The following is a 144,179-nucleotide window of genomic DNA, read 5'->3' on the forward strand; positions in this document are numbered from 1 at the left end:
ACCGTGATTATTTTGTAATAATCGAAACGAAACGCCCTCAAATGGCACTAATCACTCAGCACTAAAGACAACACATATCAAATAGTGACGTTTTAATGACATTTGACCTATACATCTCATTGGTTGAACATTGTTGTTTTCTCTCCCCACTCCCTCTCAGCGACCTCAGGAGGAGAAGTACCCCGTGGGGCCGTGGCTCCTGGCTCTGTTCGTCTTCGTCGTCTGTGGATCAGGTGAGGCCCAGATTCTGTGGAGATGTGTGAGAGAACTGTGGAAACTCATTCATTCAATCAGGAGTTCAACTTTCTGTTTCACATTAGTCTTGATATTACTCACCTAGGAAACTAACCAGATTTCAGTTTCACTTCAGTTTTCTGTTCAGTGACTTCGCCTGACTGGATGTTGTTCAGTGTTAACAACAGCCACTTTCTCTCTCAGCCATTTTTCAGATCATCCAGAGCATCAGGATGGGAATGTGATCCAGAGGCTCCACCAGACTTCCCTTTCCCCCTCACACCCCCTCACCAGACCTGGGGCTGCTCGCCACCCTACGTCCCTAACACCTCCAGGAGGCCTGACTCAGGACAGCTCTTTGTCCATCAGGGAAGGCCTGGGAGAGGAATGGACCACTCCCCTTCCCCCCTCGCCGTCCTCGATCACGTTTACAGAGTCTCAGGCCGAGAAGATGAAAGCTTTTCTACTGACAGTCTGAACCACAACAACTGGCTGGATGAACCCTGTACAGTGTGTCTTACACCTGCTCATGTGTGAGTCTGTGAGTGTATGTGTGAGTCTGTGAGTGTATGTGTGAGTCTGTGAGTGTATGTGTGTGTGTGAGAGAGTGTGTGCAGTCCAAGATGTGACTTGCTGCTGACAATGTGCCATACTGCTGTGTTTATATATTTATCTGTGTTGCGTGAGAACCTTTTTTTTAAATAAATGTGACTCGTTTGGGAAATGTTTGTTTGTCTGGTTTCAATTCCACTTTGGCTGCTCCGATCCCAGTTCATGTTGTCTGCAAATTAAGCCTGTTTACAGTGTGGTTAATTTGGGGATTCCTAGCTCTTTGTTTCCTGGTGTGTGTGTGTGTGTGTGTGTGTGTGTGTGTTTTATATACAGTGCATTCGGAAAGACCCCTTGACTTTTTCCACATTTTGTTACTTTACAGCCTTATTCTAAAATATATTAAATAAATAAAAATCCTCATCAATCTACACACAATACCCCATACTGACAAAGCAAAAACTGGTTTTAAGAAATAAGTATTCAGACCCTTTGCTATGAGACTCGAAATTGAGCGCAGATGCATCCTGTTTCCATTGACCATCCTTGAGATGTTTCTACAACTTGATTGGAGACCACCTGTGGTAAATTCAATTGATTGAATATGATTTGGAAAGGCACACAACTGTCTATATAAGGTCCCACAGTTGACAGTGCATGTCAGAGCAAAAACCAAGCGATGAGGTCGAAGGAATTGTCCGTAGAGCTCTGAGACAGGATTGTGTCGAGGCACAGATCTGCGGAAGGGTACCAAAACATTTCTGCAGCATTGGAGGTCCCCAAGAAAACAGTGGCCTCAATCATTCTATATATATACTTTTTTACTTTTACCCCATTTTCGTGATATCCAATTGGTAGTTACAGTCTTGTCCCATCGCTGCAAGAGAGGCGAAGGTCGAGAGCCATGCGTCCTCCAAAACACGACCCTGCCAAGCCGCTCTGCTTCTTGACATACTGCTCGCTTAACCCGGAAGCCAGCCGCACCAATGTGTCGGAGGAAACACCATACAACTGGTGACCGAAGTCAGCTTGCAGTTACCCAGCCCACCACAAGGAGTCTCTAGAGCGCGATCGGACAAGGACATCCCGGCCGGCCAAACCCTCCCCTAACCCGGACAACGCTGGTCCAATTGTGCGCCGCCTCATGGGTCTCCCGGTCACGGCAGGTTGTTATACAGCCTGGGATCGAACCTGGGGCTGTAGTGACGCCTCAAGCACTGTGGTGCAGTGCCTTAGACCGCTGTGCCACTTGGGAGGCCTCTGCCTCCATGATTCTTAAATGGAAGAAGTTTGGAACCACCAAGACTCTTCCTATAGCTGGCAGCCTGGCCAAACTGAGCAATCGGGGGAGAAGGGCCTTGGTCAGGGAGGTGACCAAGAACACGATGGTCACTCTGACAGAGCTCCAGAGTTCCTCTGTGGAGATGGAAGAACCTTCCAGAAGGACAACCATCTCTGCAGCACTCCACCAATCAGGCCTTTATGGTAGAGTGGCCAGACAGAAGCCACTCCTCAGTAAAAGGCACATGACAGCCCTCTTGGAGTTTGCCAAAACACACCTAAAGGACTTTCAGATCATGAGAAACAAGATTCTCTGATCTGATGAAACCAAGATTGAACTATTTGGCCTGAATGCCAAGCGTCACGTCTGGAGGAAACCTGGCACAATCTCTACGGTGAAGCATGGTGGTGGCAGCATTATGCTGTGGGGATGTTTTTTAGAGGCAGGGAGTGGGAGACTAGTCAGGGTCGAGGGAAAGATGAACGGAGCAAAGTACAGACAGATCCTTGATGAAAACCTACTCCAGAGCGCTCAGGACCTCGGACTGGGGCGAAGGTTCACCTTCCAACAGGACAACGACCCTAAGAACACAGCCAAAACAACGCAGGAGCTGCTTCGGGACAAGTCTCTGAATGTTCTTGAGTGGCACAGCCAGAGCCCGGACTTGAACCCGATCGAACATCTCTGGAGAGACCTGAAAATAGCTGTGCAGTGACGCTCCCCATACAACCTGACAGAGCTTGAGAGGATCTGCAGAGAAGAATGGGAGAAACTCCCCAAATACAGGTGTGCCAAGCTTGTAGCGTCATAACAAAGAAGTCTCTAGGCTGTAATTGTCACGTTCGTTCATAAACGGGACGGACCAAGGCGCAGCTTGATATGCATACATGTTTATTAAATGAATAAACACTCGACAAAACAATAAACGAAACGAAACGTGAAGTCCAAGGTAGACACAAACAACATACCTTTCACGGAACAAGATCCCTCAACCCACTAGTGCCAATAGGCTGCCTAAGTATGGTCCCCAATCAGAGACAACGAGCGACAGTTGCCTCTGAACCACACCGGCCAACATAGATCTAGACATACTAGACTATAAACATAGATCTACACCACATAGAAAATAACACCCTGACTCAACAAATAAGAGTCCCCAGAGTCAGGGCATGACAGTACCCCCCCCCCCCCCCCCCCAAAGGTGCGGACTCCGCCCGCACAACCTTTACTTAACAGGGTAGGGGCCGGGTGGGCATTCCGCCTCGGAGGCGGATCCGGCACCGGGCGTGACAACCACCTATTCTCCACCTCCCTGTTGCGCCCCTGGTCTGGTCTGGACCTCGGCGCGCTGCTTCCCCTCTCCTTCCTCCCACTATACTCCAAGCCCTGTCTGGACCCTGGTGTGGGAGACCCCGAACCTGGAGAGGGGCTGACGTCTGGGTCTGGACTGGAGCCGCTGACCGGAGCTGGACTGGGCACCGGTGGAGCGGACTGCTCTGGCTCCGGAGTGGAGCCGCTGACCGGATCTGGACTTGACCCTGGTGGAGCGGACTGCTCTGGCTCCGGAGTGGAGCCGCTGACCGGAGCTGGATCAGGCACCGGTGGAGCGGACTGCTCTGGCTCCGGACTGGAGCAGCTGACCGGAACTGGATCAGGCACCGGTGGAGCGGACTGCTCTGGCTCCGGAGTGGAGCAGCTGACCGGTGCCGGACCAGGTACCGGTGGAACGGGCACGGGCCGTGCCGGACTGGACAAACTCACCACTGGTCTGGTGCGAGGAGCAGGCACGGGCCGAACCGGACTAGGAACCTGCTCCACTGGCTTGGTGCGAGGAGCAGGAACAGGCCGGGCCGGGCTGGCGACGCGCACCACTAGCTTGGTGCGAGGAGCAGGAACAGGCCGGGCCGGGCTGGCGACGCGCACCACTGGCTTGGTGCGAGGAGCAGGAACAGGCCAGGCCGGGCCGGGCTGGCGACGCGCACCACTGGCTTGGTGTGAGGAGCAAGAACAGGCCAGGCCGGGCCGGGCTGGCGACGCGCACCACTGGCTTGGTGCGAGGAGCAGGAACAGGCCGGGCCGGGCTGGGAACACGCACCACTGGTTTGGTGCGAGGAGCAGGAACAGGCCGGGCCGGGCTGGTTGACGCGCACCACTGGCATGGTGCAAGGAGCAGGAACAGGCCGGGCCGGGCTGGCGACGCGCACCACTGGCTTGGTGCGAGGTGCAGGAACAGGCCGGGCCGGACCTGCGACGTGCACCACTGGCTTGGTGCGAGGAGCAGGAACAGGCCGGACCGGGCTGGCGACGCGCACCACTGGCTTGGTGCGAGGGGCAGGAACAGGCTGGACCGGGCTGGCGACGCGCACCACTGGCTTGGTGCGAGGGGCAGGAACAGGCTGGACCGGGCTGGCGACGCGCACCACTGGCTTGGTGCGAGGAGCAGGAACGGGTCGGGCCGTACTGGGAACACGCATCACTGGCTTAGTGCGGGGAGCAGGAACGGGCCGGACCGGACTGGCGACACGCACCACTTGCTTGGTGCGAGGAGCGGGACTGGGTTCCTTTATTAACCCCCACTCCTTCTGCTGCCTAACCAGCTCCTCTCGCCATGCCTCTACACTTTCCTTCTCCCTTTTAGCCTCCTGTAGCGCCTCCCTCTGACTGAATAACTCCTGCTCCCCCTGAACCAATAGCCCCCGTAACATGGTGGCCTCCTCTCCTAACCTGCAGATTCGCCCTTCCACGGCCTCCTGCTGCCTCGTCATCCACCCCGTGTGCCCCCCCCAATTTTTTTTCTTGGGGTTGCCTCTCGGGTCTCCGTCGTCGGCACTCCTCTTCCCGTGAGGACTCCTCCGGGAGCCCCCACGAGTTAGGGAACAGAAACTCGTCGTCGTCGTCATCCTCCGACTCCTCAGTATAATACTGTTCCCGAGCGACAGCTGCCTCTGATTGGGAACCACACCGGCCAACATAGATCTAGACATACTAGACTATAAACATAGATCTACACCACATAGAAAATCACACCCTGACTCAACAAATAAGAGTCCCCAGAGTCAGGGCGTGACAGTAATCGCTGTCAATGGTGCTTCAACAAAGTCCTGAGTAAGGGTCTGAATACTTATGTAAATGTGATATTTCAGTTATGTATTTTTTATAAATTTGCAAAAATCTCTAAAAACCAGTTTTTGCTTTGTCATTATGGGGTATTGTGTGTAGATTGATGAGGGGGAAAAGCAATTTAATAAATTTTAGAATAAGGCTGTAACGTAACAAAAATGTGGTAAAAGTCATAGGGTCTGAATACTTTCCGAATGCACTGTAACTTATCACTAAGGAACCACGCCCTTGCGGAATTCCAGGTGTCTAAATGTCTTAATTCCAGGTGCTAAAGTACCATGACTAATGACCAGGATTCTAATGTCATGTCCTTTCTCCAACTAACATACAGTACCTGTATGAAACAAGGGTTATGTCTTATTACTCAGCCTCTCAACCTTATGTCTCCCCCAGTGTTGGAAAAAGTACCCAATTGTCATAGTTTAGTAAAAGTAAAGATACCTTAATAAAAAATGACTCAAGTAAAAGTGAGTCACCCAGTAAAATACTACTTGAGTAAAAGTTTTAAAGTATTTGGTTTTAAAATTTACTTTTGATACTTAAGCATATGTAATTGCTAAAATATACTTAACTATCAAAAGTAAAAGTATAAATCATTTCAAATTCCTTATGTTAAGCAAACCAGACGGCACAATTATCTTGTTTTTTTCATTTACAGATAGCCAGGGGCACACGCCAACACTCAGACATCATTTACAAAGGAAGCATTTGTGTTTAGTGAGTCCGCCAGATCAGAGGCAGTAGGGATGACCAGAGATGTTCTCTTGATAAGTGTGTGAATTGGACCATTTTCCTGTCCTGCTAAGCATTCAAAATGAAACTAGTACTTTGGGTGTCTGGGAAAATGTATGGAGTAAAGAGTACATTATTTTCTTTAGGAATGTTGTGAAGTAAAAGTTGTGAAAAATAGAAATAGTAAAGTACAGATACCCCAAAAAAACGACTTAAGTAGTACTTTAAAGTATTTTTACTTAAGTACTTTACACCATTGGTCTTCCCAAACCATCCTACTTCAAGGCAGATGGCAGATGAACTTCAGTTGAATGGAATGCTGTTCAGTGAGGTGTGGAGTAAAACAATCACTGTTTGTTCATGTGAATCATCAGCCTGAGCAAGGCGCTTTTCATGCCCAGTTGTTCGGAAGTTGGGGTGATTTGTGGACCATGTAATTTACGCAGCTGCTAGCTAAGGCTGACTCTGGTGAAAAGCAGGAAGCGAGGAAGAGCTCAACCAACAGCTCGCAGTATACAGGCAGTGCAGCAGACGGTTTCATATGTTCTTTCTTCAGTGTACAGTAGGATGATTTTGCTCTAGTCCAGACACTGATCTAAGGCCAGTTTTACATTTCCCCTCCATAATGTTTAAAGGGTGACTTCCTGATTTGGCCTCGTTTTAGATTTGGTTCATGCTAGCATCCATGACTGACTTCAAATGTGAGTTGGTTTTGGGGTGTGGTTTGACGTGGGTGTCTCGTGTGTGTTCGCAGCTGGGAATAGTTAGCCAAATCATTTAGCCAATTAGCTTCAGCCAGGCTGGTGTGCGACCGTGGCAAAGTTGGTTCGACTTTGGATAGCCTATCTCTAGGGATAGTTAGGGACCGTCAATACATTACACAATGTAAATGGGACAATATTTTCATGTTACACATCTTTTAGTTGTATCATTAAACACTTTCAATATTTTGATATTAATTTCTACAATTTATAGTTGGTTTAAGGTTTTTAAGTTACTGAAATTTGGAAATATTGACCTTTTAAAATATTGTCCCATGTAAATTGTGTAATTTACAACTAGCCCCATAAGGATTTCAAATGTCAAACCAAATTGACCATGGGTATTACCATGGCTGCGCTCCTAATTGATTACTTGGGTGCTGCCAGCTGTGGGCAGGATTAAAATAAACCCAAGACAAACTGTTACGGTACCCTTCATTCCGTGACATACCATTTTTTCAGATCATCTCGCAAATCTCAGTTTTGGACGAGACTGACTTTATGACCAAAAATATCATACAGATTAAATAAGGTACATTATTTAAACTACAGAAGTAAATTAAGGTTATCTATTTAACTATAGAAGTACGCATGACGAGCAAGAAGAGACATGAACAAGAGGATTCTGATTCCTTTATCATTTTTATTGAAATTTGTGAAGCGCAACTGTCAAGTGCAATTGTGTTATGTATGTTTACAATACCTCATCTGGTTTGAGGAAACATGCACAGAACATGAGCATACAACTTATACACAGAATGCAAAAAATCAATTTGTTTTTCTTTATGATATTTAGAGTATGGTGTTTGTTAAGTTAGAGAGTTGATTGTGAAGTACTTCACTGTCAAAAAATGAGAAATGAAAAAAAAAATTCACGAGGGGTGCAATACTTCAAATAATTTCAAGTGAACGATGGTTTACAGTAGGCGTTAATGTTGTAGCCCAGGATATGGATACAGTTGTCTGTTTGTCTGTCAGTTAAATAACCTCCACAGCTCTCCATACTCCTGAATTACAGCATTAAAAAGAGACGGCACAAATCTTCAGGCCAGCCCATTACTAGCTCCCTCTTCATTTGTACTTCACCTAAATAGCATCTGGTCTTCGCTCCTTATTTCACTATATTACACAGTACTTACACTAAATATACAGAGATATACATCATGTAGAAAGACCATCAACTCCTCTTTGAAAATGCAGCTTAGCCCAACATCTCTACCCCACAGCATCTTTACATGAGAAGAGAAGCCGCCAAGATAACAGGGTACAGGGCTGAGGGGCTAAAACTTAAATACAGGGGGAAAACCCTCATCATCATCATCCCTCCTTTAATAAGCAAATGCAGGCTACTACTACCTTCAACTTCACAGTTAAAATGATGACGTCAACGGAAGTGTTGTGTTCTCCCTCTAGACCTCCTCTCCTCTCGCCCCATGCCAGATGGGGACGATCACACGATGATAAATCCTCACAGATTATTCAAGTTGTCACCATGAGATGCTCTATTCTCGGTCTGTCCCTCTCTGTATCGCGCAGGCAGAAGAGAACCGCTGTATTTATTTACATTATCAGGATTCAGCTAAGCATGGTGACTCCCATTACTATCTTTTTTTTTTATCTCCCTCCATCATTGTTACCACTGAAGTCAACATCACTTGAAATCCATTGACACAGGCACAGTGATTCTTTGAGTCACGTTCACTTCTTTTGTTTATGTTTTTCTTCCATGTATTTTTGGGCAATGTTCATTCTCCTATAACAGCCCCCATCCCTCCTCTCCTAGGCAGATTGTCTTTGATAGTGTGTTTTAAAGCGCCTTGAAACGACAACACCACCCGCCGCCGCTCCCAGAGTTAAATATGTGCAAATTCTTGTCTTAACAGCATAGCCTCCTGCAGTGGAGGCCTGGTTGTTCTGCAGTGTTAGAACAGAATCTGTCTGAGGACACTCAGTCAGACCCTGGTTGGTTGATAGGTTGGTTCATCCACCCCTCTCCCGGGGTAGAGGGTGATGCTATGCGGAGGGTCCAGAGTTGTGTGAGGTTGGCTGGGGTTGGGCTGGGGGTAGGGCAGGTGCCTGGGTCTGGGCTGGTGGCTGTGTGGAGGTGGGAGGGGAGCCCGTCTGGGTCTGGGCCTGGAACTGAGCCATCTGCTCTGGGCTGGCTAGGGTCTTCAGAAGGCTGTTCTCCTGCTCAAGCTGAGAGTTCCTCTCGATCAGCTCCTTGATCTGCTCCTTCAGAACCTCCACCTCCTCCCTCACTGCGTACATCAGGTGGCTCTTCACCAGGTCCTAAAGGGACAGAGAGAGGAACAGAGAACACAGAGACATTAGTGTTGAGTTTAACATGACAATAATTATACATACAAAAGAAGATAAAGATAGTGTTTAGTGTTTTGCTCAAATACTTCAAATGGTCCTGTATGGCTCAGTTGGTAGAGCATAGTGCTTTAAACACCAGGATTGTGGGTTTGATTCCCGGGGCCACCCATACGTGAAATGTATTCACACAACTTTCACTTTGGATAAAAGTGTCTGCTAAATGGCATATATTATATTATGACCATAATGACATTCAAAACAATTTTAAGTTTGTGTTCTGTTTTTCAAAATACCATAAAAGTATAGCATACTCTTGATATGATGATAATAATGTAAGCATAGCATTACTACTGCCCTTTCTGTGGGAATTACGATTACTATTTAATACAACACATATTGTTTATTATTGTAGCTAGCTTCTGTGGTCTGTTTTAATATAAGAAGTGAGTCTGAGCATGTGGTGAAAATCAAAACAAAGATTCTATAGATTATGGGCCAAATAGTCCTAGGGTCTAACCCTCCCCTTCCTCGAAGCCAGGACGCAACGTCACCAAACACACAAAATGGCCGGCCCATATTTAGGCTTTAGCCAATCGGAGCCCGCGATATTTATATCCAGGTGTCGAAGATTTTCTGTTTGCCTAGCAACAACGACAAGGCAAGCACAGGATGGCGTGGGAGAGAGCGTCCTGAGCAGGCAGGGATCCAGGGAAAATAAAACACTGGAACCATGAGGAACTGAAAATAAAAGTCTGCACGCAAGCTCATCTCCCTGTGTCAACGTGTTTATTCAAATAAATGGTAGCTTCAGGTAGAAATCGAAACAGTGTTTTACAGAACTGGATCCTTACTACACATTACATAAGAAGTTTAAATAAGGCGATTGTGCTACCACGGTAAATTGCATGTCATATTGATACCACTTTCAATGATGAGATACCTGGCTAACGTTTAGGCCCCATAGACACACTTTGGCAAACGAAATATTAAACTGACGTCAAGGCACATAACACCATATGCTGCTACATTGTTGCCAGAGCATCAAGCTATTCACGATCTATCATCTATGTAACAGCGCCAAACTGAATTGGTTACAAAGTAACGCGGAAATCGAGAGTAATATGTTTTTTCAACTGCAGTAGTAGGCATATTGCAAAGAGAATCAGCAATATATCGGTATTTTGCGTGACTTCCCAGTTCTGGTCGGTTACGTGGTTATGTAATCCATTCATTTAACTGACTGATGCAACGTTTTCTTCTGAACTGATCATTCTCCGAATGTATTCTTCGAAATACTTACATATATATATATTTGCATGTGATTTATGTATTATAGATAGCAGATAAGAAAGTTGAGTTAATATAATATATAAACTTACCATAGCCTGTTCGATTTTGTTGTCTATGGCCACCACACTGGCTCCTGACGAGCTGGAAGAATGAAAATAAAAAAGTCTTAACATACTACATCGGTAAGAATGAATGATTAAAAGGTAGGCATACTGTCGATGTTGCAGATCTAATACCAGCCATTTCAATGCCCAGTGAAATACAGTATAAATATCCTTATACAGGTGACTTCACTTCCGCTAAAGACCATTCTAGAGCAAAGTGTTCAGGGTGTATTGAAAAGACTGTAGACAATATTCCTCTCAAATAATCCGTACATGTTATTTCACTGTCATCAATGTAAAAATTAACCAAGGGTGATGTGTACATTTAAGCTACAGCATCTCCTGAGCCAACAGTAAGCAAAGCCAACCTTGTAATGCATAATGACGACGAGTCACATTTTCTCTTACTGAACCCAATCAAAATGGCAGCATCAGCATAAATGTCCTTAGGCTATACTTGTATTTCAATTATACAGTTCTCTATAATAGATTGACTCAGTGTATAAACCAGCGCTTCTTTCAGCATACAGACTATTAACTGACCACACTAGGCATCCTCCTTGCAGCACATAATGTCCTTCTCAGAAACACTGCTATATTTACCTATTGTCGAGCCTGACAGGCGAACTATCCGCGCTCAGCAACGAAGATAAAAACGAAATAGAAAAATTCCTTAGCTGGCAAACACCAAGATCCATCGCCACTGTTGTATAGCACGGAGTATCCATGCTATATCACAGATATAAACTAAGCTTTAACCAACGAAAAACTCCTCTCTCGACGATGACCGTGTATCACAAATCACATTCTCTAATTCCGTGGTTCGGAGAAGCGGTATTAGGCACTTTGTGTCCCGTCAGAAAATCATCCTATCCCGGGGAACCTGAACATCTATCTACCGCTACACCACAAAGAATCTCCAAGGTCAGCTCATCTCCGCTCCGCTGAAAATCTGCAGCCTGGGTCATTTGCATAATGTATCTAAGAAAAACAGCACCCCGATGGGGTATTGGTGGAGGGATACTGATATTAGCATAAACTATGTAGGAACGCCCCTACCTGCGGCTCAGCCGATACTATTATCATAAATTATTCAGAGATGCACCCTCACCCGCCGAAAAAGGGAAAAACCGGATGAGATGAGGAGGAACACAACTTCCAAGACACAAAGGGATGTTAACTTGTCGAGAATTAGGCTACAAGAATTGGCTAAATATAAGGAATTACTGGCAGCCACAACACGAGAAAGGTGACAATGAACTGATGTATTTTGTGCATTTACAACTACCAAAATGACTGTAAACCTGATGAAAGTGGGTACTATAAACAAAAATAAATAAATAATTCACATATAGTAGAAAATAACCTTTCAAGACCCTTGCAGGTGCAAAAACAAAAGACTTGAACGTTAACATACCGCCCCCTGGCGGTTACTATGAGAACAAGAGCCCCACACAAGACAAGGATCAAATCAAATTGTCACATGCACAGAATACAACAGGTGTAGACTTTACCGTGAAATGCTTACTTTCCAGCCCTTTCCCAACAATGCAGTTAAAATGTATGAAAAGGATAACAACACTCCAGTGACAGTCCACACAGGGTTTACTCAAATCAATTAAGAAAATACCCAATAACAACAAGTAAACAGATGCATTCAGATCTCTTCCAGCACAAGTTTTGTATGTGTGCCTGGGACACAGGATGGCCAGACCCTCAGACTATAGATGAGTCAGACACTAACCCAATTCACGTGAGGGAAGCCCTCCTTCCAGCATGCCTCAAATTACTGAGACAAGCCAGAGATGCATGTGCTACATTTTTCTGTGCTTCAGAAATTAGGAGAAGAGATGCCGTGCGTCAGTCTCCAAACAAAAACAATGTAGCCTCACAAAAGACCTATTGACTGTGAGCAAAACACTAAGGAGTGGGTAAGTGAATTGACTGGCAAGATGGATAGTGGATAATTTTATAAATGTTCTGGTAAAGACAATGCTAGAAAAACTTAGAGACCGTGGACCAGTGTTTTCCAAACATCTCCTTGAGCACCCCCAGCCTGTACACTTATTTGATGTATTCCAGAACTAGCAAAGCTGATTCAAAATGGTCACCTAATCATCAATCTGGAACAAAAAGGGGCTTAGGTGGTGGGTGTGGCAGGGGGCAGCTGCATTTTAGAGAACATTTTCAAAAATTTCTCCATGGAGCTGAGATACATTTTTGCAGTTTTAAAGCAAATTTCCTGCAATTCTACACATTTTGCCATGCAGCTAAGAGAAAATGTTGCAGTTTGAAAACAAATTTCATGCAATTCTACTAATGGAGCTAATTTCTGTTTCTCTGCTCACTTCCTCGTGTTTACAGACTCAGAAATGATGCTATTGGTTGGTGCCTGTGGCTTCTCCCTGACCCCAAGCTACAGCTAGCCTTTAGATATTTTCAGTCTGAAGTAAGAGATATCCATTAACTCAATTAAGGGGTTGGTTTTAAATAACACTTGTTCAGATGCTCCAAGCACTTTTTATTGTATGGGGCAAAGAAACACACCTCAGTGTAGCATGCAACTGGGTGATGCCATGGCAGCCATTATAAAACTGGTTGTTTGGATCCTGGATGCTGATTGGACAAGCAGCGTTCCAAGCCGTGGTGTATTGGCTGTCACAGACACACCTATGCCTGCTAACAGCTCCATCTGAAAATGATAATTGCGCCTCCATAAGAATATCATGTTTATGTTACCGTCCCAATCATCTCTTGTATTTATCTCAACTCGCACATTATATCCCCTTGCTTCCAGCCTAGCATTTTGTTTGTTACAGCGGGGGTTAATATAAGCCTCGCTGTCTGCCTGTCCAACCTCAGAAACAATGTTTCACTTTTGAATTTCAATCTCTGTAGTACCATACATAGTGAACGGTGCCCAGACAAGACAACTTTTTCTGAGCCATTCGAAATCACGCATCAACGTCATTTTTATGGACATATCCAAATAAATGCCAATATAAAAAAAGCTAAAACAAACGAAAATGCAACTAGTGTATACCGTCATTCCAGGTTCAATCTTTGACGTGACTGAGTTAGCTGAAGTTGGCTGGCTGGCTAGCTAGCAAGTGACAAGAACGTTATCCAGCCTGCATAGCAACCATTTTGTTTAGAACCGACGACCAGTCCTTTTGCATAGCCACTATGCAAAAATAATTAGCGGCTGGGTCGCATCTGTAGCAACATGACCAAAATAACTAATTACCAGATTTTTGTCCGGACTATATATTCTGGTGGAAGAATTAAATGTTATTAACTAATTTATTAACGTTTTAATAAAAATATGCAATTCATTGTTATTTTAATATGTTAACAGTTTTATTAAAGCAATAAGGCTATCACGTCGGGCTGAATAACGCCATTTACCTGTGATTGTATTGATGATACAACACTGCCTCATGCCTTATTGGTTAATTTTACGCCAGAGAAAGCTCATCTCACACATCAGCCATCATAGGCCGATATCTGTTCAGTGCTGCTGATACAGTGGATTCTTAACTACACCAAACTATAGGTAGAAATATACACTCAGTTTATTAGGTACACCACCCGTTCACGAAAATGGTTCGCTCCTACAGACAGTGAGTCACGTGGACGTGGCTTCCTATATAAAGTAGGCAGACAGGCATCGAGGCATTCAGTTACTGTTCGATTGAACGTTAGAATGGGCAAAATGAGTGGTATGATCGTCAGTGCCAGGCGGTATCTTAGAATCGACCAGTCTCCTGGGCTTTTCACGCACAACAGTGTCTAGGATTTACCAGGAATGGTGCGACAAACAAAAAACATCCAGTCAGCGGCAGTCCTGTGGGCAAAAACAGATACAGTGAGGGAAAAAAGTATTTGATCCCCTGCTGATTTTGTACGTTTGCCCACTGACAAAGACATGATCAGTCTATAATTTTAATGGTAGGTTTATTTGAACAGTGAGAGACAGAATAACAACAAAAAAATCCAGAAAAACGCATGTCAAAAATGTTATAAATTGATTTGCATTTAAATGAGGGAAATAAGTATTTGACCCCTCTGCAAAACATGACTTAGTACTTGGTGGCAAAACCCTTGTTGGCAATCACAGAGGTCAGACGTTTCTTGTAGTTGGCCAACAGGTTTGCACACATCTCAGGAGGGATTTTGTCCCACTCCTCTTTGCAGATCTTCTCCAAGTCATTAAGGTTTCGAGCCTGACGTTTGGCAACTCAAACCTTCAGCTCCCTCCACAGATTTTCTATGGGATTAAGGTCTGGAGACTGGCTAGGCCACTCCAGGACCTTAATGTGCTTCTTCTTGAGCCACTCTTTTGTTGCCTTGGCCGTGTGTTTTGGGTCATTGTCATGCTGGAATACCCATCCACGACCTTGGCTGAGGGAAGGAGGTTCTCACCCAAGATTTGACGGTACATGGCCCCGTCCATCGTCCCTTTGATGCGGTGAAGTTGTCCTGTCCCCTTAGCAGAAAAACAAACCCCAAACCATAATGTTTCCACCTCCATGTTTGACGGTGGGGATGGTGTTCTTGGGATCATAGGCAGCATTCCTCCTCCTCCAAACACGGCGAGTTGAGTTGATGCCAAAGAGCTCGATTTTGGTCTCATCTGACCACAACACTTTCACCCAGTTCTCCTCTGAATCATTCAGATGTTCATTGGCAAACTTCAGACGGGCCTGTATATGTGCTTTCTTGAGCAGGGGGACCTTGCGGGCGCTGCAGGATTTCAGTCCTTCACGGCGTAGTGTGTTACCAATTGTTTTCTTGGTGACTATGGTCCCAGCTGCCTTGAGATCATTGACAAGATCCATGTAGTTCTGGGATGATTCCTCACCGTTCTCATGATCATTGCAACTCCACGAGGTGAGATCTTGCATGGAGCCCCAGGCCGAGGGAGATTGACAGTGTTTTGTGTTTCTTCCATTTGCGAATAATCGCACCAACTGTTGTCACCTTCTCACCAAGCTGCTTGGCGATGGTCTTGTAGCCCATTCCAGCCTTGTGTAGGTCTACAATCTTGTCCCTGACATCCTTGGAGAGCTCTTTGGTCTTGGCCATGGTGGAGAGTTTGGAATCTGATTGATTGATTGCTTCTGTGGACAGGTGTCTTTTATACAGGTAACAAACTGAGATTAGGAACACTCCCTTTAAGAGTGTGTTCCTAATCTCAGCTCGTTACCTGTATAAAAAGACACCTGGGAGCCAGATATCTTTCTGATTGAGAGGGGGTCAAATACTTATTTCCCTCATTAAAATGCAAATCAATTTATAACATTTTTTACATGCGTTTTTCTGGATTTTGTTGTTGTTATTCTGTCTCTCACTGTTCAAATAAACCTACCATTAAAATTATAGACTGATCATTTCTTTGTCAGTGGGCAAACGTACAAAATCAGCAGGGGATCAAATACTTTTTTCCCTCACTGTAGTTGATGAGAGGTCGAAGGAGAATGGCAAGAATCATGCAAGCTAACAGGCAGGCCCCAGACAGGCAAATAACGGCACAGTACAACAGTGGTGTGCAGAGCGGCATCTCGGAACACACAACTCGTCGGTCTTGGGCTATTGCGGCAGACGACCACACCAGGTTCCACTACTACCAGCTAAAAACAAGAGGAAGCTGCGCCAGTGGGCACGTGATCACCAACACTGGACAATTGAGGTGGAAAAACATTGCCTGGTCCGACGAATCCTGGTTCCTGTTGCGTCATGCTGATGGCAGTGTCAGGATTTGGTGTAAGCAGCGTGATTCCCATGGCCCCATCCTGCCTGGTGTCAGTAAAGGCCTAAAGGTTGTCTTTAAATATGACATTTGTGGTAATCCATCTACAGTCAGTAAAATAGCCTGGAGTTAGTCAAAGAAAAAGCTTTGGTTCGTTTGCTAAAAGTTTTGGCTGAGAAAATGATTGAGTGAACCATATAACTGTAGTGTAGAAATCATAGTTTCTATATTAATTTGAATGCAAACCAAACTATAAAACGACAATGATGTGGATGAGCATTCTGGCTGGCCTACATATGTGCAGCAGACAAGGCCGTCAAGGCTTGAGTGTTGCCATCTTAGCACTACTGGGGGGGAAGAATGGACCACTGTGGTCAACACTCAGCCACATCTCCAAAACACACCTAAAACACAACATGCATCATATGCATACACACCACAAACACACCCTAAACATACCTCAAAAACACACATTACCCCTACATGCAGCCATAACACTTCTCATCCATAGATTCCATTCACACCTTAACCCAACCCCCCTCTTACATTCCACACACACCAGAAATCTGACTTCGCTGTGTACAGGCTGAGCTGGGGTGATTCATGTGTGTGCCCTCATTTACCTACCCTACCTGGGAGGAAAGGAGGGAGAGAGGAAAGGTGGGGTACAGGGAGGGAAAGGGTGTAGGGATTAATACCAAACAGAGACACAGAGAGTTAGAGGCACACTAAAGCCAGAGCCTTGCACACAGAGAAAAGGAGAATATGTAGGCCTAGTAGGGTTGTGTGGTTTCATAGGAAAGACAAAGGCTCAAGTGTGTTTGGGCATGCACAGAGGTGGTGCAATATAATCACAGGATATTAAAGGTCCAATACAGCAGTTTTGATCTCAATATCAAATTATTTCTGGGTAACAATTAAGTACCGTACTGTGATTGTTTTCAATTAGTATGGTAAAAAATAAATAAAAATAGCTTCTTAGCAAAGAGCAATTTTCAAGCAAGAATTTTGCTAGGACTGTCTGGGAGTGGTCTGGAGGGGAAAACTGAAAACTCGCTGTTATTGGCAGGGGGGTTTGGAACGCTCTTTGTTATTGGTCTATTAACGAATTTAACGCCTGGTGATGCCACCAGGCTGGCAAAAACTCCATCCCACCAAACTACATGATCATTTTAACAGTATTATTTCAACCTCAGTGTGGAAATATACACTACCGGTCAAAAGTTTTAGAACACCTACTCATTCAAGGGTTTTTCTTTATTTTTACTATTTTCTACATTGTAGAATAATGGTGAAGACATCAAAACTATGAAATAACACAAATGGAATCATGTAGTAACCAAAAAGTTGTTAAACATATATTTATATTTGAGATTCTTCAAATAGCCACCCTTTGCCTTGATGACAGCTTTGCACACACTTGATATTCTCTCAACCAGCTTCATGAGGTAGTGACCTGGAATGCATTTCAATTAACAGGTGTGCCTTCTTAAAAGTTACTTTTTGGAATTGCTTTCCTTCTTCATGTGTTTGAGCCAATCAGTTGTGTTGTGACAAGGTATACAGAAGATATCCCTATTTGGTAAAAGACCAAGTCCATATTATGGCAAGAACAGCTCAAACGACAGTCCATCATTACTTTAAGACATGAAGGACAGTCAATACGGAACATTTCAAGAACTTTGAAAGTTTCTTCAAGTGCAGTCGCAAAAACCATCAAGTGCTGTGATGAAACTGGCACTCATGACGACCGCCACAGGAATGGAAGACCCAGAGTTACCTCTGCTGCAGAGGATAAGTTCATTATAATATATAATAATATAATATGCCATTTAGCAGACGTTTTTATCCAAAGCGACTTACAGTCATGCGTGCATAATTTTTTTTTTGTGTATGGGTGGTCCCGGGGATCGAACCCACTACCTTGGTGTTACAAACGCCGTGCTCTACCAGCTGAGCTACAGAGGACCACTTTAGAGTTACCAGCCTCAGAAATTGCAGCACAAATAAATGCTTCACAGAGTTCAAGTAACAGACATCTCAACATCAACTGTTCAGAGGAGACTGTGTGAATCAGGCCTTCATGGTAGAATTGCTGCAAAGAAACCACTACTAAAGGACACCAATAAGAAGACAATACTTGCTTGGGCCAAGAAACACGAGCAATGGACATTAGACCGGTGGAAATCTGTCCTTTGGTTTGGAGTACAAATTTGAGATTTTTGGTTCCAACCGTCGTGTCTTTGTGAGACGTGGTGTGGGTGAACGGATGATCTACACATGTGTATTTCCCACCGTAAAGCATGGAGGAGGAGGTGTTATAGTGTGGGGGTGCTTTGCTGGTGACACTGTCTGTGATTTATTTAGAATTCAAGGCACATTTAACCAGCATGGCTACCACAGCATTCTGCAGCGATATACCATCCCATCTGGTTTGGGTTTAGTGGGACTATAATTTGTTTTTCAACAGGACAAGGACCCAACACACCTCCAGGCTGTGTAAGGGCTATATGACCAAGAAAAAGAGTGATGGAGTGCTGCATCAGATGACCTGGCCTCCACAATCCACCGACCTCAACCAAATTGAGATGGTTTGGGATGAGTCGGACAGCAGAGTGAAGGAAAAGCAGCTAACAAGTGCTCAGCATATGTGGGAATTCCTTCAAGACATGTGGGAATTCCTTCAAGACAGTTGGAAAAGCATTTCAGGTGAAGCTGGTTGAGAGAATGCCAAGAGTGTGCAAAGCTGTCATCAAGGCAAAGGGTGGCTATTTGAAGAATCTCTAATATAAAACATATTTGGATTTGTTTAACACTTTTTTGGCTACTACATGATTCCATGTGTGTTATTTCATAGTTTTGATGTCTTCGCTATTATTCTACAATGTAGAAAATAGTAAAAAGAAAAGAAAAACCCTTGAATGAGTAGGTGTTCTAAAACTTTTGACCGGTAGTGTATATAAAACACAGGACAATCAAGTTTGACTGCACTAAGATCCGATACTAAATGCTTAACATGCATTATTAACGATAAACACAAAATAGGCTACGACTTAGTAAGGCCACCATTTCATCCAGTTATTCACATATCTATCAGTCATAGGAAAGGCCCATCTTTACACACAATTCACAAAACGTCATCTAGTTCTGCAGAACTTGGCTTGGCGTTAGCCTGAGTTGCTCAGTACTGTACTGAGTCCATCCAACAGTGATCCTAATTACAGCAGCACTGTTCCCACTGAGGCCCTGCAGCTCAGTAAGAGGCTCAATGCGCTGTTATCTCTTCCTGTCCTCTTTGACTGGAGGTGGCTTTAACCTATTAGACAGACCCAAATATATACCTGGGAAGTGCACAGCCTGACCTCAGTGCGCACACACACACCACGGTGACACTGTGACCAAAGCTACTTAGCCCTGAGCTATACTGGGCTCCATTCATAAAGTACTAGGGCCATACTAGGACAGGCTTCCAGGAAGCTGTGCTTAACTAATGTTCTGTACCTTCTCAGTGTCACTGACCTGTCGGTCCCCAGCCAATGATAAGCAGCATATAACGGAGGTCAACCCTACCCTTTACAAAAAGAAAATAATAATAATAATACAGCAAAAATAAGCAGTTCATGTACATGGGCCATTCTGTCCGAGGGACAAGGCTTACTACTAACTTAGCTCATGTACTTGCGCACCAATTCTGACAATATTGCTTCTTTTGTCCATTCAATGTGATGATGGCATGGTAGATGTAGAGGTCCATTAAACACAGATCTAAGATAAGCTAACCTACATGTTGACTACGTACTTTGTAGCAGGGCCTTTCATGTCATATTGCTGTATCATACATGGTTAGGAAGGAGACCTGCTGAAGTCACAGTGAAGATCTGATCTGGCCCCAATCCAAATAAAGTGACACCATCAGTCCCCTAAACCATGCAACTACTAAAACAACTGAACAGTCACAACTATCAACACACAAAAGCATACACAGTCTCTGCCCTGCCTAAGTTCATTTTGTTCTGTAATAAACAAGACAAACAATTAACCCTTACCCTATATAATATCTTTACTATGTACCATACATAACACATTTTCCTAACACTGTATCATACAGTCCATTTTTAAATACTGACATGCACATTCCAATTCTACATCTGTATTAAAACTAATCACCATCCATGTTTTAAATGAAACAAGTAATACCAATCATTAGACCAATAGTTAGACTGACCAAGCCAAGAGCAAAATAGACAATGCAGCTTAGTGTGTTCCTTCCAATGGCTAATAGTTTCCAGACTCCTGTACAGTTAGAGCAGACAGAGTCTATACCTCTTCAGTTACAGTATTAAGAAACTAACCCTGTTGTTAGCAGACACGGTAGGCGAAGAGACTAGGTCAGTATTGTCAACAGTAGACTAGCTCCAGTAAGGGAGGACTAGGTCAGCATTGTCAACAGTAGACTAGCTCCAGTAAGGGAGGACTAGGTCAGCATTGTCAACAGTAGACTAGCTCCAGTAAGGGAGGACTAGGTCAGCATTGTCAACAGTAGACTAGCTCCAGTAAGGGAGGACTAGGTCAGCATTGTCAACAGTAGACTAGCTCCAGTAAGGGAGGACTAGGTCAGTATTGTCAACAGTAGACTAGCTCCAGTAAGGGAGGACTAGGTCAGTATTGTCAACAGTAGACTAGCTCCAGTAAGGGAGGACTAGGTCAGTATTGTCAACAGTAGACTAGCTCCAGTAAGGGAGGACTAGGTCAGTATTGTCAACAGTAGACCAGCTCCAGTAAGGGAGGGCTAGGTCAGTATTGTCAACAGTAGACTAGCTCCAGTAAGGGAGGGCTAGGTCAGCATTGTCAACAGTAGACTAGCTCCAGTAAGGGAGGGCTAGGTCAGTATTGTCAACAGTAGACTAGCTCCAGTAAGGGAGGACTAGGTCAGCATTGTCAACAGTAGACTAGCTCCAGTAAGGGAGGACTAGGTCAGCATTGTTTAGCTCCAGTATGAGTCTTAGTTTACCTCTTGAGGTGTTGCTCCAGTTCCCTGAACAACAGCTTCATGGCCATCTCGTCCCGGCTTTGCACCCGGACCACCAGCTCTCTCATCGGGCTGTCCGTCAACTCTCCTCCAATAGAATTAGATATATTCCTATTTTCTAGTCCCTTGCTCCCTTTCTCGGCCTTAAAATCACCGTATATTCATTCTCTGAGCACCACTGAAGTCTGGAGAGCATTGGTGGAGATGTGGGGACAAGCCAGGGCTGTGTGTGTGTGTGTATATGTCTCTAGCATCTGTGTGCTTCTCCAAGGCAGGCAAACTAGCGACTGATTGAGCAAAAACAAGAGGAGGGCACCTGTGACATCACAGCACTGCGCGCGGTCATGTGACCTAGTGTTACGTAAACCATCAAAATAGATGAGCTTCTTCCCTGATGAGCATTGCTTCTCCACCTCCTATCCTCTCCCTTTCCCTCTCTCCTCCCTGGTGAGCCCTGGGTCTACTACCCTCCAACAGACAAGAGAGGTTACCATCCTCACGCTACTCCTCCGTCCTCCAAACCTTTGCCTCTTCTCCCTCGCCCTCTCCCTTCTCCAGGGTGGTTTTGGACCCCTCTCTGTGTTTAAGAGTGACCCCTGGCCTCCCCCTTCCCCCCTAAGGCAGGGTATGTTAGGAGGGCAGAGTCTGGCCCCTGTACTTGAGCCAGGTCTTATCCTGTCACTTCTCATCAGCAGGGTGGGCTAATGGAGGGCTTAACGCCTGCACACAGAGAAAGAGTACAACACACACACGCGTCTGCAGACTTAGTCAGTCAGCGGCCTGGGTTAGGGGAACAACAACACAGGCAAGGACAAAGCAGGGGGCTTTACCTGTTCAAATACACAGAGGCCTGAGTCAGAGGGGGCTTTCTGTTGTTCAGATGTCCAACTGGGGCAGTTTACATTAGCCTGAAGAATACGGACTTGACCCATGATGGAACATCAAACTCTTTCACACGCAACTGACCACACACTTAATAACCCATCTAATAACTTATAATAACATATTGATTATGACATATTTTAGGTCTACAAGTGCTCTGATTGGTTGGTAAACTCTCAAGTGAAGGCCCACAGATGGTGATGGGGTTGAACACCGTATGTTGTAGAGCAACATCATACTGTATTGTAATTGTGCTGCTGATTATGCCTGGCTAAATTAACCCTGAGGGGACTGATCCAGTCATATTGTATTGTTTGGTAAATTTGGGATTTGGGAAATAGTGGGTTAAAGATGCTACCCGTTATGCCAGACTGATCCCTACCATCTGTGTGTGTGTATGTCAGCCAAACGTTTATGAATGTGTAGCCTACTTCTTACACAACCACCAGTTTATAAATAGAAAGTCATAAACCATTCACTGACTGTATGATGGTGATGCCATGTATTTTGTGAATGAGCGATGTGGAGAATATCCCTCAGCTTATGCATGAGAGAGAGCGGTAGAAAGGGAGAGGGAGAGAGAGGTGCCATTTGAACATTTGGACTGACAGCAACACGTCACAACAGAGTTGAGTCTCACTCTCAACAGAGAAGAATGGACCAGATACACCGCCTCAGCACGTTACACCATCTTAGAGAGAGATACAGTGGCTTGCGAAAGTATTCACCCCCTTTGGCATTTTTCCTATTTTGTTGCCTTACAACCTGGAATTTAAATGGATTTTTTGGGGGTTTGTATCATTTGATTTACACAACATGCCTACCAATTTGAAGACGCAAAATATATTTTTTTCTGAAACAAACAAGAAATAAGACAAAAAAAACATTAAACTTGAGCGTGCATAACTATTCACCCACGCAAAGTCAATACTTTGTAGAGCCACCTATTGCAGCAATTACAGCTGCAAGTCTCTTGGGGTATGTCTCTATAAGCTTGGCACATCTAGCCACTGGGATTTTTGCCCATTCTTCAAGGCAAAACTGCTCCAGCTCCTTCAAGTGCTGACTATTTAACAGTCTGATGGCCTGGAGATAGAAGATGTTTCTCAGTCTCTCGGGCCCAGCTTTGATGCACATGTACTGTCTCCACCTTCTAGATGGTAGCGGGGTGAACAGGCCATGGCCCGGGTGGCCGAGTTCCTTGATGATTTTATTGGCCTTCCTGTGACACCGGGTGCTGGAGATGTCCTGGAGGGCAGGCAGTGTGCCCCCTGTGATGCGTTGGGCTGACCGCACCACCCTCTGGAGAGCCCTGCAGTTGCGGATGGTGCAATTGCCGTACCAGGCGGTGATACAGCCCGACAGGATGCTCTCAATGGTGCATCTGTAGAAGTTTGTGAGGGTCATAGGGGCCAAGCTGAATTTCTTCAGCCTCCTGAGGTTGAAGAGGCGCTGTTGCGCCTTCTTCACAACGCTGTCTGTGTGAAGGCACCATTTCAGGTTGTCAGTGATGTGCACGCCGAGGAACTTGAAGCTTTGACCCTCTCCACTGCGGCACCATCGATGTGGATGGGGCGTGCTCTCTCTGCTATCACCTGTAGTCCACGATCAGCTCCTTTATTTTTTTGACGTTGAGGGAGAGGTCATTTTCCTGGCACCACTCCACCAGGGCTCTCACCTCCTCCCTGTAGGCTGTCTCGTCATTGTTGGTAATCAGACCTACCACTATGGTGTCATAATCACCCACTGATTAACTTGTCATTTTTGCAGATCGAAAATGTTTTGAGCTAGTACTACAGTATGTCAATATTTATTATTTCGAAATTAGCATGGCAATTAGCCAATTAAAATAATGCACCTTTGGATTTTACCCCGGTCTCGAAAGCGAATTATTTAGACCGTTTGGACATTTAGGAGAGCTTGTCCCGTGAATGCAAAATGATTGCTGTCCTTTACGAAACTACCCTGTTCATGTATGAAAACATACATACAGTTGCACCCCTTCTCAAAAAACCAACACTCGATCCCACTGATGTCAACAACTACAGACCAGTATCCCTTCTTTCTTTTCTTTCCAAAACTATTGAGCGTGCCGTCTTTAGCCAACTCTCTTGCTATCTCTCAGAATGACCTTCTTGATCCAAACCAGTCAGGTTTCAGGACTGGTCATTCAACTGAGACTGCTCTTCTCTGTGTCACGGAGGCTCTCCGCACTGCTAAAGCTAACTCTCTCTCCTCTGCTCTTGTCCTTCTAGACCTGTCTGCTGCCTTTGATACAGTGAACCATCAGATCCTCCTCTCCACCCTCTCCGAGCTGGGCATCTCCGGCGCGGCTCACTCCTGGATTGCGTCCTACCTGACCGGTCGCTCCTACCAAGTGGCGTGGCGAGAAGCTGTCTCCGCACCACGTGCTCTCATCACTGGTGTCCCCCAGGGCTCAGTTCTAGGCCCTCTCCTTTTCTCCCTATACACCAAGTCACTTGGCTCTGTCATATCCTCACATGGCCTCTCCTATCATTGCTACGCTGACGATACACAACTAATCTTCTCCTTTCCCCCTTTTGATAACCAGGTGGCGAATCGCATCTCTGCATGTCTGGCCGACATATCAGTATGGATGACGGATCACCACCTCAAGCTGAACCCTGGCAAGACGGAGCTGCTCTTCCTCCCGGGGAAGGACTGCCCGTTCCATGATCTCGCCATCACGGTTGACAACTCCGTTGTGTCCTCCTCCCAGAGTGCGAAGAGCCTTGGCGTGACCCTGGACAACACCCTGTCGTTCTCCGCTAACATCAAGGCGGTGACCTGATCCTGCAGGTTCATGCTCTACAACATTCGGAGAGTACGACCCTGCCTTACACAGGAAGCGGCACAGGTCCTAATCCAGGCACTTGTCATCTCCCGTCTGGATTACTGCAACTCGCTGTTGGCTGGGCTCCCTGCCTGTGCCATTAAACCCCTACAACTCATCCAGAATGCCGCAGCCCGTCTGGTGTTCAACCTTCCCAAGTTCTCTCACGTCACCCCCCTCCTCCGCACACTCCACTGGCTTCCAGTTGAAGCTCGCATCCGTTACAAGACCATGGTGCTTGCCTATGGAGCAGTGAGGGGAACGGCACCTCCGTACCTTCAGGCTCTGATCAGTCCCTACACCCAAACGAGGGCATTGCGTTCATCCACCTCTGGCCTGCTGGCTCCCCTTCCTCTGCGGAAGCATAGTTCCCGCTCAGCCCAGTCAAAACTGTTCGCTGCTCTGGCACCCCAATGGTGGAACAAGCTCCCTCACGACGCCAGGACAGCGGAGTCACTCACCACCTTCCGGAGACATTTGAAACCCCACCTCTTTAAGGAACACCTGGGATAGGATAAAGTAATCCTTCTACCCCCCCCCCCAAAAATAAATAAATAAATAAAATAAAATAATTTAAAAAAGAAGGTAGCATAAGCTAGCGCTATTTGGCTGTACCTGCACAAAAACGCTGGTATTTTTCATCCTATAGCATGTTCTCCAGCTTGTTCTCCAACATGTTTTCAGCACTTTTATTCACTTAAAACTATTTACAAAACTATTTTTCTCATGCTCTCTCGTCTCTCTGCAGCAGACATATAGTGAGCAATATGTTTAGATAATCAAATCGCAATATCGAATCACAATACATACAGAATTGTGAGAATCACAATACATATTGTATTGGCACCCAAGTATCGTGATAATATCGTATCGTGAGGTCCCTAGCAATTCTCAGCCCTATGAGTGAGGTGTCTGACAAAACGCCTGCTGATCCACACAACGGCCATTACATAGATGTGTGTAAGAAAAACAAGGGCAGCAGGTATGTCTAATGTGGAGTGAAACCTGGCATTAGCAGGTCTAACACACATAAAACACTCCCCCACATCGTTCTGGGGCACGATGCACCACTCAGACATTTTGAATATGCTCAAAGAGAAAGGTGCAGAAAGACTAGATTCTTATATGAACCATGAAGAGGGGGCAAAAGAGAGAAGAGAAAGCAGAGAGAGAGGGGACAGAAAGGGAGATAGGGAATGAGAGGGGGACAGAGAGAAAGAGGGGGAAAGAGAGAGAGAGTCAGTCGTGCCTGCGGCTGTAACAGTAGGTCTCCCTCGTCAGTCTTTGTGTGGAGCCATTGGGCTGTTGATGAGAAGTGACACATGAGTGGGTGTGATGTTAGAAGCCTTTACTGGAGCTTAGAACCAACTGATATTCTGCTCCACACGCAACCACCAACACGGCTAGACCACTCCCGTATGTGTGTGTGTTTGTGCGGACACTGCGGTGTGAACCGGGGCTTATCCCCAGAGACAATGGCAGAGCTGTCCAATTTGGGGCGATGGGAGAGAGAGAGGGGGCGATGAGGATAGAGGAGGAGAGCGAAAGAAGGAAGAGAGGAGGGGGATCTGTACATTGGCCTAGAACATGATGTTCTAGCTCCAGACGGCTAGTCAAGCCAGAACATTACTTCCACTCCAGCAGCTGAATGGATTGGGAGGGCTGAGCTGGATGTATGATACTGTACACTCACCAGTGGTGTTTGGGTCAATCACAGTCACGTTATAGTGCGTTATAGGGACCCCCGGCGTGATCGTCTTAATCAAACAGGATTGGTTGGTTGGCCCTTTCACACTATTAACCTCAGCACACACACACGCTTATCTTCAGGACCCTTACGCACATACCCACAAGCACAGATGGGTGGTTTGTGATTGTATCCAAACAGACTAACTCCAGACCAGGACTTCACACTACCAGATAATAGATCTTAATCCATCATCTAGTACACATTGTACACTACCAATTGTTTTTATTTTCTGGAATATAAGAGCTGAAATGTCATCAAAAAAGCACACAGCATTTGGAAGTGATGTAACCTAGTACAGGTCCTCATCAATATACTGTCAGTAATCAACTGATAGGATTCAACACACACAGGCTCTCTCACACACATATCCCTTACATTCATACTGCCACAGAAGGGTTAATCGGAGGGCAGATGTGTACAGTTTGTGTAGAGCGTAAACCAGCCACCTGCTTTACCCACATCCACTGAAATGCAATGGAGACGCGTCAAATGTCTTACAAATTGGGGACATTGTGTTCCTGCATAAGGACTGTTGCTCTGTTAGATGAGGTGTGTGTTCATGCGTGTGTGTTCATGCATGCATGCGTGTATGTGTGTGTTAATGCGTTTGTACGCATGTGTTCATTTGCGTGTGTGCATGTTTGTATGATGTGCTGTGTACTCCTGTGCAGCTCATGTTCTACTGAACAAGAGTAATCCCTCTTGGTAACAGAGAGCAGCTTTTACCTGGCATCGACAAGGAGACTTCAGAGCATAAATACTGCAATAAAATACACAACCCATCCCCAACTCACATACACGAGAGAAGACGGAATAGTGAAGTGAGTGAAGTACACTCACTGTAAAGTCCAAACTGTGATATTTCAGAGAAGTGAGGCCAGTCCTTCCAGAAGGTTCTAGTGCTGATCTGTAACCTCTTCAAATAGAACATCCCCATTCTAATCCCTATTGTCCCAACACTTACTACACTACCAGATGACTGTTGTTTTCCCACAACCACTCAACAAACTCCCCCTGCTGCCCTCCCACCCTTCCCCCTCGTCCCTCCATCCCGCTCTTCATCTGTCCATCGGTCTGGTCAGCTGATGACTGCTCTGTCCTACTTCTGACTGGAACAGTCGTGGGGAACTGGTACAATCCAGTTTGGATGGAGAGAGGGAGAGAGAGAGAGAAAGACACAGCCAAAGAGCTTTCCAACCTACAGCACCATGACACAGCAGAGAGCTGAGATCAGAGGGTAGAGAGGACCTAGCTTCTGCCCACTGCCAGCTTATCAGCCAGCCCTACCCATCCATGCCCTCTCACAGAGACGCATGAACTACTGGGTCTCAGTGATATACCCCCTTATGGCTCTATCAGACTCTATACTCATGTACACACAGAGAGAACACATGGGCTACTGCCCAGAGCCATAAACACACATCCTATAATGTGCAGATAAAAAGCCATAGCACGCAGAGCATGAGCGCACGCACACACACACACGCACACACACACACACACACACACACGACTCTCTTCTGAGAAGATTTGAATATGGCTTTTTCCTCACTGCTTCTCTGACTTGCTACAGTATAGCCTAATAATGAGTGTCTATCTGCACATTATAGGACAGGGACTTCACATGAAGTGGTTTAACTAAAGGGCCTAATGCTAGCAGCCCATAGTGTACAGTAATGAAATAAGCAGTGATCCATGTTATAAAATAGAGCTTAGCTCCCTTAACGAGCCTACTGATTACACGCTCCAATACCCCCGTCTCCATAGGTGTCTGTCTGTCATCCCAGAATATAGGAGAAATTACATCATTTCCACATTAGAGTTGTTACTGCTCTCTCAAATCCGCCCGTATTCCCTGTGTGTGTAACTGGACGTGTAAACCTATACATTTACATTTTAGTCATTTAGCAGACGCTCTTATCCAGAGCGACTTACAGTTAGTGAGTGCATACATTATTTATTTATTTATTTATTTTATTTTTCATACTGGCCCCCCGTGGGAATCGAACCCACAACCCTGGCGTTGCAAACGCCATGCTCTACCAACTGAGCTACATCCCTGCCGGCCATTCCCTCCCCTACCCTGGATGACGCTGGGCCAATTGTGCGCCGCCCCATGGGTCTCCGGGTCGCGGCCGGCTACGACAGAGCCTGGATTCGAACCAGGATCTCTAGTGGCACAGCTAGCACTGCGATGCAGTGCCTTAGACCACTGTGCCACTCGGTTGACTAGTTGGAAGATTGACAACTGGTACACTTTCACTTAAACACCAACTAAACACTTGAATAGCCCTTTCAGGACATTGGATGACTGATGCTAGCTACAAAGGTCTGTGTGTACTACAGACCTCTAACCACTATCCTTTCTCTCAGATTCTGATTCTGGTCTTGAGTTAAAGAGATGAGTTGACCAACACCTGAGTTTTGTTGATCATGGAAGTTCATTCTGGGCACCTGTACAGCTAAACCCTGGCCTGTAGGACTATAGGCCCTGACCCCTCTCCTTCCTTCCCGTGTGTGTTGTTGTATCTTATTAGATGTTCAGAGAGAGACGAAGACGCGAGTGGATTAAGTGTAGAGACTGCATCAGGCCAAAGGCAGTGACGACAGAGGGCTAACATAAACACCACTTAATCCTACATACACAGAACACACACGGCTCAGTGGCTGCAGCGCCATACATGGACTGGTATATATACCTTGAGTGTGTACAGTGCATTCGGAAAGTATTCAGACCCCTTGACTTTTTCCACATTTTGTTACGTTACAGCCTTATTCTATAATGGATTAAATAGTTTTTTCCACCATTCATCAATCTACACACAATACCCCATAATGACGAAACAAATATAGGCTTTTAGAAATGTTTGCACATTTATTAAAAATGTAAATATCACATTTACATAAGTATTCAGACCCTTTACTCAGTACTTTTTTGAAGCACCTTTGGCAGCGATTACAGCCTCGATTCTTCTTGGGTATGACGCTATAAGCTTGGCACACCTGTATGAGGAGTTTCTCCCATTCTTCTCTGCAGATCTGCTCAAGCTCTGTCAGGTTGGATGGGGAGCATCGCTGCACAGCTATTTTCAGGTCTCTCCAGAGATGTTCGATCGGGTTAAAGTCTGGGCTCTGGCTGGGCAACTCAAGGACATTCAGAGACTTGTCCTGAAGCCACTCCTGCTTTGTCTTGGCTGTGTGCTTAGGGTCATTGTCCTGTTGGAAGGTGAACCTTCGCCCCAGTCTGAGGTCCTGAGCACTCTGGAGGAGGTTTTCATCAACAATCTCTCTGTACTTTGCTCCGTTCATCTTTCCCTCGATCCTGACTAGTCTCCCAGTCCCTGCCGCTGAAAAACATCCCTACAGCATGATGCTGCCACCACCATGCTTCACCGTAGGGATGGTGCCAGGTTTCCTCCAGACGTGACGCTTGGCATTCAGGCCAAAGAGTTCAATCTTGGTTTCATCAGACCATCAGGTCCTTTAGGTGCCTTTTTGGCAAACTCCAAGTGGGCTGTCATGTGTCTTTTACTGAGGAGTGGCTTCCATTTGGCCACTCTACCATAAAGGCCTGATTGGTGGAGTGCTGCAGAGATGGTTGTCCTTCTGGAAGGTTCTCCCATCTCCACAGAGGAACTCTGAAGCTCTGTCAGAGTGACCATCGGGTTCTTAGTCACCTCCCTGACCAAGGCCCTTCTCCCCCGATTGCTCAGTTTGGCCAGGCGGCCAGCTCTAGGAAGAGTCTTGGTGGTTCCAAACTTCTTCCATTTAAGAATGATGGAGGCCACTGTGTTCTTGGGGACCTTCAATGCTGCAGAAATGTTTTGGTACCATTCCCCAGATTGTGCCTCAACACAATCCTGTCTCGGAGCTCTACGGACAATTCCTTCGACCTCATGGCTTGGTTTTTGCTCTGACATGCACTGTAAACTGTGGGACCTTATATATTATCACAGGTGGACTCCAATCAAGTTGTAGAAACATCAAGGATGATCAATGGAAACAGGATGCACCTGAGCTCAATTTCGAGTCTCATAGCATAGGGTCTGAGTACTTATGTAAGTTAGTTATTTCTGTATTTTTTATTTGTAATACATTTGCAAACATTTCTAAAAACCTGTTTTCGCTTTGTCATTATGGGGTATTGTGGGTAGATTGATGAGGACATTTTTATTTATTTAATCAATTTTAGAATAAGGCTGTAACCAAACAAAATGTGGCAAAAGTCAAGGGGTCTGAATACTCTACGAATGCACTGTATTTATGGACCACTAACACAGAGAGAGTGAGTCCATCTCCCGGTATGCTACTTTCACAGAAACCCACAAAAGGTCTTCCTGTGCTAGTTAACTCAAAGACACTGGCCTGTGTCCTGTGTCCTGGGCAGTAACACACTCACAGATACAACCTCTAGCCTAGATACTACTGTTGAGGCCAATGGAGACACTGTGCGCATTTGAGTGTGTGTTTATATTATGACATTGAGAGCCCAGAGGTCAAAGGGACAGAGAAAGAGAATAACAGAGAAAGAGAAAGCTAGAAGGATGGAGAGCGATGTAGCTGTGGTGCGGGGGCGGATGCAGAGCAGAACAGGTTTGAACCGGTCGGCTGTGACTGACTGTTCTAAAGGACAGCCCCTAATACAGCATCACATCACTGCAGGACAGTTAGGATGCTTTAACCAGAGGCCCGCAGCAGTAAGTAACAGCACAGGGCTGAATGGGGCCTGGGGCTATTTGGGGCCCACCATCTAATGCCATCACTGGTCAACCCTGCCAAACTGATGTCAAGTGGTCAGAGTGAGGTCTTAACATTACTGGGTCGTTTCACCAATTTGCGGTCTTTTGAGAAGTGTAAAAAATATATGTTTGATTTCACCTAATTTTAACATTGTCATAAAGACACGAGCTGTGTTTGAATACCCATACTAACATACTGTATACTACATACTATTAGTTCATTCTAGTATACTGTAAACGAACGGTATCCTTTCAGTTGAGTGTACTAGCACTTCGCCTGTCTACCGGAAGTTGAAGCTTGTTAACATAACAAATTACTAGCTAGACATCTTACGACCTCATTAACAATGTCCATTGAGAACGCATAACGACTATACAAACTTAGCTAAGTGACGTGAATAATCAACTCAATAAACGTTGGGTAGTTAGTTAGATAGCATATAGTTAATATTCTGGCAAGTTTGATGTATTAGTAGCTAACTAACTTTAGGTAGCTAGCTAACGTACCAGTACATACAAGCAACTGCCGTAATGATATGCTATGCGGTTCGTAAGGCTAGCGTAGCTAACAAATTGTCAGTCAAATACTAACTGTAAGTCGCTCTGGATAAGAGCGTTTACTAAATGACTAAAATGTAAAATGTAACAACGTGTAATGTAACTTATTTGAAAAGTCATTACTTTATTATATTGCTCAACATTTTCTTAACATTTGTCATAGTTAGTTAAAGCAATGAATTTGTATCCACTCACATCGTACTTCGGCTGCATTTTTTCCGCCATTTTCTTCAAATCTGAAAATGTTGTGAAGCCACGCCCATTGTCTGAAGAATTGCATTATGGGCCCTAAGAGCACGGAAATATAGTGTCCACTGCTTGTATATGGAGTACGACATCCGGGAACTATTGGCATACTTACTATATCCGTACTATGACCAATAAGCATACTACCTACTCAATTTATGTCACAAATAGTACGGTTAGTATGAGTATTCGAACACAGCTATGGTCAACTTCATAAAAAACTACTTCTCCCCATCTCAAGAGGTTAAATAAAAAAAAGTAAGTGCCTATTGAGTGTCAAATAAACTAACAGGGTTGACCGTAACAGGTTTGACTAACAGAGTTGACCATTTATTTTTTTAATCTGCCATAAATCCTCTTGTGACAGGGGGAATGGAAGCTTGTTGCGCGCAACAGGGAGTGGCAATTGAATGCAAGCTTCACAAAAAAATGAAATTGTTAAAACATTTCTAGTCTGTCTATCTATGGGCAACAGATTTGATGTGTTACGCTCGACCCGCTCAGTTTTCCACCACAAAACACCAGAAAATTGCCAAAAAGCATAGAGCTCACCTGCTTTTACTCTATGATTAGACTATAATATGTTCAATGTTTGTTTTGTTTTTTTGTTTTTTTATGTATAGTTTCACCATATTAAAACGAGAGTTCAGTTCACGTAACAGGGTTGACCTTAAAATGAGGGACAGATGTAAATGAATCACTAATCACATGAAATAAATAATAATCTTTAGAAATGACTGTCAAAGCAACAAAATAACTTTACAATGATGGTCAAACTTGGAGACATTTGGGGATTAAGTGGATTAAAATCTTCCTAGAAGAAGTGACACAGGGTTGACGGAGGGACATGTGAAAATGCTGAATTTTTTGCACTTCAGCAAGCTTTTATTCATATATTGAATATTGAATTATCCATGTGGTCTATATTAAAAGGGCACTATTTAATAACAGGCTTTTTAAATGTTTATTGGTGCACAATTTCTACTTATAATATCAAAGGAACACAAATGGCACTCATTTTGTGGAATGACCCTACTAACTACACACTTCACTGTTTAATGTAATGGCATAAGGGAACTCACCTGCAGGTGGGCAGCGAAAGGGCAGGTCAGGAAAGAACATGGGGGGGGGGGGGGGGGGACAAAAACGACAGATTAAAATACAGTATAGTACATACACACACCCACACATGATTCACAAAGTTCTACAAGGGTGGGGCTGTGCCACGAGTCACTTCTGAACAGCATTTGGCATACAGTGCATTTGGAAAATATTCGGTCCCCTTCCCTTTTTCCACTTTGTTACGTTACAGCCTTATTCTAAAATTGATTAAATCAATCTACAGGTTTTTAGGAATGTTTGCAAATGTATATTTTATGCTATGAGACTCGAAATTGAGCTCCGGTGCATCCTGTTTCCATTGAACATCCTTGAGATGTTTCTACAACTTGGAGTCCACCTGTGGTAAATTCAAATTGATTGGACATGATTTGGAAAGGCACACGCCTGTCTATATAAGGTCCCACAGTTGACAGTGCATGTTAGAGCAAAAACCAAGCCATGAGTTTAAAGGAATTGTCCATAGAGCGCCGAGACAGGATTGTGTCGAGGCACAGATCTGGGGAAGAGCACCAAAAAATGTCTGCAGCATTGAAGGTCCCCAAGAACACAGCGGCCTCCATCATTCTTAAATGGAAGAAGTTTGAAACCACCCGGCCAAACTGAGCAATCGGGGGAGAAGGGCCTTGGTCAGGGAGGTGACCAAGAACCCGATGGTCACTCTGACAGAGCTCCAGAGTTCCTCTGTGGAGATGGGAGAACCTTCCAGAACGACAACCATCTCTGCAGCACCAATCAGGCCTTTATGGTAGAGTGGCCAGACAGAAGCCACTCCTCAGTAAAAAGTCACATGACAGCCCACTTGGAGTTTGCCAAAAGGCACCTAAAGACTCTCAGACCATGAGAAACAAGATTATCTGGTCTAATGAAACCAAGATTGAACTCTTTGGCCTGAATGCCAAGCGTCACGTCTGGAGGAAACCTGGCACTATCCCTACGGTGAAGCATGATGGTGGCAGCATCATGCTGTGGGGATGTTTTTCAGCGGCAGGGACTGGGAGACTAGTCAGGATCGAGGGAAAGATGAACGGAGCAAAGTACAGAGTGATCCTGCCCCAGAGCGCTCAGGGCCTCAGACTGGGGCGAAGGTTCACCTTCCAACAGGACAACAACCCTAAGAACACAGCCAAGACAACACATGAGTGGCTTCGGCACAAGTCTCTGAATGTCCTTGAGTGGCCCAGCCAGAGCCCGGATTTGAACCCGATCAAACCTCTCTGGAGAGACCTGAAAATAGCTGTGCAGCGACGCTCCCCATCCAACCTGACAGAGCTTGAGAGGATCTGCAGAGAAGAATGGGAGAAACAGGTGTGCCAAGCTTGTAGTGTCATACCCAAGAAGACTCAAGGCTGTAATCGCTACCAAAGGTGCTTCAACAAAGTACTGAGTAAAGAGTCTGAATACTTATGTAAATGTGATATTTCCGTTTTTTATTTTTCATACATTTGCAAACATTTCTAAAAACCTATTTTTGCTTTGTCTTACATATACATTTACATTTTAGTCATTTAGCAGACGCTCTTATCCAGAGCGACTTACAGGAGCAATTAGGGTTAAGTGCCTTGCTCAAGGGCACATTAACGTCATTTAGCAGACGCTCTTAGCCAGAGCGACTCACAAATTGGTGCGTTCACCCTATAGCCAGTGGGATAACCACTTTACAATTTGGGGGGGGTTAGAAGGATTACTTTATCCTATCCCAGGTATTCCTTAAAGAGGTGGGGTTTCAAATGTCTCCGGAAGGTGGTGAGTGACTCCGCTGTCCTGGCGTCGTGAGGGAGCTTGTTCCACCATTGGGGTGCCAGAGCAGCGAACAGTTTTGACTGGGCTGAGCGGGAGCTATGCGTCTTATGGGGTATTGTGTGTAGATTGATGAGGGGGAAAAACAATTTAATCAATTTTAGTATAAGGCTGTAACGTAACAAATTGTGGAAAAAGTAAAGGGGTCTGAATACTTTCCGAATACACTGTTGGTTTACAGTGAATTTAGGCTGTGTGTGTGTGTGTGTGTGTGTATATATAATACACAGGTAAATAGCGTGTAGGTGTTGATGTGTGAGGGTTTTCGAGTTAGGGAAGGTTAAGTTAGGGCAGGACCAGTGACTAGGCCAAAGGGGAGGGTAGAGCAAAACAATTAAATGTTAGATCCTGTGTGTAGGCTACTTTATACGGTTACACAACAGAAAATAGCTTCCTAATAAATGCCCATAGTAGTATACATACCCGTGCCACAAGTCACCCCACACACGCACACACATACACCCTCTTGCTCTCTCTCTCTGTTTCTCTATAGTCACCAAGCCTGCTGACTCATTCAACCCAGAGCCATAGGGAGTATCCTCACCCAGCCTAATCTACATCAACACTACACCATAGCCATAAATAGGCCTATACCTCTAGGCCATGACTAGGTAAGGCTATGTGTTCCATACATTCAGAGGCAGACAGAGGCCGGGGTGTGGTTTTGTAATGGTTACTCAAAGTCCATGTGCTAACATCATTATATAACCGTCCACTGGTCTCCTCCCAGTTCACACCAGTACAGCACATCTCTACCCATACTTTAAAGAAAAAAATGTATGCACACGACTAAGTCGCTTAAAAGACTCTGCTAAATGGCATATATTATTATTTATTACTATAAACCACTTCAACAGACCCAGTTGGAAATATTTACACAGTATAAGGCTACGGTTTGTCCTCTCGCTCTCTGTCTCTCTCCACCCTTTCTAACTCTCCCTCTCCTCTTCCAAAACCAGCAGGCAAACTCAACCCATCAGGGAGATTTTCCAGTGAACAGGTAGGAGGCTGATTAAAGGAGTGATACTGACATCAGGTGGACGTTAGAGGTAAAAGCACAGTTTAAGGTTCTCAAATGACAGCAATGACTGTATATAGATGGGATAGCTGACAGCTCAATGAAAACGATGTGCACGCTTCAATGGGGAAGAAGTCTGTGTTGAGTGACTGTTGCTAGCCATCTGGCCATCCAGAATGACAAGAAGCTGCCATATGGGGAATCGTAGGTGGCTTGTTTCAGCTAGTTTGATCTTGTCCTTGATACTAGGGTGTGTTTGTATATTCAATCTGGAGTGCTAGAGTGCGCTCAGAGCGTTCGTAAATTCAGAGCGTTGTCAGATTGTCCGTTCGTAAATTGAGCGTTTCGCTCTCGGAGTGTTCAGAGCGCACACTGGACACTCTGGCCAAGGTGTAGGGTTGATCCCAGCCTTCTGACCTCACAATGGCAGTCAAGCATCCAAGCTAACTGGCTAACGTTGGCTAGCTTGCAAGCTACTTCCAGACACAAATGAGAGAACACCTCACTGACCATTTTACTCCCCCTAACAGAGCTGATTAGGCTGTTTTCGTGATATCTAGAGCGTTGGTGCCTGTAACTGTGCTGCTGGCAACAATTTAATTACGTTTTATTGCCGACTTTACTGACATCAGCCATATTCAACTGGTGTTGAGTGTTCGTAAATTCATCAGTTATTCTGCGCTCTGGCACACTCAGACGAGGGTGCTCTGAAATCGGAGTAGATAGCCAGAGCGAATTTGTTTTGAATGATGTCAGGTCTATGCCAACATGGCTCAAATTTGTTAGCTAGCTAACCAACAACTGTAATGTATTTAGTTGAGACAACAAGTGCTTATTGTGCCCATTTATTTACGTTTTCAATAAACATTGGAGACTAAATATAGTTTAAATGTTGACAACAATCTGAGCCAACCCAGTCTGTTTTGCCCCGTAGTTGCGAACGCGTCGTTTTTGTTGCTAAACAACCAACCCGTCTATATGAATGCACAAAGCCATCGATCACGTGACACAATTTATTCCTGTGAAGAATCAACAGCGCATTGAAGCCAAATTAAATTCATCAGTTATTCTTTGCTCTGGCACACTCAGATGAGTGCTCTGGAATCGGAGTAGATACCCAGAGCGAATTAAGGGTGCCTAAGTCGGTTAAGGTGTGTCATGGAGACATAACATGCGCAGTTTGAGCTACTCCAGGAAGTGACGTTGCAGGCTAGCTCAGTGCTGCCCACTATCATTGAATATCTCAAGTTGAAGACCGACCAGGGTACTGCAGGCTGCCATTAGCAATAAATTATCCTTATAACTTCTCCTGTGTGCGATTTTTTAATAAATCGGTTCAAGGACATACAGTTGAAGTCGGAAGTTTACATACATCTTAGCCAAATACATTTAAACTCAGTTTTTCACAATTCCTGACATTTAATCCTAGTAAAAATTCCCTGTCTTAGGTCAGTTAGGATCACCACTTTATTTTAAGAATGTGAAATGTCAGAATAATAGTAGAGAGAATGATTTATTTCAGCTTTTATTTCTTTCATCACATTCCCAGTGGGTCAGAAGTTTACATACACTCAATTAGTATTTGGTAGCATTGCCTTTAAATTGTTTACCTTGGGTCAAACGTTTGGGGTAGTCTTCCACAAGCTTCCCACAATAAATTGGGTGAATTTTGGCCCATCCCTCCTGACAGAGCTGGTGTAACTGAGTCAGGTTTGTAGGCCTCCTTGCTCGCATATGCTTTTTCAGTTCTGCCCACACATTTTTTCTATAGGATTGAGGTCAGTGCTTTGTGATGGCCACTCCAATACCTTGACTTTGTTGTCCTTAAGCCATTTTGCCACAACTTTGGAAGTATGCTTGGGGTCATTGTCCATTTGGAAGACCCATTTGCGACCAAGCTTTAACTTCCTGACTGATGTCTTGAGATGTTGCTTCAATATATCCACATAATTTTCCTCCCTCATGATGCCATCTATTATGTGAAGTGCACCAGTCCCTCCTGCAGCAAAGCACCCCCACAGCATGATGCTGCCACCCCCGTGCTTCACGGTTGGGATGGTGTTCTTCGGCTTGCAAGCAACCCCCTTTTTCCTCCAAACATAACAATGGTCATTATGGCCAAACAGTTCTATTTTTGTTTCATCAGACCAGAGGACATTTCTCCAAAAAGTACGATCTTTGTCCCCATGTGCAGTTGCAAACCGTAGTCTGGCTTTTTTATGGCGGTTTTGGAGCAGGTGCTTCTTCCTTGCTGAGCGGCCTTTCGGGTTATGTCAATATAGGACTCGTTTTACTGTGGATATAGATACCTTTGTACCTGTTTCCTCCAGCATCTTCACAAGGTCCTTTGCTGTTGTTCTGGGATTGATTTGCACTTTTCGTACCAAACTACATTCATCTCTAGGAGACAGAACACGTCTCTTTCCTGAGCGGTATGACGGCTGCGTGATCCCATGGTGTTTATACTTGCGTACTATTGTTTGTACAGATGAATGTGGTACCTTCAGGCGTTTGGAAATTGCTCCCAAGGATGAACCAGACTTGTGGAGGACTACAATTATTTTTCTGAGGTCTTGGCTGATTTATTTTGATTTTCCCATGATGTCAAGCAAAGAGGCACTGAGTTTGAAGGTAGGCCTTGAAATACATCCACAGGTACACCTCCAATTGACTCAAATTATGTCAATTAGCCTATCAGAAGCTTCTAAAGCCATGACATCATTTTCTGGAATTTTCCAAGCTGTTTAAAGGCACAGTCAACTTAGTGTATGTAAACTTCTGACCCACTGGAATTGTGATAGTGAATTATAAGTGAAATAATCTTGTCTGTAAACAATTGTTGGAAACATTACTTGTAGATGTCCTAACCGACTTGCCAAAACTATAGGTTTGTTAATAAGAAATGTGTGGAGTGGTTGAAAAACAAGTTTTAATGACTCCAACCTAAGTGTATGTAAACTTCCGACTTCAACTGTACATCTGGTGTATTGGAAGCAATTATTGGTACCATGATCGTCTTTAAAAAATATATATATATATTTACATGACGATTGCCATTTTTCCATTCACTATACTGTTGGAATCTGTTTTCTGCTAACAATGCTTGCAGTACCGCTCGGCCTTGAACCTCCGTGGCTTCAATGAGAGGGGGCTTTCGTTCTCCCCTAGATGACAGTGACACACGATGGTTGTCTTGCCAACATTAATTTGATCTCTCAAGCCATATCCAGAAATAGACTAAGGCCCTACTAGATTTCTGCCAATGATAAAAACAGAGGTTTTAGAGGACAATGGAAAACAAAATAATCATATAGGTTTAGTTATCTAAGATAACATGATCAATTCACATTAAAAATGACAAATGCCCCGGGTAACAATTCCTATCACTTGTACAAACAGTAATAGTGTTTGAACACCAGTCACTGATTCATTCTGGTGGTGAGTCATTTATGGCTTCAAGCTTTGACTAGGAACATTAGATGAGTCACAATGCCGAAAGGTTAGAGGCCACTAACTTGAGCCAACAATGTATTTTGCTTGCTTAGAAAAAAAAACTAATTATGACAGCCAATTAACCACTAGATGGCACCAGAGACTACCAAACATGTTTCAGTAGAGAAGTGACTGTCATGGCTGAATCAAGACCCATTACCTCTGTCTCTCCTCAGTCCTGCCCTGTCATAGATCCATTACCTTCCGAGTCTCTCCTGAGTCCTGCCGAGTCTGCAGATAATACTGACCCTGTACCTAAAAGCTCTGTTGACCCTACAGACCCAGTCCCCTCTACACATTAGCAAAAATGCTCCTCTCTCCAAACAGACATTTTGTGAACCATTGATACATTTTACCCAACCTTTATCAAATCAAATCTATTTGTCACATGCTTTGTAAAAAAACAGGTGTAGACTAACAGTGAAATGCTTACTTATGGGTCCTTCCCAACAATACAGAGAAATATATATACACTGAACAAAAATACACTGCTCAAAAAAAGAAAGGTGTATGACCTCCCTACAACGCCTGGGCATGCTCCTGATGAGGTGGCGGATGGTCTCCCGAGGGATCTCCTCCCAGACCTGGACTAAAGCATCCGCCAACTCCTGGACAGTCTGTGGTGCAACGTGGCGTTGGTGGATGGAGCGAGACATTTTTTATTTATTTATTTCACCTTTATTTAACCAGGTAAGCCAATTGAGAACAAGTTCTCATTTACAACTGCGACCTGGTGAAATACATGATGTCCCAGATGTGCTCAATTGGATTCAGGTCTGGGGAACAGGCGGGCCAGTCCATAGCATCAATGCCTTCCTCTTGCAGGAACTGCTGACACACTCCAGCCACATGAGGTCTAGCATTGTCTTGCATTAGGAGGAACCCAGGGCCAACCGCACCAGCATATGGTCTCTCAAGGGGTCTGAGGATCTCATCTCGGTACCTAATGGCAGTCAGGCTACCTCTGGCGAGCACATGGAGGGCTGTGCGGCCCCCAAAGAAATGCCACCCCACACCATGACTGACCCACCGCCAAACCGGTCATGCTGGAGGATGTTGCAGGCAGCAGAACGTTTTCCATGGCGTCTCCAGACTCTGTCACGTCTGTCACATGTGCTCAGTGTGAACCTGCTTTCATCTGTGAAGAGCACAGGGCCCCGTGGCGAATATGCCAATCTTGGTGTTCTCTGGCAAATGCCAAACGTCCTGCACGGTGTTGGGCTGTAAGCACAACCCCCACCTGTGGACGTCGGCCCCTCATACCACCCTCATGGAGTCTGTTTCTGACCGTTTGAGCAGACACATGCACATTTGTGGCCTGCTAGAGGTCATTTTGCAGGGCTCTGGCAGTGCTCCTCCTGCTCCTCCTTGCACAAAGGCGGAGGTAGCGGTCCTGCTGCTGGGTTGTTGCCCTCCTACGGCCTCCTCCACATCTCCTGATGTACTGGCCTGTCTCCTGGTAGCGCCTCCATGCTCTGGACACTACGCTGACAGACACAGCAAACCTTCTTGCCACAGCTCGCATTGATGTGCCATCCTGGATGAGCTGCACTACCTGAGCCACTTGTGTAGGTTGTAGACTCCGTCTCATGCTACCACTAGAGTGAAAGCACCGCCAGCATTCAAAAGTGACCAAAACATCAGCCAGGAAGCATAGGAACTGAGAAGTGGTCTGTGGTCACCACCTGCAAAACCAGTCCTTTATTGGGGGTGTCTTGCTAATTGCCTATAATTTCCACCTGTTGTCTATTCCATTTGCACAACAGCATGTGACATTTATTGTCAATCAGTGTTGATCAGTGTTCCTAAGTGGACAGTTTGATTTCACAGAAGTGTGATTGACTTGGAGTTACATTGTGTTGTTTAAGTGTTCCCTTTATTTTTTTGAGCAGTGTATGAACGCAACATGCAACAATTTCAAAGATTTTACTGAGTTACAGTTCATATAAGGAAATCAGTCAATTGAAATAAATTCATTAGGTCCTAATCTATGGAGTTCACATGACTGGGAATACAGATATGCATCTGTTGTTCACAGATAGCTTTTAAAAAATGGTCCTCACAATGGGCCTCAGGATCTCGTCACGGTATCTCTGTGCATTCAAATTGCCATCGATAAAATGCAATTGTGTTCGTTGTCCGTAGTTTATGCCTGCCCATACCATAATCCCACCGGCACCATGGGGCATTCTGTTCACAACATTGACATCAGCAAGAGTCGGCAAGGTAATGCATCTGCGTGCCTTTATTAAACTCAATCAATAGTTTAGAGTTGTTGTGCATTTACACATTTACACTGAGTGTACAAAACATTAGGAACACCTTCCTAATATTGAGTTGCACGCACCCCCCCCCCCCCCCCCTTAAAAATCCTTCTTTAACCCATCTCCTCCCCTTCATCTACACTGATTGAAGTGGATTTAACAGGTGACATCAATAAGGGATCATAGCTTTGACCTGCTAAATGACTAAAATGTAAATGTAAATGTGTTCCTAATGTTTTGTGTACTCAGTGTAGGCGATGCATGAATGTTTTGAAGAACTATCATTTCACTGACTATTCATGTGAGCATGACTAAGTAAAGGATGATGTAATGTAACCTGAACTAGCTGCTCCCAAAACAGAAAGAACAAAGTAATAGGGCTGTGACGATACCAGTATCGCAATGTTTTTTTCCATGGCAAAAATGAAAACACGAAGCAGACCTCAATCTTTTGCCCATTAAAAACCTGCTGTATGTAAAATATTGTGTGTTATAGCTTGGAAAATAAATACATGTGACTCTGGATGACAACATGATGTTTGTTTCCAACATTAGGACTGTTTTCCTAAAGAAGTTAAATCTGCTTCGTGATTTGTTTCCTTGCCACGATACCAACAAGTATCGTGATTGCTGGTACCGTCCCGGCCCTAAAAAGTCAGTTATGTTAAAACGTCTCCTTCCTGTTCTGAACATAACACATCCATCAGATACATGACAGAGGGGGAATCCGAGACATGAGAGAGGGGGGAATCCTGTTCCTCTACTACATACACCGCTCTATCACTGCAGGGCTGTGTGGATGTAGCTAGGTGAGTGTGTGTGTGTCCAGTCCATGCAGCTTTAGAAAAGAACCCAGTGCCTTCAGTACGCTCTATGCCTGTGAGTGTGTTCTGTCAACTGAAAAGACATGAACAAACCCAATCTCACTCACACCACCACGAATGAACCAGGTTGGGATCTGAACCAGGATCTGTGTAATATTAGGACTTAACGAGCTCGGACTGAAGTCAGCATGACTCACTGCCAATGATGTCAGTGTGTGTTTGAGACTAAACAGTAGCTTTAAGAAAACAACCTGTATTGTGGTTATTGCAGGACATAGCCTACATACACCCTGTTCGTAGTCATGTGTTTCTGATGCAACACTAAACAGTTGTGAGAAAGCAGCCCTGAGTTGAGGTGATGTATATTTTATATCTGTTGATATTTTCATCTGTCAACTGGATGGCAAAATCAATACTGCATGATACTGGCACTGGAGCTCAGAATGTGAGTGTGTCTGCGTACGTATGTATGTGTACGATGTGGCACAAGAGACTGGGTACCATAAAAACTAGTCTTTTTAATTTTTTGTCATTTAGCAGACGCTCTTATCCAGAGCGACTTACATACTAGCCCCCCGTGGGAAACGAACCCACAACCCTGGCGTTGCAAGCGCCATGCTCTACCAACTGAGCTACAGGGGACTCATCATAACAATAAACTGCTAGTAAAATAACAGAACTAATCTGTGATTTTCCCCCCAACTTTATTTAACCAGGTAAGCCAGTTTAGAACAAGTTCTCATTTACAACTGCGACCTGGCCAAGATAAAGCAAAGCAGTGCGATAAAAACAACACAGAGTTACATATGGGGTAAAAAAACAAAGTCAAAAAAAAAATACTACAGAAAATATATATACAGTGTGTGAAAAATACAAAAAAAACAGGGTATTTACAGACACACGACAAAAACAGGACCGCACTACTACGCCATCTTGGATTGAGTGTTGAGCTAGACAACACCTGCTATGGAACCAGAAACGATGACAACTGATTTAAAGGTTCCCATCTCAATTTTTGACCTAGCACACACACACACACACACACACACACACACACACACACACACACACACACACACACACCCTGCAGTGCAAAGATCAGAATGACTGTCATTATTATTCAGAAGTAGCCTTCTGTTATTCAGAAGCAGTCACCACCCTCTTAATTTAGATAATAACTCAAAGCAGTTGCGGTTGCAGCGGTGGAAAGCACCCGAGTGAAAGAATAAACAAATAAAAAGGTAATTATAGGATGGGAGTAAGTATGAGAGGAACAAATTGGGCAAAGCGCCCAGATAAGCAGGTACGGTAAGATGTACCCGGGGTAACACTACAGTAAATGGCACCTGTCAGAGAGACCTATACCTACATAGACAGACAGAACAGCCCTGTCATCATCAGAGGCTGGTTAAACCTGCTGACTGACTGAACAGGCTTCTGAGAGGTTGGGGTTTAGATGGGGGTCAGATGGCTGACTGAAGCCTCAATCCCCAGGCGATTTAAGATATATTGTAGAAGATTAGAAGCTGCAGCACTTTTATACTTTGAACATGTTATGGCAGAACACACAGACAGGTTCCCCTGCCTTCTTATGAGGACGGGCAGCCAACAACAACTCTCTGAAGCACCTCTCTCGTGCTCCCCCACTCCGTAACAATGTATTTGAGACAACAAGTGATCGTTGTGCAAATGCATTTATGTTTTCAATACAGATTTGGAGAGGAAATATAGTTTACATGTTGACAACAGTCCTTTAGTTTTAAGCTAACCCCGCCTGTTTTGCTCCACTGTTGCGAACGCATCGGTTTTGTTGCTAAACAACCCACCCGTCTATACACTATGCATAAACATAATCCAGAAGATTTTCCATTCTGCATGAAGTGTGATTGGGACATTGAGAGGTGGTGCTGCTGCCTCTGTGTGTGTGTACGTGTGTGTGTATAGAGGCTTGTTGAGGGTGATGCAGTCACTCTTGGCTGGAGAACAGCTGTGCTAGGGGCTTTAGGCCAGCCTGTCTGTCTGTCCCGCTGCCATCTTACCCCATTCAGAAAGACAGGCTGAAAAACCTCATAATGACTAGCTATCCCCCATATAGTGCACCATTTTTTTTGCCCTATGTGGCTCTGGTCAAAAGTAGTGCACTATATGTGGAATAGGGTGTCATTGGAGACACAGAAAAAGGGGTATGGAGCAGTACTGCTGGCCAGCCAGAGAGAGAGGGGGGGCAGTCAGTGATGTGGTGAGGGGTGAGGACATGGCAGGCAGCCACAGCACCGACACTAAAACAATGACTCAATGCTAAGCTAAGGGCTAGAACAAGAGCTACTCCATGCTGAAAGCTAGAACAAGGGATGAGCACGCTACAGAGGGGCTATTGCTAAGCTAAAGGCTAACGTAGAGGAGGGTTGTGCTGTATGCTAATGCTAACATGCTAGCCACAGAGTCACAAAGCCCCAAGCGCTCATTCAGCTCTGTCACCATAGAAAAGGGGATTGGCTCACACAAAGTGAGGGGGAACAGCTATCAAATCCAGCAAGACAGATCATATGTGGAGTAGAATCCCATCTAATGATTAGGAGACATTTAAATAGCAAGATTGTTTTAGGAAGATTGTTTTGGGCTGTAAATTAACCTGCACGTCCAACATCAAATCAAGCTTCATTTATACAGCACATTTCAGACATGGAATGCAACACAATGTGCTTCACAGGAAAAAACAAATAAAAACAAATGAAAACACACCGAAATATTTACTACACAACATAAGAGGATAAAAAACAAAGGAGTAAAAAAAATTGAACAACTAAAAAGCAGAGCTAAAAAGGCGTGTTTTAAGATCTCTTTTAAATATGTCCACAGTTTTGGACCCCCTCAGGTTCTCTGGCAGGCTATTCCAGAGGCTGGGGGCATAGTAACTAAAGGCTGCCTCTCCATGCCTCTTGGTCCTAGGCTTTGGGATAGTTAAAAGGCCAGTGCCAGAGGACCTGAGGGACCTACTGGGTACATAATTCAAAAGCATGTCTGACATGTATTGGGGTGCACAATTGTGGATTTATTTAAAAACCAATAGAAGAATCTTAAAATTAATTCTAAAACTCACAGGTAGCCAGTGCAGAGACCTTAAAACCGGTGTAATGTGTGCTCTCCATCTGATCTTGGTCAGTACCCATGCTGCAGCATTCTGTACGTTTTGCAGTTGACCAGACAGGAGAGCATTACAGTGGTCAAGCCTGCTTGTAATAAAAGCATGGATATGTCTCTCTGTATCAGCCTGAGAGAGAAATGGCCGCACCTTGGCAATGTTCCTCAGGTGGTAAAAAGCTATTTTTGGTCAAATTCCTAATGTGGGATTCGAAAAATAGAGTTCAGAATCAAAAATAACGTCTAGGTTTTTTACCTGGTGTTTTATCTTTATTGCCTGTGAATTAAAAATGTGAGGCCAGAATCTCTCTCTGTGCTTTGGCTCCAACAGTAAGTACCTCGGTCTTGTCTTGATTTAGCTATAGGAAGTTGTGAGCCATCCAAGTATTTAAATCACTAATACAGTCTAATAATTTATCCGTGCCGTTAAAATCCACTGGTGACACAGAAATATAAAGTTCTGTATCGTCTGCGTAGCAGTGAAAATCAATGCTGTGCTTTCTGACAATGCTGCCAAGGGGTAACATATAAACTGAACAGTACCGGACCCAAAATCGAACCTCGTGGAACGCCACATGTGTATATATATATTCTCTCTGAGTTATGTTCACCAAGGGTGACAAAAAAATAAATAAATAAATACCTTAACCGGTTATAGGTCCTAAACCAATTTAGAACTGGACCGGAAGGACCAACAAACCTGTCCAGTCTGTCCAGAAGACAATCATGGTCAACAGTATCGAATGCAGCACTTAAATCCAAGAGTACAAGGACAGAGAGCTGTTAGGCATCTGAGTTGGCTCTAAGATCATTTACCACTTTAACTAAGGCTGTCTCTGTGCTGTGGTGGGCACGAAAACCAGATCTAAATTTTTCTAAAATACAGTTGCCACTTAATTTTGCTTAAGAATGGAAGGTTGGAGATTGGCCGGAAATTTCTAAGAGCTGAGGAATCTAGATTACTTTTCTTCAGAAGGGGTTTCACCATTGCCGTTTTTAGTGCAGTGGGGAAAGTGCCAGTGAAAAGGGAGTGATTAACAATAGCTTGCACTTCTTCAGATATACAATTAAAAACTGTTTTGAAGTAGGTGGTGGGGATAGAATTGAGAAGGCAGGTAGAAGGCTTAAGTTGTGATATCACTTTCCTGAGCATGTCTGTGTCAACCAGGGAAAATCAATCCATAGTGCCTTTGTGTGGTAGGCTAGGGCACATATCTGGGTCCCGTGTAGCTCAGTTGGTAGAGCATGGCGCTTGCAACACCAGGGTTGTGGGTTCAATTCCCACGGGGGGCCAGTATGAAAAATTAATAAAAATAAAATGTATGCACTCACTCTGGATAAGAGCGTCTGCTAAATTACTAAAAAATATCAAACTTCTCATCAGGTCTTGCTTGACTGATACCCAGCCTAATGTTTGTTATCTTTTCTCTGAAATATGCCGCAAAATCATCACATTTAGATGTGGAGAAAAGTTCACATAGGTTTGCGGGGGTAGGATTTATCAGGCCATCAAGTTAGAATAATTAGCCCATCTGGCATTTCTAATTGCCTTGTTATATATGTCAAGTTGCTCTCTCAGAATATCATAATGGACCTGCAACTTTGACTTTCTCCACTTCCGCTCTGCCTTTCTGCAATTTCTCTTGAATTTATTAGTTTACCTCACTCATCCAAGGGGCTCTCCGTTTGGATGTGGCCTTTTTCAACTTTACTGGAGCTATGGCATCAATGGTTGCCCTTAATTTTCTATTACAGTTATCAACTAAATCATCACAAGAGGAAAGCAGAATAGGTGATGGAGTATTGTTCATACACTCAATAAAATCTGTAGCAACTTCAGAGGTAAGATAGCGATTCTTAATAATGCGTTCAGTATTACCCTGTGCTATGGGCAACAAGCTAGTAAACAAAATACAGAGGTGATCAGATAAAGCAACATCAACACTAGAGGATATGTCAATAGAAAGACCCTTGGTAATAACCAGGTCTAGAGTATGGCCGCGGTTATGGGTGGGCCCAGTAACATGTTGGATAAAGTCCATAGAGCTCAAAAGAGTCATACATTCAATGGCCTTGGAGTCAGTCTCTTTGTAAACATGAATATTAAAATCGCCCAACACAATTATTTTATAACAGAATTCAAGGACAATAGCCAATAGTTTAGAGAAATCACTAAAGAAAGTGGGGCAGTGCTTTGGTGGCCTATACAGGGTTATGGCCAGCAATGGTGGCTGACATTTAAACAGTATAGCATGATGCTCAAAATATCAAAAGTCGCCAAATGAAATGTCCTTAAAGCAGAGCGCATTAGTAAAAATAGAGGCTTGTCCCCCCACCCTTTTTCAACTTTTCTTATAGAGTATGAAAAGCTGTAGTCCGGGGGGGGGGGGGGGGGGGGCTGCAACAAGAGCGGCACTATAGTCTGAATACAGACATGTTTCAGTTAGAAACATGCAATCAACTTTGCGCTCAGTAATGAGGTTATTCACGAGAAAGGTTTTACTAGTGATTGCTCTAACATTTAAAAGTGTAGATGCCACTCTGCCTCTGTGGCATCTACCTAGAGGTAACCAATGGATTAATAACCAAATTATTAACGTTACAAGCACGTTTTCTGACAGTCTTCAATCTATCAGAATGGTAGGAGATGACAGTTTGTATAAACTCACTAGAAGGCGGCATTAAAAGGAACATAAATTAGGTTACTCACAATAACCATAGTGCCATTTCTATAGGAGTTGATATGTTTTCCAAGTCCTCTGTTGCTTATTCTGACAGAGAGAACTGTAGCACTCCCAAACCCTGTCTGTCCGTCTCTAAAACAGTTTGCGATGTTGCTGGAAATAATCTGGGAACCCCTGCGGTTAGGGTGAATCCCATCTTTTAAAAAGTGCTGGGTGCTCCCACAGCAAATCAAAGTTGTCACAAAAAGAGACATTCCTATCATTGCAAAGTTTCTTCAGGTACTCATTTAGGGCAAAGAGTCGGCTAAAGCTTTCCGAACCCCTTCGGTAGCACGAGAGTGGGCCAGAGATAATTATTATCTTCCCTGTGCTAGCGAGGGGTCTTTAAAAAAAATTGTAGTCCTCCCTCAGTTCCTCAGATCGCCTAAAACAAAGGTCGCTAAAACCTACGTGAGGGGAGGGTGCCACTGGGAGGCCGTGGGGGAGGGTGCCACTGGGCGGCCGGCGGCTGGTGGTATACACCCAGGATCTGTGCCGACTCCCGGCTGGTAGATTCGTCTCAACGGGGCAAAGCTGTTTGATAGCTAGATCGGATCTTCTCGGATAGATGGGTGGCCAGACTGCCTCCCCGATCTCCTACGCCTTGAGAGTGTCCAGTCTCCCATGGCTTAACATCTGTCTGTCTGATTGGGACAGGGCAACGCCGCCAGACTCAAAAGCTTTGCTATAGGAGGCATTTAAAACTGAGATTCGGTTTGCCTGGGTTACAGCAAGGTCGGTGTACTTAGAAAGCAGGTTTTCCTTTTATCGCAGCCAAGCTAACAGCCGGAGGATCTCTTTCCTAAGATGCTTGATGATGCTGCATTTAGGGCAGACAAATTAATGTCCATTTTCCAGTTCCACCTTATCTTCATCTTGTGATTGTGTGGAAATCATCTCACACCTGAAGCATTTGTGCCCAGCCGTGGATAAAAACACCGGTGGGCTGGCACAGCTGGCATTAGCCTGCTCCATTTTCATGATGGCTAGCAGCTAACTGCTACTTAACAGGAATCCCGGACACAAACCTACGGTCCCAGCCGTAAAAGGCTGACCGCGTCACGGAACCAGTAGCAATACAAACTTTAGCTATGATTAAAAAATATTTAATGAAAAATAGTTCATAAAAACAACAAGCCGAGTGTAGACAGTAAACTGTTCTGTTGCGCGCTCTGATGACATCTGTTGCGCGATGATGTGGCAACTAATATCTAAATGGCAGTTAAACCCAAACATGTCCTTCAAGAATGTGTGACTATGTACTACTGAGCAGGAAGGTATAGCCTAGGTTGAGATTTGCAGCAGCTCATTTAGGAGTGAGAATATGGGAGTTTGCAAGTTCAGAAGAACTTTCTTGGATTTTAGGTTAGGAAATGAGAGACGGGAGTGAGAGAGAAAGAAAGAGGGGGATACAATCCTTTTGTGCCAGACCGAGGCATTGTCTCCCCATGACCTCATTTCACACAGCTGGGCCGGGCTGGGCCGGGCAGGCCGTTAAGGAGAGCTCCCTGGCTTGGTTAGACTGGGCCTGTCCAGCCAGTGACACAAGGAGGGGAATGTCATTGTGCCTGCTCACCAGAGCAGCAGAGCCACATGACCACTCACTCAAGGCTGCAGCACACTCACAAAGACAGAGAGGGGGGTGACGGAGAAGCAGAGAGAGGGGGGTGGGGGAGGTTTCAGGCAGATCGAGACAGTGTGTGCTGTGCAAAGAGCGAGACAGACAGAGCGAGAGCGGGACAGACAGAGCGAGAGCGGGACAGACAGAGAGCGAGGCCGAGAGCGGGACAGACAGAGAGCGAGGCCGAGAGCGGGACAGACAAAGAGCGAGAGCAGGACAGACAGAGAGACAGAGAGACAGAGAGACAGAGAGACAGAGAGAGAGAGAGAGAGAGAGAGAGAGAGAGAGAGAGAGAGAGAGAGAGAGAGAGAGAGAGAGAGAGACCAACAGAGACCGAGAGAGGGACAGACTTACACATGAGCTTGTGACTTAAGTTTAAATGAAACGCTGCTCAAATTAGAAGAGCTCCAATACAATGTGATCAAATCCCTCCAAGGAGGTAAAAGGCTTAAAAGGAGGACCTGTGCCTGTTGAAAAACTTGACTCTAAAATAGTGTCCCACATCTACTTGCTATAAAGGTGGTTCCTCCTACTCCTATCTATTGGTGAAGGAGGGTGTTATGCTTATGCTATCTAATGCTCTAAGGCCTCTGAGATGAAAGGTAAACTACAAACACAGGCCATTATTGTCCATTATAACCCATTAGCAATAACAAGGCCTACACGCGCACATGCACACACCAATTGATCCCCTTAATGGCTAGAATAAAAACAGAAATCATCAAACGAGAGAGATAAAACGTCAGAAAGAAAAGGCACATCTGCACCTGGATCAAATAGTGGTAATAATTGTCCACTAATACTTTGCAACACACACACGTTGCTGCTCTGCTGTGTTCTAGTATTCTCTAGGCTCTGTTGTTTGGAAGAAGAGCGAGAGGGAGAGAGTGAGCGAGAGAGAGACAGAGAGAGACGGCGAGAGGGGGAGAGTGTAATGTTTACTGTTAATATTTATTGTTTATTTCACTTTTTTTTTACTATCTACTTCACTTGCTTTGGCAATGTTAACATACGTTTCCCATGCCAATAAAGCCCTTAAAATTGAAAATTGAAATTGAATTGATTGGGAGAGAGAGAGAGGCTTCAGCATAATACATGTTGTTTACATTGAAGCTCTTTCCAAAGAGAGAGCTAGGTGTGATTATATTAACAGAGCCCCTGCAGCAGCACAGACAGTGGAGTATTATAACAGTACTTAGGCCTCAGACACACCAATAGAGTTTCCTGGCTGAGAGTACTTAGTAGGGTTGGGCGGTTTCCAGAGTTTCATACCGTTTCTGTACCATACCAGGGTATACGGTATTACCGAATGTGCACACAAGGGGCCGTGTTTCGGAGGACGCATGGCTCTCGACCTTCGCCTCTCCAGAGTCCGTACGGGAGTTGCAGCAATGGGACAAGACTAACTACCAATTGGATATCACGAAATTGGGGAGAAAAAGTGCTAAAAAGTAATTTAAAATAAGAAAGAAAAAATAATGGTCCACCAACCAAAGGACATCCAGCTAACTTGACACAACTGTGGGAAGCAATGGAGTCAACATGGGTCAGCATCTCTGTGGAACGCTTTCGACACCTTGCCCAGACGAAGTCCATGCCCAGACGAACTGACATGGCTGACTACACAGGGCGCGTGCGTGCGGCATCACACGAATGTTAATTTTGTCCATCCACACCACACACCATCAGGACACACAGGTTGAAATATCAAAACGAACACTGAACCTGCTATATTAATTTGGGGACAGGTGGAAATGCATTAAACATTCATGGCAATTTATCTAGCTAGCTTGCTGTTGCTAGCTAATTTGTCCTGGGATATAAACATTGGGTTGTTATTTTACCTGAAATGCACAAGGTCCTCTACTCTGACAATTAATCCACAGATAAAAGGGTAAACCTAGTTAGTTTCGAGTAATCTCTCCTCCTTCAATCTTCTTCTTCTTTGGCCTTTATATGGCGGTTGACAACCAACTTTAAGGTGCATTACCACCACCAACTGGACTGGAGTGTGAACCTCAGTTCATCTATCAATCATCCACGTGGGTATATGCTCCTAAAAACAAATGAGGAGATGGGAGAGGCGGGACCTGCAGCGTATCAAGCATCAAAAATAGAACCAAGTTCTATTTTAGCGCCTGGCTACGCAGACACTCATTGACGCGCGCAAGCAGTTTGGATACAATGATTGAATAACATGTATGTGTACATTTACAGTTGAAGTCGGAAGTTTACATATACCTTAGCCAAATACAGTGGGGGAAAAAAGTATTTAGTCAGCCACCAATTGTGCAAGTTCTCCCACTTACAAAGATGAGAGGACTGTAATTTTCATCATAGGTACACGTCAACTATGACAGACAAATTGAGAATTTTTTTTCCAGAAAATCACATTGTAGGATTTTTAATGAATTTATTTGCAAATTATGGTGGAAAATAAGTATTTGGTCACCTACAAACAAGCAAGATTTCTGACTCTCACAGACCTGTAACTTCTTCTTTAAGAGGCTCCTCTGTCCTCCACTCGTTACCTGTATTAATGGTACCTGTTTGAACTTGTTATCAGTATAAAAGACACCTGTCCACAACCTCAAACAGTCACACTCCAAACTCCCCTATGGCCAAGACCAAAGAGCTGTCAAAGGACACCAGAAACAAAATTGTAGACCTGCACCAGGCTGGGAAGACAGAATATGCAATAGGTAAGCAGCTTGGTTTGAAGAAATCAACTGTGGGAGCAATTATTAGGAAATGGAAGACATACAAGACCACTGATAATCTCCCTCGATCTGGGGCGCCACGCAAGATCTCACCCCGTGGGGTCAAAATGATCACAAGAACGGTGAGCAAAAAGCCAGGGACTCAAATCCTGCAGTGCCAGACGTGTCCCCCTGCTTAAGCCAGTACATGTCCAGGCCCGTCTGAAGTTTGCTAGAATGCATTTGGATGATCCAGAAGAGGATTGGGAGAATATCATATGGTCAGATGAAACCAAAATATAACCTTTTGGTAAAAACTCAACTCGTCGTGTTTGGAGGACAAAGAATGCTGAGTTGCATCCAAAGAACACCATACCTACTGTGAAGCATGGGGGTGGAAACATCATGCTTTGGGGCTGTTTTTCTGCAAAGGGACCAGGACGACTGATCCGTGTAAAGGAAAGAATGAATGGGGCCATGTATCGTGAGATTTTGAGTGAAAACCTCCTTCCATCAGCAAGGGCATTGAAGATGAAACGTGGCTGGGTCTTTCAGCATGACAATGATCCCAAACACACCGCCCGGGCAACGAAGGAGTGGCTTCGTAAGAAGCATTTCAAGGTCCTGGAGTGGCCTAGCCAGTCTCCAGATCTCAACCCCATAGAAAATCTTTGGAGGGAGTTGAAAGTCCGTGTTGCCCAGCGACAGCCCCAAAACATCACTGCTCTAGAGGAGATCTGCATGGAGGAATGGGCCAAAATACCAGCAACAGTGTGTGAAAACCTTGTGAAGACTTACAGAAAACGTTTGACCTGTGTCATTGCCAACAAAGGGTATATAACAAAGTATTGAGAAACTTTTGTTATTGACCAAATACTTATTTTCCACCATAATTTGCAAATAAATTCATAAAGAATCCTACAATGTGATTTTCTGGAAAAAAAAATTCTCATTTTGTCTGTCATAGTTGACGTGTACCTATGATGAAAATTACAGGCCTCTCTCATCTTTTTAAGTGGGAGAACATGCAATTGGTGGCTGACTAAATACTTTTTTTCCCCACTGTACTAACCGACTTGCCAAAACTATAGTTTGATAACAAGAAATTTGTGGAGTGGTTGAAAAACGAGTTTTATTGACTCCAACCTAAGTGTATGTAAACTTCCGACTTCTACTGTATTTTGTGGTCAGCATGTGAGGCGGTCGTGAGGGCAAGGGGGGGGGGGGGTTTAGAAAGAGATCTAATAATAGGTTACTTTGAAGCAAGGTAAAGACATGCCTCATAATATGTATTAAAACGTGCAGGTTTCAAACAATTAAGTATACTTTTTCAAAAATGCATAGCCTACTGCCTCCAGCTCATTGCAAAAACTATTTCCCAACTAAGACCATAAATATAGCATCATGGTGTCTCTCTCTACTCCACCCTGTATTACCAAGCACAATGTGCATGCTGCTATGGTAGTCTAGTAGGGAGGCCTATAATCAATGCTTGCAGACGACGACAAGTTTTTTAGTATCCAATAAAGCAGAGGAAATAATTAGTATAAAGCCAGGGATCTAAACACAAGCGGTAAACATAAATCAGCTTATAAAATCCAATACTGCAGTCCACCCACACACACACACACAGCTGGGGTTGTTTAAGGACAGGACAAGACAGGCAGGGCAGGTGACAGTCAGACAGACTCTGCTGATGCCGTTTCGGGTCCCAGATCGTGTTTCAGTCCTGCTAAAGCAGTCATTTGTCTTAGAGCTCCAGGAACAAAGACACACACAGCGACACGCACACAGACAGACACAGACCATGGGTTGCGTTAGACTAACTCAGGATTCTGTATTTTTCAAGCAGAAAAGGAAAGATAAATCATAGGGGAAAAGATCTTGCTGCGTTTTGTAAACGCAGACCTAAAATATTGTAATTTCTACTTGGCTTCAGTCAGGGTTTGCTCCAAATCATAAATGTAAAAGGACTAATTTCATGCTTCAGTTGCACTTTTCCACTCAGATGAAATATATTTGCTCTCGTCATTGGATCACCAGACAGCGCTCTGACTGATGTGTAGGCTAGTTTTCTCCGGTAGCAAGATAAATTGCAAGATTAACTTCAAGCGAAACATTAGGACATGGAGCTGGCTAATTTTTTTCTATGATAACTATTAGAAATATGATGGCCATGCACCGTTCTTGCAAAGAAACCTTGCTTTTTCATTGTAAGCTAACTTATATGTGGCTGGCTAGCTAAATAGCATTGCACTTCTGTTGTCAACTGATAAATGATTTTCTGTCAAATGTGTTTCACTAATGTATTTTGTGTTTAGAAAAACTAGCATTGCATGCCCCTTATCACTCTATTGAAGCAACAACAAAAAAACACGTGAATTTCAATACGAAATGCATGTGACATTTTTTATAAAGCAGATTTTATGATGGTCTGCGTTTGGAAATATTCTGATTTCTGAAAGCTAAAGGCGCGCACACACACAAACCTCAGAGCAGCGGGAACAAAAGACACCAGGAAGAGATGGATCTAATCCCAATGACATCATTGAAAAGCAAAGGCTCCTGGGAAAGCAGAGAGAGGAAGCTCCTTTCAGACCCACAGAGATCACAGATCCCACGGGAAGAGTTTCTCTGTAGCGGAGATGACATCAACATGGACACAAACATTCAGACAGTCACAGACACACATGCAGGCACGCACACACAGTCACATGTGTATCATTGGGAGATGACTTCAACCCCCTGAGTGAAACAGATGTGAATAATGACTGAATATAACATTTACATTTTAGTAATTTAGCAGACGCTCTTATCCAGAGCGACTTACAGTTAGTGAGTGAATACATTTTCATACTGGTCCCCCGTGGGAATCGAACCTACAACCCTGGCGTTGCAAGCGCCATGCTCTACCAACTGAGCCACACGGGACTACTATAACTGACGTAATTCCCACTGACTGAAATAAGATGGCACTGCAGAGATGGATAGCAGCCGTTTTATGGGCTCCTGACCAATTCTGCTATTTTGCGTGTTTTTTTACACGGATCAACTTATTTGTACATAATATTTTCTATGACCAAAAACAGCTACTGGACATCAGATCAGTGATTGCTAACCTCGATTTGGTTTCTACTTAAATGAGTCGGGAACTGTTGATGTACTGCTCATCCTGGACCAGGCCCTAATCCCTTGGACTCTAAAGAGAAAGAGACGACGCGAACAAGCGGGCTCCCTGACGAGACTACGTTGAGTAAATAAATCGCCTCTACCCTCTGTTCTACTGGTGAACATACAATCACTAGAGAACATACTGGACGAGCTCCGTTCAAGACTATCCTATCAACGGGACGCTGAAGAACTGTAATATCCAATGTTTCTCAGAGTCGTGGCTGAACAAGGAAAAGGATAATACACATCTAGCTGGTTTTTCTATGTCTCACATACAAAGCTCTCCCTCGCCCTCCATTTGGCAAATCTGACCATAACTCTATCCTCCTGATTCCTGCTTACTAGCAAAAACTCAAACCGGAAGTCCCAGTGACGCGATCAATACGGAAGTGGTCCGATGAAGTGGATGCTAAGCTATAGGACTGTTTCGCTAGCACAGACTGGAATATGTTCCGGGATTCATCCGATAACATTGAGAAGTATACCAAATAAGTCACCGGCTTCATTAATAAGTGCATCGACCCACAGTGACAATACGTACATATCCCAAACAGAAGCCATGGATTACAGGCAACATCCGCACTGAGCTAAAGGCTAGGGCTGCCGCTTTCAAGGAGCAGGACACTAATACGGAGGACGCTTATAACAAAATCTGCTACGGCTTTTGACGAGCCATCAAACAGTCAAAACGACAATACAGGACTAAGATCGACTCCTACTACGCCGGCTCTTATGTTCGTCCGATGTGGCAGGGCTTGCAAACTATCATAGATTACAAAGGGAAACCAAGAGCTGCCCAGTGAGCTGCCCAGTGACGCGATCCTACCAGACGAGCTAAATTCCTTCTATGCTCGCTTCAAGGCAAGCAACACTGACCCATGCATGAGAGCACCAGCTTTAAACAAGGCCGCAGGGCCAGATGGATTACCAGTTCACGTACTCAGAGCATGCGCTGACCAGCTGGCAAGTGTCTTTATTGACATTTCAACCTCTCCCTGACCAAGTCTGTAATACCTACTTGTTACAAGCAGACCGCCATAGTCCCTGTGCCCAAGAACACCAAGGTAAACTGTCTAAATGACTATCACCCCATTGCACTCACATCTGTAGCCATGAAATGCTTTGGAAGGCTGGTCATGGCTCACATCAACACCATCATCCCAGACACCCTGGACCCACTCCAATTCGCATACTGCCCCAACAGATCCAAATGACGCAATCTCTATTGCACTCCACACTGCCCTCTCCCACCTGGACAAGAGGAACACTAAGATACGCTCAGGACCCTGGGACTAAACACCTCCCTCTGCAACTGGATCCTGGCCTTCCTGACAGGGCGCCCCCAGGTGGTGAGGGTAGGCAACAACACATCCGCCACGCTGACCCTCAACACGGGGCCCCTTAGGGGTGTGTTCTTAGTCCTTCATGTACTTCCTTGTTCACCCACGACTCTGTGGCTGTGCCCGACTCCAACACCATCATTAAGTTTGTTGACGACACGACGGTGGTTGGCCTAATCACCAACAATGATGAGACAGCCTATAGGTAGGAGGTCAGTGACCTGACAGTGTTGTGCCAGAACAACAACCTCTCTCTCAACGTCAGCAAGACAAAGGAACTGATCGTGGACTACAGGAAACGGAGGGGCGCGCACACACACCGATCCACATCAATGGGTCTGTAGTTGAGCGGGTCGAGAGATTCAAGTTCCGCAGTGTCCACATCACTAAGGAATTAACATGGCCCACACACCCACAAAGTTGTGAAGAGGGCACGACAGAGCCTCTTCCCCCCCAGGAGGCTGAAAAGATTTGGTATGAGCCCTCAGATCATCAAAAGGTTCTACAGCTGCACCACGCTGCTGATACTGTTTATTATCTATCCTGATGCCTAGTCACTTTATACCTACCTATATGTACATATCTACCTCAATTACCTCGTACCGCTGTACATCGACTCGGTACTGGTACCTCTTGTATATACCTTTTTCTTACTCTGTGTATTTATTCCTTGTGTTATTATTTTTCTATTATTTCTCATTTTTTCTCTTCCATCAATGTTAGTCTACACCTGTTGTTTTACGAAGCATATGAAAAATACAAATACATTTGATCAATCAGCATTCCATAGGGAAACAGATGAGGATGTAGCCTCAGTCAGACAATTACTGCCGATTCAGATCATCTATTCTCATCTGATGAATGACAGATTGGAACAGTGATTCAGAGCTAGGTATAGTATTTGTATTTATTATGGATCCCCATTAGCTGATGCCAAAGCAGCTGCTACTCTTCCTGGTGTCCAGCAAAATTAAGGCAGTTATACATTTTAAAAACATTACAATACATTCATAACAGATTTCACAACGTATTAAGTGTGTGCCCTCAGGCCTCTACTCTACTACCACATATCTATAACACAAAATCCATGTGTACATGTGTGTATAGTGCATATGTTATCGTGTGTTTGTATGCATGTGTCTATGTTTGTGTTGCTTCACAGTCCCCACTGTTCCATAAGGTGTATTTTTATCTGTTTTTTTAAATCTAATTTTACTGCTGGCATGAGTTACTTGATGTGGAAAAGAGTTCCATGTAGTACTGTGCGCCTCCCATAGTCTGTTCTTGACTTGGGGAGTGTGAAGAGACATCTGGTGGCATGTCTTGTGGGATATGCATGGGTGTCCCTTGCTGTGTGCCAGTAGTTCAAAACAGACAGCTCGGTGCATTCAACATGTCAATACCTCTCACAAATACAAGTAGTGATGAAGTCAATCTCTCCTCCACTTTGAGCCAGGAGAGATTGACATGTATATTATTAATGTTAGCTCTCTGTGTACATCCAAGGGCCAGCCGTGCTGCCCTGTTCTGAGCCAATTGCAATTTTCCTAAGTCCCTCTTTGTGTCACCTGACTACACGACTGAACAGTAGTCAAGGTGCAACAAAACTAGGGCCTGTAGGACCTGTCTTGTTGATAGTGCTGTTAAGAATGCAGAGCAGCGCTTTATTATAGACAGACTTCTCCCCATCCTAGCTACTGTTGTATCAATATGTTTTGACCATGAGTTTACATTCCAATAATAATATTTAGGACTAACTTATTCCTTGCCACCCATTCTGAAACTAACTGCAGCTCTTTGTTAAGCGTTGCTGTCATTTCAGTCGCTGTGGTGGCTGACGTGTATAGTGTTGAGTCATCCGCATACATAGACACACTGGCTTTACTCAAAGCATGTCACTAGTAAAGATTGAAAAAAGTAAAGGGGCCTAGACAGCTGCCCTGGGGAATTCCTGATTCTACCTGGCTTCCATTAAAGAACATTTTTCACCTCTTCCACACTTACTTTACGGAATTCAAAATTACAACGTTTGTCTTTCATAATTTGGTCAGATATACTTGGATGTGTTAGTGTCAGCGTTTGTTGCTGGCATGTCATGTCTAAGTTCGCTAATCTTGCCAATGAAAAAATAATTAAAGTAGTTGGCAATATCAGTGGGTTTTGTGATGAATGAGCCATCTGACTCAATGAATGATGGAGTAGAGTTTGCCTTTTTGCCCAAAATTTCATTTAAGGTGCTCCAAAGCTTTTTATTATCATTCTTTATGTCATTTATCTTTGTTTCAAAGTGTAGTTTCTTCTTTTTATTCAGTTTAGTCACATTACTTCTCAATTTGCAATACATTTGCAAATCGGTTGTGCAGCCAGATCTATTTGCCATCTCTTTTGCCTCATCCCTCTCAACCATACACTTTTTCAATTCCTCATCAATCCACAGGGATTTAACAGTTTCTACAGTTATTGTCTTAATGGGTGCATGCTTATTAGTAACTGGGATAAGCAATTTCATAAATGTGTCAAGTGCAGCGTCTGGTTGCTCGCCATTACACACCACAGACCAACAAATATTATTCACATCAACAACATAGGAATCACTACAAAACTTATTGTATGACATCTTATACACAATATTAGGCCCAGCCTTTGGAACTTTGGTTTTCCTAGATATGGCTACTATATTGTGATCACTACATCCGATGGATTTGGATACTGCTATCAAACAAATTTCTGCAGCATTAGGAAAGATATGATCAATACATGTTGATGATTTCATTCCTGGCGAAGCCGCTAAGCTTGATGGTAGGCGACACCCCAACTAGTAGGCTAATAGTAGCTTGGCCAGATAGAGACCGGTGACATGCTCCAACATGTTTTCTCTGTCATAACTTAAACATTCTCACACACCTGCATAAAGAATCATTGGATGTCCGAGTGCTTTTCATATTTCAGTTAGTGACCATCTGATGACATGCTCCCCAGTCACTCCAGTCCAGTCTGTTCCTAGTTCTCAGTACTGGTCTAAACTGGTCCAAACTGGGTCGACCCGAGCCACTTCCTCTATGTCCCTGGTGTTAATTTGGGAGCTAATCTAGATGATCTCCACACAATGACAGCCTCACACAGACTCACTGCTATGGCTCCATGCCCTACTGCCACATACATCACTTTCACAACAGAGACAACAGATAACCATCTCCCTATTCAACACCATAGTCCCCTCCAAATTCATCACCAAGCTAGTGACCCTGGGACTTCATGACGGGCCGGACCCAGGTGGTAAGGGTAGGCCACAACACCTCTGCCATGCTGACCCTTAACACGGGGGTCCCTCAGGGGTGTGTGCTTAGTCACCTCCTGTAGTCCCTGTTCACCCACGACTGCATGGCCACGCAGTGCTGATGGCGATGAGTAAGCCTACAGGGATGAGGTCAGAGACAACAACCTCTCCCTCAACGTCATTAAGACAAACGAGCTGATCGTGGACTATAGGAGAAAGAGGGGAGAACACGCACCCATCCACATCAACGGGTCTGTTGTGGAGCAGGTGTAGGGCTTAAAGTTTATTTGTGTCCACATCACTAAGGACTTAACATGGTCCACACACACTGCACACTCACGAAGAAGGCATTTTTTTTTAATGAAACATTGTGAGCTACTTATTTGTATCTAGCGTTCAAATAGGCACATTATTCTCTTCTCCCCTGCAACTCTTCCCAGGTCCTTAATGTACAAGAGAAAGTAGCACACACACACAGACCGAAACAACACAAGTACATTACACACACTTTCACAGTCATCATTTGCTGCTGCTACAGTTCTTTATTATGATCTATTCTAATGCCTAGTCACTTTACCCTGCCTTCATGTACATATCTACCTCATACCTCCGCACATTGATCTGGTACTGGTACTCCCTGTATATAGCTCTATTCTTGTGTATTTTATTTATCTTGTGTTACTATTATATCTGCATTGTTGGGAATGGCTTGTAAACAAGCATTTCATGGTAAAATCGACACCAGTTGTATTCAGCGCATGTGACAAATACATTTTGATTTGATTTTGATTGATACCCGCCTGCCAGTACACTACACACCCTGACCTGAGAAGCTGACAGGTGCACATGGACGCACACAGAACACACACACAGCATACAGGCGCGCATGTACACATTAGTCAGTACAGCCTCTCAATCTTCTAAAGTAGCCATATTGCCATTAACAGCCTTTTAGCGTTGCAGTCAATCAGTGTGACCTTCAGTCTACAACATCTTCCATTAAACACCTCTTAGGGTAGTATTAAGAGTCACACACACATCATGCGACACTCACAAATCTACGTAGCCCTCCTCTGAGCCACTAAGATGGCATGTATCCTGCTGCCTCCCGGAAGTAATTGATAGAGAGAGGGGGGGAGAGAGCGGGAGAGAGAGAGAGGAGAGAGATCCCCACAGGAAGACAAGACACTGACAGTGGACTGTAGATGAGCCACATAGTGAGGTTAGAGCAGGCCATTAAAACAGACATACCAAGCTGCCTGCCCTGTCCTGCATGGCTGTCTAGCGGTCATTAATCTGTTGGACCGGACAAAGACCGAATGGCCTGGCTCTGCTCATTAGAACAAAGAGGAGTCCTGGCCTACGACACAGTGTTGCTGGCTGCTCTACGACAGTAATTTATAGTCTACATGGAGAAAGACTAGCATCACAGAGGACTTCTTCAGGTGACCTTTTGTTCTTATGCCCTGATTGGTTTTCCCAGCACCATTAGCCTACATGGAAGAGGAGTGACATGTCCTTTACAACACACTGACTGCCACTTGTATCAGTCATGGTTAACTAGAAGTACCTCCAAAACAGCCCAACCAAACGACACCGAAATTCACTGTGAGAGGTTATCATCATTATATCCAACAACATCAAAGCTAAGGCTGTGAATGTTGTGAAAAAACTCCTGGCCCTAATAAAGAGATGCATATCAGTGAAATTGAGAAATCTGCCAGCACAAGAACAACCCAATGTGTCTCTTATTGACAAAGGACAAGAGCCGTGGGTACTTGCAGGGTTTGCAACCAAAAAGATGATATCGCGATGAAACCTTATGTGTTTTGAATGGGATACAACTAAACAGAAAACGACAGCAGCAATATGACTCCATATGCCTTGCATTTCACAGCTGTAAAAATCAGGCCACTATCAGCATTATGAGGACTAGAGGGAAAACGGTGGAAGGCATGATGTCAATTAGCCTACTACAATATAGGCCGAACTTCAGAAGGCAGTAGGCAGTCATTAGCTATCTATCTAATTTACATTACATTTACATTTGTCATTTAGCAGACGCTCTTATCCAGAGCGACTTACAAATTGGTGCATTCACCTTATAGCCAGTGGGATAACCACTTTACAATATGTTTTTTGGGGGGTAGAAGGATTACTTTATCCTATCCCAGGTATTCCTTAAAGAGGTGGGGTTTCAAGTGTCTCCGGAAGGTGGTGAGTGACTCCGCTGTCCTGGCGTCGTTAGGGAGCTTGTTCCACCATTGGGGTGCCAGAGCAGCGAACAGTTTTGACTGGGCTGAGTGGGAACTGTGCTTCCGCAGAGGTAGGGGGGCCAGCAGGCCAGAGGTAGATGAACGCAATGCCCTCGTTTGGGTGTAGGGACTGATCAGAGCCTGAATGTACAGAGGTGCCGTTCCCCTCACAGCTCCGTAGGTAAGCACCTCCTAACACTAACACCCTGGTTGAGTGTGCAGCACTGAGTTAGGGTTGGGTGATATTATGATAGATTCGGATATCAAAGATGATTGACAACCATCGTTGATGGTGACGACATTGTGATGTGACAGACGATGTATAGCCTACTTCAACTTGACTGGCACCACGCAGTAAACTTGCTGTTGCGAACCAAATGCCATACTAATTAAAATAGCCTATCAAAAGCATTAAGACAAGGTAAAGTTATGAAGAGCATTACCCAAATAGGCTATTCTATTAAAGTGTTTAGTATCTTAAAGTTGCAGCTTTCAAATGGGAACAATTGTGAAATTCAGAGTCTATAGTGGCGCAGTGGTCTAAAGCACTGCATTGCAGTGGTAGCTGTGCCACTAGAGATCCTGGTTCGAATCCAGGCTCTGTCGTAGCCGGCCGTGACCGGGAGACCCATGGGGCGGCGCACAATTGGCCAAGCGTCGTCCAGGATAGGGGAGGGAATGGCCGGCAGGGATGTAGCTCAGTTGGTAGAGCATGGCGTTTGCAATGCCAGGGTTGTGGGTTCGATTCCCACAGGGGGCCAGTATGAAATTTTTTTATAATAATAATAATGTATGCACTCACTAACTGTAAGTCGCTCTGGATAAGAGCATCTGCTAAATGACTAAAATGTAAATGTATAGGCGATTCTAATCTAATGAGAAGTCAAAAGAAAAGCTTTGCTCAGCTGTAGGTTATGAAGCAAAGCTTAGACTATAATAAAAAATTAGGCATTTAAAATAATTAGACTATGGAGTGTCCACTATAAAATAAAATAATTAGGTTTCAGCTATATGGCCCAGATCAACAGACATCGAGAGAGATAAAACATTTTCTAAACATTCGCAAGGCCGCGGGGCCAGACGGAATACCAGGATGGGTACTCAAAGCATGCGCTGACCAGCTTGCAAGTGTCTTCACTGACATTTTCAACCTATCCTTGACCCGGTCTGTAATACCAACTTGTTTAAAGCAGACCACCATAGTCGCCGTGTCCAAGAACGCCAAGGTAACCTGCCTAAATGACTATCGCCCCATATCGATCACTTTCTTTTTACCATGAAATGCTTTGAAAGGCTGGTCATGGCTCACATCAACACCATCATCCTAGACACCCAGAACCCACTCCAATTCGCATACCGCCCCAACAGATCCACAGATGATGCAATCTCTTGCACTCCACATGCCTTCAGCCACCTGGACAAAAGGAATACCTATGCAAGAATCCTGTTCATTGACTACAGCTCAGCATCCAACACCATAGTCCCATCCAAGTTCATCACCAAGCTCAGGACCCTGGGACTGAAAATCCTCCTCAGGGGTGTGTGCGCTTAGTCCCCTCCTGTACTCCCTTGTTCACCCACAACAGCGTGGCGACACACGACTCCAACACCCTCATCAAGTTTGCTGACGACAAGACGGTGGTAGGACTGATCACTGACGACGATGAGGCAGCCTATAGGGAGGTGGTCAGAGACCTGGCAGTGTGGTGCCAGGACAACAACCTTTCCCTCAACGTCAGCAAGACAAAGGAGCTGATCGTGGACTATAGGAAACGGAGGGGCGAGCACACACCCATCCACATCAATGGGGCTGTAGTGGAGTGGGTCGAGCGCTTCAAGTGTCCACATCACTAAGGTTCACACACACACACCCACAAAGTTGTGAAGAGGGCACGACTGCGCCTCTTCCCCCTCAGGAGGCTGGAAATATTTGGTATGGGCCCTCAGATCATCAGAACGTTCTACAGCTGCATCATTGAGAGCATCTTGACTGGCTGCATCACCACTTGGTATGGCAACTGCAAGGCACCTGACTGCAAGGCGCTACAGAGGGTGGTGAGTACGGCCCAGTAAATCACTGGGGCAGAGCTTCCTGCCATCCAGGACCTCTATACCAGGCGATGTCAGAGATTGTCAAAGACTCCAGTAGTGCTGGGCGATACGGCCTTAAAACCATATCTCTATTAGTTCAAACGTATGTGCAATTCACGATATATACAGTGCCTTCCAAAAGTATTCACACCCCTTGACTTGTTCCACATTTTGTTGTGTTATAGCCTGAATTTAAAATGGATTAAAATAGATCCCTTTGAGCATGGTGACATTATTAATTACACTTTGGATGGTGTGTCAATACACCCAGTTACTACAAAGATACAGGCGTCCTTCCTAACTCAGTTGCCGGAGAGGAAGGAAACCGCACAGGGATTTCACCATGAGGCCAATGGTGACTTTAAAACAGTTACAGAGTTTAATGGCTGTGATAGGAGAAAACAGAGGATGGATCAACAACATTGTAGTTACTCCACAATATTAACCTAATTGACAGAGTGAAAAGAAGGCCTATACAGAATACATACATTCCAAACATGCATCCTGTTTGCAACAAGGCACTAAAGTAATACTGTGGCAAACCAATTACCTTTTTGTCCTGAATACAAAGTGTTATGTTTGGGGCCAGTACCACTCTCCACATTTTCAAGCATAGTGGTGGCTGCATCATGTCATGGGTATGCTTGCAATTGTTAAGGACAGGAGAGTTTTTCAGGATAAAAAAGAAACAGAATGGAGCTAAGCACAGGCAAACTCCTAGAGGAAAACCTGGTTTATTCTGCTTTCTACCAGACACTGGGAGGTGAATTCACCTTTCAGCAGGCCAATAACCTAAAACACGAGGCCAAATCTACACTGGAGTTGCTTACCAAGAAGACAGTGAATCTTCCTGAGTGGCCGAGTTACAGTTTTTGACTTAAATCTGCATGAAAATCTATGGCAATACTTGAAAATGATCAATGATCAACTACCAATTTGACAGCGCTTGAAGAATTTAGAAATTAATAAATGGGCAAATATTGTACAATCCAGGTGTGCAAAGCTCTTAAGAGACTTAGCCAGAAAGAGTCACAGCTGTAATCGCTACCAAATGTGATACTAACATGTATTAACTCAGGGGTGTGAATACTTATGTAAATGAGATATTTATTTATTTCATTTTCAATAAATTAGCTAACATTTCTAAAAAAAACATGTTTTCACTTTGTCCTTATGGGGTATTGTGTGTAGATGGGTGAGAAAAATAATAAACGTAATCCATTTTGAATTCAGGCTGTAACAACAAAATGTGGAATAAGTCAAGGGGTATGAATACTTTCTGAAGGCACTGTATCTAGATTTTTTCAACGTTCGCTCCAAATAAGCTTTGATGCACAGTTAAAGGTCAATACACTGCATTTCAAACAGCCAGGAATAATGTAATGAATTCAGGGCTTGTAAAATTATACCTAGGCTAAATATAAGCCTTCTACAACCATAAGGCCCACTAAAAATTTAATTATTTTATCAAAATAGATTAACCTGCTTTTTTGCAATAAATCACTGATCTATGAAAATGACAATTTTCCAAATGTAACCAGAACCATGCACATCCACTAATAATAACCAACTACTGGTAGCAGGCATTATAGAAAATGGACACAGGTCTCAAACAATCTCTCAACCACAAGCCCACGTGCTAGTGAGTAGCCAGCTAATCTTTATATTTAAAATCTAGCCAACTTGGATCTATTTGCTTGCTAATAAGGTAGAACAGTTGAACTGTTATGACTAGGCCTACACCCTCCTGTCCGTCTCCAACTGTTTGAACAACATAGCCTGTTCACTTTGTTTAGACATTGAAATCAAGTGGCCTACCTGGATAAGAAGATGCTTATTCCTCAGAATGAGAACAGATTGCCAATTCCTGATATAAATTAGTATTTTCATGCTCATTGCCCATTTATAAAACACAGACTAGACAGCTAGCACATAACAGTCTGACTAAAATGCTGCTAGCGGTACGTGGTACTGCAATGCCACGCGCAACAGAAACTGAGCATTAATTTTCCACAATAAAGTTCTTTGATATTTTCATTTTGGTATGGTCTGCTGTGTTCTACATAAAAAGGGTATCGTTAGAAAGGTTAAATTATCCTCTATTACAGTAAAATAATGTCTCTAAATGTTTCGGTGTCCATATGACCGATTCTGTTAGACCAAACCTCAAATGCAAATAGAGAGTTGAAACTACTTGTTGTCAGAGAGGAAGAAGTGATCTTTCATCGTTGTTGTCGTGAGTGACAGGGTAAGAGGCTTGGTGTCTGTGTGCGAGTGGGAAGGTGCACCGTGCAAATTAATTCTATATCACCCAGCCATAGACTCCAGCCACCCAAGCCATAGACTTCTCTCTGCTACCGCACGGCAAGCGGTACCAGTGTACGAAGTCTGGAACCAACAGGACCCTGAAAAGCTTCTACCCCCAAGCCAAAAGACTGCTAAACGAGACTGCTAAAGAGCTAATCAAATGGCTACCCGGAATACCTGCATTGAAACAAGCAACATGCGCACTGATATCACACACACATTCACCACATATGCTGCTGCTACGGTCTATTATCTACGGCGCCTTCGGAAAGTATTCTTGTTACGTTACAGCCTTATTCTGAAATGGATTCAATTGTTTTTTTCCCCCTCAACAACACACAATACCCCATAATGACAAAGCAAAAACAGGTTTTTAGAAATGTTTGCAAATGTATTCTAAATAAAAAGCGGAAAAATCACAACCTTCGCCCCAGTCTGAGGTCCTGAGCAGGTTTTCATCAAGGATCTCTCTGTACTTTGCTCCGTTCATCTTTGCTTTGATCGATCCTGACTAGTCTCCCAGTCCCTGCCGCTGAAAAACATCCCCACAGCATGATGCTCCACCACCATGCTTCACTGTAGGGATGGTGCCAGGTTTCCTCCAGACATGACACTTGGCATTCAGGTCAAAGAGTTCAATCTTGGTTTCATCAGACCAGAGAATCTTGTTTCTCATGGTCTGAGACTCTTTAGGTGCCTTTTGGCAAATTCCAAGCGGGCTGTCATGTGTCTTTTACTGAGGAGTGGCTTCCGTCTGGCCACTCTACCATAAAGGCCTAATTGGTGGAGTGCTGCAGAAATGGAACTCTGGAACTCTGTCGGAGTGACCATCAGGTTCTTGGTCAACTCCCTGACCAAGGCCCTTCTCCCCCTATTGCTCAGTTTGGCCGGGCTGTAATCACTGCCAAAGGTGGTTCAACTAAGGACTGAGTAAAGTGTCTGAATATTTATGTAAATATGATATCACATTTTTTCAAATAAATTAGCAAAAATGTTTAAAAACACTTTTTTGCTTTGTCATTATAGGGTATTGAGTGTAGGAAAATGGGGGGGGGGGGAAACAATTTGATGAGGGGAAAAAACAATTTAATCAATTTAGAATAAGGCTGTAACCTAACAAAATGTGAAAAAAGTAAAGGGGTCTGAATACTTTCTGAATGCCCTGTATGTACATAGGTACAGTTGAAGTCGGAGGTTTACATACACTTTAGCCAAATACATTTAAACTCAGTTTTTCACAATTCCTGACATTTAATCCTCTGTCTTAGGTCAGTTAGGATCACCACTTTATTTTAAGAATGTGAAATGTCAGAATAATAGTAGAGAGAATTATTTATTTAAGCATTTATTTATTTCATCACATTCCCAGTGGGTCAGAAGTTTACATACACTCAATTAGTATTTGGTAGCATTTCCTTTCAATTGTTTAACTTGGGTCAAACGTTTCGGGTAGCCTTCCACAAGCTTCCCACAATAAGTTGGGTGAATTTTGGCCCATTCCTCCTGACAGAGCTGGTGTAACGGAGTCAGGTTTGTAGGCCTCCTTGCTCGCACACGCTTTTTCAGTTCTGCCCACAAATGTTCTATAGGGTTGAGGTCAGGGCTTTGTGATGGCCACTCCAATACCTTGACTTTGTTGTCCTTAAGCCATTTTGCCACAACTTTGGAAGTATGCTTGGGGTCATTGTCTATTTGGAAAACCCATTTGCGACCAAGCTTTAACTTCCTGACTGATGTCTTGAGATGTTGCTTCAATATATCCACATCATTTTCCTTCCTCATGATACCATCTATTTGTGCACCAGTCCCTCCTGCAGCAAAGCACCCACACAACATGATGCTGCCACCCCCGTGCTTCACGGTTGGGATGGTGTTCTTCGGCTTGCTAGTAACCCCTGTTATATAGATACTTTTGTACCCGTTTCCTCCAGCATCTTCACAAGGTCCTTTGCTGTTGTTCTGGGATTGATTTGCACTTTTCGCACCAAAGTACGTTCATCTCTAAGAGACAGAACGCGTCTCCTTCCTTTTTTTTCTCTGAGGTCTTGGCTGATTTCTTTTGATTTTCCCATGATGTCAAGCAAAGAGGCACTGAGTTTGAAGGTAGGCCTTGAAATACATCCACAGGTACACCTCCAATTGACTCAAATTATGTCAATTAGCCTATCAGAAGCTTCTAAAGCCATGACATCATTTTCTGGAATTTTCCAAGCTGTTTAAAGGCACAGTCAACTTAGTGTATGTAAACTTCTGACCCACTGGAATTGTGATACAGTGAATTATAAGTGAAATAATCTGTCTGTAAACAATTGTTGGAAAAATGACTTGTGTCATGCACAAAGTAAATGTCCTAACCGACTTGCCAAAACTATAGTTTGTTAACAAGACATTTGTGGAGTGGTTGAAAGACTAGTTTTAATGACTCAACCTAAGTGTATGTAAACTTCCGACTTCACTGTACCTCAATTACCTCGTACTCCTGCACATCGACTCGGTACTGGTACTCCCTGTATATGACCATATTGTTTTGACTCGTTATTGCTATTTGTTATTCACTGTGTATTTATTCCTCGTGTCACTATTTATATTATTTTTATCTTTACCTGCATTGTTGGAAATTGACCCGTAAGTAAGCATTTCACTGTTAGTCTACACCTGTTGTTTACGAAGCATGTGACAAAAAATGTGATTTGATGAAAGAAAGGCCTACTCTACACAGCCTATTTCCATAGCCTATTATTAGCAATATAGGCTACAACCTACCTACCACATATAGAATTAGGCAATAAGGCCTGATAAGAGGAAGATGAGGCAGAAATGCAAATCATTGAATAATTATCCAGTTCTGGGGAAAGCAGAGTTGTTTGCCTGCAGCCGGGCCCTTGATGACTTACAACCAATAACACAATGCACAGCCAGCTAGGCTCCTTGACTGTCACTTGCGGGTTGGCACACACAGACACACACCTCTTTCATGCCACAACTCTAAAAGAAAGGAATAGGCAAATAAAAAAGATTTGGCTCCAAAATATATTTTGTCATGATTCCTCGTCCCTCCCGTAGCATGCGAGCTTGCGCTAGCAGTCCTTTTTAGCTGTCTTTTTCTGTTTCGTTTTTTACCAAACAAATATTGCTCAATATGGGGCGATACCTTCATACATCAATGTTTTATGGGTACTTAATCACGATAAGACAAAGTTTGACATAGCCCAACCCTACACTGAGTGAGCATTCATTCATTCATTCATTCATTCATTCATTCATTCCTGCTGCCTGCGCTGGTTGGTTGTGCTGTGCTGATTAACTCTGACAGTGGAGCTGCCTGGGCTGTTTAGGCGTGTCACTGACACAGCCAGTCATCATTATCATCATCCTACTGACATCTGTTACAGCACGCTCTGTCAGGTAATGGAAAAAAAACTAGGGCTACACATCTACATCTAACCAACATCAATGATCATACTACCCCCATTTGCAGAAAATGTAATTGTATTTATTGTCACAAACTCCTAGATTATCCTGAGGTGTCTAAGGCTAAACACCATACAAGTCAATGTAAAGTTTTAAATTCTTCATACAGAAGGTAAACCGCTGGTTAGGAGGCTAATTCACCAAGACAATCTGCTCATTTGTGAAAAGGGCTTTGGGCTGCGAGCTCAAATGCTGCGTTTATTAAAGACTATAATCCACATTATCCTCCTAGATTACACATTCCTCAGAGTACACCATCATGTGACAACAGTAGCCATCCCTCAGGTCCAACATAGCTACGGCTGTGGAGGTGAGCCGCGGCCCTGGAGTTTCCAACAGTAGCAAAGACCGCTATATGACCACGTCTAGCTGGCTGTAGAATATTCAAAACGATTAACACAAAGTTCTTGTTGGTCCATATCCCTGGTTCACTACACTTTGTCTGAAACATTCTCTACAAAGTTGGCGTGCTCTAAATTGATCACACGGTGGCACCATATTCCAGAACCATCACAAACTCCAGTTCTAGACAAAGTAAAAAGGTTTAAGAAAGTTTGTAACCTAAAAGCTGTTCAATTTCAGATCAACAAGTTAACAGTTCATTATTTAGCATAACATAAATATCAAGTTTTCCTCCAGTATTGCATCCACCTGCATTATCCTACCTCTATCAGATCATTATCCTACCTCTATCAGATCATTAAATAGCTTGTATCAGATTATTAAATGTTCATGGACTCTAAACCACCTTTTCCCTGCAGTAAGACATCAAAGTGCTGAGTGTGTGTAGGGCAATCCAGCCTCTCTTTGATTCCCCTCATCTGCACTGATTGGAAAGGGTGTAAACAATATGGTGGAAGCAGAAAGTGGTCTGTGCAGTAGACAGGGATGGAGCTGTCTGTGACGTCTGTCAAAAGCTAACGCGATGGGGCAGTATGAGTGTGTACTAAATGCAGTCACTGCAGTCTGAAGTAGTCAAAATGTCACCTCCAGCTGAGCACTGCACTGTCTAGTGTCTAAAGTGGAGGAAGCAGACTAGCATAGAGCTCTCTCAGACAGTGAGTGCGCACACACACGGTTTTGTCTGCCATCTCACACACAGTCTGGCATCCCACTCACCCACACCCAGTGCTGCCGTGGCGACCTGGATTCACCCAATCCAAACCTGACTAGCGCTACCACCACAGCACAAGTCCTAGCAACTACAGACACTCAGCGGGCTGTACCATTCCACTAGGAAGTACCCAATGATGTACAGTGCATTCGGAAAGTATTCAGACCCCTTGACTTACGTTACAGCCTTATTCTAAAATGTATTTATTTTTATCCTCAAACTACACACAACACCCCAAAGAAAAATCAGGTTTAGAAAATGTTGCACATTTATTACAAATAAAAATAAACAGAAATACCTTTACATAAGTATTCAGACCCTTTGCTATAAGACTCAAAACCAAGCCATGAGGTCAAAGGAATTGTCCGTAGAGCTCCGAGACAGGATTGTGTAGAGGCACAGATCTGGGGAAGTGTACCAGAAAATGTCTGCAGCATTGAAGGTCCCCAAGTACGCAGTGGCCTCCATCATTCTTAAATGGAAGAAGTTTGGAACCACCAAGACTCTTCCTAAAGCTGGCCGCCCGGCCAAACTGAGCAATCGGGGGAGAAGGGCCTTGGTCAGGGAGGTGACCAAGAACCCGACGGTCACTCTGACAGAGCTCCAGAGTTCCTCTGTGGAGATGGGAGAACCTTCCAGAAGGACAACCATCTCTGCAGGACTCCACCAATTAGGCCTTTATGGTAGAGTGGCCAGACGGAAGCCACTCCTCATTAAAAGGCACTTGACAGCCCGCTTGGAGTTTGCCAAAAGGCACCTTAAGGACTCAACAAGATTCGCTGGTCTGATGAAACCAAGATTTAACTTTTTGGCTTGAATGCCAAGCGTCACGCCTGGAGGAAACCTGGCACCATCCCTATGGTGAAGCATGGTGGTGGCAGCATCATGTTGTGGGGATGTTTTTCAGTGGCAGGGACTGGGAGACCAGCCATGAGTATGAAAAATGTATGCACTCACTAACTGTAAGTCGCTCTGGATAAGAGCGTCTGCTAAATGACTAAACTGTCAAATGTAAATGATCGAGTGAAAGATGAACGGAGCAAAGTACAGAGAGATCCTTGATGAAAACCTGCTCCAGAGCACTCAGGTCCTCAGACTGGGGCGAAGGTTCAGCTTCCAACAGGACAACGACCCTAAGCACACAGCCAAGACAACGCAGGAGTGGCTTCAGGACAAGTCTCTGAATGTCCTTGAGTGGCCCAGCCAGAGCCCGGACTTGAACCCGATCTAACATCTCTGGAGAGACCTGAAAATAGCTGTGCAGCGACGCTTTCCATCCAACCTGACAGAGCTTGAGAGGATCTGCAGAGAAAAATGGGAGTAACTCCCCAAAAACAGGTGTGCCAAGCTTGTAGCGTCATACCAAAGAAGACTTGAGGCTGTAATCGCTGCCTAAGGTGCTTCAACAAAGTACTGAGTAAAGGGTCTGGATACTTATGTAAATGTCATATTTCATTTATTTTATTTTAATCATTTTTAGAATAAGGCTGTAATGTAACAAAATGTGGAAAAAGTCAAGGGGTCTGAATACTTTCCGAATGTACTGTATATAAACCCTGGATTGTTGATGCTATGTATTGGCCATTGAGAGGCTTTGACGCCACCGGTCGGCCATATTGACACTCCCCAGTAGTAGCAGTCCTCCATAGGAATGAATGGAATTCTACAGTATTTCAGTTAAATGTTTAGAGGACAAAATTACCTGAATTTAAGTATTTTTGTTGTTGTATTGGGGATAGTAACAGCAATCAAACAAACTTTAAGGAAAATGTTTTTATATTTCTAAATGTTTTATTTGATGTTAAGCTCACATTATATAATTTTAAAGTATGAATTAAGGTGTCTGTAATATAATAAATGTGGCAAAAACTAATGTAAACATTAATAATTGCATTTCTAATCGACAAAAATATTTTTTTTTTACAAATGCTGGGGGAGTGCCAAGATGGAGGCATGGTGGCTTCACCCCCCATCAGTCATGTAGTGTATATATAAATAATTGGTAGTATCCAGGTTCCCCCGATTTCTCCCTAAGAAGTGCACTCACTGCTACAAGGCTAGAATGCAAGGTCATGTTCAGGACACTGTGTTTTAAGACCAACACTGACTAAACATTTCATGGTCTGAATGCCATTCAGCACATCAGAAACAACATTAGGGAACAAACTGTTTGCTGAGGATAAAGGAGACAACATGGGACCATCTCTTTAGTTATAGTGTCTGTCTCAGCAGGCCTACTAGTGTAGTGGATATGTTTAAGAAATATGTTTATATACCCCAAAATCAATCAAGCAATCAATCGATCAAAAACCTATACTAAAGGCTTAGATTTCGGACTCACCCATCATCGTCTCCGTCCACAGCTTTGAAGAGTCCGGCAGAGGCGGTTAAGGCACTGACCGCGGTGGCGGCAGGGTTACTTTCAGTCCCCAGCCCCAGGCCTGTGCCTATCGCAGAGCCACCCTCCCCAGCCAGCTTGGGCAGGGCCTGTGCAAGCAGGGCAGACTGGTGCTGGAAGAGCAGGCGCTGGGCATCCTCCAGCTGGGTGGTGGTGAAGGAGGGCAGGCTGGCGTACAGGGCACTGGCCTGGGCAGCCACAGCCTGGGGCATGCTGACCCTGGGTGGCTCGGACTGGGTGTGAGATTGGGCCAGTCCACTGCTGTTCTGGGGCTGGGTCTGGGGGTCGCTCTGGGGGTTAGAAGGAGGCACAATGGAGGCTAGGCAGCCCTGGTTAGGGGGGACAGGCAGCTGGGTGGCAAGTCCTTGGGCTTGGACTTGGCCTGGGAGTGACTGCTGCTGTTGCTGTTGGTCCAGGGGGAGAGGGTGTCCTTGTGGCTGCTGCCCAAACCCGGTCACTCCTCCTGGGCCCATTTGAGGCATTAGCCCCGCTCCTACCGCAGCGGCCTGGAGAGAGGTCTGCTGGGGCTGCTGTTGGAGAAGACCCTGGGGTTGGAGCTGGGGCATGGAGCCAACCACCTGCTGCTGCGGGACTCCCATCATCTGCCCGGGTCCAGGCAGGGCCTGTGGGAGAGCAGGTTGGGGTAGGCCTGCCTGGGGCTGAGGGTAGTCTGGAGGCATACCCCCTACCTGGCTCAGCCTGTGCACTGGGGCTGCATGGGAAGGGACTTTAGGCTGCTGGGGAAGAGCATAGCTCATCTGCTGCTGGTGCACCCCCACTAGTCCCTGAGCTGAGCCTGGGGCTGGGATAGAGGAGGCTGCCTGGGCGTAGGTGAGCGGCTGTTGGGGCATGGGAGTGGTAGGGTGGCCTAGGGTGGTCTTGAGGCCAGCCATGTTGATGGGGGCAGGCTGATGAGCACTGGCAGGGACTGAGGGAGCCATGGTGGTCAGCAGGTGAGGCTGGGGGTGGGACACCCCCATGGGGAGGCTGGGGTGGGAGATCTGGAAGGCCTTAGGGGGGTTGGAGTAGTCCTGGTAGTGAGGCTGGGGCTGGAGTAATGGGGGGCCTCCGGCCTCTCCACTGCCAACGTTATCTGTGTAGTGACTCAGTGTGCTGACTGTGCTGTTCACTGAACTCCCACTGGTGCCCTCTCTCTCCGACCCCACTGTCACACTCTCAGGACCGCACAGTCGCATACTCTCCGCACCCCGGCCACTAGGAAGAGTAGCCTCAGAGAACGAGGGGGCAGGGGCCGAAGCTGGGGTCTCCTTGTCACAGTACTCAGTACATGTCCATCTGCCCTTCTTAAATGGCTCCGAGCTGGAGTCAAGCTTGACCACTCTGAAACGGGAGCTGGTGGTGGCAGGAGCTGGTGTTGGGGCTGGCTGGGAGGAGGGGACTGAGGCTGGAGCCATGCCAGAGGAGCTCTTCCCTGGCTGGGGCATGGCAGCTCCTCCACCCTGGGCGCCACTGGAGGGCCCCAACACCACAGAGGCACTGGCAGCAGCAGAAATCATAGTGATGCTCGAGTTCACAGTTCCAGAGCTTTGGTGTATCAAATTGATATTGGGGTTGGTGTTGCCAAAGTTACTCCCCATCGAACCTCCAACCCCACCACTGCTACTCATCACACTGGGGGGGAAGCCACCATCACTGCTGCTAGCGCTGGTGCTAACACCCCCAATCACAGGCACATTGGAAGAGATATACATATCCACATTACTAACATTGCTGGTCAGGGGATTAGCTATGCTAACGGTAGCGCCAGCAGCAGAGCCGTGCATTCCAGGGAGAGGGACAGCTGCTACAGACTGAGCAGCAACACTGGCAGAACCTACTGAAACATTCTCCAGAAGGACCCCCATGGTAGAAGGCATCTTTGGGCCACCACCAGCTCCACCAGATGTTGGGGTAGAGTGGGGGGCAGAGGAAGGAGGCTGAGCCAGGGCCTGGTGAGGATGATTATGTTGCCCCTGGTGATGGTGGTGATGATGATGATGGTGGTGCATATTCCCATTCACCATCCCTCCGTGCTGGGGTCCCTGGGTTAAGGAGTGGGGGGGCTGGTTGGGGGAGACCACCCCAGGTGTGACCGCCTCATGGAAGTTATTCAGTGTCTCCTCAGAGGAGCTCCTCTCACCCCCAGCCATGTCATTGGCCTTAGAGAGGGAGACATCCAGGATCTCTGAAGAGGACATATCCTCCGTATGAGACTCATCCAGATCATCATAGCTCTCTGTGTCCTCCGCTATGCTGTTGTTGGTGCTCACAGAGATCTGGGCTGGGGTCACACTGGTGATCTGGAAGCCGCTTTTCTTCTTCACCTGTGACCCAGAGGAGGGAGCCTGGGGCTGTGGCTGGGAGTGCAGGTTCAGGCTGTGGGGAGGGTGCTGAGGCCCGGGGGAGGATGATCCAACAAGGGGTTGAGACTGCATCAGGAGGGGGGATTGGTAGTCTTCAGCGGGGACGTGGCTGTTGTTAACAGCCGAACTAGCTGGTGTTGACAACATGGGGCCACTCCCGACGCCAGTGTTAATGTTATTACCCCTTCTAGGAAAATTCGCCGGGTGCGCCATCTTTCTGACGCTGCCAGAGTCTCCTGCAGAATCCGTATGATGCATTTTGAAAGATTCCAGGGGGTAGCAGTTAGCCTCTGATAGTTTCGTGTAACGTTACAATTCGTTGGGGCCGCCGTTTTGACAAAGATAAGGTCAAAAGACTGATATTTAACAATATAATATCAACTGACAATAAATAAATCCGTCTTAAAGACAAGGTTCGATTATTTAGCTTTTATGGGTATATAAACGTCCCCTCTCGTGACGGAGAATGCTCGCGTTTGACAGTCGATTGGTGAGCCGAAATGCTAACAAACTAGTTAGCTGGGCTAACGTCAGCTGATGGGCTTGTTAGCCAGTCACAGACGCGTATGTTCTCACACACAAGCCAGCATTTCGTCGTTTAATATCTTATCTCAATAGGTAGCTAGCTAAAATAAATTGCTATAACACAAACAGAGTAAGCAGTACACATCCAAAGCGAGAGCTGAGACAGAAGTGTAACGTTAGCTCGCTCCATCACTATCCACACACTGTGGACAGTCGCATTGTTTAATTTCTCAGAAGCAAAACATGAAAACAAGCTATCCTTTACCGATATAACGTTGTCCTTAGGATGATAAATACACTTAAATGTATCGCAAAACAGTTTAATCCATTCCAACAAGTCTTTGTTATAGTCCAATGTTTGCTGTATCACTCCCTCTTCGAAAAGCTATCTAGAGCCAGTCCGCCTTCTTGCACTGTGCCTCGAGCTGTTGGAGTGTGACGACACCGAAGGGGGAGGAGAGAACTTGCTAACATGGCGACCGCGCATGCTCACTGACGCCCAGACTAGCCAGACATAAAGCAGTCTGGGGATAAGAGGGTGGGGAGAGCAGGAGAGACAGGCAGGTAACTCGCAAAAACGAGCTTCGGAAGGCCTAGAATAGATAATGTTCCGGAAAATACCGAGGGACAAAATTACTCTTACAGAATATTCACATTATCCTTGTGCAACTCTACTGGATAAAATGATATGTGCTTGAAATAATTTCAAATGGGTTTATGAGATGCATAGGGAAATGTGTTATTATCCGTGTCATCATGCCAATCACATTATTTTCATGAACAGTAGACACGAGTATCAACATGAGGTGATCAATCACTCAAAGTATATACGTATTCCACAGATTTCTGTTTTCCCATTAACTTCTGACCAAAATAACAAAAGGTAATGTTTTGGTCTGAACAAAACATCAACAACACAAACAACAAGATCAGTTGTGTTTTTACTGTGAAACAAAGGCATGCAGAGAGGTGCTGGACTATTCTGCAGACAGAATGGAGCTGCCAGACACGTGTTCACTGCACTGAGGATTATTCTACATGCAGGGCTGCAACCTGGTGTCAGAGCATTTCGTATTATTCTGTACGTAAATCCGAGAGATACCATTTAGTATGATATGTTACGTTTCATATTGTATGTATTAATTTGTGGATGTCCATCACCCATTTCAAATAATATGTTAGGAATCACAATTCGTATTATATGTTACGAATTTCCAAAACGTACAATATGCTACAAATTAGAAAATGTACTATATGTTACACATTTTCTAAAAGTATGATATGTTACGAATTCTAGCTAGGTGGATAGGTTGCTAACGTTAGCTAGCTTGGTAACGTTAGCTAGGCTAGGGGTTAGAGTTAGGGGTTAGGGATAAGGTTAAGGTTAAGTTTATGAGTTAGGTTAAAGGGTTAAGGTTAGGGTTAGGGGAATGGTTACCTAAAAGGGTTGAGGTTAGGGTTAGGGGAAGGGTTAGCTAACATGTTGTCGCAAAAGTCGCAAGTAGTTGAAAAGTCGCAAAAAAGTAGTAAGTAATTGAAAAGTTGCTAATTAGCTAAAATGCTAAAGTTGTCCGTGATGAGATTCACACTCGTAACCATATGTCTTATGTAACAAAACCAAATGTAACATATACAGTGGGGGGGGAAAGTATTTAGTCAGCCACCAATTGTGCAAGTTCTCCCACTTAAAAAGATGAGAGAGGCCTGTAATTTTCATCATAGGTACACGTCAACTATGACAGACAAAATGAGAAAAAAAAATCCAGAAAATCACATTGTAGGATTTTTTATGAATTTATTTGCAAATTATGGTGGAAAATAAGTATTTGGTCAATAACAAAAGTTTCTCAATACTTTGTTATATACCCTTTGTTGGCAATGACACAGGTCAAACGTTTTCTGTAAGTCTTCACAAGGTTTTCACACACTGTTGCTGGTATTTTGGCCCATTCCTCCATGCAGATCTCCTCTAGAGCAGTGATGTTTTGGGGCTGTCGCTGGGCAACACAGACTTTCAACTCCCTCCAAAGATTTTCTATGGGGTTGAGATCTGGAGACTGGCTAGGCCACTCCAGGACCTTGAAATGCTTCTTACGAAGCCACTCCTTCGTTGCCCGGGCGGTGTGTTTGGGATCATTGTCATGCTGAAAGACCCAGCCATGTTTCATCTTCAATGCCCTTGCTGATGGAAGGAGGTTTTCACTCAAAATCTCACGATACATGGCCCCATTCATTCTTTCCTTTACATGGATCAGTCGTCCTGGTCCCTTTGCAGAAAAACAGCCCCAAAGCATGATGTTTCCACCCCCATGCTTCACAGTAGGTATGGTGTTCTTTGGATGCAACTCAGCATTCTTTGTCCTCCAAACACGACGAGTTGAGTTTTAACCAAAAAGTTCTATTTTGGTTTCATCTGACCATATGACATTCTCCCAATCCTCTTCTGGATCATCCAAATGCACTCTAGCAAACTTCAGACGGGCCTGGACATGTACTGGCTTAAGCAGGGGGACACGTCTGGCACTGCAGGATTTGAGTCCCTGGCGGCGTAGTGTGTTACTGATGGTAGGCTTTGTTACTTTGGTCCCAGCTCTCTGCAGGTCATTCACTAGGTCCCCCCGTGTGGTTCTGGGATTTTTGCTCACCGTTCTTGTGATCATTTTGACCCCACGGGGTGAGATCTTGCGTAGAGCCCCAGATCGAGGGAGATTATCAGTGGTCTTGTATGTCTTCCATTTCCTAATAATTGCTCCCACTGTTGATTTCTTCAAACCAAGCTGCTTACCTATTGCAGATTCAGTCTTCCCAGCCTGGTGCAGGTCTACAATTTTGTTTCTGGTGTCCTTTGACAGCTCTTTTGTCTTGGCCATAGTGGAGTTTGGAGTGTGACTGTTTGAGGTTGTGGACAGGTGTCTTTTATACTGATAACAAGTTCAAACAGGTGCCATTAATACAGGTAACGAGTGGAGGACAGAGGAGCCTCTTAAAGAAGAAGTTACAGGTCTGTGAGAGCCAGAAATCTTGCTTGTTTGTAGGTGACCAAATACTTATTTTCCACCATAATTTGCAAATAAAATCATAAAAAATCCTACAATGTGATTTTCTGGATTTTTTTCTTCTCAATTTGTCTGTCATAGTTGACATGTACCTATGAATAAAATTACAGGCCTCTCTCATCTTTTTAAGTGGGAGAACTTGCACAATTGGTGGCTGACTAAATACTTTTTTCCCCCACTGTACTAATCTGGGCGTCTCGGATTTACATTTACTATATTAAGTCTGGTCTATGAGACCAGGCTGAGGTATTGTGTGTGTGTGTGTTGTGTATTGTGGTGGTACTCCAGGTCAACAACCCCTCCCTTAGCCAGGAAGTGTGTTCTGGATGTGTGTGTGTTTGTGCATGCGTGCATGTGTTTGTGTGTGTCTCAACCTCCCTGTGTTCCGGTGCTTTCTGCTTTATCAGACCAGACCCACCTGTTGTTGTGAATGTCTTAGTGAATAACAGCAGATAGTCTGGTCCCATCTGGATGTGCTCTGTTTGGCCAACTTCTCTGACTATTGTTTCGTCAAGGCATTCTCCTCTCCTCCTATTCCCTCTCCTCTCCTCCTATTCCCTCTCCTTTCCTCCTCCCATTCTCTTTCCTCTCACCTCCTCCCATCCCTAACTCCTTGGCTCAGTCACAGCCACCAACTAGTTAATTAAAACACCAGAAGGCCTTTCGGACTGTTACACTGTTGGACGCTTTATGGAGCATATGAGAGAGTTGTGGAGAGAGAGAGATATGTGTTTGGAGGGGAGAGAAGAGAGAGGAAGATTAAGTGAGTGAATGAAATACAGAGAGAATCAGAGAAATTGGATATGGGGGAGAGAGAGACAGAGACAAAGAGAGAGAGAGAGAGAGAGAGAGAGAGAGAGAGAGAGAGAGAGAGAGAGAGAGCATGTGCCTATTGTGGGTGACTGGCAGGCAGCTGCAGGCTGTGACCAGACCATGCAGGCAGACAGACTGTGTCCATCCATACAAATGACGGAGGGAGAGAGACAGCCAGTGAGAGGCGAGTGCAATGTAAGCGTCTGGTGCAGTCAGCAGCTTTAAATCACACTGGCACTCCACAACAAAACACACTGAGCACTATTGTCCTGCCCTAACAATAATGCTCAATGTATACACCTGGCACGTCTTTCATTTTGTAAACACTAATTTCTCTGATAGGAATGACAACGGTGTTCCTTTGCTGTACATGTATGATCTCTCTGTGATGTATTACTCAACATGCAACACAACAGTAGGCCTACTGTAAATTGGGCACCTCTGTAACCCAGGTTTTCAACCTTCACAGGACAGTCAGTCAGTCAACACATTTTTAGACACAGGAAATAACACCTCAATGTGTTCAAAGGCAAACCAATAGGCTATACTGCATTTTACAGCTCTTGATATTAGGGAGGCTGTTGTGGTTGTAGCTCAGCTCAGCATGCGGGTGACTGGTGAATAGAAGAGGAATTCCTGAAACAACAGGGGCTTAGGGTCGGGAGAAGAGCGGGCCATGCCCAGTGATGCGGGCTGGAGTGTCAGTGCCAGTCCCAGGCCGTCTGTCTGGGCCTTGTGTCCACTCAGCCTCCTCTGTGTGTGTGTGTGTGTGTGTGTGTGTGTGTGTGTGTGTGTGTGTGTGAATGGGAACCAATGGCTTATTTGTTGGACAGTCCGCCTACCAGAAAATGTGTCTGTTGAACTCAGTACTTTAAATACCCTGTGGCCCCGCATATTCATTCATTAGTTTTTCTTCTCATGTAGGCTATAGCCCTGGCTAGTGTATTATATTGAGCCCCACTGCTACAGAATAGAATATAATATAATATTCAGTATCTTTATCAATTATTTTGTTGAATAGGACAGGGGCGGACTGGGACAAGAATTCAGCATTTTATCCACACCATCCCACATCACTGTGTGCACCGTCAACTCACCCCCCCACCCCATACCCCCGGTGGGCCACCAGCCAAACACAAACACCCCATCCCCACACATACACCCTGACCCTACACACCCTTAGACACGGGTAGTAGTGTTGACACATAACATTGGAAGTACAGTACAGTGTATCTCAACCATTTCTTTACCAGTGACCTCCACTTTTTTAACCAGCTCATGTTTAAAACAAGTACAATATGTAAAAACACCACTGGTGATACAACTCACCACTATAACTGTGCCTCTGCTCTAGACATTTTCTTTGCCTTCCTGTTGTGCTGTCTATCTGTCTCAGCATATTATCTGCTTTCACTATGTGCTTCTTCTTGTTCTCTGCCTGTCTGCTTAAACCTGATACGTTATAAACGGCAAGCTAACGACTTGGGCTATATTGCAAATGAGTGCCTGTCATATGTGTTCACCTGAATCAACAGTAATTCATAGTGCTTTAAAGGCCCAATATCTCAATATCAAATCATTACACAGTATTATTCCAACCTCATAGTGTGGAGGGAGGGTTCTACTAAGCTAACATATGGAATTGTTTTAAGATGGTCATACCATGGATAATTTAGCTATTTGATTTGGAATTGTAGGACCCCTGTAGGAATAAAAAATATATATTTACTACTATAGCCGATAGAAACACATTGAATAACACATTCATAAATGGAATAACAGACAGTCCAAAAAAAATCATAAGGAATTGAAAATGGATCAAATAAAAAAAAGTCTCACCCATCTACACACAATACCCCATAATGACAATGTGAAACATGTTTTTAGAAAATTTGGCAAATGTATTGAAAATGAAATAAATAAATATCTCATTTACATAAGTATTCACACCCCTGAGTCAATACTTTGTAGAAGCACCGTTGGCAGCGATTACTGCTATGAGTCTTTCTGGGTAAGTCTCTAAGAGCTTTCCACACCTGGATTGTACAATATTTGCCCATTATTCTTTTCAAACTTCTTCAAGCTCTGTCAAATTGGTTGTTGATCATTGCTAGACAAACATTTTCAGGTCTTGACATAGATTTTTATGTAGATTCAAGTCAAAACTGTAACTCAGCCACTCAGGAACATTCACTGTCTTCTTGGTAAGCAACTCCAGTGTAGATTATTAGATTTGGCCTTGTGTTTAAGGTTATTGTCCCGCCCAGTGTCTGGTGGAATGAAGACTGAAACAGGTTTTCCTCTGGAATTTACCTGTCCATTCCGTTTCTTTTTTATCCTGAAAAACTCCCCAGTCCTTAACGATTACAAGCATACCCATAACAAACTGTATTATGTGACTTGTTAAGCAAAGTTTTACTCCTGAACTTATTTCGGCTTGCCATAACAAAGGGTTGAATACTTATTGACTCAAGACATTTCAGCTTTCCATTTTTAATTAACTTGAAAAACATACAGTGACAAAAATCTCAATTCAATCCATTTTAAATTCAGGCTGTAACACAACAAAATGTGGAAAAAGTCAAGGGGTGTGAATACTTTCTGAAGGCACTGTATTTAACCCCTTTTATTGTTGGCACAAAACTACCTCCATATTTCCATTCATTTTTTTGTTGTTGCCGGTACCAGGTTACCTTCAGACGAGTCCCGCGACAGTTGTGGGGGTCGTAGAGCAAAACAGAGAACACAATCGTATTCCTGAGAGCCTCCCCTGTCCATAGTGGGGTCATATTATACTGAACAAAAATATAAATGCAACACATAAAGTGTTGGTCCCATGTTTCATGAGCTGAAATAAAAGACCCAAGAAATTTCCCAAAGACACAAAAAGCTTATTGCTCTCAAATTTTGGTCACATATTTGTTTACATCCCTGTTAGTGAGCATTTCTCCTTTGCCAAGATAATCAATCCACCTGACAGGTGTGGCATATCAAGTTTTGATGGAGCGTGCAATTGGCATGCTGACTGCAGGAATGTCCACCAGAGCTGTTGCCAGAGAATTTAATGTTAATTTCTCTACCATAAGCCACCTCCAACGCCATTTTAGAGAATTTGGCAGTACATCCAACCGGCCTCACAACTGCAGACCACGTGTAACCACTTTTGTGCGCTCCGAGGTCCACCCAAGGCTACGCCCCTGCCCAGTCATATGAAATACATAAATTAGGGCCTAATGAAATCTTTGAAATTATTGCATGTTCCATTTATATTTTTGTTCAGTGTAGTATGTAGGCCAAACCGTTTGGATGCTACAGACATTTTCTGACAAACAGCACGGTGACTCTGCCACTTTCCATCGCAGATGCGGAAGGACGACATAGGCAGATGCGGTGGATTGAGACAAAGATATCTCTAGCTTAAACTGAATGATTTTGATGGGGATTTTTGTATTATGTTGATTCGATTAATGCACGGGTGCGTCAATAGACTCTTAAGGATTATATCCCTTTGAGCACGGTGAAGTTATTAATTACGCTTTGGATGGTGTATCAATACACCTAGTCACTACAAAGATACAGGCGTTTTTTCTAACTCAGTTGCAGGAGAGGAAGGACACCGCACAGGGATTTCACCCTGAGGCCATTGGTGATTTTGAAACAGTTCAAGAATTTAATGGCTATGATAGGAGAAAACTCAGGACGGATCAACAGCATTGTAGTTACTTCACAATACTAACCTAAATGACGGCGTGAAAAGAAGGAAGTCTGTACAGAATAAAAATATTCCAAAACATGCATCCTGTTTGCAATAAGGCACTAAAGTAATACTGCAAAAAATGTGACAAAATGTTTACTTTTTGTTCTGAATACAAAGCATTACAGTGCATTCGGAAAGTATTCAGACCCCTTGACTTTTTCCACATTTTGTTACGTTACGACTTTATTCTAAAATGAATTAAATAGTTTTTGAAAATGTTTGCAAATTTATTTAAAATAAAAACGGAAAAATTATATTTACAGTGGGGGAAAAAAGTATTTAGTCAGTCACCAATTGTGCAAGTTCTCCCACTTAAAAAGATGAGAGAGGCCTGTAATTTTCATCATAGGTACACGTCAACTATGACAGACAAAATGAGAAAAGAATTCCAGAAAATCACATTGTAGGATTTTTAATGAATTTATTTTTAAATTATGGTGGAAAATAAGTATTTGGTCAATAACAAAAGTTTCTCAATACTTTGTTATATACCCTTTGTTGGCAATGACACAGGTCAAACGTTTTCTGTAAGTCTTCACAAGGTTTTCACACACTGTTGCTGGTATTTTGGCCCATTCCTCCATGCAGATCTCCTCTAGAGCAGTGATGTTTTGGGGCTATCGCTGGGCAACACAGACTTTCAACTCCCTCCAAAGATTTTCTATGGGGTTGAGATCTGGAGACTGGCTAGGCCACTCCAGGACCTTGAAATGCTTCTTACGAAGCCACTTCTTCGTTGCCCGGGCGGTGTGTTTGGGATCATTGTCATGCTAAAAGACCCAGCCACGTTTAATCTTCAATGCCCTTGCTGATGGAAGGAGGTTTTCGCTCAAAATCTCACGATACCTGGCCCCATTCATTCTTTCCTTTACACGGATCAGTCGTCCTGGTCCCTTTGCAGAAAAACAGCCCCAAAGCATGATGTTTCCACCCCCATGCTTCACAGTAGGTATGGTGTTCTTTGGATGCAACTCAGCATTCTTTGTCCTCCAAACACGACGAGTTGAGTTTTTACCAAAAAGTTCTATTTTGGTTTCATCTGACCATATGACATTCTCCCAATCCTCTTCTGGATCATCCAAATGCACTCTAGCAAACTTCAGACGGGCCTGGACATGTACTGGCTTAAGCAGGGGGACACGTCTGGCACTGCAGGATTTGAGTCCCTGGCGGCGTAGTGTGTTACTGATGGTAGGCTTTGTTACTTTGGTCCCAGCTCTCTGCAGGTCATTCACTAGGTCCCCCCGTGTGGTTCTGGGATTTTTGCTCACCGTTCTTGTGATCATTTTGACCCCACAGGGTGAAATCTTGCGTGGAGCCCCAGATCGAGGGAGATTATCAGTGGTCTTGTATGTCTTCCATTTCCTAATAATTGCTCCCACAGTTGATTTCTTCAAACCAAGCTGCTTACCTATTGCAGATTCAGTCTTCCCAGCCTGGTGCAGGTCTACAATTTTGTTTCTGGTGTCCTTTGACAGCTCTTTGGTCTTGGCCATAGTGGAGTTTGAAGTGTGACTGTTTGAGGTTGTGGACAGGTGTCTTTTATACTGATAACTAGTTCAAACAGGTGCCATTAATACAGGTAACGAGTGGAGGACAGAGGAGCCTCTTAAAGAAGAAGTTATAGGTCTGTGAGAGCCAGAAATCTTGCTTGTTTGTAGGTGACCAAATACTTATTTTTCACCAGAATTTGCAAATAAATTCATTAAAAATCCTACAATGTGATTTTCTGGAGAAAAAAAATCTCAATTTGTCTGTCATAGTTGACGTGTACCTATGATGAAAATTACAGGCCTCTCTCAATCTTTTTAAGTGGGAGAACTTGCACAATTGGTGGCTATCTAAATACTTTTTTCCCCCACTGTACATAAGTATAATTTAATATAATTGAATCCATTTTAGAATAAGGCTGTAACGTAACAAAATGTGGAAAAAGTCAAGGGGTCTGAATACTTTCCAAATGCACTGTAAATAAGGTATTTCCGTTTTTTATGTTTATTTTTATTTTTTCAAAATATTCTACAAACCTGTCTTCGCTTTGTCATTATGGGGTATTGTGTGTAGATTGATGAGGATATTTTATTTATTTCATCAATTTTAGAATAAGGCTGTAACGTAACAAAATTTAGAAAAAGTCAAGGGGTCTGAATACTTTCCGAATGCACTATATATTTGGGGCAAATCCAACACAACACATCACTGAGTACCACTCTTCATATTTTCAAGCATGGTGATGGCTGCATCATCTTATGGATATATTGTACAATCCAGATGTGCAAAGCTCTTAGAGACTTACCCAGAAAGACACACAGCTGTACTCACTGCCAAAGCTGCTTCTACAAAGTAGTGACTCAGGGGTGTGAATACTTATGTAAACGAAATATTTCTGTATTTTCGATAAATGTGCAAAAAAGTCTAAAAACATGTTTTCACTTTGTCATTATGGGGTATTGTGTGTAGATGGGTGAGAAAAATATATTTAATCAATTTTGAATTCAGGCTGTAACACAACAAAATGTGGAATAAGTCAAAGGGTATGAATACTTTCTGAAGGCAGTGTAAAACACAGGAAAATCATGTTTCTGACTGCAGATAATAAATAGACTACTTGTTTCATGTAACACGTCCAAGCAGGAATCCATGATTCAAGATATTTTGATGTGCAACCTAATCCGTGGTCCTCTGTAGCTCAGCTGGTAGAGCATGGCGCTTGTATATAATAGGTCATTTAGCAGACGCTCTTATCCAGAGCGACTTACAGGAGCAATTAGGGTTAAGTGCCTTGCTCAAGGGCACATCGACAGATTTTTCACCTAGTCGGCTTGGGGATTAGAACCAGCGACCTTTCGGTTACTGGCACAACGCTCTTAACCACTAAGCTACCTAAGCCACTAAGCTACCTGCCGCCCTTGTAACGCCAAGGTAGTGGGTTCGATCCCCGGGACCACCCATACACAAAAATGTAAGCACACATGACTGTAAGTCGCTTTGGATAAAAGCGTCTGCTAAATGGCATATTATTATTATTATTATAATCCAGTGATTGTCATGAATTTTGGGTTAATAATTAGACTATAGTTGCTATATATTACTGTCAAAATAGGACTAGGGTTTTTTTTTGTATGTGTGGGGTACAGAGATGAAGTAGTCATTCAAAAATCATGTTTAACACTATTATTGCACACAGAGTCCATGCAACTTGAACTTATTTAGGCTTTCCATAACAAAGGGGTTGAATACTTATTGACTCAAGACATTTCAGCTTTTCATTTTTAATTAATTTGTAAAAATTTCTGAAAACATAATTCCACTTTGACATTATGGGGTATTGTGTGTAGGCCAGTGACAAAAAAACTCATTTTAAATTCAGGATGTAACACAACAAAATGTGGAAAAAGTCAAGGGGTGTGAGAATTCTTTCTGAAGGCAGTCATTTACACATACTGCTCTGCTCCTGGTCCTGTCTCTCTAGCCCAGAGGAGGAAGAAGGGCAGAAGCTGATCTGAGTGACAGAGACAGGGAGATATTACATCTCTGTTAGATGATCCATGAACAGAGGTAAATTGAACACACATGAAACAACCTGTTAAATCTCCTCTATGGTGCCACTTCATAAACACACATCTCTTACAGCTAACAGAGCAGCACTTATACATTTCACAGATATCACTGACTTGTCACATACAGCCCACTGTATGTCTGTCAAGGAGCAAGGAAAAATAAACAATATCTGACTGATAGTCTTTAAAATAACAAGACTATTACAGTATACAAAACCAAGCAGCGTACTACACAAATACAGTGCCTTGCAAAAGTATTAATCCCCCTTGGCGTTTTCCTATTTTGTTGCATTACAACTTGTAATTTAAATTGATTTTTATTTGGATTTCATGTAATGGATATACAAAAATTATAAAAAATAAATAACGGAAAAGTGGTGCGTGCATATGTATTCACTCCCTTTGCTATGAAGCCCCTAAATAAGATCTGGTGCAACCAATTACCTTCAGAAGTCACATAATTTGGTTAAATAAAGTCCACCTGTGTGCAATCTAAGTGTCACATGATCTGTCACATGATCCCAGTATATATACACATGTTCTGAAAGGCCCCAGAGTCTGCAACACCACTAAGCAAGGGGCACCACCAAGCAGGCGGCACCATGAAGATCAAGGAGCTCTCCAAACAGGTCAGGGACAAAGTTGTGGAGAAGTACAGATCAGGGTTGGCTTATAAAAAAATACCCCTAACTTTGAACATCCCACGAAGCACCATTAAATCCTTTATTAAAAAATTGAAAGAATATGGCACCACAACAAACCTGCCAAGAGAGGGCCGCCCACCAAAACTCACGGACCAGGCAAGGAGGGCATTAATCAGAGAGGCAACAAAAGTCACCAAAGATAACCCTGAAGGAGCTGATTGGAGTATCTGTCCATAGGACCACTTTAAGCCGTACACTCCACAGAGCTGGGCTTTATGAAGAGTGGCCAGAAAAAAGCCATTGCTTAAAGACAAAAATAAGCAAACACGTTTGGTGTTCGCCAAAAGGCATGTGGGAGACTCCCCAAATATATGGAAGAAGGTACTCTGGTCAGATTAGACTAAAATTGAGCTTTTTGGCCATCAAGGAAAACGCTATGTCTGGCGCAAACCCAACACCTCTCATCACCCCGAGAGCACCATCCCCACAGTGAAGCATGGTGGTGGCAGCATCATGCGGTGGGGATGTTTTTCATCGGCAGGGACTGGAAAAATGGTCAGAATTGAAGGAATGATGGATGGCGCTAAATACAGGGAAATTCTTGAGGGAAACCTGTTTCAGTCTTCCAGAAATCTGAGACTGGGACAGAGGTTCACCTTCCAGCAGGACAATGACCCTAAGCATACTGCTAAAGCAACACTTGAGTGGTTTAAGGGGAAACATTTAAATGTCTTGGAATGGCCTAGTCAAAGCCCAGACCTCAATCCAATTGAGAATCTGTGGTATGACTTAAAGATTGCTGTACACCAGCGGAACCCATCCAACTTGAAGGAGCTGGAGAAGTTTTGCCTTGAAGAATGCCAAGCTTATAGAGACATACCCCAAGAGACTTGCAGCTGTAATTGCTCTACTAAGTATTGACTTTGGGGGGAGTGAATAGTTATGCACGCTCAAGTTTTCTGTTTTTTTGTCTTATTTCTTGTTTGTTTCATTAAAAAAAATATTTTGCATCTTCAAAGTGGTAGGCATGTTGTGTAAATCAAATGATACAAACCCCCAAAAAATCCATTTTAATTCCAGGTTGTAAGGCAACAAAATAGGAAAAATGGGGGGTGAATACTTTCGCAAACCACTGTACCTAGCTCTGTGTAAAACAACACTGCTCTCCTTTTAACAGTAAGTTAAGTGACCATAGCATGATTCAATGTGGCCCCTTCTCTATAGATTTATGAGACTGGGAAGTATTGCATCATGCTGTTACGCTGCATAGCTAACTGAATCGAATAATGTTTATGAATGCTCCATCCTTCTACTGGGTGCTGGGTAGTGTGTGATAGGACAGAGAGAGTTTATGAACCGAAGCAACAATAGAGTGGTGAATTATCTGTTATTTCTCCTTCTATCCATACTTCTCTCTCGCAATTCAATTCAGGAGCTTTATTGGCATGGGAAACGTGTTTACATTGCCAAAGCAAGTGAAATAAACAATTACATAAATGCAAAACCTCAAAGTAATGTTGACCTTGACAGGAGAATCAAAGCCCTATGTCATAGCCATGACAGTGTTAATTTAGCTCATGATGAAAAATGGGATAGAGGATCTTTCAGCTATTTCTGACGTTATGCAAGAGGCCTGTCAACACTTCTCTCAGGTCTGAGGAAAAACCACTGAGATGCAGTCAGAGTGAAATCTGAGCCCTGAGAAAAGTGTGTGGGGAATCTACTGAATAGGAACTCAGAGTACACCAGGGATTCTCCATACTGCTAATCACTCTCTGATGTATCGACCCGACTGGTCCTGAAAGCATGTGTATGCGTGTGTGCGTGCATACATTCATGTGTGTGTGCTCGAGCTTGAGTGAGTGCCTATGTGGATACTACTGTACAGTAACCGCATGATATGCTGGCCTCTGCTGATCTGCTGTCCTTGTTCATAGCCTTTCGACACTTTCCCATAAAGAAGATAAGTCTTGCCAGGCTGAGGGAAGTCTATGGGTGAAGTGCCCTGATGTGATGAAGGGTTCTGATGTAAATGTGAAGGTGATGAACCGTAGGCAGGCTGAGAGGCTCTGAGAGCAGTCGTTTAGGAGTCAGAGGTCTGTGTGGACCAGGACATGGTGCTGCTGGGTCACAATATGGTGAGATCACTGAGGAAAAATAGGAAATGTGCCTAGTCAACAACATGAGGAGCAACAGGGGACAACGTTTTGACCTGGTGGTCTGACCTCAAACATTTGTTATATTTGAGAACTGAAAATGTTACTACATGTAGACTAGGCCTACATACTGTATCTGCCTCATCACCCCAATTGTGATTGAAGTTGTTCCCTTGATCTAGTCATGTGGAAAAGCTCTATTTAGTGGTAGATTAGCTAATGTCAATAAATCATTGAGTGAACAGAACTCATCACATCTAGAGTTAAACTCTGTATTTACTGTAATCAAATACCCTGGTCCATGTATAGTTACAACTTTATCAATAGGCTAAGAGCTAGTGTGCTCTTTAAAATAAAATTGACCAAATTCACCATAAAAGTATTTCACACTTGCACAATAGTCCGGCACAGTGGACACGTCATAATGCCAATAAAACCTAGTGGTAAAACCCAGTAATTATTTTAGAACTACTATACATATACTTCATATATGATGAATGTGTATGGCTATAATAACAACAACCAAAACCTTAAAAGGGTTATATCCTGCTGTCACGATCGTCATACATAGAGGAGGACCAAGGCGCAGCGTTGAAGGCGAACATATTTATTTATAGAATGATCACACGATCAAAACAACAAAACGATGACGTGACAGTCAATGGTAATACACAAACCAAATACGAACAAGAAACCACAATGAATGAGTGCCAAACGGCTACCTAAGTATGACTCCCAATCAGAGACAACGAGCTACAGCCGTCTCTGATTGGGAGCCACCCTGGCCAACATAGATCTACAAAACCAGAAAGTAAAACCTAGAACCCACATAGACAATACACACCCTGGCTCAACATATTAGAGTCCCCAGAGCCAGGGCGTGACAGTACCCCCCCCCCCCTAAAGGCGCGGACTCCGACCGCGCCCACCAAACACCACAGGGGAGGGACCGGGTGGGCACTCCGCTTAGGCGGCGGATCCGGCTCCGGGCCTGATCCCCGCTCCCTCTCCAACCCCCCAAAGTACCCCTGGTCCGGTCTGGCCCCGCTGGCCGGAGCTGGACTGCACACTGGTGGAGCGGATTGCTCCAGCTCCGGCGTGAAGCATCTGACCGGTGCCGGACCAGCCACCGGTGGAACAGGCACGGGCCGTGCCGGACTGACGACGCACACGACTGGCTTGGTGTGGGGAGCAGGAGCGGGCCGAGCCGGGCTGTCGAAGCGCACCACTGAATTGGTGCAGGGAGCAGGAACGGGCCGAGCCGGGCTGACGAAGTGCACCACTGACTTGGTGCGGGGAGCAGGAACGGGCCGAGCCGGGCTGACGAAGCGCACCACTGACTTGGGGCGGGGAGCAGGAACGGGCCGAGCCGGGCTGACGAAGCGCACCACTGACTTGGTGCGGGGAGCAGGAACGGGCCGAGCCGGGCTGACGAAGCGCACCACTGACTTGGTGCGGGGAGCAGGAACAGGCCGGACCGTACTGGGGACACACACCACTGGTCCTACGCAGGGATCTGGAATGGGCCGGACCGGACTGGTAACACACCCCAGTACCTCTCGCCGTGCCTCTACACCTTCCACCCCCTCTTCGACCAGTGGCCCCCGTAACCTGGCGGCCTCCTCTGCCAATCCGCTGGGCCACTCTGCCGCGGTCTCCTGCTGGCCCGTCGTCCATGGCGTTAGCCCCCCCCTAAAAATGTTCTGGGCGTCTCTCCTACCCGTGGACCAGGTCTCCATGTCCCTCGCCAGCCTTTCTCCCTTCTGCCACAATGTCAAGCCCTTCTCTTCCTCACTCGGCTTGACCCAGTCGAGGAGGCGAAGGAGATCTGCTAGAGATCTCCCTGGCGATGGCTCCTGGACACGCTGCTTGGTCAAATCTTGGTGGTTTCTTCTGTCACGATCGTCATACATAGAGGAGGACCAAGGCGCAGCGTTGAAGGCGAACATATTTATTTATAGAATGATCACACGATCAAAACAACAAAACGATGACGTGACAGTCAATGGTAATACACAAACCAAATACGAACAAGAAACCACAATGAATGAGTGCCAAACGGCTACCTAAGTATGACTCCCAATCAGAGACAACGAGCTACAGCCGTCTCTGATTGGGAGCCACCCTGGCCAACATAGATCCACAAAACCAGAAAGTGAAACCTAGAACCCACATAGACAATACACACCCTGGCTCAACATATTAGAGTCCCCAGAGCCAGGGCGTGACACCTGCAGAGAATATAATTGTTGGGGGTGATTTCAACATGGCCCCAGATGAGTCAACTAATAGATATCCCCCCCCAGATATTATGTGCATCATTATAATAGTCTTATCTCCAACTTTTGTGAATCTTATGCATTAATGGATGTTTGAATAGTTCAGAACCCAGCTCTTAAGCAATTTTCATTGTTCAAACCCAATGGTCCCAGTAAATCAAGAATTGATTATTGGCTTATTTCAAATAATTTAGCCACTTATGTCTATAACACTTCAATTTCAGCTTCCCCTCTCACTGATCATTGTGTCATATCTCTAGATTTGAAACCTACAATTTATACATCTCTTAATAAGGGTTATTGGACATTTAATGCTTATCTTCTTAAGGATGAATCTTACTGTAAAGAGATTAGAAATATGATTGAGAAAATTCCAAACAACACCGAGTTATGCGTGTACAGAAGTAAATGGGAATATCTCACATTTAAGAAATGTTTTTTTTTAGTATTAAGGTTTGTCAGTGTAAAATACAGTCAGTGTTTGATTTGGTTAATGAGTAACAAGTCAGATTTGTCTGTTGATTACAAAAATAAGATACTAATTTTACAATCCAAATTGGATGATGTTTACATAAAGAAGGCCAACAGATCAAAGGCAAAGTGGACAGAAGAAGGAGAAACAAGCACTTACTTTAGCAGACATTAAAAAAGGCATCAGGAAAGGAATGCTATGAATTCATTGCATATTAATAGAATTGAAATGTCTGAACCAAAGTTGATTGCTACAGAAATGTGATATATTTATATTCCTCATCCTACTCCCCCAATAACTGCAATGATTTGTTTGAGAAAATTAAAAGCCATATTCCTACAATAGACTTAGAATTTAACGAGTTTTGTGAGGCAGAGCTTCAAATAGAGGAATTGGATATAGCTGTAAAGAAACTAGCCTTAGATAAATCGCCTGGCTGTGACGGCCTAACATCCAATTTTTACATTACATTACTGCCCAAACCTGGAAAAGACTAGATATATTGATAACCATAGACCTATAACTTTACTAAATAATGTTTATAAACTATTTTCACACGTCTTTACCAACACAATAAAATAAGGCATAACTCAGATTGTACAGTGGGGGAAAAAAGTATTTAGTCAGCCACCAATTGTGCAAGTTCTCCCACTTAAAAAGATGAGAGAGGCCTGTAATTTTCATCATAGGTACACGTCAACTATGACAGACAAAATGAGAAAAAAAAAATCCAGAAAATCACATTGTAGGATTTTTAATGAATTTATTTGCAAATTATGGTGGAAAATAAGTATTTGGTCAATAACAAAAGTTTCTCAATACTTTGTTATATACCCTTTGTTGGCAATGACACAGGTCAAACGTTTTCTGTAAGTCTTCACAAGGTTTTCACACACTGTTGCTGGTATTTTGGCCCATTCCTTGAAGAATAAATATATTTTGATTTGTTTAACACTTTTTTGGTTACTACATGATTCCATATGTGTCATTTCATAGTTTTGATGTCTTCACTATTATTCTACAATGTAAAAAATAGTAAAAATAAAGAAAAACCCTTGAATGAGTAGGTGTCCAAACTTTTGACTGGTAGTGTATGTATAATTGAATGTACAGTATACCGTATAAGACCTCTGTGACGTTTGTAAGTGTTTTATTTATTTCTATATATTTGTTATTTATTATGATTATATATATTTTTCTTATTTTTTCTTAAACCTGTGTGCTTGGTTATGTTCTTTACTAAATATGCATTTTGAATGTATAATTCAAGTTTCGTATATGTATGTACAATTTGAACAGTTTAATAAAAAATAATAAAAATAAAATAAAATATAAAATCATTTTTTTAAACTCTCGATCACGGCTGTGGTAGTGTCGCGGCAGTAGCGTCATTTATCAAATGTATATTTCAGCGTTTTTTTCCCTCTGGTCGTCGACTGTCTGTGACCCCACTGTTATCAACTGCACGTGAAGAACATCATCAAAGGGTTTGCTGCTATGTCTGAAAAAACGGAGGTTGATTTAACCGGAGCTAAGCAAAACACCGGCGTATGGCTAGTAAAGGTTTGTTTCCTAAAATGTATTTGAACGACAAGTCATATCCATACACATATTGGTCACACTTGTCAGTTTTGTTGAGGACCTAGCCTTTAGCTAGCTAAACTAACGTTACCATCTCTGCCCCGGTGTCTTTTTCACTTTTGTTTTACCTGATCAGGTTCCCAAGTACCTAGCGCAGCAGTGGGCCAAAGCGTCAGGAAAAGGAGAGGTTGGAAAGCTCAATATTGAAAAGTAAGAACTGGCCTTTAGCTATAACTCCAAATGTGTTCTTTACTGAAAACATGACGTATTTTCAGAGGGGTCCAACATTGCCCAAAATATAAATGTTTACTTCTGCAGTGGACATCATGCTCAATTGGGTAGTTGGTGATGTTGCATATAAATAGGCCGCAATGTCCTAGCTGACTAATCTCATCTCCATGGTGAAGGACGTTTCTGGTGGAGTTCATCAGAAACTTACATAACCATGGAGTTGAGTTTAGTCAGCTATCAATGTCCTAAATTCTGTAACATGTTTTTTCAGGAATCAGTTGTCTAATGAGAAAATGTGTGTAGCATTTGTTGTAGTTTCCTTTTTTTTGGTATGTTGTCCAATAGGAAACAAGGAAAAGCAGATGTAAGTCTGATACTTGCCACATGGTGTCACTGTAAACCCATACGCTGTTCCTCATCCTCTAATACCTCCAATTTTTGGAAGTATTCTAGAAAACAGTAGCTGTATTATTGGGTATAAGGTTAATTATTGGAAGTCATGTTTATAGATTCATAGAATATGATTAGTTGAATCAGACGTGTTACTGCTTGGTTGGAACAAAAGCCTGCACCCATGCTGAGATGTTAGCTGATCCATGGGTCTGTGGTGTGTCCCTCAGGTGTCGTTCACCCTGAATGAGGATCTGACCAGCCTGTCTGCACTTGGGGAGAAGGCAGCGTCGGTACGAGCCCCCCGGGACCATCCAATGACCATGTGCAGTGTAGGGGGACAGACCCTGGCTGTGTTCACTGAAACCTCTGCAGGTAACAGACAACTGCCCTGCTCTAATACTGCTAAAATACCATGGAGGTATGGTTAATTTGAGTTGAGGCAATATGGTGCATTTGAGTTGATGAATCATAAATAATCAAGAAATGAAACTCCTTGAGATTAATCAGATTAGATTTGGGTGTCATGCTCAAGCAGTCTCTTTGACATGTTGTCATGGAGAAATTGAGATTAATCATCAAGACTTCTCATTTGGCTTATTTCACTTTACTTGTCTTGAAAATCTGTAGCTGAAATGTCAACAAAAGCCTATTTTATACTCTCCTGATTGTGCCTTGCTCTATCGTGTACAGAGTTATTACGATTACTCTAACGCACTGATTTATTTTATTTATTTTACCAACTTAAAACAGCCTACTGTAGCACTTAACGCCTTCTCATGTGCATACATAGTGTCAGCACATGCACATGCACCCAAATGTACAAGTACATGCACCCACATACAGTGGGGAAATTTTTTATTTAGTCAGCCACCAATTGTGCAAGTTCTCCCACTTAAAGAGATGAGAGAGGCCTGTAATTTTCATCATAGGTACACGTCAACTATGACAGACAAAATGAGAGAAAAAAAATCCAGAAAATCACATCATAGGATTTTTTATGAATTTATTTGCAAATTATGGTGGAAAATAAGTATTTGGTCAATAACAAAAGTTTCTCAATACTTTGTTATATACCCTTTGTTGGCAAAGACACAGGTCAAACGTTTTCTGTAAGTCTTCACAAGGTTTTCACACACTGTTGCTGGTATTTTGGCCCATTCCTCCATGCAGATCTCCTCTAGAGCAGTGATGTTTTGGGGCTGTCGCTGGGCAACACGGACTTTCAACTCCCTCCAAAGATTTTCTATGGGGTTGAGATCTGGAGACTGGCTAGGCCACTCCAGGACCTTGAAATGCTTCTTACGAAGCTACTCCTTCGTTGCCCGGGCGGTGTGTTTGGGATCATTGTCATGCTGAAAGACCCAGCCACGTTTCATCTTCAATGCCCTTGCTGATGGAAGGAGGTTTTCACTCAAAATCTCACGATACATGGCCCCATTCATTCTTTCCTTTACACGGATCAGTCGTCCTGGTCCCTTTGCAGAAAAACAGCCCCAAAGCATGATGTTTCCACCCCCATGCTTCACAGTAGGTATGGTGTTCTTTGGATGCAACTCAGCATTCTTTGTCCTCCAAACACGACGAGTTGAGTTTTTACCAAAAAGTTCTATTTTGGTTTCATCTGACCATATGACATTCTCCCAATCCTCTTCTGGATCATCCAAATGCACTCTAGCAAACTTCAGACGGGCCTGGACATGTACTGGCTTAAGCAGGGGGACACGTCTGGCACTGCAGGATTTGAGTCCCTGGCGGCGTAGTGTGTTACTGATGGTAGGCTTTGTTACTTTGGTCCCAGCTCTCTGCAGGTCATTCACTAGGTCCCCCCGTGTGGTTCTGGGATTTTTGCTCACCGTTCTTGTGATCATTTTGACCCCACGGGGTGAGATCTTGCGTGGAGCCCCAGATCGAGGGAGATTATCAGTGGTCTTGTATGTCTTCCATTTCCTAATAATTGCTCCCACAGTTGATTTCTTCAAACCAAGCTGCTTACCTATTGCAGATTCAGTCTTCCCAGCCTGGTTTAGGTCTACAATTTTGTTTCTGGTGTCCTTTGACAGCTCTTTGGTCATGGCCATAGTGGAGTTTGGAGTGTGACTGTTTGAGGTTGTGGACAGGTGTCTTTTTATACTGATAACAAGTTCAAACAGGTGCCATTAATACAGGTATTGAATGGAGGACAGAGGAGCCTCTTAAAGAATAAGTTACAGGTCTGTGAGAGCCAGAAATCTTGCTTGTTTCTAGGTGACCAAATACTTATTTTCCACCATAATTTGCAAATAAATTCATTAAAAATCCTACAATGTGATCTTCTGGATATTTTTTTCTCAATTTGTCTGTCGTAGTTGACGTGTACCTATGATGAAAATTACAGGCCTCTCTCATCTTTTTAAGTGGGAGAACATGCACAATTGGTGGCTGACTAAATACTTTTTTCCCCCACTGTACTGTACATGTATTTTAATGATCTGTTGAATGATTCTCAGAAAGACCACAGAGAGGGAACATCCATAGGCGGATATATATCGACACACACACACACAGTGCTAATTACGTCTGTTAATGATGTCATTCCTACAGAAGCCATGCACGGAATATCAGTAGTAGTTGGTTCATGTAATTTCATGTGTGTTTTATTTTTTGTGTGTGTAGGGCCCAACTCTGGCATGCCGCAGGTATTGATTATGTGGTTGCTTAGCAACAGGCTTCGCTACAGAAGCAGTGAATGGCTCAGCTGTACTGTACTATTAGAAAGCCATTGCTTTCTCTCTCTCATCCCTCCTGCTCTCTCTCTTTCTCCCTCTATCTAATTTTCTCTGTCAACCCCCCATGCTCTCTTTTTCTCTGTCATCCCTCCTGTTCTCTCTCTCTTATCCCTCCTGCTCTCTCCCTCGCTCTCTCTCTTCTATGGGATGGGTTTTTCTCAGTAAGTTTATGAATTGAAATTGGTCAGGGGTAAAACTACATCCATCTGTTCCAGTAGTTTCAGAAGGTACGGTAAACAACAGAGAAGCCAGAACAGAGCATAGAGATTGACCTACAGATCATCTTTAATAACACCTCTCACTGTACTCTGCTATTACATTTACATTTACATTTTAGTCATTTAGCAGACGCTCTTATCCAGAGCGACTTACAGTTAGTGAATACATTTTTTTTTTTTATACTGGCCCCCCGTGGGAATTACTGCAGACTCTGTCTGGAAGAAACCATACTACATTACATACATCAGAAAGAGAAGTGTTCTGGAAATAACTCCAGCCCACCTGTTGTGGAGTGAATGAGTGATGCTGATATACACACACACAAGCTGTCTAGTGAGTGCATCTCTAATTGCTTTGAGTAAAGTTCAGCGCTAGCATTAGCAACGTAATCAAAATTGTTGCAACAGTTGGACAATGGATGAAGATACTCCAGGGCCTCCCGAGTGGCGCAGCGTTCTAAGGCACTGCATCGCAGTGCTAGAGGCGTCACTACAGACCCGAGTCAATCCCAGGCTGCGTGGCTCTCGATCTTCGCCTCTCCCGAGTCCGAACAAAAATAAAAAAAGATACTCCAAATGTTTCGAATGTTTATAATCCATCAGATATTGACTGAATTATAGCACATAAAACATTTTATTGGCACGGACAAATAATGAGTTCAGGGATTTTGGTGGAAATTCAGGTATTCAATTTATTGTAAAATGTCACTTTTCTTAGAATGCGCTCGTATATATATTTTCTTATTGTATCAGGTATTTTTTTAAAAATGTTACAATAAAGAAAATAGATGTACCTAATTTGCATAAATACATCAGGGTTATTTCCATATATGAATTCCATATATCAAGACCTCCACATCCGGCTTTTTCACCTGCGGGATTATCTGAGACCAGCCACCCGGACAGCTGATGAAACTGTGGGTTTGCCAACAGAAGAATTTCTCCACAAACTGTCAGAAACTGTCTCAGGGAAGCTCATCTGTGTCCTCATCGTCCTCACCAGGGTCTTGACCTGGCTGCAGTTTGGCGTCGTAACTGACTTCAGTGGGCAAATGCTGACCTTTGATTGCCACTGGCACACTGGTGAAGTGTGCTCTTCACGGATGAATCCCGGTTTCAACTGTACCGGGCAGATGGCAGACAGCGTTTATGGCGTCTTGTGGGCGAGCGGTTTGCTGATGTCAAAGTTGTGAACAGAGTGCCCCATGGTGGCAGTGGGGTTGAGCAGGCATAAGCTACGGACAACGAACACAATTGCATTTTATCGATGGCAATTTGAATGCACAGAGATACCGTGACGAGATCCTGAGGCCCATTGTTGTGCCATTCATCCGCCGCCATCACCTCGTGTTACAGCATGATAATGCACAGCCCCATGTCACAAGGATCTGTACACAATTCCAGGAAGCTGAACATTTCCCAGTTCTTCCATGGCCTGCATACTCACCAGACATGTCACCCATTGAGCATGTTTGGGATGCTCTGGATCGACATTTACGACAGCGTGTTCCAGTTCCCGCCAATACCAGCAACTTCACACAGCCATTGAAGAGGAGTGAGACAACAATCAACTGCCTGATCAACTATGCGAAGGAGATGTGTCGCACTGCATGAGGCAAATGGTGGTCACACCAGATACTGACTGGTTTTCTGATCCTCGCCCCTACTTTTTTTTTTTAAGGTATCTGTAGCCAACAGATGCGTATCTGTATTCTCAGTCATGTGAAATCCATAGATTAGGGCCTAATGAATGTGTTTCAATTGACTGATTTCCTTATATGAACTGTAACTTAGTAAAATATTTAAAATTGTTGCATGTGCATTTTATATTTTTGTTCAGTGTAGTATTCTAATTCCTAATTCCTGGATCAAGGTCCCTGTTTTGTGCGTCCTAAAATATAAATATATACAACATGAAATAGTTCACGTTGTACATCCGGTAATACTGTATACCTCGGTATGGTACAGAAATGGTATGAAAATCTGGATACCGCTGAACCCTACTTTACATTGTTTGTGAGATCAGGCATAATATCACTATAATCTGAGTATTCATTTTCGGACGTTGCTTTCATTTTAACGCATTTATTTTGTAAACATTTCAACTGTACTAAATTATTACTATTTTCAATTGCACAAAAAATTAACACCCATCAAAAAAAGTTAGCTTTCTTGTGATGTAAGTGTTGAGACGGTGCGCGTTAAATCCCAGATGAAGCTTTAGCGATCTTATAGATACAACGGAAAGACAATGTATTCCATTGAGCCCATTTCAGCCATTACCGGGGTGTGTTTGACAGGACATTACAAACAGTTCTGTGGACTAAATGTTAACGGGAAAAAATGACGGGCACAAGCTAGAGTATGAAATAGTCGCAGGAATAAAATTAAAGCAATCAATCCAATGAGATTTAACTGACAAGTGGATTTTGCACCCCTCTAACACAGGAAATAGATGCCTGAAAAAGACAGATCCTCAGGTGGGCGGGGCATGCGCGTTTCTACTGTTGCTAATGTTCTTCAGAATTTGAGTGCGTCTTTGCCGGGCCTCTCCTCTATCTCTGTGAGGCAGGATCTGAGGCAGCTTGTAAGAAATGTAGCCGTCTGGGTTGGCTGTGTGTCTTCAGGCCAAATCCCTGTGTGAATCACTGAGCGTTCCAGCAGAACACCTCTCAGCACTGGGAGTGAGTCATGGGATTCTTGCCTTTGATTCATCACTATCAGACATGCTCTCTTATTTGTCTCTATTGGAGCTGTCATGTGATGGTTGTCAGGCAGAGTGCTGAGCTCCTGTCTGTTCTGTCCATGTCTGTAATGAGAGGAGAAGCCAAGGTCAGGGCCTAGGTGGGTGGGAGGGAGGGCAGACTGCTTGTTACCTGCCCTCTCTTACTGACCCTGTCTCTACTCTATTCTTCTGCAACAGGCTAACAGTGTTTCTCCAGCCCAGCTCTAGATAGAGCACTTCTTTCAACTCATGAAGCGAAGGCTTGGTGATTAGTTGTCTAGTTAAATCAGGTCCTGCTGGTGCTGGAATAGAAGATGTATGTAGCGTCTGATCAGCTGAGAGGCTGGGTGGATGTGCTGAGGTTGGTGTGAAAGCTACCAGGCCACATACTTGTGGACATCATCCAGCTAGCAGCAGCAGCATATTGTTCAGGCAGGAAAAGTCATTGTTGCTCAGAGATCCATTAGTGTCCTGGAATAGAGACGTTGTCGCCCTCTCTCACAAAGGAGGCACGTGTTGCCAGGAATAATCAGCAGGAAATGTTCACACAGAGACCAGGCAGCTGACTGTATAACTGCCTGACTACTGTTCCATTAAGATGGAATGTACACATACTCTTTAGAATATAAAGAAGAATGTATATGTATTCTGTAGATAATGTTTAAGTGTATGTGTAGAACATCTATTTAGAATGTACAGATATTCATTTGTAAGTACAGAGGATCTTTGGAATGTAGAGATTCTTTAGAATGTACAGAGGTTCTTTAGAGTGCTGACTGAAGGCTGTTGATTCATTTGAGAGACCACAGCATGTGGCTCAGCGCCACTACAATCTCACATCTCTCGTTTAACCTGCTAAGAGAACTGTTGTCAAGCCTTGAGTGTGTCGACTGTCATTCGATTTGTGTTCTAACTACAGTAGCAGAATATAATGTAAGATGCCATTGTCTTACGTCAGATGGCATCACTCCTACGCGACGCTCGTCCCTCTTATTGCAGGCGGAATCGATGCATAATCTGGCGTAAGACCATGGTGAGATTCTGTATTGCAGGGTTCTCCAGGGAGGGAAAGTAAGGGCAATGTACTGTACTGTACAGTCCATTTCTCTTCTTTGTTTCTCTTTCTTGTAGCCAATGACAACCAGCGTAATTTGCATTATTTCTTAAGTCGACACACTCTGTTGGTCTTTGGGTCGTGTGTGTGAACAGTCATCTACATGTGTCTCCTCAGTTCAAGCCTCAGAATAATAGCTGATATTATTCGTTCAGCTTGTTGAGCAGAGTGGCACTCACTCCTCTCAGCCATGCTGTCGGGGGAGAGGAGCGGATTGATTGATTCAGCTGGCTTTCTTTTTCTCTGCCTCTCTGCCTGTCATCTTTCTCTTTTCCTCTGCCTCTCTTTCTTTGCCTCTTGTTATTTTCTTTCTGCCTCATATTTGCCCTTCCTATCTGACTCCTATCTCCTTGCATTTTTTTCTCTCTCTCTTCCTTCTTTCTCTCCTCTGCCTCTCCTCTTTCTAAGCCCCTCCTCTTTCTCTATGCCTCTTCTCCCTTTACCCTCTCTCTGCCTCATCTCTTTATGCCTCATCTCTCTCTGCCCCTCCTATCTCTGCCTCTCCTCTTCTGTCTTTTCCCTCTACCCTTACCTAGCCTTGGCTACTCGTCAGTCTAGGTCAGCTGTAGTTGACCCGTCCATTAAAGAGTCATTCCAGGGATGAGGAATGTAATGATAGTTAGGAATCTTAGTTGTTTCCCTTAGTTACGCATAGCCATGGAGACACCTACTGTCACAGGGAACAGGCTAGGAGTGTGTGTGTGTATTAGAGAGAAGAAAGTCAGCGTGGAGTGTGATGTAGGAGTTTAATTTGCCTGGCAACAGGTGAGAGCCAAAAAAATCTGTGAACATTAATCTGTTAATGTGTTGCATCTAGGGCTGTAACAGTGACCGTATTACCGACACACCGCAGTCAAATTCCATGTAACCGTTTAGTAACGGTAACTAGGCTTCTCCAAGCTTTGATGCTGCTGATGGTCATTAGTAGCCTACCAAACTTGCTAACTGCCTGGTACTCAGCACTCTATTGCCCCTCTAATCACTCTGGCATCAATGCAAATGAAAACAGAGTTTTGATGGTCTCTATTAAAAAGAGGAGGATCCCATCAGTTTCTATAGGCTAGGCCTACTATATTTATTTCTCAACTATCCTAATATTTAGCACATTACTTAATATATACTTAGAACCGGAGTATAGCCTACCTGGCTGGCATGAAAATGAACCATGGAAAAGCGTCCTCCATTCGCTATTTAAGTGCAGAGATTACGTCTTTTTTTCCCCTGCCCCTGTTCCGAGACCGGTGCATGATAGTGGTCCATTCTAAATCAAAACTAATTTCACACATACAGTATATTATTTAGTATATGTAAAGATAAGATTAAGAATAGTCTGATGGGTGACATTAGCCTATCACTTGTGAATTATGTATTAGGCTATCACTTGTGAATGATGCCCATATAACTACAATTACCTGTTGATCCTGATTCCGCTGGACAGAATATTAAGTTTCCTCCTCTTCTTCTTCACAGCGGGTCGGTCGTACCCGAGGTACAATTCCAGATAGGGGTGTTCCATGGTGCGTTGCTTGTTGAGGAAGTGGAAAGAGCACACAACCAAATTGTTTCCCAGAGTGTGCATTAAGGCAAGGAACAGTGCATGCCTTTTTTTGCGACTTTTTCAAATCATAGTCGCACACCTAATGTACCCTAGCCAATAGGCCTATATGTTTTGATAAGGTTTGTATCACAACTAAAGTGGCCAAAGAACTTCTTTAAAATTAAGCACATTAATCCGCTTTACAACTTGGTGCCTAACTGGCATACATAGGCGGCGCGTGAGTTTCAAGTTTGGGGAAGATCATTTTCACCATAATCGCATTTGCAGTAACTTTTGAGAACAGTTTTTTCCCGCTGATTGATTGCATTTTGAAACATTCGCGCTTATAGCGTACTGCCGTGTGCGCATTGCTACGCTTATAATGTGAAGAAATAGCCTAATAGTTGATCAACATTTTAAGCTAAAAGTTCTGATCTGTTGCATCAGCCTCATTGCTTTTAAAAGTTTTTTTGATGCGAGTGGTTGTATTAATTTGGGATCTATCACATCCCACAACTGTCCCAGAGTATGTTTGGAATATTTATTTCTCGCACAGGACAAGTTAACCAATAGAATAGGTCAACTTTTGTACTATGGGGGGATAGTAGATTGACATAGACTAGTGCTTTTGCTGTTCGTTAGGCCTACTCATTTTGTTGGCTGAAGAAAAGTAAACGTGGACAATTCTAACATCTTCAATATGTGCCTCGGAATTCGATAAGAAGGACGCGCGCAGTTGCGTCCCCGATGTGTCTTTTGTTCACTTGTAGCCTACTTCGGATATGAGATGCCTGTGAGAAGGACCCGATCACCTGGCGGGCATTGGTGGCTAAAAAGAATTGAGATATCTGAGAGAGCCATGTGATTGAGAGATGTTTCGGAGCAAGGCAATTGGCAGCCGGGAGAAGGGAATTGTAATTATTATATTCAGAACAATGGCCACTTTGGCTGCAAAAGGCATGGATTTTTTTAGGGGTTCTTCTGAAATAGAGTACATTTTCTTCATATCATGTTTCATTAGACCTGTCTAAACTAAATAATTGATTTATTGTGATTTGTGTAGGCTATATTAAATGGATTTATTATACTTTTTAAAATGTAGATGTTCCAAAGGTCTGCATCAGTGGCTTGTAGGCTATGCCTGGAAGCCAGGAGATGCTAAACGTGTTTATGTTAATTAACGGTCAATTACCGTGAGACCGGCAGTTATTTGCTTGACAATCACCGGCTGACAACATTTCATGACCGCCACAGCCCTAGTTGCCTCTGTTTTGAATAAGCTAAGTGTGTTATCTCTCTCTCTCGCTCTCTCGCTCTCTCGCTCTCTCTCTCTCTCTCTCTCTCTCTCTCTCTCTCTCTCTCTCTCTCTCTCTCTCTCTCTCTCTCTCTCTCTCTCTCTCTCTCTCTCTCTCTCTCTCTCTCTCTCTGTTCTTCTCACTTTCTGTATTAACCCCCACATCTCTTTCTCCCTCCTCCCACTACTTCTTCCCCTCCCTCTGTCTCTCTCCATCCATCTCCCTTAATCTCTCTCCTTGCCACCTGTGGGTTAGATATTCATCAGTCTGAGCTAACAACTAATAGGCACAGTGGAATCTCATCAAATATGGATGGGTCTGATCTGCAATTAAAAAGCTCTCAGGTTTGATGTCCCCCCCAGCACACTGCTGGCTTCGGGAGCTTCGTGTTTGCCCTGCGTCAGAAGAGTGAGTGTGTGTGTGTGTGAGTCATGAGTAGGGGGCTGTAGAGAAAAAAGCGAGCACAGATTGGTTCAATCCAAAGCCTACATGTAAAGAATATTAAAGAATGCATCAGTGATTTGTATTTCTTGCAACTTTCTGAAGACATAGCGGCATGGGAATGCCTTTGTACCACTTTGGGTAGCCTGTTAGCGATGCCGAAACAGTCATTTCTAAAGGCTTTCCCATAAAACATTCCAATTGAAATGGTAACTGCAAAGTAGGCTAACCTGGCAGAATATGATATCATGATGATTTGTATCAATCAGGTGTTTTCTTTGGAGGGTGTTATTATGGCGAAATGTATTGGCTGGTAAGAATTCTGAGTGGCTGGTAGATTTTTTTCATCTACAGTGCATTCGGAAAGTATTCAGACCCCTTGACTTTTTCCACATTTTGTTACATTACATACAGCCTTATTCTAAAATGGATTAAATAAATGTTTTTCCTCATCAATCTACACACAATACTCCATAATGACAAAGTGAAAACAGGTTTTTAGAATATTTTGCAAATGTATAAAAAAAAAAAAACGGATACCTTATTTACATAAGTATTCAGACCTTTTGCTATGAGACTCGAAATTGAGCTCAGGTGCATCCTGATTCCATTGATTGGACATGATTTGGAAAGGCACACACTATATAAAGTCCCACAGTTGACAGTGCATGTCAGAGCAAAAACCAAGCCATGAGGTAGAAGGAATTGTCAGTAGAGCTCCGAGACAGGATTGTTTCGAGGCACAGATCTGGGGAAGGGTACCAAAAAATGTCTGCAGCATTGAAGGTCCCCAAGAACACAATGGCCTCCATCATTCTTAAATGGAAGAAGTTTGGAACCACCAAGACTCTTCCTAGAGCTGGCCGACTGGCCAAACTGAACAATCTGGGGAGAAGGGCCTTGGTCAGGGAGGTGACCAAGAACCTGATGGTCACTGCCAGAGCTCCAGAGTTCCTCTCTGGAGATGGAAGAACCTACCAGAAGGACAACCATCTCTGCAGCACTCCACCAATCAGGCCTTTATGGTAGAGTGGTCAGACGGAAGCCACTCATCAGTAAAAGGCACATGGCAGCCCACTTGGAGTTTGCGAAAAACACCTAAAGGACTCTCAGACCATGAGAAACAAGATTCTCTGGTCTGATGAAATCAAGATTGAACTCTTTGGCCTGAATGCCAAGCGTCACGTCTGGAGGAAACCTGGCACCATCCCTACGGTGAAGCATGGTGGTGGCAGCATCATGCTGTGGGGATGTTTTTCAGCGGCAGGGACTGGGAGACTAGTCAGGATTGAGGGAAAGATGAACGGAGCAAAGTACAGAGAGATCCTTGATGAAAACCTGCTCCAGAGCGCTCAGGACCTTAGACTGGGGTGAAGGTTGACCTTCCAACAGGACAACGACCCTAAGCACACAGCCAAGACAACGCAGGAGTGGCTTCGGGACAAGTCTCTGAATGTTCTTGAATGGCCCAGCCAGAGGCCGGACTTGAACCCAATCGAACATCTCTGGAGAGACCTGAAAATAGCTGTGCAGTGACGCTCCCCATCCAACCTGACAGAGCTTGAGAGGCTATGCAGAGAATGGGAGAAAGTCCCCAAATAAATAATAATAATATGCCATTTAGCAGACGCTTTTATCCAAAGCGACTTACAGTCATGCGTGCATACATTTTTTGTGTATGGGTGGTCCCTGGGATCGAACCCACTACCTTGGCGTTACAAGCGCCGTGCTCTACCAGCTGAGCTACAGAGGACCACAAATACAGGTGTGCCAAGCTTGTAGCGTCATACCCAAGAAGACTCGAGACTGTAATCGCTGCCAAAGGTGCTTCAACAAAGTACTGAGTAAAGGGTCTGAATACTTAAGTAAATGTTATATTTCCGTTTTTATTTTTAATACATTTGCAAAAATGTCTAAACCTGTTTTTGCTTTGTCATTATGGGGAATTGTGTGTAGATTGATGAGGAAAAAAATACAATTTTAATAATTTTAGAATAAGGCTGTAACGTAACAAAATGTGGGAAAAGTCTAGGGGTCTGAATACTTTCCGAATGCACTGTTTTGGTACCCACAGTGGCAGGTGGACCAAAACGTTTGTTTTTAAGCCCTGTTAATAAACCATGTCGCGGGTCGTTCCAAAACGACTCACAGGCATTTGTTTACACTTTGTTCAGTCATGTTAGCTAGCTAACAACCTGGTTACCTTATCAGCATATCTAAATATTTAGGGGCACAGAAAGAAAGGAAGATCAATGAATGAATGACTGATCTGTTGCATGTCGTCAGAGGCGACTCGAGAGGGATTACTCCACCCAAAATCTGTCCACGAAAACAGGGTGTTGGAGCCAGGTGGGACATGCCCCCCCCTCCCCCCAATGTTAGAAGCAGGTGAAATCTTTCTCTCCGCACCATGGCAAAATGAGTAGAATTGCATGAAATTAATTAAAATAGCTCAATCTTCTCCACGCCTCATGGCAAATGTGTAGAACTGCATCATCTTGATTTAAAAATGCAACATTTTCTCTTCACCCCATGGCAAAATGTGTAGAATTGCAGGAAATTAACAATGACATTTTTTCTCTCCGCTGTCAAGAGGGAGGTGGCGAAAATGTTTTGTTCGCAAGGTGGACCATATTACCGGACAGTAATCAAAATGGGACAAGACCAGAGCCTGAACAATTAGTACAGTTGATATTTGTGTGAAAACGCAGAACATCTTTTTATTACATACAGTACCCGTCAAAAGTTTGGACACACCTACTCATTCCAGGGTTTTTCTTTATTTTTTACTATTTTTTACATTGTAGAATAATAGTGAAGACATCAAAACTATGAAATAACACATATGGAATCATGTATTAACCCAAAAATGTTAAACAAATCAAAATATATTTTTGATTCTTCGAAGTAACCACCCTTTGCCTTTATGACAGCTTTGCACATTGTTGGCGTTCTCTCAACCAGCTTGATGAGGTAGTCACCTGGAATGCATTTCAATTAACAGGTGTGCCTTGTTAAAAGTTAATTTGTGGAATTTCTTTCCTTAATGCGTTTGAGCCAATCAGTTGTGTTGTGACAAGGTAGGGGTGGTATACAGAAGATAGCCCTATTTGGTAAAAGACCAAGTCCATATTATGGCAAGAACAGCTCAAATAAGCAAAGAGAAATGACAGTCCATCATTACTTTAAGACATGAAGGTCAGTAAATCCTGAAAATGTCAAGAACTTTGAAAGTTTCTTCAAGTGCAGTCTCAAAAATCATCAAGCGCTATGATGAAACTGGCTCTCATGAGGACCGCCACAGGAAAGGAAGACCCAGAGTTACTTCTGCTGCAGAGGAAAAGTTCATTAGAGTTACCAGCCTCAGAAATTGCAGCCTAAATAAGTTCTTCACAGAGTTCAAGTAACAGACACATCTCAACATCAACTGTTCAGAGGAGTCTGCGTGAAATCAGGCATTCATGGTCTAATTTCTGCAAAGAAACCACTTCTGAAGGACACCAATAAGAAGAAGAGACTTGCTTGGGCCAAGAAACACGAGCAATGGACATTAGACCGGTGGAAATCTGTCCTTTGGTCTGATGAGTCCAAATTGGAGATTTTTGGTTCCAACCGCTGTGTCTTTGTGAGACGCAGAGTAGGTGAACGGATTGTCTCTGCATGTGTGGTTCCCACCATGAAGCATGGAGGAGGAGGCGTGATGGTGTGGGGGTGCTTTGCTTGTGACACTGTCGGTGATATTTAGAATTCAAGGCACACTTAACCAGCATGGCTACCACAGCATTCTGCAGCGATACGCCATCCCATCTGGTTTGGGCTTAGTGGGACTATCATTTGTTTTTCAACAGGACAATGACCCATCACACCTCCAGGCTGTGTAAGGGCTATTTTAGTGATGGAGTGCTGCATCAGATGACCTGGCCTCCACAATCACCCAACCTCAACCCAATTGAGATGGTTTGGGATGAGTTGGACTGCAGAGTGAAGGAAAAGCAGCCAACAAGTGCTCAGCATATGTGCGAACTCCTTCAAGACTGTTGGAAAAGCATTCCAGGTGAAGTGTGCAAAGCTGTCATCAAGGCGAAGGGGGGCTACTTTGAAAAATCTAAAATATAGTTTGATTTGTTTAACTTTTTTGGGGGTTACTACATGATTCCATATGTGTTATTTCATAGTTTTGATGTCTTCACTATTATTCTACAATGTAGAAAATAGTAGAACTTAAGAAAAATCCCTGAATGAGTAGGTGTGTCCAAACTTTGACTGGAATTGTACATCTCCCCATCTTCACAACAACTTTGTCAATATGACATCACCATGATATTTGACCATCCATTGTTATACCTAGGAGTTTAGCTTCCTCAACTTGCTCAATGGTCACACCATTTATACACAACTCCAGTTGAGGTTTAGGTCTTAGAGAACGTTTTGAACCAAATACAATGCTTTTAGTTTTAGATGTACAGTGGGGAAAAAAAGTATTTAGTCAGCCACCAATTGTGCAAGTTCTCCCACTTAAAAAGATGAGAGAGGCCTGTAATTTTCATCATAGGTACACGTCAACTATGACAGACAAATTGAGAGAGAAAAAAATCCAGAAAATCACATTGTAGGATTTTTTATGAATTTATTTGCAAATTATGGTGGAAAATAAGTATTTGGTCACCTACAAACAAGCAAGATTTCTGGCTCTCACAGACCTGTAACTTCTTCTTTAAGAGGCTCCTCTGTCCTCCACTCGTTACCTGTATTAATGGCACCTGTTTGAACTTGTTATCAGTATAAAAGACACCTGTCCACAACCTCAAACAGTCACACTCCAAACTCCACTATGGCCAAGACCAAAGAGCTGTCAAAGGACACCAGAAACAAAATTGTAGACCTGCACCAGGCTGGGAAGACTGAATCTGCAATAGGTAAGCAGCTTGGTTTGAAGAAATCAACTGTGGGAGCAATTATTAGGAAATGGAAGACATACAAGACCACTGATAATCTCCCTCGATCTGGGGCTCCACGCAAGATCTCACCCCGTGGGGTCAAAATGATCACAAGAACGGTCAACAAAAATCCCAGAACCACACGGGGGGACCTAGTGAATGACCTGCAGAGAGCTGGGACCAAAGTAACAAAGCCTACCATCAGTAACACACTACGCCGCCAGGGACTCAAATCCTGCAGTGCCAGACGTGTCCCCCTGCTTAAGCCAGTACATGTCCAGGCCCGTCTGAAGTTTGCTAGAGTGCATTTGGATGATCCAGAAGAGGATTGGGAGAATGTCATATGGTCAGATGAAACCAAAATATAACTTTTTGGTAAAAACTCAACTCGTCGTGTTTGGAAGACAAAGAATGCTGAGTTGCATCCAAAGAACACCATACCTACTGTGAAGCATGGGGGTGGAAACATCATGCTTTGGGGCTGTTTTTCTGCAAAGGGACCAGGAAGACTGATCCGTGTAAAGGAAGAAAAGAATGAATGGGGCCATGTATCGTGAGATTTTGAGTGAAAACCTCCTTCCATCAGCAAGGGCATTGAAGATGAAACGTGGCTGGGTCTTTCAGCATGACAATGATCCCATACACACAGCCCGGGCAACGAAGGAGTGGCTTCGTAAGAAGCATTTCAAGGTCCTGGAGTGGCCTAGCCAGTCTCCAGATCTCAACCCCATAGAAAATCTTTGGAGGGAGTTGAAAGTCTGTGTTGCCCAGCGACAGCCCCAAAACATCACTGCTCTAGAGTAGATCTGCATGGAGGAATGGGCCAAAATACCAGCAACAGTGTGTGAAAACCTTGTGAAGACTTACAGAAAACGTTTGACCTGTGTCATTGCCAACAGAGGGTATATAACAAAGTATTGAGAAACTTTTGTTATTGACCAAATACTTATTTTACACCATAATTTGCAAATAAATTCATTAAAAATCCTACAATGTATTTTTTTTTCTCATTTTGTTTTTCATAGTTGTCGTGTACCTATGATGAAAATTACAGGCCTCTCATCTTTTTAAGTGGGAGAACTTGCACAATTGGTGGCTGACTAAATACTTTTTCCCCCCACTGTATTTAAGACCAGTTTATTATTAATCACCCATTCTGGTACTGATAGTAACTCTTTATTTAGAATTTCAGTGAGCTCACTGGCTTTGGGTGCTGACATGTAGTGTGTGGAATCATCCGGATACATAGTCATTATAGCTTAGTGTAAGACCAGTAGCAAATCATTTGTAAAAATAGAGAAGAGTAACGGCCCAAGGCAACTGCCCTAAGGGACACCGCACTGTACACCGCACTGTACACCGCACTGTACAAAGCTTCCATTGAGGAACACTCTCTGGGTTCTATTGGATGAATAACTCTCCAACCATGTAATGGCATGTAAAACCATAGCAAGTGAATTTCTTCAATAACATCACCTAACAATACAGCTCCAACTATCATCTTATTATCCATTTATTTTAACCAGTTCTCTCGATCAGTTTACTAAGGGCAGGCAACAAACTGATTGGGTGGCTGTTAGAGCCAGCAAAGGGTGCTTTACTATTTGTAGGCAGTGGAATTACTTTAGCTTCTTTCCACGCCTGTGGACACACCCTCCTTTAGGCTTTTGTTAAAGATATAGCAAATAGGGGTGGCAATACAGTCTGCTACCATTCTCAATAGTTTCCCATCAAGGTTGTCTATACCTGGTGGCTTATCATTTTTGATGGATAACAATAGTTTTTCCACCTCTCCCACACTAACTTGACCAAATTCAAAACAGCATTTCTGAGTTTTTCCACTTTACTAGTGAAATAGTCATTGAAATAATTGGCAATATTGAAAGGTTTTGTTATAAGTGACCCATTAACTTCAATGAACGATGGCAGTGAATTGGGTTTTCTGCCTATGATATCATTTAAGCTACTCATGTCTTTTTCCATTGTGTTTTACACTGAACAAAAATATAAACGCAACATGCAACAATTTCAAAGATTTTACTGAGTTACGGTTCATATAAGGAAATCAGTCAATTGAAATAAATTCATTAGGCCCTAATCTATGGATTTCACATGGCTGGGAATACAGATATGCATCTGTTGGTCACAGATACCTTTAAAAAAAAAGAAAGGGGCGTGGATCAGAAAACCAGTGAGTCTCTGGTGTGACAACCATTTGCCTCATGCAGCACGACACCTCTCCTTCGCATAGAGTTGATCAGGCTGTTGATTGTGGCCTGTGGAATGTTCTCCCACTCCTTTTTAAATGGCTGTGCGAAGTTGCTGGATATTGGCGGGAACTGGATCATGCTGTCGTACACATCGATCCAGAGCATCCCAAACAGGCTCAATGGGTGACATGTCTGGTGAGTATGCAGGCCATGGAAGAACTGGGACATTTTCAGCTTCCAGGAATTGTGTACAGATCCATGCGACATTGGGCCGTGCATTATCATGCTGAAACATGAGGTGATGGCGGCGGATGAATGGCACAACAATGGGCATCAGGATCTCGTCACTGTATCTCTGTGCATTAATATTGTTATCGATAAAATGCAATTGTGTTTGTTGTCCTTAGCTTATGACTGCCCAAACCATAACCCCACTGCCACAACGTTGACATCAGCAAACCTCTCGCCCACACAACGCCATACGTCTGCCATCTGCCCGGTACAGTTGAAACCGAGATTAATCGGTGAAGGGCACACTTCTCCAGCGTGCCAGTGGCCATCACAGGTGCGCATTTGCCCACTGAAGTCGGTTACGACGCCGAACTGCAGTCAGGTTAAGACCCTGGTGAGGACGACGAGCACACAGATGAGCTTCCCTGAGACTGTTTCTGACAGTTTGTGCAGAAATTCTTTGGTTGTGCAAACCCACAGTTTCATCAGCTGTCCGGGTGGCTTGTTTCAGACCGTCCCGCAGGTGAAGAATGGATGTGGAGGTCCTGGGCTGCCGTGGTTACACGTGGTCTGCGGTTGTGAGGCCGGTTGGATGTACTGCCAAATTCTCTATAACGATGTTGGAGGCCGCTTATGGTAGAGAAATGAACATTCAATTATCTGGCAACAGCTCTGGTGGACATTCCTGCAGTCAGCATGCCAATTGCACGCTCCCTCAACTTGAGACATCCGTGGCATTGTGTTGTGTGACAAAACTGCACATTTTAGAGTGGCCTTTTTATTGTTTCAGCACAAGGTGCACCTGTGTAAAGATCATGCTGTTTTAATCATCTTGTTGATATACCACACCTGTCAAGTGGATGGATTATCTTGGCAAAGGAGAAATGCTCACTTCCAGGGATGTAAACAAATTTGTACACCGCATTTGAGAAAAATAAGTTTTTTGAGCGTGTGGAAAATGTCTGGGATCTTTTATTTCAGCTCATGAAACATGGGACCAACACTTTACATGTTGCGTTTATATTTTTGTTCAGTATATGTAATTTATCTTATTTTTGTTAAGTTTAGTCACAACATTTCTCAATTTACAGTATGTCAACCAATCAGGTGAGCAGCCTGACTTGTTTGCTACCTCTTTTGCATCATTTCTTTGAACCATACAATTTGTCAATTCATCATCAATCCAGAGGGCTCGAACAGTTCTCAGTTAATTTCATAACAGGTGCATACTTGTCAACAATTGGCATGAATACTTTTACAAATACTTCCAGTGCTGCATCTGGATTAACCTCCTCATACACATCAGACCTACATACATATTCTTCAACAAAAGAGTCTTGAGAAAACATTTTGTATGATCGCTTATAAATTACTTTATGCCCAACCTTTGGCAGTTTGGCTTTCCTTGTTATTGCCACAATGGTCACTAGAGCCAATGGGAACTGATATTGCTTTGGAGTAATTCTCTGCAGCATTAGTGAAAATATAATCAGTGGATGTCACAGATCCAACACAGTTGGTATGCACTCAAGTTGGTTGATTGAAATCCTGGGTCATATTACAGGTATGAGTCACAGTTAGAAGCTTCCTCTTGAGATGACAGCTAGTTGCTAAGCAGTCAATAAATGTTATGTTCACCCAGAGAATAGACCTCTGTTAACCTCACACACTATCAAGTATTGCACACATATTATCCAAATACTGACCGTTCGCACTTGGTGGCCTATAGCAGCACCCCAAAATAAGAGGCTTTAGATGAGGCAGGTGAACTTGAAACCACAACACTTCAACAACATTTGACATGAGATCCTCTCTAAGCTTTACAGAAATATGGCTCTGAACATATAATAAATAATAATAATAATATGCCATTTAGCAGACGCTTTTATCCAAAGCGACTTACAGTCATGCGTGCATACATTTTTTTTTGTGTATGGGTGGTCCCGGGGATCGAACCCACTACCTTGGCGTTACAAGCGCCGTGCTCTACCAGCTGAGCTACAGAGGACCATATACCGCAACACCTCCCCCATAGGCATTCCTGTCTTTTCTGTAGATGTTATATCCTTGTATTGCTATTGTTTCAGACACCCAGTATATGAATGTTATCCGATGTTAGCAAGTTATTGATTTCATTAACCTTATTTCTAAGGCTATATACAGTATATTCATATGGGCTATTCTTAGCCCTTTCCTGGGTAGCTTTCTTGGAGATAGACATAATATGGAGATAAAAATAAAATACAAAAATCATGTTTAGCTAATAGTCAATCAATCAGGTGCGTGTGTGTGTGTGTGTGTGTGTGTGATGTTGGTCTGAAGTTACTGACCCAGAAACTTGTCTCCCTCACTCCTCCCAGGCTTTTGGGAGGGAAGGTGGACAATGAGCTTGTCGTTGCGGATGTAAGCAATGTCCCCATGCTCTCTGAACATTTTCATAGCTGGGCTAAGTTCTTTCCGCCTCAGAAGTCCTCATTGAGGAATATGGCTCTCTCCAGAACATCCATCTTGTCCTTGAACCATAGGAACTTGACCACTATCGCCCTGGGTCTGTCACTTGGGCTCGTTACAGGTTTTCCAGACCTTTCGCAGAAAAATGTTCGCACTTTCTCCTCAGACTCCGTCCAGGTCTCCTGTGAACTCTCTGGTATGCCAACCACAACAATGTTATTCCTCCTGGATTGTCCCTCCTAGATATTCTGTTTTCCCAGTCATCTGTAATAATAATTCACAGACAGTGCTGATGTCATCTCGCGTGGACTTACAGTTGGTTGTCATCTTGCTGTAAGTCTCTTTCATGACATCCACCTCTCCCTGGGAGAACTGCAAACTGTTCTTAAGGTCTTGGACCTCTCTGGTCATATCGTCCATTCTTTTGTTTGTTGAGTCCACCAGTATTTGGACAAAGATCTTGAAGTTATTTTCCTGTTGCTGTAACAATTGCTTGTAGACATCTTGTTGTTGATTTTAAAAGATCATGCACCTGTGATAGCGAAAAACTGTTTACTTTACTCAATACTTTGTTGAAGCACCTTTGACAGCGATTACATCCTCGAGTCTTCTTGGGTATGACGCTACAAGCTTGGCACACCTGTATTTGGGGAGTTTCTCCCATTGTTCTCTGCAGATCCTCTCAAGCTCTGTCAGCCACTTCTGCATTGTCTTGGCTGTGTGCTTAGGGTCATTGTCCTGTTGAAAGGTGAACCTTTGCCCCAGTCTGAGGTCCTGAGTGCTCTGGAGCAGGTTTTCATCAAGGATCTCTCTGTACTTTGCTCCGTTCATCTTTCCCTCGATCCTGACTAGTCTCCCAGTCCCTGCTGCTGAAAAACATCCCCACAGCATGATGCTGCCACCACCATGCTTCACCGTAGGGATGGTGCCAAGTTTCTTCCAGACGTGACGCTTGGCATTTAGGCCAAAGAGTTCAATCTTGATTTCATCAGACCAGAGATTCTTGTTTCTCATGGTCTGAGAGTCTTTAGGTGCCTTTTGGCAAACTCCAAGCGGGCTGTCATGTGCCTTTTACTGAGGAGTGGCTTCCGTCTTGACACTTTGGTGGAGTGCTGCAGAGATGGTTGTCCTTCTGGAAGATTCTCCCATCTCCACAGAGGAGGTCTGGAGCTCTGTTGGGTTCTTGGTCACCTCCCTGACCAAGGCCCTTCCCCCCGATTGCTCAGTTTGGCCAGGCGGCCAGCTCTAGGAAGAGTCTGGGTGGCCACTGTGTTCTTGGGGACCTTCAATGCTGCAGAAACCTTTTTGGACAGTCATTTTCATGAAGTGACCATGAAGGGCTTTGAAAGGCTGGTCATGGCTCACATCAACACCATCATCCCAGAAACCCTAGACTCACTCCAATTCGCATACCGCCCAAACAGATCCACAGATGTCTTAATCTCAATTGCACTCCACACTGCCCTTTCCCACCTGAACAAAAGGAACACCTATGTGAGAATGCTGTTCATTGACTACAGATCAGCGTTCAACACCATAATGCCCACAAAGCTCATCACTAAGCTAAGGACCCTGGGACTAAACACCTCCCTCTGCAACTGGATCCTGGACTTCCTGACGGGCCGCCCTCAGGTGGTAAGGGTATGCAACAACCCTGTTCATCCAGGACTGCGTTGTCAAGCACGATTCCAACACCATCATTAAGTTTGCTGACGACACAACGGTGGTTTGCCTGATCACCGACAACGATGAGGCAGCCTATATGGAGGAGGTCGGAGACCTGTCAGTGTGGTGCCAGGACTACAACCTCTCCCTCAGTGTGAGCAAGACAAAAGAGCTGATCGTGGACTACAGGAAAAGGAGGGCCGAACACGCCCACATTCACATCGACGGGGCTGTAGTGCAGCAGGTCAAGAATTTCAAATTCCTTGGTGTCCACACCACCAACAAACTATCATGGTCCAAACACACCACGACAGTCATGAAGAGGACACAACAATGCCTATTCCCCCTCAGAAGACTGAACAAATTGGCATGGGTCCCCAGATCCTCAAAATGTTCTACAGCTGCACCATCGAGAGCATCCTGACCGTTTGCATCACCGCCTGGTTTGGCAACTGCTCGGCATCTGACCATAAGGCACTACAGAGGGTAGTGCGTATGGCCCAGTACATCACTGGGGCCAGCTTCCTGCCATCCAGGTCCTCTTTACTAGGCGGTGTCAGAGGAAGGCCCAAAAAATGGTCTGACTCCAGCAACCCAAGTCATAGACTGTTCTCTCTGCTACCACACGGCAAGCGGTACCGGAGTGCCAAGTCACTGCTGCTACTCGCTGTTTATTATCTATGCATAGTCACTTTACCCCTACCTACCCCGACTATCCTGTACCCCCCACACATTGACTCGATACAGGTACCCCTGTATATAGCCTCATTAATGTTATTTTATTTTGTTGTGTTTTTTACTTTAGTTTATTGAGTAAATATTTTCTTAACTCTTATTATCTTAGCTGCATTGTTGGTTAAGGGCTTGTAAGTAAGAATTTCACGGTAAGGTCTACACCTGTTGTATTCGGCGCATGTGACAAATAAAATGTTATTTGATTTTCAGCGATCAATACACTGAGTGTACAGAACATTAGGAACACATGCTCTTTCCATGACAGACTGACCAGGTGAATCCAGGTGAAAGCTATGATCCATTATTGATGTCACTTGTTAAATCCACTTCAATCAGTGTAGATGAAGGGGAGGTTAAATACGTTTTTTTAAGCCTTCAGACATGGATTGTGTATGTGTGCCATTCAGAGCGTGAATGGGCAAGACAAAAGATTTAAGTGCCTTTGAACAGAGTATGGTAGTAGGTGCCATGTTTCCTGTGTGTATCAAGAATGGTCCACCACCCAAAGGACATCCAGCCAACTTGACACAACTGTGGGAAGCACTGTGGGAACGCTTTCGACACCTTGTAAAGTCCATGCCCCAACTAATTGAATGCCCCGGGAAAAACACTCCCACCATTTCAGCAGCATTGCATTAGTGGAAACCAAGTCTGTTCTCAGTCTGACTGTTCTTGTTTTTGTATCAACATTTTAGGTTTTTAATAATAAACAAATATCTTTACAGGGTTAAATATTAGGTTCTAGAGCACAACATGTGCTTCAAAAGAAGCTAGAATTCATATAGGCCCAATATGCTATAATATATCTGGCGCTCCTAGACTTTGTTGTGCTTCTAACTTTTTTTTAAATTGGGAGCACCAGTGCTACCAATGAATCATGTTAATTTAGAGCCCTGGCTGCAACAGATGGTTTCTGGGGTGTTTGAGACACAGGCTGAGTCGAGGTGGGCGACTCCATATGTGCTGAACACTACAGCTACTGTTTTTCAAGCATAGACTGAGTTTACTTATTTTAGTTCCTAATATTCTAGTCTCGCACCATCTGTTTCCTTGTGTCAGAAGGGTTCTGGCAGAGATTAATTACAAGATGGTACAGCAATTAGCACTGGGAGGCAGGGGAATACCAAGTAGCCTAACTCTATCTAAGTCCAAACTAAAGGGAATGTGTCTGGTTAGGCAGAGAGACACCATATCATACTCTACCACTTGCGCTCTGTACAACAATGTAATAGAATACTGTACCTACCCACTGCTCAACAACAACCCCTTTAGCAGAGTTTTGGAAAATAACTACACAATGAAATATGAAATATGTTTAGTCTTGTTGTCAAATGTAGACATGGCCCAAATTGAAAGTGAAGTAATTGATAGTACTACAAATGTAAAACATTGAGACATGGATTTAAAAAGAGGTCCACCTTGAGGGAAGAGAGCAGCGTTTACTGAACTGCCTTTCTGACCCACTTCTTAAAATATCGACAGTCTCCAAACTCTGGGGAGTAGAAGACACACCAGCACAACTGTCACTCACTGATCTCACTTACCAGTGATCACTTCCTATAAGAAATGTTAGATCATAAAAATCAAGAAATGGGAAACAAGAGTCTTAGATTAATATAGGAATTCTGATTAAATTCGGATTATTTTAAATAGGCAGTGTTTTCGACATTAACCGGTCTGTTGAGGGTTTGGCTAGAGGTAACTGCTCTGAGTTAATAAGGAAAGTAGAAGTAGTTAACTCTATTATAGTTCTATGACTATAGCATTAGTTACTTGTCTATTCTATTAAAGCCCTATGGTCAAATCTATTTGCCTTAATAAGCTGTCAAAATATTGATGCAAATAAATACAGTGCATTCGGAAAGTATTCAAACCCCTTGGCCTTTTCCAAATTTTGTTACATTACAGCCTTATTCTAAAATTGATTGAATTGTTTTTCCCCTCATCAATCTACACACAATACCCCATAATGACAAAGCAAAAACTGGTTTTTAGAAATGTTTGCTAATTTCGAGTCTTCTTGGGTATGACGCTACAAGCTTGGCACACCTGTATTTGGGGAGTTTCTCCTATTCTTCTCTGCCAATCCTCAGGCTCTGTCAAATTGGATGGGAAGCGTTGCTGCACAGCTATTACTAGGTCTCTCCATAGATGTTCGATTGGGTTCAAGTCCGGGCTTTGGCTGGGCCACTGAAGGACATTCAGAGACTTGTCCCGAAGCCACTCCTGCGTTGTCTTGGCTGTGTGCTTAGGGTCGTTGTCCTGTTGGAAGGTGAACCTTCGCCCCAGTCAGGTCCTGAGCGCTTTGGAGCAGGTTTTCATCAAGGATCTCTCTGTACTTTGCTCCGTTCATCTTTCCCTCAATCTTGACTAGTCTCCCAGTCCCTGCTACTTAAAACACATCCCCACAGCATGATGCTACCACAACCATGCTTCACCGTAGGGATGGTGCCAGGTTTCCTCCAGACGTGACGCTTGGCATTCAGGCCAAAGAGTTCAATCTTGGTTTCTTCAGACCAGAGAATCTTGTTTCTCATGGTCTGAGAGTCCTTTAGGTGCCTTTTGGCAAACTCCAAGCGGGCTTTCGTGCCTTTTACTGAGGAGTGGCTTCCGTCTGGCCAGTCTACCATAAAGGCCTGATTGGTGGAGTGCTGCAGAGATGGTTGTCCTTCTGGAAGGTTTTCCCATCTCCATAGAGGAACTCTGGTGCTCTGTCAGAGTGACCATTGGGTTCTTGGTCACCTCCCTGACCAAGGCCCTGCTCCCCTAATTGCTCAGATTGGCCGGGGGGGGGGGGGGGCAGCTCTAGGAAGAGTCTGGGTGGTTCCAAACTTCTTCGATTTAAGAATGATGGAGGCCACTGTGTTCTTGGGGACCTTCAATGCTGCAGACATTTTTTGGTACCCTTCCCCAGATCTGTGCCTAGACACAATACTGTCTCAGAGCTCTATGGACAATTCCTTCGACCTCATGGCTTGGTTTTTGCTCTGACATGCACTGTCAACTGTGGGACCTTATATAGACAGGTGTGTGTCTTTACACATCATGTCCAATCAATTGAATTTACCACAGGTGGACTCCAATCAAGTTGTAGAAACATCTCAAGGATGATCAATGGAAACAGGATGCACCTGAGCTCAATTTCAAGTCTTATAGCAAAGGGTCTGAATACTTATGTAAATAATGTATTTCAGTTGTTGTTTTTATAAATTTGCAAACATTTCTTAACCTGTTTTCGCTTTATCATTATGGGGTATTGTGTGTAGATTGATGAGGAAAATAATTAATTTAATCAATTTTAGAATAAGGCTGTAACGTAACAAAATGTGGAAAAATGGAAGGGGTCTGAATACTTTCCGAATGCAGTGTATTTCCAAGTCCCATTGTACTATTTAATAGAATGAACACAAATTCCATGTCTTGTGGAAAACATATTCCAAACCATTTTGCAGATATGATATGTCTGTAATATTTAACAAGATTCAAGATAATCATGTACAGTGGCTTACGAAAGTATTCACCCCCCTTGGCATTTTTCCTATTTTGTTGCCTTACAACCTGGAATTAAAATAGATTTTGGGGGGGTTTGTATAATTTGATTTACACAACATGCCTACCACTTTGAAGATGCAAAATATTTTTTGGTGTGAAACAAACAGGAAATAAGACAAGAAAACAGAACTTGAGCGTGCATAACTATTCACCCCCCCCCCCTCCCCCAAAGTCAATACGTTGTAGAGCCACCTTTTGCAGCAATTACAGCTGCCTGTCTCTTGGGGTATGTCTCTATAAGCTTGGCACATCTAGCCACTGGGAAACTGCACCAGCTCCTTCAAGTTGGATGGGTTCCGCTGGAGCACAGCAATCTTTAAGTCATACCACAGATTCTCAATTGGATTGAGGTCTGGGCTTTGACTAGGCCATTCCAAGACATTTAAATGTTTCCCCTTAAACCACTCAAGTGTTGCTTTAGCAGTATGCTTAGGGTCATTGTCCTGCTGGAAGGTGAACCTCCGTCCCAGTCTCAAATCTCTGGAAGACTGAAACAGGTTTCCCTCAAGAATTTCCCTGTATTTAGCGCCATCCATCATTCCTTCAATTCTGACCAGTTTCCCAGTCCCTGCCGATGAAAAACATCCCCACAGCATGATGCTGCCACCACCATGCTTCACTGTAGGGATGGTGTTCTCTGGGTGATGAGAGGTGTTGGGTTTGCGCCAGACATAGCGTTTTCCTTGATGGCCAATAAGCTCAATTTTAGTCTCATCTGACCAGAGTACCTTCTTCCATATATTTGGGGAGTCTCCCACATGCCTTGTGTTTGCTTATTTTTTTCTTTACGCAATGGCTTTATTCTGGCCACTCTTCCATAAAGCCCAGCTCTGTGGAGTGTACGGCTTAAAGTGGTCCTATGGACAGATACTCCAATCTCCGCTGTGGAGCTTTGCAGCTCCTTCAGGGTTATCTTTGGTCTCTTTGTTGCCTCTCTGATTTAATGCCCTCCTTGCCTGGTCTGTGAGTTTTGGTGGGCGGCCCTCTATTGGCAGGTTTGTTGTGGTGCCATATTCTTTCAATTTTTCAATAATGAATCTAATGGTGCTCCGTGGGATGTACAAAGTTTTGCGGATATTTTTTTATAACTCAATCCTGATCTGTACTTCTCCACAACTTTGTCCCTGACCTGTTTGAGTACTCCTGAGTGGCGCAGTGGTCTAAGGCACTGCATCGCAGTGCTAACTGTGCCACTAGAGATCCTGGTTCGAATCCAGGCTCTGTCGCAGCCGGCCGCGACCGGGAGACCCATGGGGCGGCGCACAATTGGCCCAGCGTCGTCCAGGGTAGGGGAGGGAATGGCCGGCAGGGATGTAGCTCAGTTGATAGAGCGTGGCGTTTGCAACGCCAGGGTTGTGGGTTCGATTCCCATGGGGGGCCAGTATAAAAAAAATATGTATTCACTAACTGTAAGTCGCTCTGGATAAGAGCGTCTGCTAAATGACTAAAATGTAAATGTAAATGTAAATGTTTGGAGAGCTCCTTGGTCCTCATGTTGCCGCTTGCTTGGTGGTGCCCCTTGCTTAGTGGTGTTGCAGACTCTGGGGTCTTTCAGAACAGGTGTACAGTGGGGGAAAAAAGTATTTAGTCAGCCACCAATTGTGCAAGTTCTCCCACTTAAAAAGATGAGAGGCCTGTCATTTTCATCATAGGTACACGTCAACTATGACAGACAAAATGAGAAAAAAAATCTTTTTATGAATTTATTTGCAAATTATGGTGGAAAATAAGTATTTGGTCACCTACAAAGAAGCAAGATTTCTGGCTCTCACAGACCTGTAACTTCTTCTTTAAGAGGCTCCTCTGTCCTCCACTCGTTACCTGTATTAATGGCACCTGTTTGAACTAGTTATCAGTATAAAAGACACCTGTCCACAACCTCAAACAGTTACACTCCAAACTCCACTATGGCCAAGACCAAAGAGCTGTCAAAGGACACCAGAAACAAATTTGTAGACCTGCACCAGGCTGGGAAGACTGAATCTGCAATAGGTAAGCAGCTTAGTTTGAAGAAATCAACTGTGGGAGCAATTATTAGGAAATGGAAGACATACAAGACCACTGATAATCTCCCTCGATCTGGGGCTCCACGCAAGATCTCACCCCGTGGGGTCAAAATGATCACAAGAACGGTGAGCAAAAATCCCAGAACCACACAGGGGGACCTAGTGAATGACCTGCAGAGAGCTGGGACCAAAGTAACAAAGCCTACCATCAGTAACACACTATGCCGCCAGGGACTCAAATCCTGCAGTGCCAGACGTGTCCCCCTGCTTAAGCCAGTACATGTCCAGGCCCGTCTGAAGTTTGCTAGAGTGCATTTGGATGATCCAGAAGAGGATTGGGAGAATGTCATATGGTCAGATGAAACCAAAATAGAACTTTTTGGTAAAAACTCAACTTGTCGTGTTTGGAGGACAAAGAATGCTGAGTTGCATCCAAAGAACACCATACCTACTGTGAAGCATGGGGGTGGAAACATCATGCTTTGGGGCTGTTTTTCTGCAAAGGGACAAGGACGACTGATCCGTGTAAAGGAAAGAATGAGTGGGGCCATGTATCGTGAGATTTTGAGTGAAAACCTCCTTCCATCAGCAAGGGCATTGAAGATTAAACGTGGCTGGGTCTTTCAGCATGAAAATGATCCCAAACACACCGCCCGGGCAACGAAGGAGTGGCTTCGTAAGAAGCATTTCAAGGTCCTGGAGTGGCCTAGCCAGTCTCCAGATCTCAACCCCATAGAAAATCTTTGGAGGGAGTTGAAAGTCTGTGTTGCCCAGCGACAGCCCCAAAACATCACTGCTCTAGAGGAGATCTGCATGGAGGAATGGGCCAAAATACCAGCAACAGTGTGTGAAAACCTTGTGAAGACTTACAGAAAACGTTTGACCTTTGTCATTGCCAACAAAGGGTAAATAACAAAGTATTGAGAAACTTTTGTTATTGACCAAATACTTATTTTACACCATAATTTGCAAATAAATTTATATAAAATCCTACAATGTGATTTTCTGGATTTTTTTTCTCATTTTGTCTGTCATAGTTGACGTGTACCTATGATGAAAATTACAGGCCTCTCTCATCTTTGTAAGTGGGAGAACTTGCACAATTGGTGGCTGACTAAATACTTTTTTCCCCCACTGTATATATACTGAGATGATTGTGACAGATCATGTGACACTTAGATTGCACACAGGTGAACTTTATTTAACTAATTATGTGACTTCTGAATGTAATTGGTTGCACCAGATCTTATTTAGGGACTTCATAACAAAGGGGGTGAATACATATGCACGCACCACCTTTCCGTTATTAATTTTTTAGAATTTTTGAAACAAGTTTTTATTTTATTTTTTCACTTCACCAATTTGGACTATTTTGTCTATGTCCATTACATGAAATCCAAATAAAAATCCATTTAAATTACAGGTTGTAATGCAACAAAATAGGAAAAACGCCAAGGGGGATGAATACTTTTGCAAGGCACTGTAATGACTGACAATATTCATTACTTTTATTGTGTGTAAAACAAAACATTCACATATCCAAAAGAACACACATTGTCACTTATTCACTCACAGCACTAGCAATCAAACAATCACAAAGTTGGTTTCTGATTTGAAAATCTTCACTGCACATGCATCATGCTAGATTTGAACCCTTGGGTCTAAACCCTCTGTGTATCTTTGCTGCAAAGCACATTGACCTCCCTCTCATCCAGTCAGGCTATGTGTGAGAAGTTTCTGGAATAAAACAATTGTTTTGTCCAATAATCAGCAACAGTCAGTATGGCAGTCAGTACACTCTTCCACTCTACCGCTTCCCTCAGGATCCAGAAAAAGGCTTGGTCACACAACTAAAAACTAGAACACAGCAACTAAACACAGCCACTGAACACACACACACTGTAATACCTCACTGTACACACAAAGGCTGGTTTGAAGGGGGAGCAGCCAGGATGGAAAAAGCAGCTTGATGCAATCCAGTAGGAGACTGTTCCTCTGAGAGGGTGTGTTCTTTCTCCTCCCTCTTGTTCCCCTCTCTACCTGCCTGTAACCTGCCCCATTCTCTCCCCTTCTTCCCTTCTCTTTCCACCTCCCTGTCCATTCTCTTCCCCTCTCCTCCCTCTCTTACTTGACAAAGTGCAGTGCCTCTGCGGCCACCACAGATCCCTTGCTGCTGTCCAGAGAGGTGATGATAGAGAAGCCAGCCTTCAGGGCCAGCATCACCGTCTCTAGCTTCAGACACTCCAGGGTACACAGGAAGGTACTGTCCTGCTTCAGCACCAGCCTGGAGCCCGGATCCGACTTGATGAAGTGGCGGAACTGGATCACGTTGGACGACACCTCAAACTCCTCCGGGAAGCCGTCCAGCCGGCTCTTTGAGATCTGAACCAGGCGACCTTTGACCTTGTCAATGAAAGTGGGGTCACTGCAGTACACCTTGAAGCCCTGCGACCTCTCGTCAGTCACCTCCAGGAAGGCGGGCTCCCGCTGCGCTGCCCGCATCCCCTCCCACTCCAAAATGGCCTCCAGCAATCCGCTGAGGCGGTAGAACTCTGCTTCCCGTCTCAGAAGGCCCGCCTCTCTGAAGTCGTCGGGCAGCTGCAGGTCTCCGGTCCGTAGGAAGTTAAGGATGTGTCGGAACACGGGGCCATCGCGGTCAATGAAGGGGTTGCCCATGGAGTCAGTGTGCTGGACGGTCTTCTTGCCACTGGCCAGCTCCTCCAACACGGACCCCTGGTGGCGGCTGAGGGTGGTTCGGTGCGCGGCATACAGAAAGCCCCCTACGTTGAGGGTGATGGTTCCTGAGGAGGGCTTTTTGATGCTCTTGCTGGGCTGCAGCAGGTCTGAGTTGATCTGTCTAAGTTCACTGTCCATCCTTCTGAGGTTCCATTCCATGCCGCTCCCGCTCAACAACCGCACAGTCTCTTTGTCTGTGGTCCTCAGGATAAGTGTGTGTAGCGTGCAGTAACAATGTGAGTGTGTGTGGGAGCGACTCGGAGAGGTACTGGCATAGAGAGGAGCGCAGCGCGCACTGGTAGCAGAATGAGTCTACCTCTCCCTTTCTCTCTCTCCTCCCTCTTACATTCTTCCCTCTCCCTCCCTCTTACCTCTCTCTCTCTCTCTGCATCTCTGCTGGAGAAAGAGGGGGGCCGCCCTCCGTCACAGGGTGGGAGGAGAGGGAGTGTGTAGAGAGAGAGAAAGCGACGAGTTGAAAGGGTGGCAGGTGCTCTCCTTGCCGCTCTCTCCTTACTCTCTACATCTCTTTCCCCTCTTTCTCTCATTCCTCTCTACACCCCCTCTTTTCTTTCCCCCTCTGTCTTTTCCCCTTTCTCTCGCCATCTTCTCTTCCCCCTTTCTCATTCTCCTCCAGCCTCCCTCTTTCTTATATCTCTCTCTACCCCTCTCCCTCTCTCTCTCCCCCTCTCTCTCTCTATCTCCCAGTCTTAGTAATTAGCCCTCTCCTCCCGCTGATGAAAAAGCTCCCCAGCTGTGCTTCCCCACGTGAGACCACAGGAGGCCCCTGAACACGCACACACACCCTATATACACACACACAGACACAGGAGGTTGTCGTGGCAGGGAACTCCGATAACAAACCTCTCTACCCAACCCCAGCCCTCAGACTGAGAGGGGGGGAGGTGGCAGGCAGTGTAATCCTAGGAACCTGGTGATGTGAGTGGCGCAGTGGTCTAAGGCACTGCATCGCAGTGCTAACTGTGCCACTAGAGATCCTGGTTCGAATCCAAGCTCTGTCGCAGCCGGCCGCGACCGGGAGACTCATGGGCGGCGCACAATTGGCCCAGCGTCGTCCAGGGTAGGGGAGGGAATGGCCGGCAGGGATGTAGCTCAGTTGATAGAGCATGGCGTTTGCAACGCCAGGGTTGTGGGTTCGATTCCCACGGGGGGCCAGTATAAAAAAATATGTATTCACTAACTAAGTCGCTCTGGATAAGAGCGTCTGCTAAATGACTAAAATGTAAATGTAAATGTGAAAGACAGTGTAGTTGTGAAAGTATCTCTGCTGTAGAGACTTTCTGCAGTCAGATGTGTACTACAAACCATGTTTACAGCTCTGTTCAGGGTGGCATTTACTGGCAGCTTGGTGGGCATTCACTGGCAGCATGGTGGGCACATTCGCTGGCAGTGTGATAGAGAGATGGGGATAAGTGGGCAGATTGTGGGTATTTATGTAAATTAAAGTGTATTTACACAAATGGCCTGATTTCTCTCCAAGATTACATGCAGTTGGTTAAGATCTCCCTAAGACTAAACCCCTTAGAGAAGTGTGTGTGTGTGCGCCTAATTACTGGTGAATGCAGGCAGGCAGGGTCTGAGCCTGTAGGGTCTTTGATTAATCCACATGCTCCTGTATCCACCCACAGCCTGGGGAGTTGACTGGAAGGTAATTAGGTCTAAACTGAGGGTTATGTCTCTGTTACTGCTCTATAAGGAAGAGAGGCTTGTGATGTGTATGAAGGCCTTGTGTATTATTATGGTGAGTCATAGACTCATATTGTTAGCCTCCAGAACATGGAGCAAGGAGCTTAAATCAATACAGTACAATGTTTCTACATGGGCTGACCATGACAAACTGTCTGGACAATGTCTTCGCCTGACACTTGTAACAAATAGTGGTGTGTGTGTTTGGCAGTTTTGCTCCCAGAGGTGAGAGAGAGAGAGAGATTGTGTGTGTCCTGCAGGTGATGGGCTGTCACAGACAGACAGTGATGATACTCAACCCCCTCGTCTCTCTTCCTTTATCTATCACTCTCTCCTTTGGGCGCAGAAGTGTCATTATAGTAAACAGTGAGATTGATGTGTAATTAGGCTGTCTTTTCTCTCAGTGTGAAGTCTGTTTGGAGCTGGTCTGTTGTTGTCCACAGTTATACAGAAGGATTTGGTGTGTGTATGCCGGTGTTAAAATTGTAATTAAACCAAGCAATCACCCCAGAATCCAGGTGTAGAACATTCCCACACACCCTTGACAGAGAGACAACCTATCCAATAGAATAACCCCTCTCTCTTGTCTCCAGAGGTGGAGGCCCGACTTTCGTTCACTCATCCCCTTCAATGAACGTACCTGTGGACAATCAGTGTGGCAGTCTGGCAAACCTTTCCGTTCAGTTAATTTCCGGTGCGTGTGTGACGTTGCACAGTGTTTGATGAGCCTATGATCCCAGAGTGACAGCTCACTATGGTGACGTCTGAGAGGCACGTCAGCAATCAACGAGGCGGCTCGACCGTACCGTGGTGCTTTTTAATCATAATATTATTAGTGGAATCATCCCTGTATTAGAATTTCAAATGAGGCAGTGAATGGAAGAACAGCAGAGAAGAGATGGTGGGTGGGTGGATGAACTGCTTTCCTTCCCAGCCCTATCTCACCATTGTTACCCTGGATAATTGTTCAACTTCATGTCGGAAGCTATTTCATTTCTTCTTTTTTTATTTCCTCAAAGTAATGAGAACGGTATTGTGGATTCCCATCAGTAAAATCACTTTCTCTTTTCATTAAAGATGTTGAATTATTCATAATGTTACTGGCCAAGACAGAGCTGTAACACAAACTGCAGTGAAGCTGGCATAGCAACAGTAGCCTTGAGGAACATAGATGTCATGTATGAGGTGTGTGTGTAGCAGAGGTGCTAAGGTAAACTTGCCTGAGACCTGTAGACTTGCCTGTAGACCTGTAGACTTAAATTAAAGACAAGAGTCACCAGACCCGATCACAGGGATGGCTAACTCTGGAGATTCCTTTGGTCTCCACTGAGTTAGGTAGACCTGCGTAAAGTTTTTTTTGCACCTTGTGTAATGATCTCCAGAAAACTTTACGCAGATCTACCTAATTCAGTGGAGACCAAAGGGATCTCCAGAGTTAGCTGTCCCCGTGATAAGGAATGCAGTGATATGTACTGAACCTATCGCCCATAATAAAGCGGAGTGTGCTATTATAAACTGCGTCCAATGGCTTCAATAGAGTGGCAGCTGCATTCATTATGAGTTTTTTCTGTCTGAGACGCTTTTTAAAATGTAGTTTTTGTGTGTTTTGTAAGTTACTTTTCTTAAATTGCGTGTAAATATTGTACGTTTTTATTGTGTGATTCCCTGTTTAAATAAAACAACATTTAAAAATAAATGATGAGCAGGTGCATGAGCTGTTTGTTTTTGACATAGGGTTCAGTTAGACACTACTGTGTAATCTGAGAGATCATAAGACTGTCTGTCTTGTTCCTGTACGCAGGCTGATAGTAGTAGTCGATCGAGTCAACAGGTTTCCTCTTTTTTCTCTATCTCTTTTCCCTCTCTCTGTGTTAAAGGCTTTGTCGCTGTCACCTCAAGGATAAATACCGCAATCATCTGACTATCACCTTTGTCAGTTTTCAACACATTCTTTAGAGCCACTTTTCTAACTGATGGTTTTTGGTAGTCTATCTGAGATTCACCAGAGGCTTGAGAAATCTGAAAGCTCACAATTTCATTCTCTTCTGGAATATTCAGATACAGAGAGGGAGGTGTCTGGGGAATAGTAGTAGGTTGTGGTGGGAGTGGGGGCAGAGTGTGTGTGTGTGTGCAGGCTTTAAGGAAGGTCCTTTGAGCAAATAAGTGGTTAGAGATGGTGGGAGAAGATGAGGGAGCAGAAGCTTGAGGGAGGGAGCGGAAGCTTCTTCTCTTTCCCTCTCTTTCTCTCTCCTCCCGTTCCTCTCCCTCTTTGCTCGGCAGCCTTGAGCAACAAGTGCTGTGGCCATTCCACCTCTCACTGTGCCTTCCTACTCCTACTCTTTCTTTCTGCTCCACTTCATCTCTCTTTCCATCTCTGCATGTGCAGCTTTGCTCTCCTACATACCAGTGTCTCTTGGGACCTGCAAGTTGTAGCCTAATTCCTTCCACGCTAAACGGGCATAAACCCTGAACACTCCCAGTCTTGTACAGTCCTACAGGAGAAGAGGCATGAGCAGTCTGGTGAGAGGGGGATAGAGTAGGGGATAGATTTAAAGACAAAAGACAGGAAGAGAGAGGATTGAAAATGAGCCTTGAGTGAAGAGAATGAGAGGGAGAAGATGGGAAGAGAGTGAAAAGAAGAGTGAGCCTTTAGTTGAGATAAGGAGAGAGGAGATCTATACTATTCTCTCCCATACGATCCTGACCCATGTGACCCTAGCCAGTGGCCTGTGGGTAACTAGCAAGATAGTTGGAGGCAGGCTGCTCTGAAGTTGAGAAATGCGTTTGTGTGTAGGCGTGTTTATGGAGATGCACCGACAAGTGTTCCAGCACTTATCATGCAATAATTGCACATAATTGTGTCCATTTGTGAAAACAGTGAGTAATGGATATTAGTGAGTGAGTGAGATCTGTGACATTGGACTGTAAAGTGATTTCTCTGGAGCCTCCTGGTGAAAGTTGCACAGATTTTTTACAGCACCAACAAATGAAAACTGAACATTTTGTTTCAGTAGAACAAAACATGAGATTAGCCAACTAACGCCAACGGACACCAACTGGACTTCAGTGGTTGTTGGCTGTTCTTGAACGCTTGTTGGGCGAAGGCTGGACAGTGTATCCATCCCCTTATCTCTGTATGAAAGTGTCTCATACCATCTTGTGAACCTATCCCCGCCCCCTTGTTACACACACTTTTGTTACACACACACACACTTCATGACAAAGAAAAACCCAAACAGATGAATCACTACATTTTGAAATGTCAAGCTGTTGATGAGCATTCCAATGGCAGTTGGTGAGTGGAGTTTTGGAGTGTTGGCTGTAGAGTACCCAGTTCGGGTGGTGCCACCTATTTCACCTCGTTCTATGTTGATTTAGTCAAGTGGCACAGACAGAATAACCAAATATTATAATTTTGGCTGCATATATTTAACAGATTCAGTCCAATCCAGTGCTGAATAGGGTTAAGTATTAAGTGTGTGCTTGTGCCTGTCATTGAAAGAAACTTGTATTGTAAGATCAGTCTGGAGGGCATAGTGGTACAGAGAGCAGAGTGCAGACCTGCCGTCAGTGAAAACTACATGAAACTGAAGAAGTGAGTGAAACAAAATTCAATACAACTAAATATAATGAGGCGACTGTAAAATAAAGCATCACTGATAGATGGGCTATTTCTCCTGGCTTCCTTTCTGAGTGAGTTTAGTAGATGTGGAGGAACAGTAGCCATATCTAAGTCCAGGAGAATATCTAATAATGGAATAAATGTCTTCCATACTGTTTTATGGTAGCTGAGGTTGACAGGGATTGCTATAGTAACTGTTCTGTGTGTGCTATAGCAACTCTTCTCTCCCTGTGTGTTTGAGAACATGCATGCTTGCCTGAGTGTCTGTATATGTGCAGTAGTGACAGTCCTGTGCATTATACTAGTAGGCTATATTCACTATTCAACCATTGTACAACATAGTGTGTGCCATTGTGTCTTCATCCACTGCTCTACCCGCTGGGACGCTTCTCTCAATGAGACCCTATATCTTCATTAATTTCTCTGCTTTTCTCAGAGGTGTTTGTATGTGTGTTAATGTTATCATGTATATTCCTCTGTATCCCTCTCTCCACAGATTACAGATCGAGGTGTCTACCAAGCCCCAGCATCTGACCGAGCAGATAGACAGGGCTGTCACCAACAACTTCAAACCTGTATCCAACCATGTTGCTAACGTAACAACACTGCCATATCACATATTAAAAAGCAGTGTGTGTGTGTGTGTGTGTGTGTATCTGCCTGCTTGCATACTCCTGAAGGTTACATGAATATCTTTATAGTGTTGGATCAACACTGTAATGTGCACTTCTACCATGCTCCCTCCTTGCCCCTGTGTGGGTTTTCTGTGGGCTGTGTGTTGTGTGTGTAGGTGGAGTATGAGAAGAAGAAGGCTGAGGGTAGGATGGTGAGGGCAGACAGACAGCAAGTGATGGATATGCTCTTCTCCGCCTTCGAGAAACACCAGCACTACAACATCAAAGACCTGGTGGAGGTCGCCAAGCAACCTGTGGTTAGTCACACACACACATTGCATTACCATAGGTGAGTGTAAACTGCGAGCTGTTCTGCTCAGCTCTCCAGGATAGATTACACTCTACCAATGTAACCCTCCTTCTCCAGGATTGGTTAAACTCCACCACTGTAACCCTCCTTCTCCAGGATTGGTTAAACTCCACCACTGTAACCCTCATTCTCCAGGGTGCTTCACACGGAGACCAGCATGTCAGAGTGAACTATAGTTACCTGAGGCCTGATTAGTCGCACATAAGTAGGACAGAATCCGAACGCATTTCTATTCTATCTGTATCTGGAGGAGAAGCGTCAACTGTTACCCACTACTGACATGTAGTGGACATTATTGATTTTGACACTAGAAGTAGACAGGTAGATGCTTCTTCTAGTTTTCAGAATAAGGGTGCAGGCAATAGCTGTGTGAACATGGATACTGTAAAGAGTCCAACCCTAAACTGCCTCTCTCCTATAGACATATGTAAAGGAGATCCAGAGAGATGTGTTTGTCTGTGAAAAAAAATAAAAATACAATCAGAGTTTTGCTGGGCAGAGGGGGATTGATAGGGCTAGCCTGGATCTCTCACTAACACACACTCACGCCTTCATGTAGTCCTTGATGTATCCCTTGAATCCTTGGTGAAGGATGTCTCCTGCAGTTCGTGGATGAGGACAATGTCCACTCCACTGACCGTGCTGGACTCGCAGCTGTCATCCTGCACCTCTGCCGACGCATTCGCCCCCAGCAGACAGCCATCAATGTTCTCCGTTCTACTGACCATCTGAGGGGAGGAGAGGAGAAATACCAGAGGAAGATAGGAAGGGGGTGGGAGGAGAGTGAGTGCTGAATCACTCAGTGGTTGGGTCCCATTACTGTCAAACACCTTATTCTACTTCAGGACCATCTGATAGGACTTGTCTATGTAAACTCAGGCATAGTGTAAAACGATGAGTTGAGTTATGATGATAACCAAGTCAATAACTGGCTCCAAATCCTAATACACCTCACCTCTCACCACCACAACTCAGAGAGCTTATACCTGCAGTGGAGATGTGCCTTTCCCTCAACTTCGAATAACATCCCATTTGGTGATTTTTTGATCTTGTAAATGTCCGAGAACATTTCATCCCCTGCAATAAAACAGAATGAATAGAAACCACAATAGTTCAGTCACAAGGTTCCATTGTTGTCAGGTAGTTGGCCTCGGACCTTAGACAGACATTCCCCAGGCCAGGTCCTGCTGCCGCCAGCTAACATAGCTGAGCTTGCCCACTAATCCTATTTGTTAGACGGCTGACAGACACACTAGCAGAAACTGCTATGTTTATAAAGCTAATATAACTGGATTAGAAGTATAACATTAAGCTAATATAGTATGTGTGCAAATGGTCAATGGGTGGATAATCGAATAATGTACAGTTCAACCATTGAGTGATTGATAGTGCTTGCTGTTAGTTGACAGCGCCTCATGGAACATGAGCAGCTGCAGGCTAACGAACTAACAAGTTCCACATATCCCCAGTACCGTTAGCTGCACCTGTTTTGCATCGTGTTAGGTACACATTCTCCTGTGGTTACATTACCAAACATCCCCCTTTTCTTGATTAAAAGCCTCAGCGTGTGTAATAGTAAAACAGTTTATAGTAAAAACATACACAGCTGAGGTTACGTGTGGCCCTGTGCAAGGCCTTAAGGCTCATAAACCTTTTGCATTTGCTATAAATTGCAACTCGCACATGTGCTCATGATTGACTTTTGACTATGTTTATTCGCAAATGCGAATGTAACTCTCGCACTGTAGAGCCCTGAAAATTGACCGCACACCAACGTGGCTGCTGAAATACACATTCCTACAAGCCAATACTTAAATCTACCTGCATCTGGCAAGCGGCAGGTGTTTAATTTTATGCCCGGTTTGCTTTGCTGCGGGTTCAAATGTTTTTCAGTTGCTTGATGCAACAAACAGTGCACTCTACTGGAGCAAAATGCTTACAGCACCTGGTATTCTCAGGCGGTCTCCCATACAAGTACTAACCAGGCCCGACGCTGCTTAGTTTACAAGATCGGACGAGATCAGGCGAGTCAAGTTGGTATGGCCGTAAATTAAGGAATAACTCTCGGTACACATTATAAGTGAATGTGTCAGTTGCTCAACAAAAAAAAGAGGGAATATAGCTATTACTTTGTAACAAAGGCAGATAGAGCGCAACCAAAGTGGTACAACCATTCTTTACATTCCAGAGCATATATTTGAGTCTAGTGAAAATAGTTACTCTCAAAAGTTATTCTCATCGGCAACCTCAGTTGTTTTCAGCACCAATAGTTATGGATTTTTGTGACTATGGGCCACATAATAAAACAGAACACACAAGCATAGGGCACATGATGCTATTGGCACAACAGCACACCATTAGATGCGATACTAGCCCAAACTATCATGGCACTACCACTAGATAAACCTTTTTTGGGGGGCCACAAATTATCAGGGGAGAGCGCAAACGCAGTCCCCCACTACCAGAAATTATGCGATCGAGATTTCCACATTTGGGAAATTGCAGGGGTCAGCACAGCCGTAGTGCAATGGCTGAACCTGGGTGAACCGCCTTCTTGATCACGGTGTCTCCCTTCCCAGGTAAGTATGAGTTCTACGTGTCGGTGGAGGGGGAGCCATTCGAGTGCAAACGTTTTCGGCTGAGGGTTACCACTTTGGCTGCCTGATAATACCTTATCACATCGACTAGGGTTTAATGACGTTTACGAATGCAGTTGCGGACAGAGTGGTGGAAAAGTGATGACTGTTGTTTTACTAGATTATATCACTGTCCGACTATTTTCGCATCATGCAACACGGTATAAATGATTTATACATTGTATTTTTAATAGCCAATCTAAACTTCTGTCTGATATCACAAAAGTAGGCGATGTAACAAAATGCTCAAATCAGGTTCATACACACACAGCCAAATGAATGACACCCACTATTTTGCCTGGAACACAGCATTCCAGGCATTATCAGCATAGTCGTTTTCTCATGCTTGTGTTCTGTACTCAGTAAACCATGTTGCAATTACACCATCAACCACAGGGTGGCATACGACCCCCAGATCTGATATGAGGAGGGCAGGTAGCTGAGCTGTTAAGAGCCTTGGCCCAGTAACCGAAAGGTCACTGGTTCAAATCCCTGAGCAGACGAGGTGAAAAATCTTGCGATGTGACCTTGAGCAAGGCACTTAACCCTAATTGCTCCTGCAGGTCGCTCTGGATAAGCGCGTCTGCTAAAATGTAAATGGGGGATAGTGACTCAGTAGCCTACTACTTCATCCAGAACAAGACAGAGAAGTAGGCTACAGTAACAAAGCTTGGGTTGTTAATAGTAAGTGGGAGAACAGTTTTTCTTAAAAGTAAGTGTTTCACGAATTTATGCATAAACCATGCACATACTGAAACCACAGTCCAAATAGCCTGACTGTGATACGTGGTTGTTTTGACCTACCTTAGCTGATAGTACTTTATAATACTTTTTATACTGAGTATCTTAGCTGGCTGTATTTTGTGAATCGTAGGCTATGTTGCCCAATCTTGTGTTTCACTGTTGCAATAACAAGTTCTGTAGGCCGACAGTTTTGCACAATCTCATCACTTTTCAGTAGTAACTGAGCAAAGAAAGCATGTGAAATCCGACTGAAGATGAAACTGTATTTCTTTTGACAACTTTAGGGGGTGCACCGTTCCTGGAGGTACTGCAATACCAGGTCGATGTGTGGAGTGGACGGAGCAAGCCCCTATTCCATCTACCTATTACAAAAATCAATTTAATATATGGTCCCCAGATAGGGGAGGTATCAGATATTAAACTGATAAGAACAGATATATATTTTTTTTTTCTCATCTCCCTGTTCCAAAAATCAATTGAATATATGGTCCCCAGATAGGGGACGTATCAGATATTAAACTGATGAGAACAGATTTTTACTTTTGGAAAAGTTTTTATTGTACATTTCCTTTTGAAACAGCTCACATTTTTAATTCATTTACACACATAAAAACAGCATAAAGTGCATAAAAACCAGCATTATATTACAATTACATTTAAAAAGGTACAAGTTGTTTATTTAAAACAATAAAACAATCATGCATAAAAGTACCCTTTCTTGTAAAAGGCAATCTATAAAAAGCCATTTAAAATGTGCATAAATGATTTAACAAAGTGAAACATTTTAAAGACATGGAAAGCCTGTCAAAAGTCACTTTGTTAAAAAGCCTCCTCCTGCTCTTCCGAATCGACTCTGTACCTATCCGTCGGGGCCCAGAGGAGACCCCTCCCCTAGGCGCATCGCCCTAGGCTCCGCAGTGCTGTCAGGCCGTGGCCGCCGGGACCTTAGGTGTTGTGGGGGACCCTTCGCCTGGGGTCGAGGCCCCCTTTCGTTCATACCACCCCAGGGCTTCCGTGGCTACCAAATCCACTTCCTGGGGGGTGGTCTCTACCTGTTTTCCTACCAGCAGGTTGTGGGAGGACCATAATGCGTCCTTCAGACACGTGAGGGTGGGCCAGAGCTTTGTGAAGGCCTTTTGCGTTATAGGCCTTCGGCCCACCCCATACAGCACGAGCTGGGGCGTTAGGTCTTCCCCTGCTGGCAAACATGGGGAGATCAGGGGGCCTGCTTCCTTCCACAGGTCTCTTGCGGCTCTGCACTCCCAGAGCAAGTGCCTCACCGACTCGTCTTGGCCGCAGCCTGGTCGGGGGCACGCGGATGTCCTCGCCATGCCCCGGGAGTGCATAACGGCCCTGACCGGGAGGATCTCATGGGCAACCATCCAGGACAGGTCCTGGGGCCAATTCAGCAGAGCAGGATGGGCCTTGTTGCGCCAAACAAGAGAGAGAAGAGAGCGGTGTTTAGTTAAAACTGTGACAGGCTCCTTTTCCAGTTTAAAATGTCTTAAAAACTTTTGGAGCTGGACATAGTGTGTGGAGAGCATGAAAGAGACTGGGGCTCGCAGGTCGACTGGGATCACCCTCAGGGACCTGAGGTAAGACCCCAGCCAGAACCGTGCGAGGGCCTGGGTCTTGTTGCTGACCGGGGAGGTGGCGAGAGTGAGATGTAACGCTGTGTAGCGGCTCCCCAGGAACAAGTAGAGGTCAGGCAAGCCTTTCCCCCCCTTGAGCCTGGGCCTCTTCACCACCTCCCTCCTCAGCCTCTCCCACTTGCTTCCCCACAGGAAATAAAACAACATCCGGTCCAGAGCTAAAAGAGTTGTTCGTGGGGGGATAAAAACAGAACTGATGAATAAAAGCACAGGTAAGATCACAGCCTTGATGATTAAAACCTTGCCCTCAAAAGTCAGCCGTCTCAGTCCCCAAAAACCCAGTCTCTGTCTTACAGTCCCTTAAATCCCGGTCCAATTGCCACTACCTCCTCCCTCCCTGTCAAATGTTACCCCCAAAACCCTTATGTCCGTCATTTTGACTGTCAGTGGTAGTCTGGTCAAGTCTGAGTCTGCCCACGGTCTGAAAAATTGGGCCTCTGTCTTGTTTCGGTTCAGTTTCGCCCCAGAGGCTCATCCGTATCAGTCAGTCCTGTCCAGAGTCCTGTCGACAGATAAAAGGTCAGTGCATAAAATGTTGACATCGTCCATGTAAAAAAACTCACTTGGCGGTCATCCCCCCACTCCCCGGGATACCCACCCCACTGATCCGTTGGTCCATTCTCAAGACCTGTGCCAGTGGTTCGATGCAAGCCACACACAGGAGGGGAGCCGCAGTGTAGTCCCACTGCTCTTGACAAATGCCCATTTACAAGAATTCTGCTGGTGATGTCCCCATACAGCAATCCCACCCAAGCTAGAAACCTTTCAGGGAACCCCATTTTCTGCAGTACCTTGAAGAGGTACTGGTGCGAGACCCGATCAAAAGCTTTCTCAAAATCTAAATTTAGGACTATAAGCCGCATGTTTCTGTCTCTCGCATAACAGATGGCCTCTCTGATCAGTACTAGGCTGTCCGTGATTTTCCTTCCCGGAATGGCACAGGCTTGGTCCGGGTGGATCGCCTCCCCTAAAACAGAAGACATTCTGAGTGTTAAAACCTTGGTAAAAAGTTTACAATCAAAATTTAAAAGGGTAATCGGTCTCCAGTTTTTCAAGTCAGTCCTGTCATTTTTCTTGTGTAAAGGGTCACGATTCCTACTCTAAAACTGTCAGGTAGTCTGTTGAGTTGTTCAAAGTCAGTAAAAACAGTCAGAAGTTCGTCAGCTAAAACATCCCAAAAGGTCAGATAAAACTCCAAAGGGAGGCCGTCCTCCCCCGGTGATTTACCCCTCTTAAAATGTCTCAGTCCTTTGTCGAGTTCTGTCATTGTCAGGTCTTTTGTTAGGTTGTCTGTATTGGGTAAAATTCTGTCAATGTATGATAAAACGTCCCCCATGGTTTCCTAGCACACGTCTTTTTCCCCAAACAGTTCCCCATAAAAATCCTTGACTACTTATTTTATTCCCTCTGTGTCTGTTTTTAAAACCCTGTCTTTATCTTTTAACCCTGTCATTAACCTACCCTTGCTAACTATCTTCTTAAAAAAGTACCTAGTGCACTTCTCCCCCTCTTCTAATTCCCTTTCTTTGCTTTTTAAAATAACCCCCTTGCTCTTCTGTTCTGCTAAAAATGCCATTTCTTTCTTAACTTCTTTGATTTCCTGGTTAAAATCAAAACCCTGTTGAACTAGATTAAAATACCTTTCCAGTCGCCTCTGCAGTCCCAACATGCGTCTATCTTTTTCTTTACTTTTCCTCTTTCCTATCTCTCTGAAGAAGGTCCTCGTCTTACCCTTCACCATTTCCCACCACTGTGCTCGTGTGTCGAAGAAGTCCTGTAGCATCTGCCACTGGCTGAACTGCTTCCTGTACTGGCTAACTACTCTATCATCTTCTAAAAGGGAGCAGTTCAGTTTCCAGGGCCCTCTTCCTACAGTCACCCGAAGTTAGTGAAAGGGTGCACGTCAGCATTACGTGATCTGAGAAGAAAGCAGGGGTTATTCTAGCATCAGTTGGCGGGCAGTCACGGGTAAACAGATAGTCAATGCGAGAGGCTCTGGTGCCGTCAGAACAGATACTACACTTGATCTTAGCCAAAAGGCAGAGAAGCGAAACTGAACCACACATTTTTCCAGGGATGCCATTCTGGAGAGCAATGAATTGGTTGACGGTTACAAACTATCATACATCCGCACACATATTTCTCTAAGTCTATTTGAAATAACATGGGAACTGCGGGCGCGATATGAAAAGGAATTTGAATTATTTGTTTCATACTCTGAATACATTGTAGCGCGTGTGATCTCCTCAACATACATGATCGGCCAATCGGAAGTTTGGAAATTAAAATACGACGAGAAGATAAAACCGGGGAAAACAGCTACCAGAGATTGTAGAACATGCATTACACATTTGATCTACGTTGATGCATGTGGATATCTGTCGTTTTGTCTAAAACAGCAAATCGAAAAGTAAGGTGGACTGCGTCTTGCAGTCAAAACCTTGCAAGCACAGGAGTTATCAGATTTTTACAGTATATGGATGGTTCACTGCAATCTACTGAGAACACTTCGAGCCTATCTAGATGGAGCGGGTTTGAGTGGGAAAAGAGAGCTACATCATTTCCGGTTGAGTGCTTTGGAAGCAGCAGCGGAACCTCGCAATGTTAGACAATTATGCCCTTTGTTTACAACTGAACTGTATAGCTATTCTAACATGTTCAATGAATCTGTAGCTAAATGTACACACACAGGTAGTAGCTTTACTTTATATAGCCTAGTAATACATCGATTTAGTGCATGTGGAGGGGCCAAGTTATAAAATGATGAGGTCTAACCTAGCTATCTATCCGAACTCAAAATGGCATTCATACTAGCTAGTACCAGTCATCATAGCTACGCTATTTAGCTACATCCACTATCATATTCTCATCCAATTACAACTCAGTCGCCCGGCTTTTTACCTTAATGCCAACCAAAGAAACATTAATGTAACTAACGTTATATATATATATATATATATATATACATACAGTGGGGGAAAAAAGTATTTAGTCAGCCACCAATTGCGCAAGTTCTCCCACTTAAAAAGATGAGAGAGGCCTGTAATGTCACGGTTTCGGCCGAGGCGGCCCCTCCTTGTTCGGGCAGGCTTCGGCGGTCGTCGTCTCCGGAGTACTAGCTGCCACCGTTCGATGTTTCATGTTTGATTGGTTTTGTCTGTTTGTCACACCTGTTTAGTGTTTAGTCTCATTAGGCACCCTATTTAGTTCCTTGTGTTAGTTTAGGTGTTGTGTGTAATTGTTTGACTGTCGTGTGGTAGTTTTGGTCCGCTGTATTTTGTTCTCTCTTTATTTCGTTTGATTTAGAGAGTCCTGCACTTTGTGCACACTTACTTTGTTCAGTTTAGTGTGCGTTTATTTCGCCTGTGGCCTGTGGCCGTTGTTGGCGTGTTTCTACGGACTTCACTAAAGACCTTTGGATTTATATCTCTGTGTCCTGCGTGTGATTCCACATCCCACTACACTCCACTCTTGACATGTAATTTTCATCATAGGTACACGTCAACTATGACAGACAAATTGAGAGAAAAAAAATCCAGAAAATCACATTGTAGGATTTTTTATGAATTTATTTGCAAATTATGGTGGAAAATAAGTATTTGGTCACCTACAAACAAGCAAGATTTCTGGCTCTCACAGACCTGTAACTTCTTCTTTAAGAGGCTCCTCTGTCCTCCACTCGTTACCTGTATTAATGGCACCTGTTTGAACTTGTTATCAGTATAAAAGACACCTGTCCACAACCTCAAACAGTCACACTCCAAACTCCACTATGGCCAAGACCAAAGAGCTGTCAAAGGACACCAGAAACAAAATTGTAGACCTGCACCAGGCTGGGAAGACTGAATCTGCAATAGGTAAGCAGCTTGGTTTGAAGAAATCAACTGTGGGAGCAATTATTAGGAAATGGAAGACATACAAGACCACTGATAATCTCCCTCGATCTGGGGCTCCACGCAAGATCTCACCCCGTGGGGTCAAAATGATCACAAGAACGGTCAACAAAAATCCCAGAACCACACGGGGGGACCTAGTGAATGACCTGCAGAGAGCTGGGACCAAAGTAACAAAGCCTACCATCAGTAACACACTACGCCGCCAGGGACTCAAATCCTGCAGTGCCAGACGTGTCCCCCTGCTTAAGCCAGTACATGTCCAGGCCCGTCTGAAGTTTGCTAGAGTGCATTTGGATGATCCAGAAGAGGATTGGGAGAATGTCATATGGTCAGATGAAACCAAAATAGAACTTTTTGGTAAAAACTCAACTCGTCGTGTTTGGAAGACAAAGAATGCTGAGTTGCATCCAAAGAACACCATACCTACTGTGAAGCATGGGGGTGGAAACATCATGCTTTGGGGCTGTTTTTCTGCAAAGGGACCAGGAAGACTGATCCGTGTAAAGGAAGAAAAGAATGAATGGGGCCATGTATCGTGAGATTTTGAGTGAAAACCTCCTTCCATCAGCAAGGGCATTGAAGATGAAACGTGGCTGGGTCTTTCAGCATGACAATGATCCCAAACACACCGCCCGGGCAACAAAGGAGTGGCTTCGTAAGAAGCATTTCAAGGTCCTGGAGTGGCCTAGCCAGTCTCCAGATCTCAACCCCATAGAAAATCTTTGGAGGGAGTTGAAAGTCCGTGTTGCCCAGCGACAGCCCCAAAACATCACTGCTCTAGAGGAGATCTGCATGGAGGAATGGGCCAAAATACCAGCAACAGTGTGTGAAAACCTTGTGAAGACTTACAGAAAACGTTTGACCTGTGTCATTGCCAACAAAGGGTATATAATAAAGTATTGAGAAACTTTTGTTATTGACCAAATACTTATTTTCCACCATAATTTGCAAATAAATTCATTAAAAATCCTACAATGTGATTTTATGGAGAAAAAAAATCTCATTTTGTCTGTCATAGTTGACGTGTACCTATGATGAAAATTACAGGCCTCTCATCTTTTTAAGTGGGAGAACTTGCACAATTGGTGGCTGACTAAATACTTTTTTCCCCCACTGTATATATACACACACTGAAACAAACGTCTGTAGGCAAAGCTTGTACAAGCATGCTCTGTGTAGTCTCTCTCTGTGCAGGTCTAAAACGCACAGTACAGTGGGGGAGGGGGGCACTCAGGAGTTGTCCGTCTCCCGCTCACTGAGCTAGCAAGCCAGTTAGCTACAAGCCAGTTAGCCAGCTGGTGTTGTTCTCAAACCAACAAAAACACATCCTTTTTCTAGTACAAACACACACATTACAATATTTAATGTATCACCAATGACTCACCGCTATTGAAGTACATTTTTGACTCACCATCTCTGTCAACTCCGAAGTTGCAAAAGTTTAGTAACAAACTGGCTAGGTTCGGAGACGGCGCTTGTGACTGTTGCTAGCTAGCTGGCCATCTTGCTCAATATCTTGGCAGGCTACAACTGTTTTACTAAATTTTAGCTAGCTAAATAAACTATAAAATATGTATGTACTGATTCCATACCAGTATTCGCCTAGCCATAACTACAAATTGGTATTTGATATTCATGTTGCTCCTTCAAACGCGCTAGCAAAAAAAAGTAATTGTTCAGTTCATCTCCTTCTCTTATGAGCTGACTTGAGCGCATGCGCCCCCACATCAGACCAGTGGGCGGCCCCAGTTGAGCTGTTACGAAAGGTTATAACCACTCCCCAATGAATAGGCTGGATTCCAGAAATGTTATTGCCCTGTTCTCGATCAGGATTACAACACATTTATAAAACACAGACACAGTATTTTAATTGTATGGGTCAACTGTTTAGGCCAGGCAGTCAGCTTTTTATGTGCATTCTGTCTTCAACTAGGCCTAACTGTATTGTTCAGTAAAAAAGCCGAAAACACATAGCCTACCTCTTGAGTTTTTGTTCACTTGTAGCACTGAACAAACATATGAACGAAACATGCAACAATTTCAAAGGTTTTACTAAGTTACAGTTCATATAAGGTAATCAGTCAATTGAAATAAATTCATTAGGCCCTAATCTATGGATTTCACATGACTGGGAATACAGATTATGCATCTGTTGGTCACAGATACC

The 144,179-nt window shown here is 44.0% G+C and overlaps 3 protein-coding genes across 3 annotated transcripts in view; 1 reads left to right on the forward strand and 2 right to left on the reverse strand.

Annotated features, from left to right (window-relative positions):
* The window catches only part of LOC311128948 (stress-associated endoplasmic reticulum protein 2), a gene marked incomplete at both ends in the record, with an annotated part of 10,320 nt that extends 9,841 nt beyond the window's left edge, over nt 1-479 (forward strand). Inside the window, 2 exons of the mRNA XM_084161184.1 lie at nt 161-233; nt 439-479. Coding sequence (XP_084017310.1) covers nt 161-233; nt 439-479 — 114 coding nt within the window. The remainder of the gene's footprint in view (nt 1-160; nt 234-438) is intronic.
* A 6,828-nt stretch (nt 480-7,307) lies between these two features.
* On the reverse strand, nt 7,308-77,629 carry LOC311129829 (TSC22 domain family protein 1-like). The gene is made up of 3 exons (XM_084162294.1): nt 74,270-77,629; nt 10,377-10,428; nt 7,308-8,967 (listed from the first exon to the last, which is right to left on the reverse strand). The coding sequence occupies exons 1-3, from the start codon at nt 76,945-76,947 to the stop codon at nt 8,692-8,694; spliced, it is 3,006 nt and encodes a 1,001-aa protein (XP_084018420.1). The 5' UTR covers nt 76,948-77,629; the 3' UTR covers nt 7,308-8,691.
* Nucleotides 77,630-126,162: 48,533 nt separating this feature from the next.
* LOC311128949 (BTB/POZ domain-containing protein KCTD4-like) lies at nt 126,163-126,933 on the reverse strand (the record flags this gene model as incomplete). Its single annotated transcript, XM_084161185.1, has 1 exon — nt 126,163-126,933. The coding sequence occupies one exon, from the start codon at nt 126,931-126,933 to the stop codon at nt 126,163-126,165; it is 771 nt and encodes a 256-aa protein (XP_084017311.1).
* Nucleotides 126,934-144,179: the final 17,246 nt, after the last annotated feature.

The sequence above is a fragment of the Coregonus lavaretus genome, assembly GCF_964263955.1.
Source record: "Coregonus lavaretus genome assembly, chromosome: 5".
NCBI lineage: Eukaryota > Metazoa > Chordata > Actinopteri > Salmoniformes > Salmonidae > Coregonus > Coregonus lavaretus.

Coding starts and splice junctions, on each gene's coding strand:
- LOC311129829 (XM_084162294.1), bottom strand. CDS start 76,947: ATGCATCATACGGATTCTGCAGGAGACTCTGGCAGCGTCAGAAAGATG. Junction 10,429..74,269: donor GTGGACGGAGACGATGATGG/GTGAGTCCGAAA, acceptor TCATTCTTCCAG/CTCGTCAGGAGCCAGTGTGG. Junction 8,968..10,376: donor ACAAAATCGAACAGGCTATG/GTAAGTTTATAT, acceptor CTGTCCCTTTAG/GACCTGGTGAAGAGCCACCT.